General features: G+C 46.4%; 2 protein-coding genes across 8 annotated transcripts; one reads left to right on the top strand and one right to left on the bottom strand.

The window, feature by feature from the left end:
* The first annotated feature begins 40,505 nt into the window (after nt 1-40,505).
* Nucleotides 40,506-77,181, top strand: ZBP1 (Z-DNA binding protein 1). 7 transcript variants are annotated; one of them, XM_069750958.1, is made up of 11 exons: nt 40,506-40,641; nt 41,288-41,368; nt 52,740-52,916; nt 53,896-53,928; nt 58,287-58,364; nt 60,169-60,339; nt 60,434-60,562; nt 62,969-63,046; nt 68,638-68,745; nt 75,494-75,640; nt 76,041-77,181. In XM_069750958.1, the coding sequence occupies exons 2-11, from the start codon at nt 41,293-41,295 to the stop codon at nt 76,211-76,213; spliced, it is 1,170 nt and encodes a 389-aa protein (XP_069607059.1). In that variant the 5' UTR covers nt 40,506-40,641; nt 41,288-41,292; the 3' UTR covers nt 76,214-77,181. The 7 variants fall into 7 exon arrangements, with proteins under 7 accessions (XP_069607059.1, XP_069607058.1, XP_069607060.1 ...); XM_069750957.1 differs by having other exon boundaries at nt 68,638-68,766; XM_069750959.1 differs by lacking the exon at nt 53,896-53,928 and having other exon boundaries at nt 68,638-68,766.
* Nucleotides 77,182-78,251: 1,070 nt separating this feature from the next.
* Nucleotides 78,252-115,931, bottom strand: LOC138666685 (protein spire homolog 1-like). Its single transcript, XM_069754869.1, has 16 exons — nt 115,706-115,931; nt 114,445-114,476; nt 109,337-109,519; nt 108,833-108,958; nt 108,676-108,741; nt 106,297-106,461; nt 105,826-105,903; nt 105,620-105,746; nt 103,253-103,377; nt 103,051-103,132; nt 102,432-102,574; nt 101,885-102,007; nt 82,998-83,065; nt 82,480-82,507; nt 80,746-80,888; nt 78,252-79,137 (listed from the first exon to the last, which is right to left on the bottom strand). Exons 1-16 carry the CDS (start codon nt 115,929-115,931, stop codon nt 78,882-78,884), a joined length of 1,971 nt encoding a protein of 656 aa, XP_069610970.1. The 3' UTR covers nt 78,252-78,881.
* Between the last annotated feature and the right edge of the window lie 28,248 nt (nt 115,932-144,179).

The following is a 144,179-nucleotide window of genomic DNA, read 5'->3' as shown; positions in this document are numbered from 1 at the left end:
TCCCCAACTCTTCAAAGTCCTTGCAGATTGTCGGTAGGTCCTTCCTTGCCGTGTCATTGGTGCCAACATGTATCAGAAGAAATGGGTGGACGTCCTTGGAGCTGAAGAGCTTTGGTATCCTATCGGTCACATCCTTGATCATCGCACCTGGAAGGCAGCATACTTCTCTTGCAGTTATGTCCGGTCTGCAGATGGCTGCTTCGGTGCCTCTCAGTAGTGAGTCTCCCACCACCACCACTCTTCGTTGCTTCTTGGCTGTACTTTTTGCTGTCACTTGTTGCTGTGTGCCCTTTTCTTTTTTGCTTGCTGGTATTGCTTCATTCTTAGGTGTGCCATCTTCATCCTCTACAAAGATTTGATATCGGTTCTTCAGTTGTGTGGTTGGTGATTTCTCCATGGTCTTCTTGCTTCTTTTGGTCACATGCTTCCACTCATCTGCTTTTGGAGGTTCTCTGACACTTTTTGCACCTTCTGTGACCAGTAGAGATGCTTCTGTTCTGTCTAGAAAGTCTTCATTCTCTTTGATGAGTTTCAAAGTTGCTATTCTTTCTTCCAGACCCCGCACCTTTTCTTCTAAAAGGGCCACTAGTCTACACTTCTGACAGGTGAAATTTAATTCTTCTTCTGGTCGATCTGTGAACATGTAGCACATGCTGCAGCTCACCATGTAGGTTGTCACATCTGCCATGTTGCTCCTAGATCCTGCTGACTTGCTGTGTGTTTTCCTTCTTGTGTAATCTACTCAGCCAAGCTCTCTTGCAATAATGTCCTACAGGCAAAATACGGCGCGCGGTTTGGTGATGCTTTCGAAGCAGCTGGTCCCGGCTGTACCCAACGATCTTCTAGCTTAGGGAGACTTCGCTTCTCCCAGAAGGCACCTGGAATATGCAAATTAGCCTCCTGAAGCTTGAATCCCTGGTTTGACAACAATCGTCTGTTGTGTCTCTGTTTGACCATAATAAAAATTGATTATTTTTGTATAGGGATTATTGTTGTCCTTTTTGGTGATCCCCAGTTCTGTGTATGTCTTCTTTTTCTCGTTTTTCTACAGTACTCTTGTTGGACATACCCCGGGTTGATCCCAGTTTGATATGATATGATTATGATGGTGCCCTCCGCCCCCTCTGTTTTGTGTCAATAGCCTTCCTCTAGCGCCTGGGCGTTGTAGTACCTCCCTGCTGAGCAACTCGGTAAGGTCCTCACAACTATTGTAGATGTTAAGTCTCTTCCTCTCTGTCCCACTGACGGATAGGACAAACCCGTATGACTGGTGCCCCGAGGCTTTTTACAGGGACCCTAGAGACGCTCCGGCCCCCACAAGTTGCCACCCTGCCTCCTGGGTATATGGTCGGGCAGCCAACGTAGAATCAACTGTCCTGCCAGTCTCTGAAGTAAAGCATAGAGATCCTTACTCCCTCGGTGTTCTGGCTACCGGTACTGCGCTTCAGAAGGAGGCAGCCTGCTTCTAGCTGGTCCCCCTCTGATATTCTTCTCCTTTTGCTATGACTTCGTTTCTCACTCACTGCAACACAATTCCTTTCAATGTCTCTGTCTTGGGATGCTGCCGCATGGGATTCAGGCGCAGCTCCGTGTACCCTCGGCTTCCGCAGGCCGCAGTCTAGAGCTGGCTGGAACCCACTCCAACCAGCCTCTGCCAAACTCAGTCGGGACTCACTGACTATCTCCTTCTCCCTCCAGTCAGCTTCTGTCTAACTTCCTAACCAACACACCAGTTTTACCTAAGTGTGAGGAGTTCCCTAATAGATAGAAGCATGGCTCCCCCTGGTGGACTGGAGTGTGAAGTGTGTTATGTGGTTGTTATACCTGGACAGAAGATCTCCTTCCTTGCCCTCAGGCGCAACATCACTCACCCTGATGGAAGAATAACATTACTGCAATGACCAGGACTCTGGGGCGCTGCACTAAATATGTGTACTTTTGTTTTTCTTTATTAGTTAGATAAATGTATTTATGGGAACAAAATTTATTTTTTCTTTATTCAGGATTTTTTTTTTTTTTTACACATGTGAATATTTTTTTCTTACTTTATAAGGACCCAGATGTAGCCCTGTGGCCATTTTGGATCCGTGGCCATTTTAGATCCTTGGCCTGCAGGGAGGAGACACTCGGTACAAGGTGAGCACATCGCCTTGTACTGAGGGTCTCTGGGAAGCACGCAGGGAGCCCCCTCCCTGCGCGATGCTTCCCTGTACCACCGGAATGCTGTGATCATGTTTGATCGCAGTGTTCCGAGGGTTAATGTGCCAGGAGCGGTCCATGACCGTTCCTGGCACATAGTGCCGGATGTCAGCTGCGATAGTCAGCTAACACCTGGCCGCGCTCCCCCAGTGAGCGCGGCCGATCGCATATGATGTACTATCCCATCGGTGGTCATATGGTCCCACCTCGACGAGATAGTACGTCATATGGGATTAAGGGGTTAAATACTCTGTGCTGCTGGTGGATCCTCCTCCTAAGGCCGGAGTCACACTACTGTAGAATTCAGGTGCTATGTGAGGAAACATCGCATAGCACTCGGACCATTGTTATTCTATAGGGAAGCTCACATCTATAGGTGCGAGAGAAACTCGGACACCACATGGACCATCCATGTGACTTGCGAGAAATACGCACACATTTTCCTCATTTCAGCCCATTGACTGAGCTATTAAATTCAATGGGGAAAAGCAGTGAGAAATGTAAAATCATACACATATTATACGGATACATAGGTGCAAGAAAATCGCATCATCGCATTGCAAACGCATTACTCACAGATGACCATACGGAGAACACTTGTGCGACTCTCGGCAGGGAGACTCGGACCGATTTTCCATACGCTTAGTGTGACCCCGGCCTTAAGGCCACGCTCACACGCTCAGTATTTGGTGAGTTTGTTACTTCAGTATTTGTACGGTAAAACCAGCAAAGGAACAAACAGAGGAAAAGTATAATAGAAACATATGCACCACTTCTGCATTTTTCACCCACTCCTGGTTTTGGCTACAAATACTGAGGTAAAATACTGACCAAATACTGAACATGTGAACGTGGCCTAAAGAAGCACAGTCCAACAGCAGCACAGAGTATGTCAGAAGGAAATGTGCTGATCTTGTAGGAGGTCACAGACTGTGAATTTCATAGTGTAAGCAGCCACAGCAATGTCATTCACAGCCTGTGACCTCTTACAAGATCAGCACAGTCCTCTCCTGAAATACTCTGTGCTCCTTCATCTATGACTGTAAATCACAGCCTGTGACATCCCTCAACATCAGCAAACTCCTCATCTGAAATACTCTGTGCTCCTTCCACTATGTAACTCTCAGCCTCCCACAAGGTCATCAGACTCCTTTTCTGAAATCCTCTGTGCTGCTGGGAGATTAGGCTCCTTACACTATGTAATCTCACAAGATCAGCACAATGCTCTCCTAAAGTACTCTTTGCTCCTTCCTTTGTGTGACTTTCAGCTTCCCACGGGATCAGCAAACTCTTCTCCTAAAATCCTCTGTGCTGCTGGGGGAACATGCTCCTTCCACTGTGACTTCCCACAAGGTTAGCACTCTACTTTGCTAAAATACTCTGTGCTTCCTCTACTACATAAGGCTAAGTTCACACGAACATACTTTCGGTCCATGTGCTGTCCGGGAAAAAAATGGACGACACTCAGACTGATGTTATATAACGGGGCGGTGCAAAGGAGCAATTTTTTTGCGGATCGAACTTACACGTGAAAAAAATTGCAGCATAGACCAGTTCCTTCCATGTGACATCAGCAGTTAAAGTTTACAAGAACACATACCATTTAATGAGTCCCGTGAAAAAGAGAGATCTGCATATCTCTGGGATCAGCGGGTGCCAAAGAATTACAATATATCTGTAAAAAATGGATGCTAAATGGATGATCCACACAGGATCCGATTTTTACCCACACCCATAGACATGATTTGGAGATTCTCATCCAAAATACAAAAAACACTAGGATATGTTGCAATTTTTTTCATAATTCCGGTCTGTGAGCTTAAAGTGGTGGTCCGAGACTTTAATATTGATGGCCTATCCTTAGGATTGGTCATCATTGACTGATCGGTGGGGGCGCGACACTCGGAACCACCGCCGATCAGCTGTGCTCAGTTACAGAGCTGCACAGCTCCTTCTACTGTATAGTGGCCGCGACCGGGTACTGCACATCCACTGCCCATTCAAATCAATGGGACGCGGATGTGCGATACCCTGCACTGGCCACTATTCCATCGACACAGCTGTGCAGCTTGGTTACTGAGCATTTCCAACCGCTGCCGGCATCGGGATCAGCTGATCGGTGGGTGTAGCAACCCACTAATCTCAGAAATTGATGATCTATCCTAAGGATAGGCGATCAATACTAAATTCCCTAACAAAACCTTTAAGGCCGGAGTCACACTACAGATATGGCCGAGTCTCTCAGGTTAAAAAGAAGCTCTGGCACCGGCACTCCGGAGCAGGGCGTGCAGCTCCATGTATTGCTATGCAGCCGCACACTCCGTTCCAGAGTGCCGGTGCCAGAGGTTGGTTTTAACCTGCGAGACTCGGCCGTATCTTGCTGTGTGTGATCCCGGCCTAACTCTCAGTCTCCCTCAAGACCAGAACACTACTCTCCTGAAATCCTCTGTACTGTTGGGGGAATGTGCTCCTTACCCTAAATAATTTACAGGCTGTGACTTTCAGGAAGATCAGCACACTCCTCTCCTGAAATGCTCTGTACTGCTAGGGGAATGTGCTCCTTACCCTATGTAATTCACAGGCTGTGACTTTCATGAAGATCAGCACACTCCTCTCCTGAAATCCTCTGTACTGCTGGGGGAATGTGCTACTTACCCTATGTAATTCACAGGCTGTGACTTTCAGGAAGATCAGCACACTCCTCTCCTGAAATCCTCTGTACTGCTGGGGGAATGTGCTACTTACCCTATGTAATTCACAGGCTGTGACTTTCAGGAAGATCAGCACACTCCTCTCCTGAAATCCTCTGTACTGCTGGGGGAATGTGCCCCTTTACCTATGTAATTCACAGGCTGTGACTTTCAGGAAGATCAGAACACTCCTCTCCTGAAATCCTCTGTACTGCTGGGGGAATGTGCTCCTTACCTTATATAATTCACAGGCTGTGACTTTAAAGAAGATCAGCACTCTCCTCTTCTGAAATACTTCTGTGCTTCTTCCACTATATAACTCTCAGTCTCCCATAAGATCAGCGTGCTTTTCTCCTGAAATAATCTGCCCCACTGAGAGGAGCCATCATTTACAACATATATAAGTAGAACTACGGGTCCTAATTTTATACATATATATATATTATATATATATATGTGTGTGTGTGTGTGTGTTTCTGGAAAGCTGGGTGTATTATTAGATGTGACCCAGCTTTCCCAGGAGCAGATAATACTTTAAATAAATTTCTGAGTTGCAGGGGTTAATTCACACTGTACATCTAACTGCGCTAAAGGGGGTCAGCGCGGCGCTCGAAGCCTCGGCTCTGTATCCCGCAGGAGGCCGCACAGGATGTTTCAGCTGAAGAATTCTTATTTTTAGGATTTGCTTCCAGAGGAAATGATATGCTAACACTTTGAACAGATGCCGCTCTGTGCACAGCGTTCTGTGTCAAAAATATATTTCGAGGCAGGGAACATTTTAGGCCACGGAGCAGTTTTTTCCTTGCGAACCAATAAGCTAAGAGCGGTTACATAAGAGGCAGAAAAAAACCCCTTCCCGGCTCTCACGCAGGTTAGGTTAGACTGACCCTATTATTCCACTGCAGCCCTGAGGAGGAGGAAGAAACAAGCAGCCAAGGAGCTGGCGGCTTCCATAGTCACACGTCCCCTCATTAGAAGCAATCGCATAAATAACAACTCCCTAATAAAGCATTTCCAAGATCTCTGCTTGATAGCTCATCAATATCTAAGTAGAGGACAATCCCTTTAATACATTTCACAGCTGAGGTTTTGTTACAAATGTATCCTGTGGGAATTAAGCACACATCTTTCACCTGTCCTGCTGGTCTGTACAATGTATGTTTTCTTTTTGTTCACAAAGGATTGCCTAGACTTAATGCAAATGAACCAAACCCACAGCTGAGAGACAGATATCAAGACAAGAATGTTCCTATGTAGGCTACTTTCACACTAGTCCGTCGGTACGGGCCGTCGCAAACCGTCGGCCCGACGTACCGACGGACAGTGTGATTGACGTGGGCAGCGGATGCAGTTTTACAACGCATCCGCTGCCCATTGTGAGTTCCAGAGAGGAGGGGGCGGAGTTTCGGCTACGCATGCGCGATCGAAAATGGCGGACCCGACGCACAAAAAAAGTTACATGCAACGTTTTTTGTGCGTCGCGGCCGCCAAAAACACGACGCATCCGTCGCACGACGGATGCGACGTGTGGCAATACGTTGCAAATGCAAGTCTATGGAGACTGCAAAACGACACATTGCGACGTCTGCCACACGACGCTAGTGTGAAAGTAGCCTAAGACAGCTGCAATATAAAGGTATCTAAGTATTACAGAAGTGGACAGGGAGACACTCCTAGGGGCCACAGAAGGCTGTGCATGACCTGCCGGGAGACCCACTCTGAACAGAAGCTGTATATGTACTCTCTGCACTGTAAAACATGGGGATCTTTTGTGGCTCGGACACAGTTCTATGGTCTACCACCAGGTGTCACTCTTCCCTCCAAACTTCTAAAAAGTTCTAAAAGTTTTCCTGCAGCAAAAACTTTTCCATAGTCCACTGGAGGGCGCTAACACCACAACTTTACTTCTCAGTGACTTTCAAGGAGCAAAGCAATTCTGGAAATACAGAATTATATTTAAAAATGATTTTAAAAAATCCATAATATGTATATGAACAATCGTCAACAATGAAAATGCGTCACCAAGAAGGAAAAGTACTGGAATGATGGCGTTTTAATGATATGCAAATTGTGAAACAATGGAAACAATATTTTGAAAGAGTCTCGACTTAGGGTATGTGCACACGTTCAGGATTTTTTGCGGGTTTTTTGCGGATTTTCCCAATAAAAACGCTATTAAATCGCTTAAAAAAACGCATACATTATGCACCCTATCATTTAGAATGCATTCCGCATTTTTGTGCACATGTTTGCGTTTTTTTCTGCAAAAAAAATGCATTCCGCAAAAAGAAGCAGCATGTTCTCAATTTTTGTGTTTTTTTTTTGCGGATTTCTCATTAAATTGGAGTGTCCGGTAAAAAACGCAAAAAATCCACCCAAAAAAACGCGTAAAAAACACGCAAAAACCGCACACAAAAAAACGGATTTCTGGCAGAAATGTCCGGTTTTTGTCAGGAAAATTTCTGGCAGAAATCCTGACGTGTGCACATAGCCTTAATGTTGAATATGAATGCCATGTGCAGAAATCTCTGCACTTATAGCCTTGGCTGCTATCAGTGGGCAGCATGGTGGCTCAGTGGTTAGCAATGTTCCTTTGTAGCGCTGGAGTCCTGGGTTCAAATCCCACCAAGAACAACGTCTGCAAAGAGTTTGTATGTTCTCCACATGTTTGCGTGGGTTTCCTCCCACACTCCAAAGATGTACTGATAGGGAATCTAGATTGTGAGCACCAATGGGGACAGTGATGCTGATAATGTCTGTAAAGCGCTGTAGAATTAATGGTGCTATATAAGTGAGTAAAATAAATGAGTGAGGTTATTGAGGAATGTTCTGCCACAATGAATGCTCAGAAATCATCAAGATCCACTGCTGCCAGCTTCCTGTGCAATTACCGGGAGACAAGTCTGGAGATGCTGCACTCCACAGCAGTACGTTTTTCAGCTTGTGTCGTCACAAGGATGGCTTGATCCTAACCTTCATCTATTTGTGGCCACTATCAATTAGTCTTCTACATTTCATGCAACGTTTATCATATATGACATTTTTTTAGGAGGGTTCTCTGATGAACCCGTCATATGGGAAAACACCTCGGTTTCCCAACCTATTGGGTTGTAGTGTGTGTTGCAGAATGACGATATCTTTATAGTGTTTTCCACATAGATTTATATAAGTTTACCATAACTGTGGAATGACAATGCATCTCTTTGGTTTTCTGTGTTTAGTTATTATTCTAGTTTATGACTATTGTCTGATATAATTTGTCTGTTGGACGGGTAACGAATTATTTCTTAATTGTTGTCAGTGATTTCAGTTATGTCCCAGTTAGATTTAGGTATTGATTATGGGAAGCATAAGCACTTCCAATCTCTGGGAGAAAGAGATTTATATTTTGGCTGATGGTATTGATTACACTGGTCAACGCAATTTTTCTGGCAAGAGGTTTTAAAACATATTTTAAGTCAATTTTGGCTGCTGATTACGAATATGAACTCCGTTTTTGAATATCACATCAGGATTTCGAGATGTTTTCAATTTTTGATGAAAATTACTCCTAATGTTTTATGATAAAAACACATGATTTTCGATATTACATTGTATATTTTTAATCAAGGAATAACAAAGATTACAAAGTCTATGTACAGCAAATCAAATATACTTACAGAATTAAACTACAAAATATAAAAACACATATATATGGCACACAGATGAATGACAAATGGCAGTTATTTGAACTTTCTTTTCTTGGCTGATCTGTGATTACAGCTTCTGGGTTGTCTCTCATCAAGCTCCAGCAATAGTCAGCCATCATATGTGAGTCCCACCGGCCTGGATACCGTTCTTCCATTGTTTTAATGACCCGATGAAAACGCTCCCCTTGTTCCTCGCTCACATCCCCTAGGTTCTCTGGAAAAAAAGTCCAAATGGCTGTGTAAATAGTGAATCTTGATACTCATTCTCCATCCAAGATTTCGCAGACTCATTAGAAGCTCTTCCACAACCTCTTCAGGGTATGTGCACACGTCAGGATTTCTTGCAGAAATTTTCCTGACAAAAACCGGACATTTCTGTTTTTTGACACGTTTTTGACGCGTTTATGGTGCGTTTTTTGTGCATTTTTTCCCAAATGCATAGAATAGCAGGAAAAACACAGAAAATCCGCAAAATTAATGAACATGCTGCTTTTTTTTACCATGATGTGCTTTTTTCGCGGAAAAAAACGCATCATGTGCACAAAACATGCAAAATGCATTCTAAATGATAGGATGCATAATGTATGCGTTTTGTAATGAGTTTTTATAGCGTTTTTATTGTGAAAAAACGCTAAAAAACCTGAACGTGTGCACATAGCCTCATAGTTGTCTGCTTTCTTATGCCCTAGAAAATTCTGCACCACATTACAAAATGCATTCCAAGCTCTTTGTTCTGTCTCATTCATTGATGTGATAAAATTTGGGTCTCTCATAAGTGTTCTTATTTGGGGTCCATCAAATATTCCAGCCTTTTTCTTCTCTTCACTAAGACCAGGAAAAGTTGAACATATATAGTTAAAGCATTCTCCACCGTGATTGAGAGCTTTGACATAGGGTATACGTGAGTTCCGTGACCTGGAAAAAATTACCCCAACCCCCTTAAACAGGCCTCTTAACAATCTAAAGAATAAACTTCTAACGTACTCAAAACAGCAGACGGAGACATATGTTGGATTTAATTGGCCACAGCAGCCATTTTATTAAATAAAAGATAACAGAACTTTTATAACAACCCAGAATAGGAGGGGCGGTCCTCGAAGCCCCAAAGTTATAAACCTCAGTATCCCAAAAACTCCACAATGTTCAGCCCAGGATGAGTCTTACCACCAGCCGTAAAGCACCAGCTCAGGGATAGATAACAACCAATCCTGGTCCACCGAACCCACCCCCATGCCAGGGGCCCATAAATCCACCTCACGCGGGATAACCGTACCGCGCCTTGTTAAATTCTCTCATGGGGTGTCCAGGACCTCTCAAGATCCCCACCCCATTGAACCACGATTTACCATTTCCACCGACTTCGAGGACCTCCACCCCCGCCAACTGCCGTGACAATACCCTGACAGCATTCACATAACAAAATAAATACATTTAGGCGCCTCTTAAAACAATACTCCAAAAGCCCACATGTGCTGACTTCACCCCCCATTACCCTAACCAAAAAAGGGAGGGTGGGCGGGAGATTCCTCACTTGTCACGCAGGCACCTAAAATGGATGCCTGCGTGAGGAGCGTGCCCCTTTTTATGTGCCCCCTCCCCGCAGTCCCCTAGTTCCACCCCTTACTTTCAAAAAATGCCCCTTAAGCCACCCCTCAAGTTCCCAGTTAACCCTTACATCTGTATCCCTTCTAACTGCTCCAGCTCCCCAGGTCCCACGTAACCCCGTCATGGCGGCCTCGCCTTACGTGCCGTGGGCCCCCAGTACGGCCTTTCTTGACATAGGGTATACGTGAGTTCCGTGACCTGGAAAAAATTACCCCAACCCCCTTAAACAGGCCTCTTAACAATCTAAAGAATAAACTTCTAACGTACTCAAAACAGCAGACGGAGACATATGTTGGATTTAATTGGCCACAGCAGCCATTTTATTAAATAAAAGATAACAGAACTTTTATAACAACCCAGAATAGGAGGGGCGGTCCTCGAAGCCCCAAAGTTATAAAACTCAGTATCCCAAAAACTCCACAATGTTCAGCCCAGGATGAGTCTTACCCCCAGCCGTAAAGCACCAGCTCAGGGATAGATAACAACCAATCCTGGTCCACCGAACCCACCCCCATGCCAGGGGCCCATAAATCCACCTCACGCGGGATAACCGTACCGCGCCTTGTTAAATTCTCTTATGGGGTGTCCAGGACCTCTCAAGATCCCCACCCCATTGAACCACGATTTACCATTTCCACCGACTTCGAGGACCTCCACCCCCGCCAACTGCCGTGACAATACCCTGACAGCATTCACATAACAAAATAAATACATTTAGGCGCCTCTTAAAACAATACTCCAAAAGCCCACATGTGCTGACTTCACCCCCCCATTACCCTAACCAAAAAAGGGAGGGTGGGCAAGAGATTCCTCACTTGTCACGCAGGCACCTAAAATGGATGCATGCGTGAGGAGCATGCCCCTTTTTATGTGCCCCCTCCCCGCAGTCCCCTAGTTCCACCCCTTACTTTCAAAAAATTCCCCTTAAGCCACCCCTCGAGTTCCCAGTTAACCCTTACATCTGTATCCCTTCTAACTGCTCCAGCTCCCCAGGTCCCACGTAACCCCGTCATGGCGGCCTCCCCTTACGTGTCGTGGGCCCCCAGTACGGCCTTTCTTGACATAGGGTATACGTGAGTTCCGTGACCTGGAAAAAATTACCCCAACCCCCTTAAACAGGCCTCTTAACAATCTAAAGAATAAACTTCTAACGTACTCAAAACAGCAGACGGAGACATATGTTGGATTTAATTGGCCACAGCAGCCATTTTATTAAATAAAAGATAACAGAACTTTTATAACAACCCAGAATAGGAGGGGCGGTCCTCGAAGCCCCAAAGTTATAAAACTCAGTATCCCAAAAACTCCACAATGTTCAGCCCAGGATGAGTCTTACCCCCAGCCGTAAAGCACCAGCTCAGGGATAGATAACAACCAATCCTGGTCCACCGAACCCACCCCCATGCCAGGGGCCCATAAATCCACCTCACGCGGGATAACCGTACCGCGCCTTGTTAAATTCTCTCATGGGGTGTCCAGGACCTCTCAAGATCCCCACCCCATTGAACCACGATTTACCATTTCCACCGACTTCGAGGACCTCCACCCCCGCCAACTGCCGTGACAATACCCTGACAGCATTCACATAACAAAATAAATACATTTAGGCGCCTCTTAAAACAATACTCCAAAAGCCCACATGTGCTGACTTCACCCCCCCATTACCCTAACCAAAAAAGGGAGGGTGGGCGGGAGATTCCTCACTTGTCACGCAGGCACCTAAAATGGATGCCTGCGTGAGGAGCGTGCCCCTTTTTATGTGCCCCCTCCCCGCAGTCCCCTAGTTCCACCCCTTACTTTCAAAAAATGCCCCTTAAGCCACCCCTCGAGTTCCCAGTTAACCCTTACATCTGTATCCCTTCTAACTGCTCCAGCTCCCCAGGTCCCACGTAACCCCATCATGGCGGCCTCCCCTTACGTGCCGTGGGCCCCCAGTACGGCCTTTCTTGACATAGGGTATACGTGAGTTCCGTGACCTGGAAAAAATTACCCCAACCCCCTTAAACAGGCCTCTTAACAATCTAAAGAATAAACTTCTAACGTACTCAAAACAGCAGACGGAGACATATGTTGGATTTAATTGGCCACAGCAGCCATTTTATTAAATAAAAGATAACAGAACTTTTATAACAACCCAGAATAGGAGGGGCGGTCCTCGAAGCCCCAAAGTTATAAAACTCAGTATCCCAAAAACTCCACAATGTTCAGCCCAGGATGAGTCTTACCCCCAGCCGTAAAGCACCAGCTCAGGGATAGATAACAACCAATCCTGGTCCACCGAACCCACCCCCATGCCAGGGGCCCATAAATCCACCTCACGCGGGATAACCGTACCACGCCTTGTTAAATTCTCTCATGGGGTGTCCAGGACCTCTCAAGATCCCCACCCCATTGAACCACGATTTACCATTTCCACCGACTTCGAGGACCTCCACCCCCGCCAACTGCCGTGACAATACCCTGACAGCATTCACATAACAAAATAAATACATTTAGGCGCCTCTTAAAACAATACTCCAAAAGCCCACATGTGCTGACTTCACCCCCCATTACCCTAACCAAAAAAGGGAGGGTGGGCGGGAGATTCCTCACTTGTCACGCAGGCACCTAAAATGGATGCCTGCGTGAGGAGCGTGCCCCTTTTTATGTGCCCCCTCCCCGCAGTCCCCTAGTTCCACCCCTTACTTTCAAAAAATGCCCCTTAAGCCACCCCTCGAGTTCCCAGTTAACCCTTACATCTGTATCCCTTCTAACTGCTCCAGCTCCCCAGGTCCCACGTAACCCCGTCATGGCGGCCTCCCCTTATGTGCCGTGGGCCCCCAGTACGGCCTTTCTTGACATAGGGTATACGTGAGTTCCGTGACCTGGAAAAAATTACCCCAACCCCCTTAAACAGGCCTCTTAACAATCTGAAGAATAAACTTCTAACGTACTCAAAACAGCAGACGGAGACATATGTTGGATTTAATTGGCCACAGCAGCCATTTTATTAAATAAAAGATAACAGAACTTTTATAACAACCCAGAATAGGAGGGGCGGTCCTCGAAGCCCCAAAGTTATAAAACTCAGTATCCCAAAAACTCCACAATGTTCAGCCCAGGATGAGTCTTACCCCCAGCCGTAAAGCACCAGCTCAGGGATAGATAACAACCAATCCTGGTCCACCGAACCCATCCCCATGCCAGGGGCCCATAAATCCACCTCACGCGGGATAACCGTACCGCGCCTTGTTAAATTCTCTCATGGGGTGTCCAGGACCTCTCAAGATCCCCACCCCATTGAACCACGATTTACCATTTCCACCGACTTCGAGGACCTCCACCCCCGCCACGAACACGAATGGCCTGACACCTTAGCCATTCATGTCCCTCCACACCTTCAAGCTTAATTCGATGCCGCTACGGATAGCCAAACACCACATATCATTTCCCACCGCGTTCAAGTGCACGCCATCAGCTTTCCAGTAAGCTCCTTGACCCGATTCCAAGTCCACATGTCTCACGGCCAACGCGCCATTCCTCACCATAAACCGAGATATGGCCCTGTTTATTTTGATCCGGGCCCTGTTCACCCCCTCATGTGATCTAGCACCTCTCCATCTTTTACGCGGAATGATGTCGGACCACACCAACAACACTTTTGGAAACATGACCCAGAACCTCAGGATATCGAATTTAATATCCTTAATCAGCTCCCTACAAGACCGTTTAGCCAAATCATTCCCCCCTAAATGTATCACCACGATCTCCGGCACTCTATCCAGTCTAACAAAACGATGAAATTCAGGTAACCATTCCTTCCACACCATCCCCCTTTTACCGATCCATCGTAAAGTCACTGTCTCTCGAGAAAGACCCAATTGATGACCGTCCGGACGAAACGCAGCACGCAACGCAGCCCATACAACAAACGAATGCCCCATGATTCAGACGAGCATCGGATCAGGCCCTGCAACACAGAAAGAAAGGCAACAAACAATTAACTTAACACAGCTTCTAACTCACAATAGGTTTGGGCGAACATACGACCGGAAGCTTGAAGATTCCCACCTCCCAATTCTCCGAACCACATCCTCACCAAGGCCCCACCTAGCGGCCTCAGTCGCTGCCCCCGATCCTGAAGGAGTGACCACTATATTGTGTTGCAGGTAAGCCCGCTGCCGCCAAAGATTTCCTAAAAACAGAAATAAACTGAAAACGGGACAAGAAAGACCCATTTTCGTGCACCAAGAATGGCTCGTCTAACACCCCGCCCTTTGCCATGTACTTCTTCACGGATGCCACCGGGCACACCGGGGATCCTTCAACATTGAACAACACCACTTTGCACCCTTTCCCATACACGTCCGTTTTTGAAGCCTTAATAAACACCACCACCTTATTCCCTTCGACATCCACGTTTTCTCTTAACAAAATACCTTTTTTACTAACGGACGGGCTAACCAACTCACCTAACCGAAATGCCCCAAAGAAGGCCAAAGAAAAGGCTGCACGGAACAGAACCACTTCCCATTCGGAAAAACACACCTCCTGCAACTTCCGCTCAATGGCTGAGAGCACCTCATAAGATACGGGTCGCCGACCGTCCGAAGCCTTCCAGCCTTTCTTCCAACCCCGAACAACTTGCCGAACCAAGGTTGAAGGCTAGCCCCGCCAAAAACTTATTCAAACGTGTCACAGACCAACCTGCCTCCCAATGATGACCTAAGAACAACAACAAACCATACTCCTCCTCCATATCCTGATCCATACTTGACATCCAGGATTCCCACGAGCTCCAAGCCTGATTATAATGAGACCAAGATGAATCCGCGAGCGATTTGGTAAATAACTCTGTTACGGCCCTCGCGGCAGGTTCCACAATTCCACTGGACAATCCCGGCCCGCGCTCTCCGCCTGTGGTGCCAAATCCCGGAAAAGCTGCCACTGAAATTGAGAAATTGGATCAGGCGCTGACAAGCTAACTTCAGATACAATCCATAAGTTAAACTTAAGACCCAGGAAAACCAAGTGCTGCAAGACCTTCACTACTGCAGGCGTGGCCGCTGACAACGAGTTTACCGCTGTCACCGTTCCAACATGCTCACAATGAAAAGAAATCTTCAAATTCCTCAATTTGTCACCCCACAGGGCCAACGCAACTACCCTGGGGAACAAATGCAACAGTAGCCGGTTGTTTGTTAACCCCTCCTCCTTCCATTCTTCTGGCCAAGCCGCTGCTGACCAGCTACCATGAAAGAAAAGACCAAAGCCACTCATTTCAACGACATGCACCAAAATGCCCAAGGAAGTAGCATCTGCCACAGGCTGAATCCACAGAGATCTGCCATTGTACTCGTCAAGAAAATCCGCCCACATCTTCAAATCGTCCCGAAACTCTTTCTTTATCCTGATGAAATGCAAAGGGGACTTTACCCCTACTGTTGCCAAGGATAGGTGGCGGCAGAATGCTCGACCCATCGGCATGATCCTACATGCAAAGTTCAATTTCCCTAACAACGATTGCAAACTGCGCAAATTTATCTTCTTCAAACCGATCGTATTAACCACATCTTGGCGCAACGCGGTAAGCTTGTCTTCAGGTAGCCTACATTCCATTGCTACCGTGTCAATTTCAATGCCTAGGAAGCTCAACACTGTCACCGGACCAACTGTTTTATCTTCCGCTAAAGGCACCCCGAAGTTTTTTGCCACACTCTCCATTGTATGCAACAAAATCGAACAATCCGCTGACTCCGCTGGCCCTATAAACAAAAAGTCATCCAGATAGTGCGAACATGAGCGTATCCCAGACACATCTTTCACCACCCATTCTAGGAACGTGCTGAAGGCCTCAAAGTAAGCACATTAAATCGAGCAACCCATGGGAAGACAACGATCAACAAAAAAGCCGCCGTCCAAAAAACAACCCAATAAATGCAAACTGTCGGGATGAACTGGCAACAAGCGAAAGGCCGCTTCGATGTCGGTTTTTGCCAACTTAGCCCCCTTTCCACAAGCTCGAACCCACTCCATCGCTGAATCGAATGATAAGTACGACATCGAACTCAACTTGGGATCAATACCATCATTAACCGAAGATCCCTTCGGGAACGACAGGTGATGGATTAACCTAAATTTATTAGGTTCTTTCTTAGGGACCACGCCAAGAGGTGACACCCTCAGATTAGCAATCGGGGGGGGGGGGCGACAAACGGGCCTGCCATTCTTCCCAGAGCAACTTCCTTATGCAACTTCTCCGACACGACCTCCGGGAATTGTAACGCCGATTTCAAATTTTTTCTTTTTAAACTAACATCCTGCTCAACATAAGGAATTTTGAAACCCTCCTTAAAACCGTCGTGCAATAAAACTGCAGCTGACCTATCGGGGTATCTACTTAGAAAGGCCTCCATCACGACCCACTGCACCGGAGTCACCCCTTTTGTCAGCTGAATCTCCAGCTTTTTGCCTGTTACCCCTGAAACATTTTGAAGCGCTATGCACCCCCCCGCAGGATGAACACTCGTGCCTATATTTACACTTGCTCCCGAATCTGCATACCCCATCATTGAAGGCGAAACACAGTCCCTTCTGCAAAGCCGCCGAGTCTCCTGACTGCCCTGAACTCCCGGCGCCCCCGTGAAAAGGCTGGCTGGTCTGACCTAAACGGGACAGGACCATAACTCTCATCCACAACGCTATGTCCTTGTGATCCCACCTGATACTTGGCCTAAAAGCCTTACGCTGACGAAACTGTTCGTCATAACGTAACCAACCCTGTCCCCCGTAGGTCCTGTAAGCCTCCCCTATGGCATCTAAGTAACAGAATAACGCCGAGCAATTTTCCGGGGCCTTCTCCCCGATTACGCTAGCCATAATAGCGAAAGCCTGCAGCCAGTTTGCAAATGATCTGGGAATCAGCCTATATCTCCGTTTCTCCTCATCTTCTTTTTTAGAGTCCTCCCTTCTAGGTCTATCCAAATTAAATCTCTCTAGGGGTCAAAGAGAAAATATTTCTATATACTCCCCTTTCCAGATTTTTTCCCTAACCTCCTGTTTTAAATGTGCCCCTAACGGGCCCTCGAAGCAAACATAGACCTCCCCCCTAGCCGCATCGTCTAGTTGCGGGACATCCTCCTTTTCCTTATCCTGCAAAGCTCCTTCACCTGATGCATCAATTCCTGACCCGGGCCCTATGGATAGCGCTGGTGCTGTTCCGTCCTTCTCCCTTGATGAGCTCCCAGTGTTTGACACAGGACCCGCACTGCTGGATGTACCCGTAACCTCAGACAACTGTCTAGACCCCTCAAACGACCCCGTATTTCCCAACCAAGCAGCTGACGGCAAAGACCCCCTGCTAAGACCAGACCCCCACAAGCCCGTTAGCTCCCCTAAACCTCTAAGGATTAAACCCATACCCCCGCTAGCAACTCCCGAAGTAATGTCAGTATTCCTAGCTTCAGGGGAAACTATGCCTAGGAAATTAAAGATAGGGAAAATGTTCTCACCTAGCTGCCTGGGTGCTGTGACCCCAGCAGCCGAAGATCCAGCTCCCAGCCGAAGGTGTCCTGAATCCCGACCGGCTTGATTCGCGATGTTGCCCGCCGAACTCCTGGCGGCCGTATCCGCGTCCTGGCGACCCGGTGATGCCGTCGACTGCCCTGGTGCTGTGGAAGGGGAATAGGCCGAGCCGGCATCCTGCCGCCCGATGGAAGATGTGCGGCTCCTTGCCACGGATACGTTCCCGGCACTGCCTCCCGAAGCAACGGAATGTCGCCTGCCGGAATCCGGAAAATTTCCGACACCATTAGCAGAGGACGCAGATCCAGGAAAGTTCTGGCCATCACCAGCAGAGGGCGCAGATCCAGGAAAATCCCGGCCATCACCAGCAGAGGGCGCTGATGCAGGAAAATCCCGGACAACACCAGCAGAGGGTGCTGAACTTGTAATATCCAGGCCACCACCAGCAGAGGGTGCAGAACTTGTAATATCCAGGCCACCACCAGCAGAGGGTGCAGCTGCGTTGAAGACTCCAGAGCTGTGCGCTGCAGAAGGCCGCACGCTGATGCCAGGGCCAGCCGACTGCCGCCCGCATAATCCCCGGCGCTGAGGGGCCACCGCACCTGACCCCCGTCTCCTCGGCTGTCGCTGCCTCCCACGCTGAGCGGCGCCAGCGGACATGCTGGCGGCCGCAGTTCCGGCTCCTGCTCCTGTCGCCCCACGTCGGCCGGACACAGAAGGAGGGGAGGAAGGATCCACCCCCCGTTGTAGGCCCCGCCGCGCTGGAGGATTCCTCCTGGCGCCGCGCTGTGAGGTGGAGGGAACAGCGCTGCTTACCGGAGGGTCCGCAGAGGGGCTCCTATTTCGGCGCCGGGCCCTGGGGATCACGTCAGGGCTTAGGCGCGCCGGAGGCCTAGACCTCCGCGGCCGGTGCCCGTCCTGCTGTGCCTGGGAAGGTGGCACGGATGTACCCTGGAGGAGGCTGTTCACCGAATCATTAAGCCAGTCGGTCCCCTGAGAGCTGGCTGCCGTCCGGAGACGCTGGAGGATCGCTTCAATATCCATGCTGGTAAGTGTGACAGATTCCTCACTTGTCACGCAGGCACCTAAAATGGATGCCTGCGTGAGGAGCGTGCCCCTTTTTATGTGCCCCCTCCCCGCAGTCCCCTAGTTCCACCCCTTACTTTCAAAAAATGCCCCTTAAGCCACCCCTCGAGTTCCCAGTTAACCCTTACATCTGTATCCCTTCTAACTGCTCCAGCTCCCCAGGTCCCACGTAACCCCGTCATGGCGGCCTCCCCTTACGTGCCGTGGGCCCCCAGTACGGCCTTTCTTGACGAACTGCTTCATCAATCCAAGTTTTATGTGTAAGGGAGGAAAGACAATGTCCTTCCTATCCACTAGAGGATCATGGATGACATTCTTATCGCCAGATGCCAAACTCTGAAGCTGAGGCCATTCAGTTTTCACCCAATGCTCTGCTGTAGCTCTACTGTCCCAGTAGCACAGAAAACAAGGGTGTTATCATAACAAATGGGAATTATGCCTGTTCAAAGAACACAAAGATATTCTCACATTTATTGGGAGACTAAATGAAAACTAAATTTACCTTAGTGAACCGTATAAACCGGCACTTTTCATACACTACTTATTTTTATCATGGAATTCATGAAAATGGGCTATATACCTATAGCGCAAAAACGTGATGTGATAGAGAAATTATAAAATCAGATTTGAATTCAGCACCTTCAAATTAGTCTAAAACTGTTCTTAAAGTCCATGCCATAAATTTTACTTTTTTTTGTAGACCAGTGTTATTTTACTTCATTTACCTGGGGGTTAGTATACGAGTATATATATTTTTTATTTTTAAAAAACACTTTTTATTAGATATTACATGTGTACTGTATAATCATATTACCCAGAAGTTTACACAATAGCTTTTTTACAATTTTTTTTTACTGCAGCTAAAACTTTTTCCTGGTCCACAGGAGGGCGCTAACACCCCAGCTTTATTTCTCTTTTATTCATGAAATGAAATCTACAGACTTCAATATAAAAAAAATGATATATTGTTCTATTTTGGTATTGAGCACATTTAAATATTTGCAGGTTACACAAAAGGGAACGGACATTGGCGGAAAAACGTGTCTCAGTATGCAAAGTGCACTACCCATTGTTGCCCCTAGGTCATCAACAGGTGTATCTAAGCCTGTTATCTCTCATACTGAGTGGCTGTATCTTAGACTATTATGCGTAACTAGATGGTGGCCCGATTCTAACGCATCGGGTATTCTAGAATATGTATGTATGTATATAGCAGCCACATAGTATATCGCACAGGCCACGTAGTATATAGGAGTACTACGTGGCCTGTGGTATATACCATGTGGCTGCTATATACATACATACATATTGTAGAATACCCGATGCGTTAATATAGGCCACCCAGTAAATAACACAGCCCACGTAGTATATAACTGTTATGTTTGCTAATGACAGGTGTTATGAAGGCAATCCAGAAACACAGTGTGCTTAGCGATCAGAGCGCACACAGTGATCTGACAAATACCCAAAAATACAAGAACGAGCTCTGAGACGTGGAAACTCTGTAGACTGCACACCTGATCCTATCCTAAACACAACTAAAAGCGGCTGTGGATTGCGCCTAACAACTACCTAGGCAACTCGGCACAGCCTAAGAAACTAGCTAGCCTGAAGATAGAAAAATAGGCCTGACTTGCCCCAGAGAAATTCCCCAAAGGAAAAGGCAGCCCCCCACATATAATGACTGTGAGTAAGATGAAAAGACAAAACGTAGGGATGAAATAGATTCAGCAAAGTGGGGCCCGATATTCTAGGACAGAGCGAGGACAGTAAAGCGAACTTTGCAGTCTACAAAAAACCCTAAAGCAAAACCACGCAAAGGGGGCAAAAAAAACCCACCATGCCGAACTAACGGTACGGCGGTACACCCTTTGCGTCTCAGAGCTTCCAGCAAAACAAAAGACAAGCTGGACAGAAAAAAAGCAACAAAAAAGCAAAAAGCACTTAGCTATACAGAGCAGCAGGTCACAGGAACAATCAGGAGAAGCTCAGATCCAACACTGAAACATTGACCAGGAGCAAGGATAGCAGCATCAGGCGGAGTTAAGTAATGAAGCAGTTAACGAGCTCACCAGAACACCTGAGGGAGGAAGCTCAGAAGCTGCAGTACCACTTGTGACCACAGGAGTGAATTCAGCCACAGAATTCACAACAGTCCCCCCCCTTGAGGAGGGGTCACCGAACCCTCACCAGAGCCCCCAGGCCGACCAGGATGAGCCGCATGAAAGGCACGAACAAGATCGGAAGCATGAACATCAGAGGCAAAAACCCAGGAATTATCTTCCTGAGCATAACCCTTCCATTTAACCAGATACTGGAGTTTCCGTCTAGAAACACGAGAATCCAAAATCTTCTCCACAATATACTCCAATTCCCCCTCCACCAAAACCGGGGCAGGAGGCTCAACAGATGGAACCATAGGTGCCACGTATCTCCGCAACAACGACCTATGGAATACATTATGTATGGAAAAGGAGTCTGGGAGGGTCAAACGAAAAGACACAGGATTGAGAACCTCAGAAATCCTATACGGACCAATAAAACGAGGTTTAAATTTAGGAGAGGAAACCTTCATAGGAATATGACGAGAAGATAACCAAACCAGATCCCCAACACGAAGTCGGGGACCCACACGGCGTCTGCGATTAGCGAAAAGTTGAGCTTTCTCCTGGGACAAGATCAAATTGTCCACTACCTGAGTCCAGATCTGCTGCAACCTATCCACCACAGAATCCACACCAGGACAGTCCGAAGACTCAACCTGTCCTGAAGAGAAACGAGGATGGAACCCAGAATTGCAAAAAAATGGAGAAACCAAGGTAGCCGAGCTGGCCCGATTATTAAGGGCGAACTCAGCCAACGGCAAAAAGGACACCCAATCATCCTGGTCTGCAGAAACAAAACATCTCAGATATGTTTCCAAGGTCTGATTGGTTCGTTCGGTCTGGCCATTAGTCTGAGGATGGAAAGCCGAGGAAAAGGATAGGTCAATGCCCATCCTACCACAAAAGACTCGCCAAAACCTTGAAACAAACTGGGAACCTCTGTCAGAAACAATATTCTCAGGAATGCCATGCAACCGAACCACATGCTGAAAGAACAAAGGTACCAAATCAGAGGAGGAAGGCAATTTAGCCAAGGGCACCAGATGGACCATTTTAGAAAAGCGATCACAGACCACCCAAATGACTGACATCTTTTGAGAAACGGGAAGGTCAGAAATGAAATCCATCGAAATATGTGTCCAAGGCCTCTTTGGGACCGGCAAGGGCAAAAGCAACCCACTGGCACGAGAACAGCAGGGCTTAGCCCTAGCACAAATCCCACAGGACTGCACAAAAGTACGTACATCCCGTGACAGAGATGGCCACCAGAAGGATCTAGCCACTAACTCTCTGGTACCAAAGATTCCAGGATGACCAGCCAACACCGAACAATGAAGTTCAGAGATAAGTTTATTAGTCCACCTATCAGGGACGAACAGTTTCTCTGCTGGACAACGATCAGGTTTATTCGCCTGAAATTTTTGCAGCACCCGCCGCAAATCAGGGGAGATGGCAGACACAATGACTCCTTCCTTGAGGATACCCGCTGGCTCAGATAAACCCGGAGAGTCGGGCACAAAACTCCTAGACAGAGCATCCGCCTTCACATTTTTAGAGCCCGGAAGGTACGAAATCACAAAGTCGAAGCGGGCAAAAAATAACGACCAACGGGCCTGTCTAGGATTCAAGCGCTTGGCAGACTCGAGATAAGTCAAGTTCTTATGATCAGTCAATACCACCACGCGATGCTTAGCTCCTTCAAGCCAATGACACCACTCCTCGAATGCCCACTTCATGGCCAGCAACTCTCGATTGCCCACATCATAATTACGCTCAGCGGGCGAAAACTTCCTGGAAAAGAAAGCACATGGTTTCATCACTGAGCAATCAGAACCTCTCTGTGACAAAACCGCCCCTGCTCCAATCTCAGAAGCATCAACCTCGACCTGGAACGGAAGAGAAACATCTGGCTGACACAACACAGGGGCAGAACAAAAACGACGCTTCAACTCCTGAAAAGCTTCCACAGCAGCAGAAGACCAATTAACCAAATCAGCACCCTTCTTGGTCAAATCGGTCAATGGTTTGGCAATGCTAGAAAAATTACAGATGAAGCGACGATAAAAATTAGCAAAGCCCAGGAACTTTTGCAGACTTTTCAGAGATGTCGGCTGAATCCAATCCTGGATGGCTTGGACCTTAACTGGATCCATCTCGATAGTAGAAGGGGTAAAGATGAACCCCAAAAATGAAACTTTCTGCACACCGAAGAGACACTTTGATCCCTTCACAAACAAAGAGTTAGCACGCAGGACCTGAAAAACCATTCTGACCTGCTTCACATGAGACTCCCAATCATCTGAGAAGATCAAAATGTCATCCAAGTAAACAATCAGGAATTTATCCAGATACTCACGGAAGATGTCATGCATAAAAGACTGAAACACAGATGGAGCATTGGCAAGTCCGAACGGCATCACTAGATACTCAAAATGACCCTCGGGCGTATTGAATGCAGTTTTCCATTCATCTCCTTGCCTGATTCTCACCAGATTATACGCACCACGAAGATCTATCTTAGTGAACCAACTAGCCCCCTTAATCCGAGCAAACAAGTCAGATAACAATGGCAAGGGATACTGAAATTTAACAGTGATCTTATTAAGAAGGCGGTAATCAATACACGGTCTCAGCGAACCATCCTTCTTGGCTACAAAGAAGAACCCTGCTCCCAGTGGTGATGACGATGGGCGAATATGTCCCTTCTCCAGGGATTCCTTCACATAACTGCGCATAGCGGCGTGTTCGGGCACGGATAAATTAAATAATCGACCTTTAGGGAATTTACTACCAGGAATCAAATTGATAGCACAATCACAATCCCTATGCGGAGGTAGAGCATCGGACTTGGGCTCTTCAAATACATCCTGATAATCAGACAAGAACTCTGGGACCTCAGAAGGGGTGGATGACAAAATCGACAAAAATGGAACATCACCATGTACCCCCTGACAACTCCAGCTGGGTACCAACATGGAATTCCAATCCAATACTGGATTATGGGTTTGTAGCCATGGCAACCCCAACACGACCACATCATGCAGATTATGCAACACCAGAAAGCGAATAACTTCCTGATGTGCAGGAGCCATGCACATGGTCAGCTGGGCCCAGTATTGAGGTTTATTCTTGGCCAAAGGTGTAGCATCAATTCCTCTCAATGGAATAGGACACCGCAAAGGCTCCAAGAAAAACCCACAACGTTTAGCATAATCCAAATCCATCAGATTCAGGGCAGCGCCCGAATCCACAAACGCCATGACAGAAAACGACGACAAAGAGCATATCAAGGTAATGGACAGAAGGAATTTGGACTGTACAGTACCAATGACGGCAGACCTAGCGGACCGCTTAGTGCGCTTAGGACAATCAGAAATAGCATGAGTGGAATCACCACAGTAGAAATACAGACCATTCAGACGTCTGTATCCCTGCCGTTCAACTCTAGTCATAGTCCTATCGCACTGCATAGGCTCAGGTTTAACCTCAGGCAGTACCGCCAAATGGTGCACAGATTTACGCTCGCGCAAGCGTCGACCGATCTGAATGGCCAAAGACAAAGACTCATTCAAACCAGCAGGCATAGGAAATCCCACCATGACATCCTTAAGAGCCTCAGAGAGACCATTTCTGAACAAAGCTGCCAGCGCAGATTCATTCCACTGAGTGAGTACTGACCATTTCCTAAATTTCTGACAATATACTTCTATATCATCCTGACCCTGGCACAAAGCCAGCAAATTTTTCTCAGCCTGATCCACTGAATTAGGCTCATCGTACAGCAATCCGAGCGCCAGGAAAAACGCATCGACACTACTCAATGCAGGGTCTCCTGGCGCAAGAGAAAATGCCCAGTCTTGAGGGTCGCCGCGCAAAAAAGAAATAATAATCAAAACCTGTTGAATAGGATTACCAGAAGAATGAGGTTTCAAGGCCAGAAATAGCTTACAATTATTTTTGAAACTTAGAAACTTAGTTCTATCTCCAAAAAACAAATCAGGAATAGGAATTCTTGGTTCTAACATAGATTTCTGATCAATAGTATCTTGAATTTTTTGTACATTTATAACGAGATTATCCATTGAAGAGCACAGACCCTGAATATCCATGTCCACACCTGTGTCCAGAATCACCCAAATGTCTAGGGGAAAAAAAAAAGTGAACACAGAGCAGAAAAAAAAAAAATGATGTCAGAACTTTTTCTTTCCCTCTATTGAGAATCATTAGTTAGGCTCCTGGTACTGTTATGTTTGCTAATGACAGGTGTTATGAAGGCAATCCAGAAACACAGTGTGCTTAGCGATCAGAGCGCACAGAGTGATCTGACAAATACCCAAAAATACAAGAACGAGCTCTGAGACGTGGAAACTCTGTAGACTGCACACCTGATCCTATCCTAAACACGACTAAAAGCGGCTGTGGATTGCGCCTAACAACTACCTAGGCAACTCGGCACAGCCTAAGAAACTAGCTAGCCTGAAGATAGAAAAATAGGCCTGACTTGCCCCAGAGAAATTCCCCAAAGGAAAAGGCAGCCCCCCACATATAATGACTGTGAGTAAGATGAAAAGACAAAACGTAGGGATGAAATAGATTCAGCAAAGTGGGGCCCGATATTCTAGGACAGAGCGAGGACAGTAAAGCGAACTTTGCAGTCTACAAAAAACCCTAAAGCAAAACCACGCAAAGGGGGCAAAAAAAAACCACCGTGCCGAACTAACGGCACGGCGGTACACCCTTTGCGTCTCAGAGCTTCCAGCAAAACAAAAGACAAGCTGGACAGAAAAAAAGCAACAAAAAAGCAAAAAGCACTTAGCTATACAGAGCAGCAGGTCACAGGAACAATCAGGAGAAGCTCAGATCCAACACTGAAACATTGACCAGGAGCAAGGATAGCAGCATCAGGCGGAGTTAAGTAATGAAGCAGTTAACGAGCTCACCAGAACACCTGAGGGAGGAAGCTCAGAAGCTGCAGTACCACTTGTGACCACAGGAGTGAATTCAGCCACAGAATTCACAACATATAACACAGCCCACACAGTATATAGCAGCCACGCAGTACATAGCAGCCACGCAGTATATAACACAGCCCACGTAATATGTAACACTGGCCACGTAATATATAACACAGCCCACATAATATATAGCACAGCCCACATAGTATCTAACAGTGGTCACGTAGTATATAGCACGCAGTATAGAACACAGCCACGTAGTATATAACACAGCCCACGTAGTATATAACACAGCCCACATAGTATCTAACACTGGCCAGGTAGTATATAGCAGCCACTCAGTATCTAACACAGCCCACGTAGTATATAGCAGTGTGGGCACATATCCCTGTTAAAAAAATAATTAAAATAAAAAATAGTTATATACTCACCCGCCGGTGGGATCCAGCGTAGATCCAGTGAACCTCTGGCAACGCACGTGGCTGCCATCCCAGATGCATTGCGATATTACCCAGATCACTTAGTGGTCTTCTGGGTAATTTCGCAATGCATCTCTGGGAACGGAAACTGGCGGTAGGAGCAAGCGCATCGTCGGACTACGGAAGGTGAGAATAGCAGGTTTTGTTTTTTTAATTATTTTTAACATTAGATCTTTTTAATATTGATGCTGCATAGGCAGCATCAATAGTAAAAACTTGGTCACACAGGGTTAATAGCGGCGGTAACGCATCGGGTATTCTAGAATATGCATGTCCCCGTAGTATATGGACAATGATTATTCCAGAATTCGTGGCAGACTGTGCCCGTCACTGATTGGTCGAGGCAACCTTTATGACATCATCGTCGCCATGGCAACCATTATGACATCTACGTCGATACTGTGCCCGTCGCTGATTGGTCGAGGCGAATTCGCGGCAGACTGTGCCCATCGCTGATTGGTTGAGGCAACCTTTATGACATCATCGTCGCCATGCTGTGCCTGTCGCTGATTGGTCGAGGCCTTGTGGCCTCGACCAATCAGAGACGTGGGATTTCCAGGACAGACAGACAGAAAAACCCTTAGACAATTATATATATAGATAGATTATGTCTGATGATCTGCTGTACCTAAGCTTATGGTGTGAAAATGTCCACTTAGCTGTATTTCTATACATATCACATGTAATACTGTCTGCTGAGCAGCTATATCTAAGGTTGTGTGCAACACAGTGTGCTGAGCTGCTGTATCTAAGACTATCATCATGTATTATGCAAATTGCCTCTTCTGAGAAAAAGAGGACTTAACTCTATAGCGCCACCTGTTGGAAGTAGCGATCCTACAAGTCACAATCAACTCTTTAACGAGTCGTGCAATATGACTTAGCATAAAAGCCAAATTAGTATCTCAATTCGCAGACACAGTGTTTCGGGCTGTTGGCCCTCGTCAGTGCGAAGCATGAGAACTAATTTGGCTAGGTGAGAGGTTCTGGACTGGGGTCTAAGGGGTATCGTTTCTCCTTATGGAGAGTGACATACCATCTCTGGCTTGTCAAGGTAAGGAGGCTTATTCGCCATGCAATGCTCCTCTGGGAAATATAATATGCAAATTGCCTCTTCGAAGAGGCAATTTGCATATTATATTTCCCAGAGGAGCATTGCATGGCGAATAAGCCTCCTTACCTTGACAAGCCAGAGATGGTATGTCACTCTCCATAAGGAGAAACGATATCATCATGTATGACATTGTTTCACCTTTGAAAACTGTTGAAGGAAAGAGCGCAAATAGTGTCTTATCTGAGAAGGTTAAAAAAAAGGTTAATCTATAAGATTACACTCACCAGATTTAGCTGAGTTGAAGCAGTGAAAGGATTCGCTGCAGCAGATCCACGAGTCCAGGAAGGACCAGCCATTAGATCCAGATTGGGATGATTGTGGTAAATTTCTACGCTTTTCCTGTGGTGTTTCCTGATGAAGGAGTCTTGAACTCTGAAATGCGTAGAATTATAAAGCCACATGTACTAATAATTCTGGAATTCTAGTGATTCAGCAGCGCAGAAATTTACCACAATTATCCCAAATTGTTTAACCTTTCTACCTAAGCCTATTGTGGGATATGATTAGGTACAAATGCAGCGCCCCAGAGTCCTGGTCGTTGCAGTAATGGTATTCTTCCACCAGGGGGAGTGATGTTATGTCTGAAGGCAATGAAGGAGATCTTCTGTCCAGGTATCACAACCACAATACACACTTCACACTCCAGTCTGCCAGGGGGAGCCATGCTTCTATCTACTAGGGCACTCCTCACACTTGGGTAAAACTGGGGGGTTGGTTAGGAAGTTAGACAGTCAGCCCCTGACCGACTCCAACCAGCCTCTGCCAAACTCGGTCAGGGGCTGACTGTCTAACTTCCTAACCAACCTCTCTCTAGTTCCATTATATCCTTCCTGAGCACCGGTGCCCAAAACTGGACACAGTACTCCATGTGCGGTCTAACTAGGGATTTGTACAGAGGCAGTATAATGCTCTCATCATGTGTATCCAGACCTCTTTTAATGCACCCCATGATCCTGTTTGCCTTGGCAGCTGCTGCCTGGCACTGGCTGCTCCAGGTAAGTTTATCATTAACTAGGATCCCCAAGTCCTTCTCCCTGTCAGATTTACCCAGTGGTTTCCCATTCAGTGTGTAATGGTGACATTGATTCCTTCTTCCCATGTGTATAACCTTACATTTATCATTGTTAAACCTCATCTGCCACCTTTCAGCCCAAGTTTCCAACTTATCCAGATCCATCTGTAGCAGAATACTATCTTCTCTTGTATTAACTGCTTTACATAGTTTTGTATCATCTGCAAATATCGATATTTTACTGTGTAAACCTTCTACCAGATCATTAATGAATATGTTGAAGAGAACAGGTCCCAATACTGACCCCTGCGGTACCCCACTGGTCACAGCGACCCAGTTAGAGACTATACCATTTATAACCACCCTCTGCTCACCAAGTTGTTCAGCAGGGAGGAACTACAACACTCAGGCGCTAGAGGAAGGCTATTGAATTCTACCTGGATAAGGGGACTCTGGATTTGCCTTCAGACCGGCCGAACTCTGCCTACCCTGTGGTCCCTACTCTGGACTGTGGATGCTGAAGCCTTCAGTAAAGGTAAAGAGACTGCAACCTTGCAACTTTGTGTCCTGGTTATTCACTGCGCCTTGTGCAGCGCCCCAGAGTCCTGGTCGTTGCAGTAATGTCGCTCTGCCACTATGGGGAGCAATGTTATGTCTGATTGCACTAAAGGAGTTCATCTGACCAGGTATCACAGTCACACATTACACTTCACACTCCAACCACCAGGGGGAGCAAAAGGCACTATGTACTAGGCCACTCCTCGCAATCTGGTAAAACTGGGGGCTGGAAAGGAAGTTTGTTGAGAACGCAGCCTGGGAGAGCTCCAGGAAGGACCTGTCAGAAGTGGGAACCTGGCAGGTACCTAGCAGAAAGGACAGATTGTTACGGAGCCGCGCCTGCACTACCTTGCGGCGGCATCTCAAGGAAGGACAAGAAGCGAAGGATATTGTGGAGAAGTGAGAAGTGGGATCATAGTACGAAGGAGATAGAACCAGAAGGAGTCGTGCCCTGAGATTGGCAAAATCCTTCGGAGGCGCGTAGCCGGTGGCCGGAGCACCGAGGAAGTAACAGACTCCACGCATTACTTCAAACAGCGGCAGGACAGTTAATTACAGGTTGGCTGTCTGACTTAAATCACCTAAACGGACATAGGAGGCAATCGTGGGAGAGGGGCGTCTCTAGGGTCCCAGAATAACTCCAGGCCTACCTGTCTTATGGGTGCGTCCTAGCCATATTATCTGGGGGACGGAGAGAGAAAGAACAGATATGACAGTTGTGAGGACTATCCCGTGGTGCTTAGCAGGGAAGGACTACAATACACAGGCGCTAGAAGGTAGACACTGATTCCCACCTGCAAAGGGAGCTCTGGATGTGTCTTCGGACCGGCCGGACTCAGCCAGCCCCGTTAGCAGTGCTCTGGATTGCGGACCCCGAAGCCTTCAGTAAAAAGGTAAAGAGACTGCAACCCTGTGTCCTCGTTATTCCTTGCACCTTGCACCACGCACCATCACCTTTCATTGGACGCCCCTTAGCAGGGTCGGGGACCGGGTCTAGCCACCGTGACAACCCCGGACCGAGTACCCCGCGGCCCTGTGTCTGGGGGCGCTCCAACTTGGTGTCACGAACAGGATGCACTTAAACCTGAAGAATCAGGTCATGTGTGCCTTGGAACTGTGATTGAACTGTGACTTATTGCAAAGACTATGTATCTATTTGCCGCCAAAAATCCGCCATTGCCGCGCCGTGTGAAGCACGAGGGGAGGAGCCATAGCTTTGTGTGTGGAGCCAGCTGGAAAAGAGCGCGGAGCGGAAGACACGGTGAGGTGCCGATCCCGGAAGAAGAGCCCCGACCCCGGCACCAATCCCGGAAGGAGAACCCCGACAGGTTAGCAGGGGGGGAGCAACGGCCATGTCGGATCCCGGAGGAGCAGAGGCGGTAGCCACAGCTGCAGACTCGGGAGCACTTCCAGATTCCGTGGTAGACGCAGCCACGGGTCTGGTATCACCGCCGGATGCCGCGGGGCTTGCCGCTCCCATCAACCAGCCGGATACTGCCGCTGCTACAACAGCCATAATGCCCTTCTCTATGCCGTACCTACCAGGAGCTGCCTGGCTTCCGCGATACTCCGGAGAAGCCCATACTTTAACTGACTTTAAAGAGGGGATTTGTAGCCTGCTCGAGTTTCATCCCTTGACGGAGCCTCAGAAAGTTCATATGATAACCGGCCAACTCTTTGGAGCGGCATTGAGGGAAGTGAAGTCCTGGCCCGTTGCGGACAAGAAAACTGCGCAACAGGTATTTTCAAAGCTTAAAACCACCTTTGACACCCGCACCGCTACGGAAATTAAATTGACGTTCTATGGGTGCAAGCAGAGGCCGCAGGATAGCTTACGGGACTATGCCCTTAATCTTCAGGAGGCGCTGCGGGCCATCAAGCAAAGTGACCACAGCAGCATGAAAGATGAAGATAAACTCCTGAAAGAGCGGTTCATCGAGGGGCTCCTGTGCAGTAACGAAAGGGCCCAGCTACACTTCCTGGCCATGCAGAATCCAGACCTGACTTTTGCGCAATTCAAAGATAAAGCCATCCAGGCACTACCGGAGCGACAGCCCAGCCGTGCCACATTTCCCAGGCGTCAAGCCCTCACGTACCACCAGGAGGTGGCGCCGGGCGCACCCGTTTTCGCCTAGGCCGATGCCCAGGCCCTGGAAGACGACTCCCCTGCAGGACTGCGCCTCCAGATACAGGAGCTGCCAAGGAGCGTTGCTGCCCTAGCCCGGACCGTCCAGTCCCTACAGGAGGCCCCCAAGGAGAAGATCCAGTTGGCTTCCAGACTGGAGGATGTCCCCTGGCAGCGGCCAAGGAGAGTTCCACCGACCAGAGGCAGAGACGACGATCGCTTTCATCGGGATGGACGACCTATCTGCCGCCGCTGCCACCAGGTGGGCCATCTTGCAAGGTACTGTCAGTTAAACGAGCAACCCCTGGGGCAGAGGGCCAACCCCCAGGAGTAGAACGGTCAGGCCCGCAAAATTGGAGAGCTAAATACATCGGAGGGCGACCAGTTCTCCCCATCGTGATCGACGGCATCCCCATGAACGCTTTGCTGGACACCGGTTCCCAGGTGACAACTATGCCCTACATTCTCTATAGACGTTTTTGGGAGGACACTGACATTACCCGTGCCCCTGATGATGATTTTACCATAATAGCTAGTAATGGTCAACCGCACTTTCACACTGGCGTTTTTTGCCAGACGTCGCAATGCGTCGTTTATGGTAAAAAACGCATCCTGCAAAGTTGTTTGCAGGATGCGTTTTTGCCCCATAGATTAACATTAGTGACGCATTGCAACGCTTTGCCACATGTCGCAACCATCGTGCGACGGTTGCGCCGTGTTGTGGCGGACCGCTGGGAGCAAAAAACGTTACATGTAATGTTTTTTGCTCCTGACGGACCGCTTTTTCCGACCGTGCATGCGCGGCCGGAACTCCGCCCCCACCTCCCCGCACCTTACAATGGGGCAGCGGATGCCCCGGAGAAATGCATCCGCTGCACCCGTTGTGCAGTGCGTCAAACGCTAGCGTCGGAATCTCTGCCCGACGCATTGCGACGGGGAGATTCCGACGCTAGTGTGAAAGTAGCCTTAAGGTGGGGCGGGTAGAACTGGAGGCCCAGGGAATTGTCATTGTTGATATTGACTGACGAGAACGTAACCCCATGATGACCATCGGTACTAATGTCATAGAAAATTGTCTTGCAGAAGTTATTGTCTTGTTGCAGCAGGTAGCAGAGACAGCTGGTTACAGTGAACAACGTGCCTTGCAGAAAGAAATCAGAGCCCTAATGCAGAGACAGCAGGTGGAGCTGACTGGTGGTGAAATTGGCCGGGTCACAGTGAGTGATTCGAACCCCATTGCAATACCCCCCAGGAGTGAAATGTTAATATGGTGTCGGGCAGCCATAGGCCTCGGGGGTAAAGACTATCAGGCCCTGGTAGAACCCGTGTATTCGGATAATAAGCCTACCCTCCTGACAGCCAGAGGGGTGGTTGACGTCCGCAAGGGGAGGGTGCCGGTACGTGTTCTTAACTGCGGGGAGGAAGAAGTCCTCCTAACCAAATATGTCACACTTGCCAAGCTGTTTACTGTTAATAATAGCATGATACAGGCACCCGGGCCCTTGGCTCCGTCCAAACCGGCGGAGGACAACGGCTCTGCAGAGCAATCGAAAGATTGGTGTCAAGAATTACATGTGGGCACTGATTCTACTCCATCTCACCAGATACAGGGGGCCTACAGGGTGGTTCACGAGTATGAGCGGGTATTTAGCAAACACCCCCTTGATTTCGGGCGGGTAAAAGGGATTCAACATTACATCCCCACAGGAGATCACCCACCCGTAAAAGAAAGATACCGTCCTGTACCCCCAGCTCATTATCAGTGTGCCAAGGACATGTTGCGAGAGATGAAGGAGGCTGGGGTAGTGAGAGACAGCTGTAGCCCCTGGGCAGCTCCATTAGTCCTCGTTAGGAAGAAAGATGGCACCATGAGGATGTGTGTGGATTATAGGCAATTAAACCGCATTACACATAAGGACACTTACCCCCTGCCTAGGATAGAGGAGTCCTTGGCTGCTTTAAAGTCTGCTAATTACTTTTCTACCTTAGATCTCACCAGTGGGTACTGGCAGGTTCCCATGGCAGAGGCGGACAAGGAAAAGACAGCCTTCACGACGCCGATGGGTCTCTGCGAGTTCAACTACATGCCCTTCGGATTGTGTAATGCCCCGGGGACGTTCCAGAGGATGATGGAGTGCTGTTTGGGACACAAGAACTTTGAGACCGTGTTGCTATATCTGGACGATGTAATTGTCTTCTCTAAGACCTATGAAGACCATTTGAAGCACCTGGCCGAGGTGTTTGAAGCGCTATCCAATTTTGGCTTAATAATAATAATAATAATAATAATAATCTTTATTTATATAGCACCAACATATTCCGCAGCGCTTTACAGTTTAACAGTTTCAAACACAACAGTCATAGGTAACAATGTTAACAATACAGTAATAAAGCAAAATAAGACAAAATAAGACAACCCTGCTCGTGAGAGCTTACAATCTACAATGAGGTGGAGAGATACAAAGTACAGGTGTGTATTTACAATGATGTATTTACAATGATGGTCCAGCCATCTTCAGGGAGTGGGGGGTAGATGGAGATACTGAATGGGCTACACACACACAAACATAAAATGAGTTTGATTAGGGAACGTGATAGGCCGCTCTGAACAAATGAGTTTTGAGCGAGCGCCTAAAACTATGCAAGTTGTGGATGGTCCTAATATCTTGGGGTAGAGCATTCCAAAGGATTGGCGCAGCACAGGAGAAGTCTTGGAGTCGGGAGTGGGAGGTACGGATTAGTGCAGAGGTTAGTCAAAAGTCGTTTGCAGAGCACAGTGGTCGGTTAGGCCGATAGACAGAAATCAGGGAGGAGATGTAAGGGGGTGCCGCTCTGTGGAGAGCTTTGTGGGTGAGAACAAGTACTTTGAATTGTATCCTGTAATGAATGGGCAGCCAGTGTAACGACTGGCGAAGAGCGGACACGTCCGAGTAACAATTAGCCAGATGGACAACCCTGGCTGCCGCATTAAGGATAGACTGGAGAGGGGAAAGTCGCGTGAGGGGGAGACCAATTAATAGAGCGTGCAGTAGTCCAGACGGGAGTGGATTAGGGCAACAGTGAGAGTATTTGTTGTTTCCATGGTGAGAAAAGGGCGGATTCTAGAGATGTTCTTTAGGTGTAAGCGGCACGAGCGGGCAAGAGATTGTATGTGGGAGGTGAAGGAGAGATCCGAGTCAAACATAACACCCAGACAGCGTGCCTGCTGCCGGGGTGTTATTATGGTGCCACCCACGGAGAGGGAAATGTCAGATTTAGGGAGATTAGTAGAAGGCGGGAGCAGAAGAAGTTCAGTTTTGGAGAGGTTGAGTTTCAGATAGAGAGCGGACATGATGTCAGAGACTGCGGACAGACAGTCAGTGGCGTTCTGTAGTACAGCAGGAGTAAGGTCAGGGGATGACGTGTATAGTTGTGTGTCATCAGCATAAAGATGGTACTGAAAGCCAAATCTGCTGATGGTCTGTCCAATTGGGGCCATGTAGAGGGAGAAGAGAAGGGCCAAGGACTGAGCCCTGAGGTACCCCGACAGTGAGAGGAAGAGGAGATGAAGTGGAGCCAGAGAACAGAACACTGAAGGAGCGGTCAGAAAGATAGGAGGAGAACCAGGAGAGAGCAGTATCCTTAATGCCTAGTGACTGGAGCCTAGAGAGTAAGAGAGGGTGGTCAACAGTGTCGAAAGCTGCAGAAAGATCGAGAAGAATGAGCAGAGAGTGGTCACCATTACGTTTTGCTGTCAGAAGGTCATTGGTCACCTTGATGAGTGCAGTTTCTGTCGAATGTAGGGGGCGGAAACCAGACTGTGAATGGTCTAGGAGGGAATGAGTGGAGAGCTAACGGGTAAGGCGGGAGTAGACTAGGCGCTCCAGGAGTTTTGAGATGAAGGGGAGATTGGAGACCGGTCTGTAGTTGTTTGTGCAGGATGGGTCAAGGGTGGGTTTTTTTGGTAATGGAGTAATGATAGAGTGTTTGAAGGAGGAGGAAAAAATGCCAGAGGAAAGGGAGAGATTAAAAATTGTAGTTAGGTGAGTTGTGACGACTGGAGAGAGAGACTGGAGGAGGTGTGAGGGAATGGGGTCGGTGGTGCATATAGTCGGACGAGAAGAGGAGAGGAGCTTGGAGACTTCTTCTTCTGTGATGGGATCGAATGTGGAGAGTGAGCCAGGGGAGATGCAGGGAGGAATGGGAGTCATTGCACTTGGTGTCTGGGAGCGGATTTCCTGACGGATGTTGTCTATTTTCTCTATAAAGTGGGAGGCCAGGTCATCAGCACAAATGTCTGTGATAGGGTCTTGTGCTTTTGGCCTGAGGAGGGAGTGAAAGGTGTTAAAAAGTTTCGTGGGGTTGTTGGATAGTGAGATCAGGGTGGTGTAGTAGGACTGTTTGGCGAGGTGAAGGGCAGAGTTATAGGTCCTTAACATAAATTTAAAGTGTATGAAGTCTTCTGGTGTGCGAGTTTTCCTTCATAAGCATTCAGCACTCCTAGAGCATCGCTGGAGAAATCGGGTTTGCGATGTGAGCCAGGGCTGTTTCACTCTGTGTTTGGAGGTTCTGAGGGTGAGGGGAGGTACTTGGTCTAGGGTGCTTCTAAGGGTGTCATTGTAGTGATGTACAGCCAGATCAGGACAGGAAAAAGAAGAGATTGGGGACAGTGATGAGTGTAAGGAGTCTGAAAGTGTATGAGGGTTAATGGCTTGTAGATTTCTGAATGTGTGGTAGGTAGGTAGGTAGGTAGGTAGGTAGGCTTAAAGGTGAAACCGTCCAAATGCTATCTGCTAAAACCCAAAGTGCAGTACCTGGGCCATGTGGTGAGTGCCGAAGGAGTGGCCCCAGACCCCGACAAGGTCACGGAGATCAAAGATTGGCCGCAGCCCGGTAACCTCCATGAAGTCCGGCAGTTCCTCGGGTTGGTAGGCTACTACCGGAGGTTTATCAAAGACTTCACCAAGAAGGCCGCACCATTGCAAGACCTGTTGGTGGGCCAACCCAAGAAACCCAAGGGTAAGAATACCCCGTTTGATTGGAATGACGGACTGGAACGATCGTTCACCTGCTTAAAATCGGCACTGATGGGAGACGAAGTACTAGCCTACCCTGAATATGACCAACCGTTTGTATTGTATACGGATGCCAGCAACGTGGGGCTGGGAGCTGTGCTGTCCCAGGTCCAGAAAGGCAAGGAAAGAGTAATCGCTTACACCAGCAGGAAACTTTGCCCCACTGAAAGGAACCCAGACAACTACAGTTCCTTTAAGCTGGAGTTCCTCGCCGTCGTTTGGGCCATGACGGAGAGGTTCAAGCACTACCTGGCCTCGGCAAAATTCACGTCTTCACAGATAATAATCCACTAACGCACTTGGACACAGCAAAACTCGGTGCCTTGGAGCAGCGGTGGATGGCCTGGTTGTCCAATTACGACTTCACCATCACGTATCGGGCGGGGCACAAGAACGCGAATGCCGATGCGCTGTCTCGAATGTCACACTTGCCCGAAACGGGGGAAGATCCAGAAGCATTTGAAGAAGTAGAGCTGCCCGCTTTCCATCGCCCCAAGGCAACCCAGTGTTCCCATCAGGTGGAGAACAGGCGCAGAAACAAACAGGGCGCTCCGTTGAATCCCCTGCCCCATCACGGGTGGACAGAGCACCAGGATAGTGACCCTGCGGTCCGTCGGGTGAAAGAGCTCCTGACGCAGGCAGGTTTGCATCCCGGCCCGGATGATCCACCAGAGGCATTACAGTTGTGGAAGGAGAGGGGCAAACTGTTTATTCACGATGGCAAGCTGTGCCGAAGGAGCATCGACCCCCGCACTCATGAATTAGTATGGCAGATCGTGGTCCCAAGACAAGATGTGCCAATGGTCCTGGGAGCATACCACGATGGGGCAAGACACTCCAGATGGAGGAAGCTGGAGAGGCTACTCCGTGGGAGGTTCTACTGGATCGGCATGAAGAAAGCCATCGAGAAGTGGTGTCGGGAGTGTGGCCCCTGTAGCCTACGCCGGAAGGATTGTGACAGCCAACGGGCTCCCTTGCAGCCCATCATCACCAAACGGCCGCTCGAGTTGGTCGCACTGGATCACGTAAAGCTAACATCTAGCCGGTCAGGTTATATCTATGCTCTCACCATTGTGGACCACTACTCCAGATTCCTGGTAGTCGTACCGGTCAAAGATCTAACGGCTAGGACGGCTGCGAAAATCTTCCAGCAGTACTTCTGTAGACCCCATGGGTACCCGGAGAAGGTGTTGACCGATCAGGGACCAGCATTTGAAGCGGAGGTGTTCCAGGAGTTCTGCAATTTGTACGGGTGTAAGAAGATCAGAACCACGCCGTACCATCCACAAACCAATGGGATGTGCGAGAAGATGAACCAAGTGGTGATCGACTTACTGAAGACCTTACCTGTAGAGGAGCGTAACTTGTGGCCCACAAAGTTACCAGACTTGGTAGACATGTATAACCACATCCCGGTGAATTCCACCAACTGCACCCCAGAGTACCTGATGCGAGGAAGGTCTAGCAAGTTACCCGTCGATCTGGACATGGGGGTCCTGACCCCCGAAGATATATTGCCAGATGCGGATTGGGATACCGAGAGGCAGCAAAGGTACCACAAAGTACAGGAATGTGTAGAAAGAAGTCTCGCTCAAGCCAGACAAAAACAAGAGAGGGACTACAGCCAGTATGCTCCCGCGGCTCCATTGTCACCTGGTGAGCAGGTACTCAAACGAAAGAGGAGACTACACAAGCTTGATGATCAATGGGAAGCGGAACCGTATACCATTCTGCCCTCCGATTTCGACAATACGAAGGTCTGTCTCATCAGCAAAGACGGAGGGGAGACCTCAACGCCCATATCCAGAGACCACCTGAAAATATGCCCTGATAAGCTGAGAGATGGGGAAACAGATCCCGGGACTTCTCCGCCCGTGGAAAAGGAGAAGATGATACACACTGTTCTTGGCGATTTTCCCCAGTCCTGGACTCAAAAAAATCAGGCCATTGTGGTACCTGTCTTAACGTTCCGTCAACTGAGACCGCCAGAACTAAATGTGGTGCCAGGGCATCCGGACCCGCAAGCGCAGCCGACCCCACCAGAAGATGCGATGCCAACGGTCGAACCAGCGGGCCCTCCCTCTGCCATTGGTGAATCTGCCATGCCCACCATTAGTAGTGGCAGCCCTGAGAACTCCAGCATGCCAGTGCTGCCCAGACTCACTAGAAGTGTAGCTAGAAGACAGTGCACTACACCAGCGATAGCAAGCGTAGCGGGCCCTGTCAGGCCAATAGCAACCCCTGCGCTGCGAAGGTCTACGCGTAGCACCAAGAATCAGACTCCGCTTCGCTATAAAACTTGGAGATATTAACGATAGTTGCTATTTGATTGAAAATGTTTGTGTAAATATCTGTGTTACAGGTTTAAAAATGGACAATGGTGTGATGGACAGTGAATCACTCCAAAACTTTCACAGGGACACCTTTGTTTACCCGGGGTCACTGCTGTTCTATGGTTGCACCTATTGAACTGGGAGTCATGGACTGTGCATGACCAATCTTTTGCAACGTTCAAGCGTCTTTACCTTCCATAACGGAAAGCACTGTTATATTTACTTGTTCATAGTATGTAAAAATGTTGTGTGTTTTCTATTAACATGTATTGTTATTCTTCTTTTCCCAGTCCGGGAGTACTGGATTTAACCGGGGGGTGGGAGGGGGATGGGGGTGGGAGGGTGGGGGAGGGGGTGGGGGGGTTTGCAGCACCCCAGAGTCCTGGTCGTTGCAGTAATGTCACTCTGCCACTAAGGGGAGCAATGTTATGTCTGATTGCACTAAAGGAGTTCATCTGACCAGGTATCACAGTCACACATTGCACTTCACACTCCGGCCACCAGGGGGAGCAAAAGGCACTATGTACTAGGCCACTCCTCACACTCTGGTAAAACTGGGGGTTGGATAGGAAGTTAGTTGAGAACGCAGCCTGGGAGAGCTCCAGGAAGGACCTGTCAGAAGTGGGAACCTGGCAGGTACCTAGCAGAAAGGACAGATTGTTACGGAGCCGCGCCTGCACTACCTTGCGGCAGCATCTCAAGGAAGGACACGAAGCGAAGGATATTGTGGAGAAGTGAGAAGTGGGATCATAGTACGAAGGAGATAGAACCAGAAGGAGTCGTGCCCCGAGATTGGCAACATCCTTCTGAGGCGCGTAGCCGGTGGCCGGAGCACCGAGGAAGTAACAGACTCCACGCATTACTTCAAACAGCGGCAGGACAGTTAATTACAGGTTGGCTGTCTGACTTAAATCACCTAAACGGACATAGGAGGCAATCGTGGGAGAGGGGCGTCTCTAGGGTCCCAGAATAACTCCAGGCCTACCTGTCATATGGGTGCGTCCTAGCCATATTATCTGGGGGACGGAGAGAAGAGAAAGAACAGATACGACAGTTGTGACGACTATCCCGTGGTGCTTAGCAGGGAAGGACTACAATACACAGGTGCAAAGAGAGCTCTGGATGTGCCTTTGGACCGGCCGGACTCAGCCAGCCCTGTTAGCAGTGCTCTGGATTGCGGACCCCGAAGCCTTCAGTAAAAAGGTAAAGAGACTGCAACCCTGTGTCCTCGTTATTCCTCGCACCTTGCACCACGCACCATCACCTTTCATTGGACGCCCTTTAGCAGGGTTGTGGACCGGGTCTAGCCACCGTGACAACCCCAGACCGAGTACCCCGCGGCCCTGTGTCTGGGGGCGCTCCACGTTACATCATCCACCATCTACACTCTGGGAAGCCCTGGGGATACACTTCACCTGTGGGAAGGTATACCGTCTAGCTGCCATAACATCACCCCAGCGGACCCCTAAGCAGCGTCGGTCACCCTGACAATGTCACACATGATAGTCTTAGATATAGCAGCTCAGCAGACAGTGTTACACATGCTAAGCTTAGGTACAAGGCTCAGGGGACCATATCATGAGCAATACTGTCTGCTGTGCTGTGTACCTAAGCTTGTGCAATACTGTCTGCTGAGCTATGTACCTAAGCATACCACGTGTAACTGCTGAGCAAGTGTATTTAAGCTTATGTGCAGAGCTGTGTATCTAAGCCTATTATGTATGATACTGTTTGCTGAGCCGCTGTATTTAACATCAAGATACGCAATACTGTGTATCTAAGCCTATTATTATATGTGATCACTATCTGCTGAGCCAGTAACTGTAAACTTCTGTGTGCTACAGGCTGCTGAGCTTTATCTAAGCCCATCAGGTGCGATACTCTTCTAATTTGGTATATTAAACTCTACAATGTGAGTTACAGCCTTCTGTACCCAGGTACTTCGGTATTTAGTCCGTCATTATTGAGCCGCATTGTTTTTCCCGCCTTTTACTCCACAGCGTGACGTAATCAGTTTCTGTCAGCTGTACGTTCAGTTTCAGTTTTGCTTTGTGACGACTGAGAAAAGAAACTTTGCGTTATCTTCTATTTGATGAGTCCGGGAGGTAATCAAAGTGAGCATTCCCTGCACCAGGTATGGATCTAATACCTTCTTCCTTGTGGGCACTAGAATATTCTGGGAATTGTAGTTCTACAGAGACTGGGAGACTTTTGTAACTTTTTTCATTCATTATATTGTCTCAGTCATTCCTTAATTATGGGAATGGGTGTGCGACACGCAACAAGGCCACCACAAAAGGTCTCAAGGGTCTGTATACCATGCTTTCTAATAGTCTCTACATGTACCTCATATCAGAAGGGTGTACAGAGAGAATCAGGAAATCTGACGTAAACTCGATACTTCCCAGATCAAACGTGCTGGGATAAGGTGTCATCTGAGCATGCTCGGGTGCTGACCGAGTGACCTCGGCGTGCTTGAAAAATATGTTTGATTCCCCGTGGCTGTATGTCTCCCGAGTGTTCGATAGCCACAACACATGCAGGGATTCCTATTTGATATGCAATCCCTCCAAGTGTTGATGCTGTCTAGAGACATGCAGTCATGGGGACTCGAACATATCGCTAGGCTTTCCTGTCCCATTCCTAATTTTCCCCATTATGTAGGAATAAATGTGCAAATTTGCCTCTCAGGACTATAGGAAAGCTGGGTGACAGTACTAATGTATTTCTGATCACTGACGTACCATTCTAACAGGATTTAATTTATTTTCCAAAAACAGATGCAATGGCTGAAAATAACGAGACTCTAATCACGGCAAAAACAAGATTATCAAAAATAGATTGTGTCCTGACTGATCACCGTGAGTACATGTCCAAAGCAGGGTTTTATATATCTTTTTCCCTTGATTTAGTTTCCTGGAAACCATCAGCAAGAAGGATAACCACTGTATATTGATAATAATTACATTTTGTGACAATTCCCATTACAAATTAGTTTACAACCAAACAAACTAATAGAATAATAGATATTGCTGTGTTATAACTGTATGGAGAGTTTATGATTTTACCACCTAGAACCATCAACAAGATGTCGTTGTTGGATGTGTTAGGTCCATGTTCTGTTCACAGTAAATAAAAAAACCCAAGATGCTAAATAGAAATTAAATAACTCATATGTCATGTGTAGCTTGCTGACTGTTTCCATGCCATAAAAAATATTTAGAATTGAGAGTCCTCAGTGGTTGATACCTTTTAATGGCTAACTGAAAAGATGGTAACAAATTGCAAGCTTTCGAGACTACTCAGGTCTCTTCATCAGGCAAAGACTAATATACCATATATACTTGAGTATAAGCCGACCTGAGTATAAGCCGACCCCCCTAATTTTGCCACAAAAAACTGGGAAAACGTAATGACTCGAGTATAAGCCTAGGGTGGAAAATGCAGCAGCTACCGGTAAATTTCAAAAGTAAAAATAGATACCAATAAAAGTAAAATTAATTGAGACATCAGTAGGTTAAGTGTTTTTGAATATCCATATTGAATCAGGAGCCCCATATAATGCTCCATAAAGTTTATGATGGGCCCCATAAGATGCTCCATATTAAAATATGCCCCATATAATCCTGCATAAAGGTTAATAATGGCCCCATAAGATGCTCCATAGACACATTTGCCCAATATAATGCTGCACAAATGCTGATTATGGCCCCATAAGATGCTCCATAAAGATATTTGCCCCATATAGTGCTGCACAAACCTTGATTATGGCCCTATAAGATGCCCCATACAGACACTTGCCCCATTTAGTGCTGCACAAACGTTATGGCCCCATATAGTGCTGCACAAACGTTATGGCCCCATAGATGCTCCATACAAACACTTGCCCCATATAGTGCTGCACAAACGTTATGGCCCCATATAGTGCTGCACAAATGTTATGACCCCATAGATGCTCCATACAGACACTTGCCCCATTTGCTGTTGCTGCGATAAAAAAATAAATCACATACTCACCTCTCCGTCGCTCAGGCCCCCAGCACTTTCAATATTCAGCTGACTTCGTTCCGGTGCCACTCCATCTTCAGCGTCTGCACTGACGTTCAGCAGAGGGCGTGCACTAACACGTCACCGCGCCCTCTCGCCTGAGCGCACTGATGAAGACGGAGTGGCGCCCAGAACGGGGAGCAGGTGAATATCGCGCAGCGCTCCCCGTTATACTCACCTGCTCCTGGCGCTGTGCTGTCCCTGCTTCCCCGACGCCGCAGCTTCATCCTGTACTGAGCGGTCACTGTTACCGCTCATTACAGTAATGAATATGCGGCTCCATCTCTATGGGAGGTGGAGCCGCATATTCATTACTGTAATGAGCGGTACCATGTGACCGCTCAGTGTTATGACCTGGTGGTAAGGACAATAATGGACCTGGTGGTTAAGAGCACACGGAATGACCTGATAGTTACTAATAATATAGGTCGAGCTCTGAGACGTGGGAACTCTGCTGACCGCAATCCCTAATCCTATCACACACACTAGAAATAGCCGTGGATTGCTCCTAACGCTCCTTATGCAACTCGACACAGCCTAAGAAACTAGCTAGCCCTAGAGATAGAAAAATAAAGCCTACCTTGCCTCAGAGAAATTCCCCAAAGGAAAAGGCAGCCCCCCACATATAATGACTGTGAGTAAAGATGAAAATTACAAACACAGAGATGAAATAGATTTAGCAAAGTGAGGCCCGACTTACTGAACAGACAGAGGATAGGAAAGGTAACTTTGCGGTCAGCACAAAAAACTACAAAAAGACCACGCAGAGGGCGCAAAAAGACCCTCTGCGTCCCAGAGCTTCCAGCAAGCAAGACATAAATCATTCATGACCACAGGAGGGAGCTTGACAACAGAATTCACAACAGTACCCCCCCCCTTGAGGAGGGGTCACCGAACCCTCTCCAAAGCCCCCCGGCCGACCAGGACGAGCCAAATGAAAGGCACGAACCAGATCGTCAGCATGAACATCGGAGGCAAAGACCCAGGAATTATCTTCCTGACCATAACCCTTCCACTTGACGAGGTACTGGAGTTTCCGTCTCGAAATACGAGAATCCAAAATCTTCTCCACCACATACTCCAACTCCCCCTCAACCAACACCGGGGCAGGAGGATCAACGGATGGAACCACAGGCGCCACGTATCTCCGCAACAATGACCTATGGAATACATTATGGATGGCAAAAGAAGCTGGAAGGGTCAAACGAAACGACACAGGATTGAGAACCTCAGAAATCTTATACGGACCAATGAAACGAGGCTTAAACTTAGGAGAGGAAACCTTCATAGGAACATAACGAGACGACAACCAAACCAAATCCCCAACACGAAGTCGGGGACCCACACAGCGCCGGCGGTTAGCGAAACGTTGAGCCTTCTCCTGGGACAATGTCAAATTCTCCACCACATGAGTCCAAATCTGCTGCAACCTATCCACCACAGTATCTACACCAGGAAAGTCCGAAGACTCAACCTGCCCTGAAGAGAAACAAGGATGGAAACCAGAATTGCAGAAAAACGGCGAAACCAAAGTAGCCGAGCTGGCCCGATTATTAAGGGCGAACTCAGCCAAAGGCAAAAAGGACACCCAATTATCCTGATCAGCAGAAACAAAGCATCTCAGATATGTTTCCAAAGTCTGATTAGTTCGTTCGGTTTGGCCATTTGTCTGAGGATGGAAAGCCAAGGAAAAAGACAAATCAATGCCCATCCTAGACAAAAGGCTTGCCAAAACCTCGAAACAAACTGGGAACCTCTGTCCGAAACGATGTTCTCCGGAATGCCATGTAAACGAATCACATGCTGGAAAAACAATGGCACCAAATCAGAGGAGGAAGGCAATTTAGACAAGGGTACCAAATGGACCATCTTAGAGAAGCGATCACAAACCACCCAAATGACCGACATCTTTTGAGAGACAGGGAGATCCGAAATAAAATCCATAGAGATATGCGTCCAGGGCCTCTTCGGGACCGGCAAGGGCAAAAGCAACCCACTGGCACGAGAACAGCAGGGCTTAGCCCGAGCACAAGTCCCACAGGACTGCACAAAAGAACGCACATCCCGCGACAAAGACGGCCACCAAAAGGATCTAGCCACCAAATCTCTGGTACCAAAGATTCCAGGATGACCAGCCAACACCGAACAATGAACCTCAGAGATAACTCTACTAGTCCATTTATCAGGGACAAACAGTTTCTCCGCTGGGCAACGGTCAGGTCTATCAGCCTGAAATTTTTGCAGCACCCGCCGTAAATCAGGGGAGATGGCAGACAAAATTACCCCCTCTTTGAGAATACCCGCCGGCTCAGGAACACACGGAGAGTCGGGCACAAAACTCCTTGACAGGGCATCAGCCTTCACATTCTTAGAGCCTGGAAGGTACGAAACCACAAAATCAAAACGGGAGAAAAATAGCGACCAACGAGCCTGTCTAGGATTCAACCGTTTGGCAGACTCGAGACAAGTCAAATTCTTGTGATCCGTCAAGACCACCACGCGATGCTTGGCTCCTTCAAGCCAATGACGCCACTCCTCGAATGCCCACTTCATGGCCAACAACTCTCGATTGCCAACATCATAATTGCGCTCAGCAGGTGAAAACTTTCTAGAAAAGAAGGCACATGGTTTCATCACCGAGCCATCAGAACTTCTTTGCGACAAAACAGCCCCTGCTCCAATCTCAGAAGCATCAACCTCGACCTGAAACGGAAGCGAAACATCTGGCTGGCACAACACAGGGGCAGAAGAAAAACGACGCTTCAACTCCTGAAAAGCTTCCACAGCCGCAGAAGACCAATTGACCACATCAGCACCCTTCTTGGTCAAATCAGTCAACGGTTTAGCAACACTAGAAAAATTACTGATGAAGCAACGATAAAAATTAGCAAAGCCCAGGAACTTTTGCAGACTCTTCACAGATGTCGGCTGAGTCCAATCATAAATGGCCTGGACTTTAACAGGGTCCATCTCGATAGTAGAAGGGGAAAAAATTAAACCCAAAAATGAAACCTTCTGAACTCCAAAGAGACACTTTGACCCCTTCACAAACAAAGAATTCGCGCGAAGGACCTGGAACATCATTCTGACCTGCTTCACGTGAGACTCCCAATCCGAGAAGACCAAAATATCATCCAAATATACAATCAGGAATTTATCCAGGTACTCTCGGAAGATGTCATGCATAAAGGACTGAAATACTGATGGAGCATTGGAAAGCCCGAATGGCATAACCAGGTACTCAAAATGGCCCTCGGGCGTATTAAATGCTGTTTTCCATTCATCGCCCTGTTTAATACGCACAAGATTATACGCACCACGAAGATCTATCTTGGTGAACCAACTAGCCCCCTTAATCCGAGCAAATAAATCCGACAGCAGCGGCAAAGGGTACTGAAATTTGACTGTGATCTTATTAAGAAGGCGGTAATCAATACAAGGTCTCAAAGAACCATCCTTCTTGGCCACAAAAAAGAACCCTGCTCCCAATGGTGACGACGACGGGCGAATATGACCCTTCTCCAAGGATTCCTTTACATAACTCCGCGTAGCGGCGTGCTCTGGCACAGATAAATTGAACTTACTACCAGGAATCAAATTGATAATCGCAATCCCTATGAGGAGGTAGGGCACTGGATTTGGGCTCATCAAATACATCCCGGTAATCAGGGCCGTATTTAGAGTTTCTGCTGCCCTAGGCACTTTTAGTGCTGCCTCCCCCTTTGGTGAGTATGACACTATCGGCAGTGACTTTGGCAAAAATCGCTGATGTGAAAGTCGCCTTTTGCAGCAGATCCGACAGTTTTTCCGCATCTGCCGCGTAATGGATCACTTAGGGCAACACTGCGTTCAGCCTCATTCATTCCCTATGGGACTTACAGACATGTGCGGCTCTTGCGGTTTTGCCGCCATCCGGCAAATGCGGTACTTGCAGCAATGAGAAAAAACACTACTAGCAGTGTTTTATGTATCATCGTAAGTGCAAAACCGCAATTGCCGCACATGTTCGCAAGTAGCCATCATTACCTGTCCCTGCACCTTGCTAGCTCATCCCTATCCAACCCTCCCTGACCTAAAACTACACTATAAAGCTTCAGAAAAGCAATTTATTAACTGCCATATTCCTATGATAATGAGGGCTCTAGGCTACGGCGTAGACTGGGACGGGCAGTCTCCGGGTCTCCATCCTCTCTGTGCACACCCTCAGTCCCTGCCTCACTGCCTGTGCACAGACCACCCTCCACCGCACCCGGTAATCACCGCTCGCAGTAGCATACCAGCAGAGGTGTATCTAGGGTTTCTGGCACCCGGGGAAAGAATTCATTTTGGTGCCCCCCCTCCGCCAAGGACATATGTGATTTGCACACTCAGTCATGTGCCCACGAGCTCCTCTCCCTAATGCTCTCAATGTTCAGTGAAAAACTAAGAGAAGCAGAAGAGAAGCTCGATGTCGCAGGACCATAAGAGTATGTGTCCACGTTCAGGATTGCATCAGGATTTGGTCATGATTTTTCATCAGTATTTGTAGCCAAAACCAGGAGTGGAACAATTAGAGGAAAACTATAATAGAACCATATGCTCCACTTCTGTATTTATCACCCACTCCTGGTTTTGGCTACAAATACTGATGTAAAATACTGACCAAATCCTGATGCAATCCTGAACGTGGACACACACCCTAAGTCTGAAAAATCGCATATGAGTGACGTGTCCATGTGACGACTACTGGAACTTGCAGAGCTGAATCCTGACATCGCAGCTTCTGAATTCTCACAACGCATGCACTGCACTTTTTGGATTCTCCCTTGCCGGTGGACGGTCATGTCAGCACAAGTATGTGATTTGTAGACTTCTGACCACATTCTGACTAGATGTGCCCGGCCTCGCTCAGTTCATTTTCATTGACGGAGGTCACGCATGTCTAGTCAGCACGTGATCGCATTAATGTAAATCCCCAGCATGAGAGAATCCTGACAGCGTGCAGTGTGCACTGTGAGAATTCAGAAGTCTGCAGTCACAAAGAATGACTGCAGACTCATCACAAGCCTGGACATCCCCTTTAAAAGGGACTCTGTCACCTGAATTTGGAGGGAACAATTTTCAGCCATAGGGGTGGGGTTTTCGGGTGTTTGATTCACCCTTTCCTTACCCGCTGGCTGCATGCTGGCTGCAATATTGGATTGAAGCTCATTCTCTGTCCTCCATAGTACACGCCTGCGCAAGGCAAGATTGCAGATTGTGCAGGTACAGTATGTACTACGGAGGACAGAGAATGAGCTTCAATCCAATATTGCAGCCAGCATGCAGCCAGCGGGTATGGAAAGGGTGAATCAAACACCCGAAAACCCCACCCCTATGGCTGAAAATTGTTCCCTCCAAATTCAGGTGACAGTGTCCCTTTAAATCTCCTAACATATATAAAAACATGAGAGTTAGCATCACAAATAACATTTACATCCAGGTACCTGATAGATGACGTCGCCTCTGGAGCCGTTCTCCTTTTCTTCATCTTGTCCAGATCCCATGATGAGTTTTCTCATCCACAGCCGTCTCTGCAGACTTCCATCTTCGCCGCTCTTTTGCAGAAAGTCTCCACATGACGCCCTTAAAGATACAAGTGTCATTATAATGCTCCCAAATAAAAAATTGCCCCTCACTATATTGTCTGCACAAAGTATGACCCCCACACTGTCCCTCTTATGGTACATGCTCTTCACACTGTCCTCTCCTTTCTATACCAGTCCCCTCTTCACACTGTCCTCTCACACTGTGTCCCCCTTATAGGGCCCAGTATTTATACTCCATATTTATACTCCATCCTCCCACACTGCGTTCATGCCTCCCCCATCCTCCCACCCTGCGTTCATGGCTCCCCCATCCTTCTCCCCTGCAAGCATGGCTCCCCCATCCTCCCACTCTGCGTTCATGGCTCCCCATCCTTCTCCCCTGCGTTCATGGCTCCCCATCCTTCTCCCCTGTATGCACGGCTCCCCATCCTTCTCCCCTGTATGCACGGCTCCCCATCCTTCTCCCCTGTGTGCACGGCTCCCCATCCTTCTCCCCTGTGTGCACGGCTCCCCATCCTTCTCCCCTGTGTACATGGCTCCCCATCCTTCTCCCCTGTGTGCACGGCTCCCCATCCTTCTCCCCTGTGTGCACGGCTCCCCATCCTTCTCCCCTGTATGCACGGCTCCCCATCCTTCTCCCCTGTGTACATGGCTCCCCATCCTTCTCCCCTGTGTGCACGGCTCCCCATCCTTCTCCCCTGTGTGCACGGCTCCCCATCCTTCTCCCCTGTGTGCACGGCTCCCCATCCTTCTCCCCTGTGTACATGGCTCCCCATCCTTCTCCCCTGTGTGCACGGCTCCCCATCCTTCTCCCCTGTATGCACGACTCCCCATCCTTCTCCCCTGTATGCACGGCTCCCCATCCTTCTCCCCTGTATGCACGGCTCCCCATCCTTCCCCCCTGTATGCACGGCTCCCCATCCTTCTCCCCTGTGTGCACGGCTCCCCATCCTTCTCCCCTGTATGCACGACTCCCCATCCTTCTCCCCTGTATGCACGGCTCCCCATCCTTCTCCCCTGTATGCATGGCTCCCCATCCTCCTCCCCTGTGTGCACGGCACCCCACTTTTTTCCCTGTCATACTTACCTCTCACCGGCGCGCAGCACAGAACTTCCTGGCATCTCAGCGTCTTCCTTCCTGTCTTCAGCGGTCACATGGTAGCGCTAATTAAGGGTGATGAATATGCGCATATTCATCACCCTTAATGATCGGTACCATGTGACCGCTGAAGACAGGACGGCGCTGAGACGCAGTTGCAGCCACCGCTGGAGGAAGGTGAGTATTACGTCTTCAGGGAGGGAGGGAAGGGGGCGGGAAGGAGGGAGGAGGGGGGGGCGGGAAGGGGGGAGGGAGGAGGGGGGGCGGAAACTTGACCCCGGAGTTTTATAAAATAAAAAAAGAAAAAAAAAGGAAAAAACCTAGCTCAAGGGCGCCCCCCCGCATCCCGCCGCCCTAGGCACGTGCCCTCAAGTGCCTAGTGGCAAATACGGCCCTGCCGGTAATCCGACAAAAACTCCGGGACTTCAGAAGGGGTGGATGACGAAATAGACAAAAATGGAACATCACCATGTACCCCCTGACAACCCCAGCTGGACACAGACATAGATTTCCAATCCAATACTGGATTATGGACCTGTAGCCATGGCAACCCCAAAACGACCACATCATGCAGATTATGCAACACCAAAAAGCGAATATCCTCCTGATGTGCAGGAGCCATGCACATGGTCAATTGGGTCCAGTACTGAGGCTTATTCTTGGCCAAAGGCGTAGCATCAATTCCTCTCAATGGAATAGGATACTGCAAGGGCTCCAAGAAAAAAACACAGCGCCTAGCAAACTCCAAGTCCATCAAATTCAGGGCAGCGCCTGAATCCACAAATGCCATAACAGAATAGGATGACAAAGAGCAAATCAGAGTAACGGACAAAAGAAATTTCGACTGTACCGTACCAATGGTAGCAGACCTAGCGAAACGCTTAGTGCGCTTAGGACAATCGGAGATAGCATGAGTGGAATCACCACAGTAAAAACACAGGCCATTCTGACGTCTGTGTTCTTGCCGTTCAGCTCTGGTCAAAGTCCTATCACATTGCATAGGCTCAGGTCTATGCTCAGATAATACCGCCAAATAGTGCACAGCTTTACGCTCACGCAAGCGTTGATCGATCTGAATGGCCAAAGACATAGACTCATTCAGACCAGCAGGCATGGGAAATCCCACCATGACATCCTTAAGGGCTTCAGAGAGACCCTTTCTGAAAATTGCTGCCAGGGCACATTCATTCCACTGAGTGAGTACATACCACTTCCTAAACTTCTGACAATATATTTCTACCTCATCCTGACCCTGACACAGAGCCAGCAAGATTTTCTCTGCCTGATCCACTGAATTAGGTTCATCATAAAGCAATCCGAGCGCCAGAAAAAATGCATCAACATCACGCAATGCCGGATCTCCTGGCGCAAGGGAAAATGCCCAGTCTTGAGGGTCACCACGTAACAAAGAAATAATGATTTTCAGTTGTTGAACAGGGTCAACTGAGGAGCAAGGTTTCAAAGCAAGAAACAATTTACAATTATTTTTGAAATTCAGAAACTTAGATCTATCCCCAAAAAACAAATCAGGAATTGGAATCCTAGGCTCTAACATCGGATTCTGAACCATAAAATCTTGAATGTTTTGTACCCTTGCAGTGAGATTATCCATACAAGAGGACAGACCTTGAATGTCCATATCTACACCTGCATCCTGAACCACCCAGAGGTAAAGGGGAAAAGAGAGACAAAACACACTGCAAAGAAAAAAAAATGGTCTCAGAACTTCTCTTATCCCTCTATTGAGATGCATTAATACTTTTGGCCACCTGTACTGTTATGACCTGGTGGTAAGGACAATAATGGACCTGGTGGTTAAGAGCACACGGAATGACCTGATAGTTACTAATAATATAGGACGAGCTCTGAGACGTGGGAACTCTGCTGACCGCAATCCCTAATCCTATCACACACACTAGAAATAGCCGTGGATTGCTCCTAACGCTCCCTATGCAACTCGACACAGCCTAAGAAACTAGCTAGCCCTAGAGATAGAAAAATAAAGCCTACCTTGCCTCAGAGAAATTCCCCAAAGGAAAAGGCAGCCCCCCACATATAATGACTGTGAGTAAAGATGAAAATTACAAACACAGAGATGAAATAGATTTAGCAAAGTGAGGCCCGACTTACTGAACAGACAGAGGATAGGAAAGGTAACTTTGCGGTCAGCACAAAAAACTACAAAAAGACCACGCAGAGGGCGCAAAAAGACCCTCCGCACCGACTCACGGTGCGGAGGCGCTCCCTCTGCGTCCCAGAGCTTCCAGCAAGCAAGACAAAAATCAAAATAGCAAGCTGGACAGAAAAATAGCAAACCAGAGAAAAACAAGCAGGAACTTAGCTTTTGCTGGGAAGACAGGTCACAAGAACGATCCAGGAGAGAACAAGACCAATACTGGAAAATTGACAGGTGGCATGGAGCAATGATCTAAGTGGAGTTAAATAGAGCAGCCAGCTAACGAATTAACCTAGTCACCTGTGGAAGGAAACTCAGAAGCCGCAGCTCCACTCACAACCACCAGAGGAAGCCCATGGACAGAACCAGCCGAAGTACCATTCATGACCACAGGAGGGAGCTTGACAACAGAATTCACAACAGCTCAGTACAGGAAGAAGCTGCCGGCGCCGGGGAAGCCAGGGACCTGCAGGGACCGCACCAGGAGTAGGTGAGTATAATTAGACAGCCCCCGCCTCCCCTGCCGATCCCTGGGTATGACTCGAGTATAAGCCAAGAGGGGGACTTTCAGCCCAAAAAAGTGGGCTGAAAATCTTGGCTTATACTCGAGTATATACGGTAATATATGAAGATTCACATATTTATACACAACACAGCACAGAAATAATGCAATAGATAAGACAAAAGACGTGAAGCAGAACTATCATTATTGGAGAGTGATAAACCGTTGTGTCCATAAATATTGGAACACTTCATAGATGAGGAGTGTGAAAGCTTTATTGTCCTCTGATTGGGGTCTGGTTTTGTGTTGTGATTTCCCCACAAGGTCTGAGGAGCAAATTCCTTAATTGATGTAAAAAGACATAAATGTCTTTTTACAGAATGTACATGCCATAAAAAGGAATTGTTTGCTCTACACTGAATGTGGACAGACTTTCACTTTTTGAGCCATTTTTCCAATATATATTTGATTGAGTCTCGATTTCCATTTGGCCTCATTCAGACAGCAGTGATTTTTCTAGTGTGAGAAAAATGGTCCTAGTTTCATCAGTGATTCATCGAGTTTTGTCCATTTTTTGTCATTTTTTTTTCAGAAAAAAAAAGTTTTTTTACCTTTTCCTATCTAGAAGTCTGTGAAAAAACGGACAGCACATAGCTGGCATCCGAATGCCATCTTATTTTTTTCATGGACCCATAGACTTGCATTGCAAGTAGTATGTTGCATGTAATATGTTCATGAAGACCCACGGCCATGGAGGAGAATATTTGAGAATCGCAGTCTATAGCAGTTATGTGGTTATTAATGGAGATATTTCAAGGAAATTTCATGTTGTTCCATTTAGAGAGGGAAATTTACCATTGTCTGGAAAGCAACGGACCGCAGACTGCTCTGAGCATTGCAAAGGCCATAAAGAAAAAAACTACTAGCGAGGTGAATCCGCACCTGTACAAGATGAAGGCCATGAACTTGTTGGAGCAGAATTCCAAGGTCTGGAGCATTAAAGCAGTGGCTATCACAGGTTTGTTGTAGACTGTAGTGTTCAACTGTGAGTCTGGGCAGCAATATCAGTCACAACCTGTGGACAGGTGTGACGCTGTTTTTGACTTCTGCCATGTTTTTTTAATCCTGTACAGCCACTCTAAAGTGATATAAAGAAGATAAAAATTAAATAAATAAAAAAAGGATTCTTGGATTTTGAATGGTGTTAATCTAAGTGCTGATAATGCAAATAATTCAATGAGGGATGCACCAAAGTTGACCGGATCCCTCACTAGAGATCATACTCCACTAATACCTCCCCTAAGGTGCAAGAGGACACAAACTTTATGCCTCTGTTTCGTAATTAGGGGCTGGTAGCTATGTTTGCTGCATGTGCTTGAAGGGGACAGAGGGCAATCAACATTATACAAGTCGCTTGGCGCTTGTTTACTGGCCTTTTTTCATCGGCTGATGAAGAATAATGGAAAGATCCATGTGCTCCCACACATGTCATGTAATCAACAGCACATCTGCAGTTTACACCAGGCTATGTGTGTCATGGCTCAGTTTGGGGATTTGATATGCTGACCTTTAGCTTCATGGTTGGTTTCCCTGTCTCCTGAGCTATTGCCTTTTCCATTTTTTCATTTTGGTCAGCTCTGTCACATTCTGGATTCATGTTTATATTTTCACCATTCACTGCATTTTCTTGCTGGCTATACCTCTAGGTAGATTTGGGATTAGCAGTTCCAGCCCTTCAGCTAAGGGGTTTACCTTGCATGGTAAACACTAGCTGAAGTCCTGCAGTGAGTCTGTTTGTTTTCCTTTTCAGTTCCTCTTCCTTTCACCTCTTAAGGTTTCTGGAAGAGGAAAGAAATATATCTTGGTACCGTGTTCTGGAAGGTGATTTGTGTTCCATTTATTCTTGGCCCTACTTAGCTTTCCCTCTCTACCTTATATGAACGTGTTTTAATTTTCTCACCCTGTGTTTTCACATCTTCCTCTCCTCTTATTGGCAGTGTTTGGAGGCCTCCCCTCTGATTCCACAGGAGGTAAGAGTAACCCCTCCATGAGCTTTTAGGGACTCAGGTCTGAGATAGTGTTTTTGAGTTGTGCGGCTAGGGTCTTTATAGTCTGTACAAGGACAAGTTGGGCGTGGGTGTATCATCTCCTGGTAGAATGAATAATCATCATGTTACTCGTTTGTTGGGCGATTGCTGACATGTTCACACCTATGAACTCTCATATGTGCTGCTGGTATTTATAAACATGGATGCTACACACAGACAAACACAGTATGTGACACAAAAACTGTATGTTACATACACACTGTATGCACACTCCACACACATACAGACACATGTATACACAGACCACATAAATACAGAAATATACTTCTATAGAGAGTATATACACACACGTATACACGCAACACATACATACAGATAAACATGTTTACACATAGCACATGCATGCAGGCATATACAGTACAGACCAAAAGTTTGGACACACCTCATTTAAAGATTTTTCTGTATTTTCATAACTATGAAAATTGTACATTCACATTGAAGGCATCAAAACTATGAATTAACATATGTGGAATTATATACTTAACAAAAAAGTGTGAAACAACTGAAAATATGCCTTATATTCTAGGTTCCTCAAAGTAGCCACCTTTTGCTTTGATGACTGCTTTGCACACTCTTGGCATTCTCTTGATAAGCTTCAAGAGGTAGTCACTGGGAATGGTTTTCACTTATAAGTAGGATTTCTTGCCTTATAAATGGGGTTGGGACCATCAGTTGTGTTGTGCAGAAGTCTGGTGGATACACAGCTGATAGTCCTACTGAATAGACTGTTAGAATTTGTTTTATGGCAAGAAAAAAGCAGCCAAGTAAAGAAAAACGAGTGGCCATCATTACTTTAAGAAATGAAGGTCAGTCAGTCTGAAAAATTGGAAAAACTTTGAAAGTGTCCTAAAGTGCAGTGGCAAAACCATCTAGCGCTACAAAGAAACTGGCTCACATGAGGACCGCCTCAGGAAAGGAAGACCAAGAGTCACCTCTGCTTCTGAGGATAAGTTTATCCGAGTCACCAGCCTCAGAAATCGCAGGTTAACAGCAGCTCAGATTAGAGACCAGGTCAATGCCACACAGAGTTCTAGCAGCAGACACATCTCTACAACAACTGTTAAGAGGAGACTTTGTGCAGCAGGCCTTCATGGTAAAATAGCTGCTAGGAAACCACTGCTAAGGACAGGCAACAAGCAGAAAAGAATTGTTTGGGCTAAAGAACACAAGGAATGCACATTAGACCAGTGGAAATCTGTGCTTTGATCTGATGAGTCCAAATTTGAGATCATTGGTTCCAACCACCGTGTCTTTGTGCGACGCAGAAAAGGTGAACGGATGGACTCTACATGCCTGGTTCCCACTGTGAAGCATGAAGGAGGAGGTGTGATGGTGTGGGGGTGCTTTGCTGGTGACACTGTTGGGGATTTATTCAAAATTGAAGGCATACTGAACCAGCATGGCTACCACAGCATCTTGCAGCGGCATGCTATTCCATCCGGTTTGCGTTTAGTTATACCATCATTTATTTTTCAACAGGACAATGACCCCAAACACAACTCCAGGCTATGTAAGGGCTATTTGACCAAGAAGGAGAGTGATGGGGTGCTACGCCAGATGACCTGGCGTCCACAGTCACCAGATCTGAACCCAATCGAGATGGTTTGAGGTGAGCTGGACCGCAGAGTGAAGGCAAAAGGGCCAACAAGTGCTAAGCATCTCTGGGAACTCCTTCAAGATTGTTGGAACACCATTCCCAGTGACTACCTCTTGAAGCTCATCAAGAGAATGCCAAGAGTGTGCAAAGCAGTCATCAAAGTAAAAGGTGGCAACTTTGAAGAACCTAGAATATAAGACATATTTTCAGTTGTTCCACACTTTTTTGTTAAGTATATAATTCCACATGTGTTAATTCATAGTTTTGATGCCTTCAATGTGAATGTACAATTTTCATAGTCATGAAAATACAGAAAATTTTTTAAATGAGAAGGTGTGTCCAAACTTTTGGTCTGTACTGTATGTATACATAAAAGCACATACATAGAGACATGTACAGTGGCTTGCAAAAGTATTCACCCACCTTGGCTTCTTTACCTATTTTGTTACATTAAAACCTGTGTTTAAATATTTTTCCAATCTGATTTGTGTGTGATGCATCAGCACTGAATAGTCTAAGTTGGTAAAGTGAGAAAAATATAGGCATACATAAAATTTATGGGATCAAATACCGTAACTAAAAATTCACATGTACATTTGTATTCATTCCTTTTGCGATGAAGCCCCTAAAAATTTCTAGTGCAATCAATTACCTTCATAACTCACATGCTTAGTGAAAGGAAGTCTACCCGTGTGCAATCTACGTGTCATGTGGTCCATCAGTATATACAGCTTTTCTGAAAGGCCATAGAGGCTGCAAACCATTAACCAAGAGGCACCACTGACCAAACAACACCATGAAGACCAAGGAGACCTCCAAACAAGTCAGAGACAAAGTTGTTGAGAAGTACAAGTCAGGATTTTGTAAAAAATCCCAATTTCTGATGATCCCGCAGAGCACCATCAACTCCATTATCATAAAATAAATTGAGAATGGTACCACAACAAAAGTGCCAAGAGAGGGCCGCCCACCCAAACTCTCAGCCCGGGCAAGGAGGGCATTAATCATAGAGATAGCACAGAGACCAAAGGTAAACCTGAAGAAGCTGCAGAATTCCCAAGCATACGACCAGAATAAGCCATACACATCATAGAGGCCTTTATGGGAGAGTGAGCAGAAAAAAGCCTTTACTTACACACAAAAATTGTAAAGCTCATTTTGAGTTTGCCAAAAGAAATGTGGGAGACTCTTAAAATGTATGGAAGAAGATGCTGTGGTCAGATTAGACCAAAATTGAACTTTTTGGCCACTAAAGTAAATGCTATGTCTGGTGCCAAACCAACAAAGCTTATATCCCAAAGAACACCATCCCCATAGTGAAACATGTTGGTTGCAGCATAATATAGGGATGTTTTTCGGCAGCAGGGAACAGGAAAAAATACAGGGATATTCTTGAGAAAAACCTGTTTCAGTCTGTCAGTGATTTGAGACTAGGATGGAGGTTCACCTTCCAACAAGACAATGTCCCAAAGCATACAGCTAAAGCAACACTGGAACGGTTCAAGGGGAAACATTTTAATGTTTTGGAATAACCTAGTCAAAGCCCAGACCTTAATAAAATTAAGAACCTATGGTCAGGTTTGAAGATTGCTGCTCACCAGAGGAAACCATCTAACTTGAAGGAGCTGGAGCAGTTTTGTCTTGAGGAATGGGCAAAAATCTCAGTGGCAAGATGTGGTAAGTGCATAGAGACTTATACAAAACGACTTGCAGTTGTAATTGCTGCAAAAGAAGTCTCTACAAAGTACTGACTTTAGGGGGTGAATAGTTATGCACACTGAAGTTCTCACTTATTTTGTTGTTTGCTTCACAATAAAAAGAAAAACAAATGTTCACAATTGTAGGCATGTTCTTTACATGAACTGATATACCGTACATACCCTAAAAAAAACAAAACAAAAAAAAAACAACTGAAATTCCAGGTTGGGAAGTAGCAAAACAGGAAAACTTCCAAGGTGTGTGTGTGAATACTTTCGCAAGCCACTGTATATACAGAGCACATACATACAGACATGTATACACAGAGCAGAAATATACAGTCATTCCATCATTGTTTTTTTGTTTTGTTTTTCATGTTCTTCAGTATATTTTATGATAAAGTGAAACTACAACTCATCTCGCAATAAAAAAACGCCTTCATATAGCAATGTTAATAGAAAGATGTAAACGTTACGGCTTTTGGAAGAAGAAGAAAAATCTATAATGCACAAACAAAAAATGGCCCAGCAATAAAAGGGATTAAAGAGGCTCCAGTGCTTCTATGAGCTTTTGCACAGAGATCTGCGTAAGCTGCCATACTCATGGATGCGCTCGAGCATTTCTCTTATCCACAATAACAAAGGCCTTCACTTTAGAGAGAAGATTAAAGTCTACAGTTCCACCTGCTGGCCATAGCTTGTACTTCATTTTTTTTACTTCCCAATATCTACAGCAAAACGCCAAAAAGTTTGTCAAATTCCTTTTATAATACAGAACATTTCAGAAACTGCCCCTTGCTCCTGTGTCTCTGCAGATGTAAAATTAGTAAAAGATTGTGGTCTTTCTGAAAGTTTTCTACACTTTTTTTTTTTTTTTCATTTTTCGCAGTTGTTTCTATTACCAATTCATAAAATGGAATATTTGATAACCTGTTGGATCAAAGGAACTGAACTTGAAGTTTGTTTACATTTTTTTTAAATTTTAGATGTTGAAGGACCTGCAACAAATGGAAGTATGTCAGGAACAGAAGTGGCCTCAAAGACAATCGAGCTAACAGACCAACGTGAGTACATGGATTAGAATTAAATTGATAGTCTTTTTTGAGTTAAGTGAATTGAAAATTGCGCTCCTCTATAATACTATGAAGGCCAGGAGGAGCTAACTGAACATGGACTTTTTATTGAGTATAATGGCAGCTGTATAACTATGTATGCAGTGAGCTCCCTCTAGTGGTAACTGAAGGAAACCAAATTACCATATGTGAAGGGATGGATGGAATATCATAGCTCCTAACTGTTCAGGATCCGGTGGGACACTAACAGATTTGGGTATCCATCCCACTGTCCTGGGTAGTGAGCCAAGTGTCTCATCCTGCTTTCATTGGTGTCGCGCTGCACAGTGTGGGCACTGACCTGCTGAGCTCACACTGCGTAGCACCGAGTGTCCCTTGAGAAGACAGAAACGATTTATTAACACTATCCGTCTTCTCTTCTGCAGGCACATAGAGCTCAATGAGCACAGTGCCGAACAGAAGCTTGGCACAGCCGAGGCTACTATTAGACTCAGTGGTCACATGTCACTGGGTCTATGCCACACACGGAGCTGCTGGGTCTTTGCTCACCCAGATCAGCTCTGCCAGTTACTTATCAAAGGGTATTTTTCATGTAACTGGGGCTCCTATAGATGCCTTAGCTACAGTGGACAATATGTACAGTAATGGAAAAAATATATATATCCTCCAGAGATCTGCTATGAGCTTTTGTGGGGACAAATTAAGTTAAAAAAAGAAAGAAAATGATTTATCCACAAGTCTGCCCACCACAAAAGAACACTGTCATAATAATGCAATAACATTTTATGACTTATGTTAAAGGGAATCAGCCAGGTTGGAAAACACTATTGACCTGCAGGTGTAGGGTTAATAATGTTATGAAAATGCCCGGGTTCTGTACTGAAAGCGCAGCACGCAGGAGAATATGAACTATATTCTTACTTGTTTCTTCAGCCCCTGGGATTTTCCGTTTGGCCACGCAGTATTCTCAAGACCACTTCTTGGAAGGGAATAAGGCACTCATCCTTGTGCCTAGTACGGGCCGTAGGCCCCGGGAGTTACAGGAATGTCCTCTGAACAAAGTTGCTGACGTTCTCATACTCTCAGAACAATACATACTTCTCGTGCCTCCAGCCCTCTGGCCTTGAAGTCTCAATAACACTGTATCTATCTCTCTACTAATCTAACCAGGATGTGCTCCATGAGAGAAGGAAGTGCTCCTCTCCTTCTCCCATGCTGGGCTGGTCCCAACATATTAACCGTATCTAAACCTGTACAATACTTCGTATAACTAATGTGCCCACCACTGCATATTTCCCTTTCTTAAACTAACCTCTAAGCCCTATACTATACCTTATGTCCTAAACCTGACTATGCTTTCCCTATTCACTATACATTACTCGAATTGTATAATAGCTACATTGCATCACAATAACAGCATCAATAAGTTCTTATAAAGTTCTATGCATTTTCACATATTACGGCAGTCATAAAATTATCATAAAAACACGTCAGAATTAGTGTTCTTTCAGGAGGGAAGGGAAATGCCAGTCCATGTCACCCTCTTACACCCAGGTGAGAATGAAATGATAAATGGGTGTGTTTAAGGGCGTGGCCTAAAGTTCTGCCACGGTGCCCTAAGTGCGCCACATATTCTGCCCCTCTTGCTCGTTTTCAAAAGTTGTGAGGTATGAAATATGGAGATCTATAATGGTATATTAATGGAATTTCACCGTGAGTAAGACGCCCAAACTCCAACAAGAGTTCACAATTACAGCGGTGAAGAACATGTTCTGGTGACATCTTTCCATTACAGAGAAAAGCATCATTACCTTCTTGACATCAAATGAGCCATCAAAAGCACGAAACATTGCTAAAGGGATAGGGAAAAAGGTGGCGAAGGACGTGAACGGCGATCTATATAAGATGGAGAAATTAAATCTACTCTGCCTGGACAACAAGGAGAAACTGTGGTCCATTAATACAGGTTACTGGAGAGGTCTATTTAGGAGAAATCTGTACAATGGTTACATATAGAACGGTCAGCTGAGTGATATATTTATATATGGGACTTTTTTTAGGACTCTCTCATACACTAAGAGGATCTCCGAACTGCAGTTTAGAAGACTCTGCCGTCAACCAGTCTCATATTGAAATCGATGGCGGCAAGTTCTCTGACGAACCAGACAACAGAAGGGATAGCGGCATCGGTAAGCGTTACATGTGCCAATATTAGCTCAGGGCAATATCTAATAATGGGTCTCAAAAAAGTTATGGAAATGAGTCATCTTTGGGGTGTGGCTTGGGAACAACTTGGTGGAGCGTTTAATTCATTATTCCATTAACTACAATTTATTTGTGTACGCAGCAGTAACGAGTTCGTACTGTGGTAATATAATGAGTGATGAGCCAAAGCTGACCACAGCGCCTGCTGGAGGGACTAGCCCACAGCATGGTGAATTGTGATTTTGTCTACAATCATATTCATAGCAACAAGAACATTTAAAAGGGGTTTTCTGGTTTTACAAAACCCTTGTCTCCAGGTGCAGTTTGTTAAACAAAACAAAAAATTAAAATACACACAATCTGTGCTATATTCAAACCTTTCATTTGTTCAGCGTTGGGTCTCATGTTGTCTGTTATTGCCTGTGGTGCAGAGGTCAACATCAGCAGTCAATCGGTAAATTCAGCAGCTCTGCCTAAAAAGATGTCACTAACCGCTAAGAGCCATTTAGCTCACTGATTGGCTGCAGTGCGCTGCAGGAAATAATAGACAGCAGGAGCTGCGGTGGATACTCAGTGCTGGATCCATGGAGGATGAGTAAAGCATATCTTGTCTTTTCATTTAAAACAGACTGTATCTGGGAGCAATGGTTTTCTGAAGCAAGAAATCCCTTTAACCTTTTCACGACGTTTGACGTACAGTTACGTCATATGTAATTTCCCTTACTTTGATGCAGGCTCGCAAGCTATGCCAGTATCTTTCCATGCTGATGATAGCTGAATTATTCAGCCATCATGAGCTCTGCCCATGGCTGTTAAATGCCGTGGTCAGAGATAAATGCACACTGGCAGGCTTCTGCAACAATGCAATAAGAGGTGATTAAAACATTGGATACAAATGTTCACAGTTGTAGGCATGTTCTTTACATGAACTGATGCAAACCCGCAAAAAACAACTGTGAAGTTCCAGGTTGTGGAGTAGCAAAACAGAAAAATGCCAAGATGTGTGGGATTGTGCGTGTGTAAATACTTTCGCAAGCCACTGTATACACAGAGCGCATACATATAGACATGTACACATACATACAGACAGGTATACATAGAGCACATACATACATACAGACGTATACACAGAGCACATACATACATACATGTATACACAGAGCACATACATACATACATACATGTAAACACAGAGCACATACATACATACATACATGTAAACACAGAGCACATACATACGTACATGTATACACAGAGCACATACATACATGTAAACACAGAGCACATACATACATACATACATGTAAACACAGAGCACATACATACATACATGTATACACAGAGCACATACATACATACATACATGTAAACACAGAACACATACATATATACATACATACATGTAAACACAGAGCACATACATACATACATGTAAACACAGAACACATACATACATACATGTATACACAGAGCACATACATACATACATACATACATGTAAACACAGAACACATACATATATACATACATACATGTAAACACAGAGCACATACATACATACATGTAAACACAGAACACATACATACATACATGTATACACAGAGCACATACATACATACATGTATACAGAGCACATACATACATGTAAACACAGAGCACATACATACATACATGTAAACACAGAACACATACATACATACATGTATACACAGAGCACATACATACATACATGTATACAGAGCACATACATACATACATGTAAACACAGAGCACATACATACAGTAATTCCATCATTGTTTTTTGTTTTGTTTGTACAATTTCACCACACTTAGGATTTATTTCATGTTCTTCAGTATATTATATGATAAAGTGAAACTAAAGTTACGGCTTTTGGAAGAAGGAGAAGAAAAATCTACAGTGCAAAAACAAAAAAAGTCCCAGCACTGAAGGGGTTAAAGAGGCTGCTGTGTTTACATAAGCGTGTGCACAGGGATCTGCATAAGCTCACCATACTCCTGGATGTGCTGTAGCATTTCTCAATCCACAGTAACAAGGCCTTCACTTTAATCTACTCTCCAAATTCTACAGTTCCACCTGCTGGCCACAGCTTGTACTTCAATTGTTTTACTTCCCAATATCTACAGCAAAAAATACAAAAAACTTTGTGAAATTCGTTTTATAATACAGAATCTGCCCCTTATTCCTCTGTCTCTGCAGAAGTAAATTTTTAGTATAAGATTGTAGTCTTTCTGAAAGTTTTCTACACTTTTTTTTTGGTTTTTACATTTTTCACAGTTTTTTCTAGTATCAACTCAAAGTTGAATAATTGATAATCTGTTGGATCAAAAGAATTGAAGTAGAAGTTTGTTAAAATAAATTTTAATTTTAGATGTTGAAGGACCTGCAACAAATGGAAGTATTCCAGGGACAGAAGTGGCCTCAAAGATATTCGAGCTAACAGAACAACGTGAGTACATTAATTAGAAACAAATTAATATGGTCTTTTATGAGTTACGGTAAGTAAATTGAAAATTGCGCTCCTCTATGATACTACAAAGGCTAGGAGGAGCTTACTGAGCATGGACTTATTATTGAGTATTATGGGAGCTGTATAAATCTGTATGCAGTGAGCTCCCTCTAGTGGTGAGTGAAGGAAACCGGATTACCATATGTGAAGGGGCGGAGGGAATATCATAGCTCCTAACCGTCCAGAATCCAAAGGGACAGTAACAGATTTGGGAATCTATCCCACTGTCCTGAGTAGTGAGCCAAGTGTCCCATCCTGCCCTCACCAGTGGTGTAGCGCTGCACAGCATGAGCACTGACCTGCTGAGCTCATACATCGTACCACTGAGTGTCCCTTGAGAAGACAGAAGCTGTTTATTAACATAATCCATCTTCTCTCCTGTATCTAATACAATAAAAAAGAAAATAAATAGCCCCCCACAATAATATAACATAATAGTACAATAACATTTTATTACGTATGTTAAAGGGAATCAGTCAGGTTTGATAACACTATTGAACGGCAGGTATATGGTTAATAGTGTTTATGAAAATGCCCAGGCTTTGTACTGAAAGCGCAGCACCCAGGAGAATAGGAACTTTATTCTTACTTGTTCCTTCAGCCCCTGGAATCTTCCATTTGGCAACACAGTATTCTCCAGACCACTTCTTGGAAGGGAATAATGCACGCATCCCCATGCCTAGTTCAGGCCGTAGGCCCCAGATGTTACAGGAATGTCTGCTGAAGAAAGTTGCCGTTCCGAGTGCCGGTGGCAGTGCCGGGTATTGATGCGAGTTTCTTGCATTGCACTCGCAAGTGTGACCCCGGCCTAACACACTATCTATCTAATCTAACCAGGAAGTGCTCCATAAGAGAAGGAAGTGCTCCTCCTCTCTTCCCATGCTGGGCTGGTCCCAACATATTAACCGTATCTAAACCTGTACACTACTTCTTATAACTAATATACCCACCACTGCTTATTTCCCTTTCTAAATCTAAGTCTTATACTTTACCCTATGTCCTAAACCTGATTATGCTATCCCTATTCACTACACATCACTCGCATTGTACAATATCTACATTACATCACAATAACAGCATCAATTAGTTGTTAAAAAATTCTATGCATTTTCATGTATTATTACTATTATTATTTATATAGCATCGGTAATTCCATGGTACTGTACATGAGAAAGGGGTTACATACAGGGTTATAGATATCATTTACAGTACACAAATTTATGATGACAGACTGGTACAGAGGGGAGAGAACCCTGCCCTTGCGGACTTACATTCTACAGGATACTGGGGAAGAGACAGAAGGTCGGAGATGCGGCAGCTCTGGTGGTGGTGATGCGGCAGCTCGGGCGGTTGGTGAGGCGGCAGCTCGGGCGGTTGGTCAGGTGGCAGAAAGGTTATTGCAGGCTGTAGGCTTTCCTGAAGAGATGGGTTTTCAGGTTCCGTCTGAAGGAGGCGACAGGAGGTGGCAAGAGTTTGGACGTGCGGTTTGAAGGACAGGGCAGAGTCAAGAGTTACCCCTAGGCAGCGGATTTCGGGTGCGGGAGAGAGCGTGGTGCCGTTTACCATAATAGATAGATCAGGTAGGGGGGATATGCGAGATGGGGAAAGATGATGAGTTTGGTTTTGTCTACATTGAGTTTTAGGAAGTGAGAGGTGAAGAAGGAGGATATGGCTGATAGACACTTCGGGATTCTGGACAGCAGAGAGGTGACATATGGGCCAGAGCGGTAGATCTGAGTGTCATCCACATACAGGTGGTACTGGAAGCCATGTTGACTTTATGAGTTTTCCTAGGCCAAGGGTATAGATGGAAAAAAGTAAGGGCCCTAGAACAGAGCCTTGAGGGACTCCGTTGATCTTGAATGGGAGCCGTCGGTTCTTCCTGCACAAAAAAAATCAGCAGGAGTGTCCAGAGAACTGTGTGGTTCCTGATCTCCGAGGAGTAGTCGCTAGCTCCTTGTGAGCTACGGATGGAGGATAATTCTGGTCCTTTTTGCCATCCGTACTTGCCGACGCTAAGCACAGACCCGCCGGGTCTCACGTGATCATCCACGTCACTGCAGGTCCTGCTCCATCTGTCGCTCACAAGGAGCTAGCGACTACTCCTCGGCGATCAGGAACCACACAGTTCTCCAGACACTCCTGCTGATTTTCTTTGTGCAGGAAGAACCGACAGCTCCCATTCAAGATTGACGAAAGGTAAAGCGGCACACGCATTGCAGATTTCCGACCCGACATCAGTACTACAACAGAGGTGCAGCCACAGGCCGGGGCAGCCTCTGTGTGTGCTAATTTTAGACAGCACTTGTCTGTTATAAACTTTGTACTACCAGCTTTCTTCTCCAAAACCCCATAAGATCCACAAGTTACAGGACAGTGTAACTCCAAGTGTGAATTTTCTTCAAAACTGTGAATCATCCTACATGTATTGTAGTGCAATCTCTCCTCTTGACTATTGGTACCTAATCTCCATGTAATTTTAATTCCATCTTTTTCCACGTACAGGAAAGACATTCAGGTTATTAACCCATCTGTTGCTTTTTATCCCTCTTTTTTTCATTGCGGCCAGGAAATCTACCAGTATATGGAAAGCAATTTCCTAGAGCAGGTTCAAACGCAATTCTCAATTCATTTATGTATTTATTTATTCTCATTGTATTATATATTTTTCTTGAATGGTGTTACGGACACCAAATAAGTGGGTATTGGTGCAATCACTGAATGGGCTAAGTGCAATTTGTTGAATGTTTTTTTCTATTCTTAGTTTTCTTGTACATTCATGTATGACCCTCAGTAAAACCAATTGCTTTTTCTATTGTAGGTCTGTCTTTGCACAAATATATTATTAATATTATAATTTAAAAAATATACCTATATTTGGTATCACTGTACTCAAAAGTCCAATTTATCAATATATAAAATAAATTAATTTAATTGGTAACAGCGTAACTGTAACAAGGAAAAAAAAAATCAAAACTTCAAAATTATGTTTTTTTGGCTTCCGCAACAATGCAATAAGTGGTGATCAAAACATTGTACAGTCCCCGAAATTTTATCAGTAAAAAAATCAGCTCAGGGCACAAAATAAGCCATCAAACATCCCCATATGCCAAAAATGTAAAACATTTTAGGTGTCAGAAAATGGGGACACAAGCAAAAATTACTTTCATACAAATTTCCAAAATTTTATTTCACCATTTCAATAAAAAAACAAAAACTATACATATTTGATATCTGCATGACCCAGAGAATCATATTGCCAGGTCAGTTTTACCATATAGAGAACATGGTAAATAATCCCCCCCACCCAAAAAAAAAACAATAAAAAACAAAAAAAACAACAACAATCCCTTATTTGGTTATGAGAACAGAAAAATAATAACATTATGACTCTTGTAAGAAGGGAGGGAAAAAAAAAAAAGGAAAATTGCCCAATAATGAAGGTGTTATCCGTCCTTCAATTGCCATTATGACCAACCTACAAAAAAGTTAGACTTAAAGGGAACCTGTCACCAGAAATAACGCTGTTAACCTGCAGATATGCAGTTACCGTATATACTCGAGTATAAGCCGACCCGAGTATAAGCCGACCCCCCTAATTTTGCCACAAAAAACTGGGAAAACCTATTGACTCGAGTATAAGCCTAGGGTGGAAATGCAGCATTTACCGGTGAATTTCAAAAATAAAAATAGATCATTATTTCCACATAGCTGTGCCATATAGTGCTCTGCACCGTTCATTATTTCCCCATAGCTGTGCCATATAGTGCTCTGCACCGTTCATATTTCCCCATAGCTCTGCCATATAGTGCTCTGCACCGTTCATATTGCCCCATATCTGTGCCCTGTATGCTCTGCACCGTTCATACTGCCCCATATAGTGCTCTGTACCGTTCATACTGCCCCCATATCTGTGCCCCATATAGTGCTCTGCACCGTTCATACTGCCCCCATATCTGTGCCCCATATAGTGCTCTGCACCGTTCATACTGCCCCCATATCTGTGCCCCATATAGTGCTCTGCACCGTTCATACTGCCCCCATATCTGTGCCCCATATAGTGCTCTGTACCGTTCATACTGCCCCCATATCTGTGCCCCATATAGTGCTCTGTACCGTTCATACTGCCCCCATATCTGTGCCCCATATATGCTCTGCACCGTTCATACTGCCCCCATATATGCTCTGCACCGTTCATACTGCCCCCATAGATGCTCTGCACCGTTCATACTGCCCCCATAGATGCTCTGCACCGTTCATACTGCCCCCATAGATGCTCTGCACCGTTCATACTGCCCCCATAGATGCTCTGCACCGTTCATACTGCCCCCATAGATGCTCTGCACCGTTCATACTGCCCCCATAGATGCTCCACATAAATCTGTGCCATTGCCGCTGCTGCAATAAAAAAAAAAAAAAAGCCATACTCACCTCTCTTGATTGCAGCTCCCGGCGTCTCGTTCCGGCGTCCGGTCCTGGCGTCTCCGCACTGACTGATCAGGCAGAGGGCGGCGCGCACACTATATGCGTCATCGCGCCCTCTGACCTGAACAGTCAGAGCGGAGCGACGTCGGGAAGATGGAGCGGCGCCCGGCGGCTGGAACGGGGACAGGTAAATATGACATACTTACCTGGTCCCGACGTCCGGCTCCCTCTGCCTGTCCCACGGTCTTCTGTGCTGCAGCTTCTTTCTCTATCAGCGGTCACCGTTACCGCTGATTAGAGAAATGAATAGGCGGCTCCACCCCTATGGGAGGTGGAGCCGTCTATTCATTTTTCTAATGAGCGGTCCCACGTGACCGCTGAAGAGGGGAAGAAGCTGCAGCACAGAAGACCCGTGGGACGGCAGGGGGAGCGTCAGGATCGGTGGGACTAGGTAAGTATACCTCAGCGCCCTCTCCCCCTCACCCGCCGACCCTGCCACCCACCTTGACTCGAGTATAAGCCGAGAGGGGCACTTTCAGCCCAAAAATTTGGGCTTAAAATCTCGGCTTATACTCAAGTATATACGGTAATCTGCAGGTTAACAGCATTATTATTCTGGCCAGCACCTGCACGCAGCCGAATGCAATGGCGAGAAATAGAATAATAATGCTGCTAACCTGCAGCGTAACCGCTTAACTGCAGGTTAACAGTGTTATTTCTGGTGACTGGTTGCCTTTAAGATCCACTTTATTATCTTTTTGAGAAAACAGTATCCCCTAATAATAGCAACTCAGAAATTTGGAAATATGATGGGAAGTAGCAATGAAAAGAGAAGTGGGTTTACAAAAAAAAAATGTATAATTAACATTTGTTGCCAACATAGAAACCAATAATTTTTCGAGAACAGAATACAAAATGAAAGCTGTTCTGTGACAACCAAATGTTATCAACGGCAGAAAAAAAATGCAAGATGGTCACCCTGGTAAAATTAGCAATGTGAAATTGGGGAATTTCATAGTCAGCAAAGTCAGGAGAGAATGACAAACTAAGTGGTGCTCCCTTTAAATTCTACATGTTATTTAAAAGACAACTTTTTTTTATTACAGGATCTCAGATGACGAGCACACCACAAAATGTGATAAGAAACTACAACATTAACATTTACGGGAGTCATTTAATCACAATTGGTGATACAACATCGGCAACTCAAGGAGGTACAGAGCCAATTAAAGAAGGTGATGGCAAAAGATTTAGATACTGAGGCTCAGTAGGCAATGTCACATGATAGGCTTAGATACTAAGGCTCAGCACACAGTTGCTCACAGGATAGGACTATATACAGAGGTGCAGCTGGCAGTATCACACAGTAAGATTAGATACAGCTGCGTAGCAGTATCAGACGTGATGGCATAGATACTCACGCTCAGTGTATCACACATGATAGTAACTAGTGATGAGCGAACGTGCAGGGATAAGGTGTTATCCGATCATGCTCGGGTGCTAACCGAGTGACTTTCGGCAGGCTCATGACCATTAGTAACCAATATTGGACCCAAAGACATACTAAAATTGACAGAAAATTTTAAACACTTTATTGGAGTCCCCAAATACCAATACGGACCTATACATAACTCACCAAAAGAATATTCTAATTATAAATAACTACCAAAAAATCATGTACTTGAATACCGTAAATATAAATATTTTATTCATTTGAATTTTTTTATTTAATTATACGAATAAAATTTATTAATTCCAATTATATATACAAAATTTAGAAGAAAAATTAAAAACATCCCATAAAACTACCCCAAAAAAGGGAATTGTGGTGAGATATCTATAGGTGCATATCACACGATTGTCTACTCTTACACTGATAAAAACCTGTCTATATATCCGAAAATTATACGAAAAATGCACATAAAAATGTTGAAATTGACACACGTCGCAAAATAAAAGAATCAAAAAGACACAAACTACCCCATGACCGCATATGCCGAGTACGGTCTTTTCCTTCGTATGTAACCTAAACCACCAAAACCTGCCCACCGACCCAACCCTTTCCTTAAATAAAAACATAACCAATTATTCTTTTGGATATTTTGGCCACAGCGGCCAACTTTTATTAAAAAAAATAACATAAACATTAATACAACAATATAAATTCGAGGGGAGGGTTCTTGGAGCTAAAAAGATCTGGCAAAATCCCACAAAAAAAGATCGACCACCATATTACCCTCAGCCGTCAAAACCAGCTCGAGGGCACCGTACATCCCGTTCCGGGAAGAGAAAAAAACACCAACAGCTCCCAGGGTAAAACCCCGTCCAGAGCCCATACCAAAATGCCAGATCCAACCCCACCACATTTTAAATTGCCTGTAATTATGCTCCAATTCCTTCCCCCAACCAATCAGTGTCAACTCCAAGAACCCCCACCCCCCCACCACACACGAACAGCCCTGACCACCTCAGGCTCGTGAGTGCCCCAACGCCACCAACGCCCTTTCAACTCCTTCTTGCAATGCCAAAGTCCACAAATCAATTCCAATCGTGTTTAAGTGAACTCCGTCCTCCAACCAGTAGTTACCAAGCCCCGACTCCAATTCAAAATGTCTAACGCTAATCCCCCCGTTTCTGGAAACAAAACCCGATATTGCCCTATTTAACTTGACCCTAGCCCTGTTAATACCCTTCAAAGATCTAGCCACCCTCCACCGTTTCCTAGGCACAATATCTGACCACACGATCAACACACCAAGAAATGATACCTGCAACCTCAACAAATCGAACCGTATGTCCCTTATCAACTTCCTGACAGGCCGCACACCCAAGTTGTTCCCCCCCAAATGCACAATCAAAATGTCAGGTTGTCTATCTAAACGAACCGCCTTAGAAAATTCGGGAAGGGCCCTGCTCCACACCATCCCCCTATATCCCAACCACCGAATGACAACTTGCCGCCTACTAAAACCCAGTTGCCTACCGTCCGGCCTGACCTCGGCCCGCAGCGCCCCCCCAATGAACGAACGAATGTCCGAAGATCCAGGCTAAGTAAGGGGACCCACCTGCAACAAGATGCATGAAGAAAAAACACTGGAGTGAAATACAAAATCGTAACACACCACTAAATTAATGACGGACGTAACTTAAGTAACGATTCGAAGTCCACCTGCCAATTCTACGAATGTCCTCCGCGCCCAAACCCAAACTATCAGCTTCCGATGCCACCCCTATCCGAAATGAATGCGACCCAAACAAATCCGGAGAAAGGCCCAACTCCCGCAAACCCCTTCTTAACACTGCAATGAACTGAAAGCGTGACAAAAATGACCCCTCTGCGTGACACAACAAAGGGCCGGATCTGCCTGACCACAACTGCCAGTATGCTTCCAGACAACTCCTAGGGCACATCAAAGACCCGTTAACCCTCCCCAGCACCACACGTTTTCCTCTCCCAATTTGGTCAGTCTTTGAATGCCGAATCCAAAATACGATACCCCCCGTCCAAACTTCCACATCCTCCGCCAACAAACCCCCTGCCCTAACTTTGGACCTTGACACCAGCTCCCCAACGCGCATTGCCCCAAAAAATGCTAATGAAAAAGCAAGTCGAAACAACGCCAACTCAAAACTAGAGCCACAAATAATCTCCAAGACTCCGCCCAACCGTTCCAAAAGGCTAAACGAAATGGGGCGGTGACGGTCAATCGTCTGATTACCTCTCCTAAAACCCCTAAGTGCCTGTCTGACCAAAAAGTGTTTTGTCGCGTCCACCAACCCCTGCAACATAAAAGCAAAAGCCAATCCAGCAACAAATTTATTTACCTTCGAAATCGACCAACCTTCCTCGGCCGCCTTGCCGATTAAGAATAACACCGCCAACATCCTATCTTCGTCAGACACCAACTGGCCCCACACCGACACCCAACTTTGCCATACCCGCTAAGAGGCTTCGTATGATGCCCAGGTTTGGCTCGTAACAGACTCCTGAATCAACCGTCCCGCTCGTCCATAATCACGCTCCAAAGATGCAAAGGGCATTCCTCTCCCGAGATCTCCGCGTCCGGCGCCAATTCCCGAAAACGGTCCCACTGGAAACGAGACAATGCATCGGCTATTGAGTTCTGTACACCCGACACATGCACCGCCGAAATACAAGCGTTCAGCTCCAAGCACCGGAAAACCAACTCCCTCACCAACTTAATCACCGGGGGAGACGAGGCCGATAAACTGTTAATCACCAACACGACGCTCATATTGTCGCAATGAAAACGAACCCTCCTGTTAGCAAACATTTTCCCCCAAATGGAAACCGCCACCACGATAGGAAACAATTCTAACAAAACCAGGTTTTTTGTAAGGCCCAACTCCCTCCACTGGCCACCGTCCGGCACACCACCGACCACCGCAATAGGCCCTGTAACCAGCCGAACCGGTTGTATATCTCGCAATCAAGGTTGGTTAATACCTCCTGTTGAATCAATGACCGCCCGTTGTAATTGCACAAGAAACGTTGCCACACTAGCAAGTCGTCTTTGTGTTCCTTGCTCAAGCGAATAAAATGGTGCGGCTCCTTCACACCTGCCGTCGCGACCGACAACCTGCGACAAAATATCCTGCCCATGGGTATGATCTGAGACTGCAACTCCTTCAAAGTCAGCTTCCGCCTCTTCCTAGCTCTATCAACCTCCTGTTGCAGCAGGGCCAGTTTATCCTCCGGCAACCGACACTCCATTCTCTCGGAGTCAATTAAAATTCCCAAAAAACTCAACACCGTACTGGGACCCTCCGTCTTATCCGCTGCTAATGGAACTCCAAAAAGCTCTGCGACCCAAAACATAGCCGTTAACGCATTACAGCATACCGCGGAATCAGGCGGACCAATAAACAAAAAATCATCCAAATAATGGATAACAGACTGAACTCCCGCCACGTCCCTAACCACCCACTCCAGTAAAGTACTAAACGTCTCAAACAAGGAACAAGAAATGGCGCAACCCATTGGCAAACATCTATCCAAATAGTAACCACCATTCCAAAAAGAACCTAACAACGGAACGCTGTCCGGATGCACCGGAAGGCCGTTTCAATATCCGTGTTTGCCAATAACGCCCCCGGGCCGTGCCTCCTCACCCACTGCACCACTGCATCGAATGATGTATACTCAACAGAGCACAGCTCTTGGGCGATGCCATCATTTCCCGACCGACCTTTTGGATACAACAAATGTTGAATCAACCGAAATTTATTCGGCTTTTTCTTAGGCTATATCCTTCTAGTCCCACCTAATTTCCGGCCTCACCGCCTTTCGCTGCCTGAACTGCTCATCATACCGCAGCCACGTCTGACCGCCATATGTAGGATGCGCCTCCCCAATCGAGTCTAAATAGCAAAACAAACCCGAGCAATTCTCGGGCGCCTTCTCCCCCACTACACTCGCCAATATTGCAAATGCCTGCAACCAATTCACAAATGTCTGCGGAATTAGCCGCCACCTCCGTTTTTCTTCCTCCTCCTTCTTGCTATTGTCTTTTTTCCCTTTATCCAAGTTAAACTTCTCCAACGGAAGCAGGGAAAAAATGTCCACGTACTCATCTTGCCAAATCTTCTCCTTCACCTCCTTCTTCAAATGCGCTCCCAACGGCCCTTCAAAGCACACATAAACTTCCCCTTTCGCTCTGTCATCTAATTTGACCATATCGCCTTTCTCCTTCTCTGTCTGAACCGAAACCGATACACCTGACGATGCAACCTCCAACACCCGACCAGGGCTTACCAACCCACTCCCCGACGGGGGTTCCACCCCCCGCCCAGACATCCACGCCTCAACCGGCGATGCAGCAACCCCAGTTGCCGACCCTTCCTCTAATCTACACAAAATTTGCGACATACCCTGCAATAAATCCTGCATACCTGGCACCTGCGCCACAATCGGCCCACTCCTCTGCTGTTCCTCACACACTACCACCCGACCCCCTCTAGCTTCCTGCAACCCGGCCCCTGTGGGCGACAAACCAGACATAGACTCATACTCACAACGCTGCGCGGGTGCTGTGTCCCCGCCAGCTGGACCTCCGGATCCCTGTCGCTCCGACCCCACTTGACGATCGCTGCTGGACGCCGACACCTCCTCGCCGCGTCGATGCCCTAGGCCCGCGCCCCTGGCCTCCTCGTCACCAGGGGGGACCCGAGCGTGTTGGGACTGCTGCGCCGCTAGCCCTCTCTGCCCCAGGCCCGCGCCCCTGGCCTCCTCGTCACCAGGGGGGACCCGAGCGTGCTGGAGCTGCTGTACCGACCCACTCCTCCGTCCATGGCCAGTATCCCCCACCACCTCACCGTCCGATGGGTAACGGGTAAACGCTGCTCTGTGCTCCGGAGACCTGCTAGGCGACCTCGACCGATCCCCGTGTTCCAACCCGGGCGAGCCCGCACGGTCGTGTAACATTCCTCGCTCCCGGGCAGACAGCTCGACACTGCTGCCTGCATCTCTCCCTCCACTGCGCCGTTCCGTGTATGCGGGACGTTGAAAATCTCCCGGCCGCTCACCGTCCGCCGCCTGTGCACTCCTTGTGGTAATCCCAGCAAGCACCCTGGGAGGTGATGCGCTGTGGGTGCCTGCCGCAGGTAGAGGGTCCACATTCCTGGATGCTGCTGCTGCTCTTCCTGGCTGTGCTCCTCTTCCTCTGCCTGCCGCTGCATGCCCCCTGAGCACTGGGGACCTGATGGGGGCAGGGGGAGCGGCGGCCGCTCGCCCTCTGAGCACCGGGGACCTACAGGGAGCAGGTGTCGTGGCGGCCGCTCGCCCTCTGGACACCGGGACACCAGATGAAGCCGATGGAGCGGAGGGCGCCCTCTGCACACTGTCTGGATCGCGCAGGCCGCACTTCCGGTCCGGCGCTCCCAGCAGCAGCGGCGGTGTCCTGGGCTTGACGCCCGGCGCCTGCAGGCCAGGTACTTGGATTCCTGCCGGAGCGGGAGCGACCGGAGGGGGCAGCGCCGCCGGACTCACCGCCCGCAGGGTCCCTAGTGGGACTCCGGAGCCTGCGCCTGCCATGCGCCGGGACTTCGGGTGACAGTCTCTCTGGGGGCCTGGTCCTCCTGCCCCGTGAACTCTGTCCGGATCCTCCTGCAGCGCCAATGATGGAGGCCAGCTGAGCCTCGAGCCAGCCCCCTCTCCTGGACCTGGCCATCTCTCGCAGCTGGGACATCATGGACTCGGCCGACACCATCATACACATCTTCTTCGTCCTGGCTTAAGGTAGGGAATGGTGGTTTTCCCGCACTTTCCCTACTAACTCCCCCCTTCCTAGCTCCTCCCCCTTGCCATCCTCCTATCCCCAGCCGTGGCATTATTTAAAAAGACCGCCCGGCTCAAAGCAGTCATGGGGGGCCTCCACCCAGCTGCGCTTCATTCCAGCCCCCATCTATAATAACTGGACCCCTGTATATTATTTTAATTTAATGGTCAGACTCTGTTGCCATTTAGATGCCATTTCACCATCCCTGTCCACAATAGGAAGCACGGGACGGAATAATCAATCAGCCCTATAGTACAAGCAGTAAGAGCTACCAGTCCATGGATTATTAATCCAAACCCCGCACTGTGCAGGGGGTTGAGAAATGGCTGCTAACCACAGCAACCAACGCTCCCTGGAAGCCAGAACCTCATTGGTTGCTATGGGCAACAGGCATGCTCAGGCTTACTAGGCCTCAAATATGAAAGTTATAGACAAAGCCTCCCCACAGCAACCAATATAAGATGGTGCATATATTCTGTGTACACTTCTTATACATGTTAGACACATTTGTATTTTGTGTTACCTCATGGTTGCTGGACAAAGAATCTAATAATTTGTAGCAAAATGTTTCACTTGTTAGTCATGATGACCCATTTGGGAGCTTCTATTGCCTTGTGTACTGTACACCGCAGACGCTAATAAATTGTTAATTTCTGTTGCACAGAAAATACTACCATTTATCATGACTATCATGATACGGACATCGCCGCACAGGAGAAGCGAAATCAAGAGTCAGCGTTCAGCCATGGTGAACAATCCACAGACAATTCATTGAGTGGACCTATTCTTTTGCACACTTCAGAGGAGGAGGGTAAGCGATGGCACAATTGCAGAGTGTCAGCCACCTGGCTAACAACAAATATGGCTGCCACAGAGGCAGCACCCAGATATATTACAATATTGAATCACATCCAGGTAGTTATTGTTAATGGGTGTCCCAAAACTTGTGCACAAAGCCCTTTTTGGGACAGTAACACTTCATAATATATCCCTCTCATGGTGTCCAGTCCATACAATAGTGCAAGTGGCTTGGTAGTGTCCATAGAATATTGCCTGCCTTGAAAGAGCCCGAGTCATACCAACCACATTAGTGCCTCTACATGTATGTAATAATATAACTTATTATAATTATAAAGCACATTAGAGGCATTGTGATACAAGCTGTTTGGCAGCTGTTCCTGACCAATATTAAAATATATACTTTTTTCCAGGACCTGCAACAGCACCTTGTACCTCATCTCTTGGACACTCCAGTTACCATGAACCAAACTTAAATATCGCAATGATTTGTGATGGACTTGGAAATATGATCCTAGATGACCAGGACAACAATGGAGACTTGAACCAGTTGGCCTTCTCTGGAGAAAAATCTACATTTTTATAGGACTTTATTCATTGATGTTGCATTAAAGAACTACTTCACCCTATACACAATCGTGCTGCTGGCAGTCTGTACCTGCTGAACCGGCACTTTAATTCTTCAAGGTGATGGTTTATCATTTAAAAAAAGTGTACATTTTAAAACAGCTTTACAATGATTGACATCGGAGTAGGACAAGGAAATGGCATGGAGCCCACCATCTACTTAATTGAAGCAAAGATGGAGTTGCCTACTCCGTCCAGTAAAATGAGTGAACGTTGGGTATAAACTGCATCACATGTTGTCATGACTGTCTTGCATGTAGGTTATTTCAGTTTACAGACTGCATGCCCCTGATTGATGTGCCCTGTTAAGAAGGGTTAATGTACGTGTCCCATGTCTAATTCTCTTCCATCTTTGCAGCCTATGATCCCTACTCTCCTCTCACTTTTTCCCCACCTTTATAAGCTCTAACCCCTTCTTCTCCCACCCAGTCAGTAAGATTCTGCGGCTGCCGCACATCTGCCCTGTCCCAACAGTATTTTGGTGCCACCCTCTGGCCCATATTTCCACACTCCGCTGCAAATGCAACCAGCCATGGGAGTGTCAAGGTAAAAATATATATTCTTATGCTGTGAAACAATAAGTTTTTCCTTTATGCTTGCTAATGCAAATTTAACTGTATTTAAGATGGCTGCCAGTATTCACCTTTGCCCTAATTACAGAAGAGAGTTTCACATTCCAGAAGCCAAGTATCATTTCTCTTGAAATCGAAACTTAGAGCGACGTGGAGAAAGGAAGATTCATCAGATGATGTCAGAGCCAACCAGAGGGACTGAATACTAGATACATTGCTTAAACCCCGCCTAACCCCGCCCTCTGCACACCTTCCCCCAATAGATCATATAATGTTGTGTATTAGAAAATAAAGTCAGTTGCTGTGACGTTCCCACTACGTGTGGAAGCACGAGCAGGCACTGAGTTTGAACCAGCTTTTGTCTGACTCATTCTTCACCCCGGTACCACTGCTCTTATTCTGATTTGGAATGACTGGTGAAGGAAGGGTATTGTCGTGACGACCCCGACAGGAGGCTAGGCTAGCTTCAGCTCTTCTTCCGTTGAGGAATCTTCTGTAGTATCTCACACACCTGATATGTACAGTCTACCTCAATGCCCCATCATGCGCCGCCAGCTAGTGATGGTGCAGAGTATCTTAAGATACAGCCATGTGGCCACCCCCATGCAGAGATTGCCTGACCTCCTTCCCTTTACCTCCCATAGCACCTGGTTCCACCAGTTGCCCTTTCATGCAGTCCACTTCTGCTGCTGACGTTCCGTTTGTGTCCCATGTCAGATTCTCCTGTCCTTGCAGCCAATGATCCCCGTCTCTCCTACTTCTCCACTTTATAAGCTCTAACCCCTTCCTTCTCCACAGTCTCTCCTCACTGCCTGCGACATGGACACTTGTCCCCACCCTCCCATCATCTGTTATACCCTTGTTCATATTGTCATCTGTATTAAGTCACAGCAGAGGTCAATGTCAATTTTCACAACATTGACGCTTTTATAAGAAGGTTGACTTGTGCTGGGAGTCTGGCTGTTGCATAACACTTTGTGCCATTTGTTCTTCAGGCCAAATAGTATCCCTGTGATTTACCTTACATTTTATACTGTGACCGACCTTCATGAAAAGAGATATTTGTTATAATATATCTCCATTAAAAGATAGTTTTGTTTTATATGTGAACATGGTATTACATGGAAACGTTTTGGTTAGGATATTGGGTCTTTAAGCCAGACTTCACTATAAAAATTTGAATATAAAACATTTATATATGTTAAGGTGAGAGAAAACATTGATGTAGGAAGTATAAAGTTACAGTATATATAGCTACAATGCTTTCTCACCTTAAAATATATATAGTTTTATTTTGTAGAGAAGCCTGCCCTAAAGACCAAATATCCTAATCAAAACATTCCATTTAACAGCATCGTTCCCATCTCAATTTTAATTTTCTAGCACTGTGGACTCAAAAATTAAACATTTTGACCAGCATCATATTCTTGCACTTTATTTTCCAAATTGCAGTTAACAGAATATACATTCTTAATCAATTATTTTACCATTAGGCCAAAATAAAAGCAATAGAACTACTTAAAGAATACAACCAGGCCTAAAAACATAAAAGGGGAAAACAAAAGTTATAGTCACAAAGTCTAGAGTTGCCCGTCCACCACATGCCAAAAATGTGTCTAGTGATTCACTCTTTAAGAAACTGCATTCAGTAAGTGCAGCAAATAGCAAGGTGCAAAATTTTGTAAAAAAGGCAAATATGTATTTACATTAAAATATTAATCATTTCTTAAATATTGATAAGTTACAAATCATAAGCACCACCCTCCCAGTGATTTCAGTCATTGTAGCAGTCAATTATTTGATAGTGACCATTACATTATAAATTAATTTAGATTATGGACCCTGTACGCCCCACCAGGGAGCTAGGAACGTCATTGGAAAAAAAAATAATTTTATTCAGATGGGCCTATTCATCAACACATGACACCACAAACAAATAAGTTAATATTCAGATTAAAAGTTTAAGGTTCTCCCTTTGTCCCAGAGAGTCCACCATTATCTTTTGATTTTAAGATGGTAGAGTTTTCGTAAAAGTATGATTCTCAAGAGCAGAACTCAGAATGGTGCTGGAATGAAGGTCCTTGAACCCAGACCATTTTTATTAAGGCCTTGTAATATGAGAGAAGATTCTGAAATGCTGCGAGACTTCGAGGAGCTCACTGGGAACTCACTCTGGTTGCTCATATCTAAAACATCCAAGATATATTCTTCACATTTTATACAGATATCCATGGATATCCAGTTGTGCATGATCCTCTTGCGAAAAGCCAAGTTGTCCTCTATGTCTTTGGGTTCAAACACCAGGGGAACTCTAATGAAGAAAGATGACAAACAAGGATTTTTATTTATTTATTTTAAATCTTTCTGCATTACAGTTTAGTCCAAAAATGGCTCACACAGAATTAAGGCTCATTTACACCAGCAGATAATCTGCAAACCTGCATTCGTAAAACATTCACTCAATCATCTGTAGCCAGGCTACTGATCAGATGAAAAACTAGCAAAATGCTTGCTCATCAACAGATATGAGTGTTCACACAGGCATTAAAAAGTCGATTGTCAGCAGTGGTTTATCCCGTGTAAACAGATGTGTAGCTGACAATATGTATGCTCTAAGGGAACAGAATGATTGTATTAAGGGAATCTGTCACCCAAAATTGGCCTATAAACTAAGGCCACCAGCATCAGGGGATTATCTACAGCATTCTGTAATTCTGTAGATAAGCCCCCAATGTATCCTGAAAGATGAGAAATAATATTATACTCACCCAGAGGCGGTCCCGCTTCTGTTCCAATGGGTGTCACGGTTCAGCTCCTCCCATCTTCATACAATGTCATCCTCTTTTCTTCCTGCCGCGGCTCCGGCGTACTTTGTCTGTCCTGTTGAGGGCAGAGCAAAGTACTGCAGTGCGCAGGTGCCGGGAAAGGTCAGAGAGGCCCAGCACCTGCGCACTGCAGTACTTTGCTCTGCCCTCAACAGGGAAGCCAAGTACGCCTGCACAGGAGCTGCAGCAGCAAGAGAAGAAGAGGACAACATCGTATGAAGATGGAGGAGCTGGACCCCGATGCCCATCGGATCGGACCACCCCTGGGGGAGTATAATATAACCTGTTTTTCTTATCTTTCAGGATACATCGGGGGCTTACCTACAGCATTACAGAATGCTATAGATAAGCCCCTGATGCCGGTGGCCTTAGTTTATAGGCCAATTTTGGGGTGACAGATTCCCTTTACAGGCCCCATACAGTTGGGTACAGGCCATGTAAACGGACCAATAAATGAGTACACATTGCCTTATATCTTGTTAATCACTCCTGTTGTATGGGTATAAATGACACCTTATAAAATAGGTCCTGTTTATACATTGAGGGAGTCAAAATATAGAAGTGTGTTGGCAAATACCTAAATGGAAGCTTGAGGGCAGCAGACAGACATTGACCACAACTTATTTCCAAAAGGATCAAATTCTATCTTAACTTTGTAACTAGAAGGACATGGGAAAAAATCTGGGATATGGAGAAAGAATGAAGCTCTTAGCAAAAAGGGCCAGATGTTCTATATACTCATCTGTATCCCAAAACAAGTCAATACAGATTAATGGAAAGTGCCCATTGGTCCAGAATAGTATTCATCCCTAAAGGCAATGATTAGAGATCACTTTCAGACGATGGGAGTTAGAGAACTTTGCAGAAAGTACCATAATTAGCAATTTGCTGTTTTCTGCCTTGCAAAAAGGTATGACAATTCTTTGGACCATTCATCTGTGCTGCCAATTACATGCAAAACATTAATTTTTGTCCGAATCCATCCCAATTTGTAAAAACCAATTGGATTCAGGACAAAAAAATAAATAAATTAAAAAAAAAAATATATATATATATATATATATATCTCTATCACAAGGCACATCTGGACTTACCTGGAAAAATCCCAGAGCATGACTTCCCTATAGAACATCTTGTTTTTCTCCACTTGGCATAAAGGATCATTGTCCCGAGTCAAAACTAGAGCTTTGAAGAAGCTGATCGGCAAATGCATGCATTGCTTGAAAGGCATCATCATCTGCACATAAGAGCACAAATTGTTGCTATGTAATCAACCCCCAGAAAAGCAAAGAGTTGTCAGGACTAGGGTTGAGCGAAACGGGTCGAAATTTTTCAAAAGTCGCCGACTTTTGGCAAGTTCGGGTTTCATGAAACCCGACCCCAGTGTGGGGTCGGCCATGAAGTCGGCGATCTTTTGAATCTAGAATCGGAATTCCGATACCGATTCCCGATATGTTTAAGATATCGGGAATTGGTATCGGAATTCAGATTTAAGTGTAAAATAAAGAATTAAAATAAAAAATATCGCAATACTTACCCTCTGACGCGCCCTGGTACTAACCGGGAACCTTCCTTCCTTAGAATCAGCCTTCCAGGACCCTGCGGTGACGTCGCGGCTTGTGATTGGCCGCGCGGCCGCCCATGTGACCGCTCGCGCGGCCAATCACAAGCCGCGACGTCACCGAAGGTCCTGGAAGGGCTGATTCTTAGGAAGGAAGGCTGCCGGAAAGAAGCAGGGCGCGTCCGAGGGTGAGTATATTCCTATTAGGTATATACTCACCCTCGGACGCGCCCTGCTTCTTTCCGGCAGCCTTCCTTCCTAAGAATCAGCCCTTCCAGGACCTTCGGTGACGTCGCGGGTGACGTCGCGGCTTGTGATTGGCCGCGCGAGCGGTCACATGGGCGGCCGCGCGGCCAATCACAAGCCGCGACGTCACCGCAAGGTCCTGGAAGGCTGATTCTAAGGAAGGAAGGTTCCCGGTTAGTACCAGGGCGCGTCAGAGGGTAAGTATTGCGATATTTTTTATTTTAATTCTTTATTTTACACTAAAATATGGATCGCAGGGCCTGAAGGAGAGTTTCCGCTCCTTCAGACCCTGGGAACCATGGAAACCCAATGCACTGCATTGGGTTTCGTCCGACCCCGACTTTTTTATAGGATCGGCCGATTTCACTCGACCCGACTTTTTCAAAAGTCAGGTTTCGTGAAACCCGACCCGATCCTATAAAAGTAAAGGTCGCTCAACCCTAGTCAGGACTACAATCAGATATTAGTCTGCAAAAAAAAAAAAAAAATAATATTTCATATTTAGAAATAATTGGCTTACATAAGGATGTAATATATTGGTAAACATACTACAATTTTTTGGGTACCATTTCAAACTCTGGTCTGTTTTGTATAAAAATAACAGGGAAGAGTGTGATTGTCTAACCATGCCCTGAGAAAAAGCCATCGTGTGAAACTTGAGTTGGGCTGTACATTTTATGTAAATGCTGATTGTTAATGACTTTCCTGTAAGAAAAAAAAAAAAGCTTTTGGCTGAATTATTCAGCTGATGACCATCTTCTGCAACTCCTCCATACACTGAAGTGCTAGACTCAACGTTCCAGTGTTCGGTACGAGTGCCACTGCCAGATGACCCTATGGTCCCCCCACATGTTATGCCACCATCCCCAGGTGGGCCCACCTCAGAGGAATGAATGCTTTGGTCCATTAAAACAAAAAAAAAAAAAACAAAAAAAAAAAAAAAACACACAAACAGGGGTCAGATTTATTTGGTGGTTAAAGGAACAGCCTATAGAAATACAATTGATCTACCTAAACTTACCTCAAGAAGACAGTCGGGGCATATGGGCCTAAAAAGTAAAGTAAAAAAAAAAAAAGGAAGACCATATCAAATCAAACAAATTTGTGCTATTTTGCAAAACCTAGATGGCGAAGATACATGGCGGGTGACTAAGCAGTCCTGCGAGTGCTCCGTACAACTCTAGGTACTACGCAATTTGGATTTTTTAGATAGCCAGAACTGCATTTAATGGCATTTTATCCAATACCCTGGTCTGTACAGGAGAGAGCCAAGGGCCTTGAAACATCAGTCTACAGATGGTATATGTCTGCCTTTTGGAAGAGTCTTTGTTTTGACCAAGATGAGAGCAGTCTTCTTTCTGACAAACATTTTCATAGTTTTCCTCCTATAAAGCTTCGACTGTAAGCTTGTTTCCATACACCAGCTAGGGTTTGTTTTGTTTTTTTTTTAGCAGAAAACCCACCCCAAGACCCACATCTCTATTAAATTAGTATGAAGCAGTCACATGTTCAGCCTCTATTAAGACAAAATGTTAGTACCTGTCACAGAATTTGCATGAGAAAACCCAGGAGAAAAAGAGATTCTTCCGGTAACAGCTGGAACAAGTCTGGAAAATAAGTTTGTTTTAAAAAAAAAAATAAAAAAAAAATAGATTACTTAACGGTAATACTCTTATAGAGCCACGACCGCACCCACATGAGAGCGAGGATCCGCCCCTAGGAACAGGAAACCCTACGGAGAGATAAAAGGGGCGGCCCCCATCGCTCCCACAGTTGGGTTACAGAGAATGATAGGAACCGCCCACCAGTTTTAGTAGGCAATCCAATATTCTTATTTATATCTACTTAAGTATGGCTAGTTAAGAGAACCATTCACCCTTATCAGTGCTCTTATACAAAATAACTTATTAGGGAGGGAAGTGAAGGGGTGCTGTCGTGGCTCTATAAAAAGAGTATTACCGGTAAGTAATCCATTTTTTTTTCTCTTTGCCACGACAGCACCCACTTGAGAGACTTTCAGATATCGTCATTTGAGAGAATCACAATGTGTTAAGAACTGATCTACCGAAAGATAAGTCAGTGGAAGAAGACAAGTCCAATCTATAGTGACTGTAAAAGGTAGGAGAAGACCAAATTGCAGCCTTACATATTAGTTCAATTGGGACCCAGGTACGGACTGGGGATGAAATTCAGCCCTGGCATTTGAAATCACACAGGCCCATGTTGTCCCTGTCCCCAAGTACCAGATGGGGATATATTACTACTATTACCCTGGATGGAGGAAAGGAAGATTTACTACAACACCAATATTTCTAATTATACCCATGGCCTGCTGGGGAAAGTGACGGAGTGACCGGCTTTGTGCTCCGTCACAACTGTTAACAGTATGGGTGTCTTGAGAACATTGATTCTGTTAACAATGTAGCACACAAGGCAGCCCACAACCAGACCGGCCCTTCTGGCATTTGCCAGAATTGCCAAATGGCCAGTCCGGCCCTGTTGGGACCTCTGCTCTTTCAGCCCAGAATGATGCTATCGCCCAGGTGGAGTGTGCCTTTACGATCTCAGGTGGATTCTCCCCTTTTGATGAATAAGCCAGGCATATTGCGTCCCGAATCCAACGGGATAACATACTTTTCGTGACTTCAGATCCTTTCTTATGGCCCTGGAAGGAAGCAAAGAGCCCTGCTCTTCCTTCAGATGATAGTTCTGTCTAGATAAGCTATTATGGCCCTTCTCACATCTAATGTATGGTATTTTTCCTCTTCCTGATCTGCGTGTTTATTATAAGAGGAACAAAGATTTCTTGAGACCCACGGAATTTGGTGCTTACTTTAGGCAAGTAAGAAGGGTCTGTTTTTAGGACAATTCTATCCTGGAATATAGACAGAAAAGGAGGATCTAATGATAATGCCTGAATGTCACCTACTCTTCTCGCTGATACCAAAGCAACAAGAAGAGCTGTCTTAAGGGAGACATTTTTTGTGGGCTGAGTAGTAGCTCGAATGGGTGCCCTGTTAAGGCTTCGAGGACTAGATTAAGATCCCATGGCAGTATGTGGGGAATTTAGACTGGTTCTGACCTTTGGCATGCTGAAATAAATCGAGTAACCCACCTATCTCCTGCTTATTGTGACTATATAAGACCCCTAGAGCAGAAACCTGTACTTTCAAAGTACTGACTGATCGGCCTAAATCATGCCCTCTTTGGGGAAACTATGATAGCGGGAATGAGAATTTCTTTGGACAGAGCTTCTGGGTAGAAACTAAGAAATTTCCTCCATACCCTTACATCTACTTAGTAGAAGGGTATCAATTAATTTATCTGAAAAGCCTCTTAGCTTTAGTAGCTGCCTCTCAAATTCCAGGCAGTAAACCGTAAGCCCTTCACATGAGGGTGTTTGAAGGGGCCCTGGGAGAGGAGATCCTGAATCTCTGGGATAATCCATGGATCCGAGATTGACATGGCTCTGAGCCAGGAAAACCATGGTCTCTTGGGCCAAAATGGTGCTATTAGAATCACGTTTGCCCTGTCCTCCCTTATCTTCCTGAATATGGTTGGAAGTAGTATCAATGGAGGAAATGCATATGCTTGCCGGTATGTCCACAGAACTTGGAGGGCAACGAGGATATTGGGATTGTCTGTCAGAAATAGTGAAGCGAAGTTTTTGACTTGTCTGTTTGCTCCTTGTTGCGAAAAGATCTATTTTGGGTGTGCCCCATTTTTCGGTTATCATTGTAAAGATATGACGGGCTGAGAAAATCCACCTTTGAATTGTCCACTCCTCTGACATGCAGTGCTGACAAGGATAGAAGATGTTTCTTGGCTATAGATAGGATGTTGTCTGCTATAGACGTGAGAGCTACTGATCTCATTCCTCCTTGATGATTTATGTACGCGACGGATGTCATGCTGTCTGATAGTATTCTTGTGTGTTCCTTGTAACTGCGGAAGGAATTTACACATGGCATGATGGATGGCTTTTAGTTCCTTTTCATTAGATGAATCGTCTGACTCACTAAGACCATTGTCCTTGAACTATCTGATCACCTAGATGTGCTCCCCAACCACTAGGACTGGCATCAGTAAAAATGATTTTTGAGGGTTTAACCACCCAAGGGACCCACCTACAAGATAATTTGGGTCTAGCCACCAGGTCAGGGACTTGATTACTTCTATTGGTAGGGATAGACGACTTCCTAAATGACCTAGAAGTCTCTTTCCTTCCTGTAGTATGGTATACTGCAGCCATCTAGTATGGAATTGAGCCCATGGGACAGCTGGAATGTGTAATGTATAAGAATTAGATCTGTCTCTTTACGAAAGCGAGGGCGGGAGTTGAGAGGAGTTTCAGTTTCAGTTCTGACCTGAGGAAATCTTATGCTGCTGTATGTTGTGTGCTGGAGGAAGAAGAGGAGAATAAAATACAGTTAAAGCTTACTCTCTCTTAAATTCCTTACACAGTGTGGACATTACAACTGGCGACGAGGATGGGATAGAATCACCTGCTTCTGTGAGTACTGACCCCTGCTTTACTGCTTCACATGCCAGCGCCACTGAGAGACTCCATCATGGCTGAATACTTGCACATGTTCCCACAGTTTGATATGACTGATGTCACTAATCTCTCTCATAACTGGCGAAAATGGTTAAATCGATTTGAGAATTTCCTGGAAGCAATAGATATAAAAGAGGAGAACAGAAAAAAAGCCGTGTTCCTGCATTGTGCGGGCACAGGAGTCTATGACGTATACAGCACATTACCAGCAGCGGAGACAGACACGTACAGCAAATGCTCCAAAGCTCTCACTGACTACTTCAACCCTAAACAAAACATCAGATATGAAAGATACAAGTTCAGGATTGCTAAGCAGCTTCCAGAAGAATCCATAGACACCTATGTCACCCGGCTAAAAGAACTAGCACATGGGTGTGCATTTACTGACGTAGATGATGAAATCCTAACTCAAGTAATTGTCACCTGCTCGTCTAATACCATAAGGCGTAAAGCTCTGCAGCAGGATCTCTCTCTGCATGATTTACTCAAGATGGCCCATGCTATAGAGATAGCAGATCATCAGGCAAGTGCAATGGAGAGTGGGGATAATTTACATGTGCATAATCTCAAACATAACAGTGCACAAGGCAAGCAGGCCCCGCAACAGAAGAAATGTTATAGATGTGGACAAGATTTCCCTCACCACATGAACAAATGTCCAGCTATAGGACAAACTTGCAGTAAATGTGGAAAAGGGAACCATTTTGCAGTTGTCTGCAAATCAGCGCCCAACAAGTCTCCTCTGCCAATGACAAAGCCTGCAAATATAAAAATGGTAAATCAGGATATAGGAGAAGTGTCTGTGGCTGAGAACTATGTGTTCACAACTTCTGTCACTGACTCAGTGCAATCTCCATGTATTACACTCACCATCTGCAACACGGATATCACCTTTACAATAGATACAGGAGCTTCAGTGGATATCATAGACAGCAATACTTATGAACAGTTGAAAACAAAGCCAGTCCTACAGCAAGTGCATACTAAAATCTTCCCATATGGATCTAAAACACCTCTAGTTACAATGGGACAATTTGATGCTGAACTTAGCTATAAAGAAAATAGACAGAAAACCACATTTCACACATTACAAGGATCAGGAGGCTGTCTTCTCAGCTATCACACTGCCTTGAAGCTAGGACTCATCCAGATTGTTCATACCATAACCGACCCTGCGGACCTGGATGTACAAGCCATGGTGAATAGTTTTCCCTCCCTATTTAGTGGATTAGGAAAATTAAAGGACTCTCAAGTGCATCTTCATGTGGATGACAGTGTCCGTCCAGTAGCCCAGGCTCACAGACGTATTCCATTTCACCTGAGAAAAGGTAGAAAAGGAACTCCAATTACTCATGGATGATGATGTCATTGAAACTGTTTCTGGTCCCACTCCGTGGGTCTCTCCACTTGTGGTAGTTCCAAAACCAAAGACTCCAGAGCAGGTAAGACTGTTGACATGCGCCTGCCCAACACTGCTATTCAAAGGGAAAGACACATCTCACCCACAATTGATGACATTATTAATTTATTAAATGGAGCAACTGTTTTTTCAAAGCTCGACCTCAATAAGGGCCATCATCAATTAGAATTGAGTCCAGAATCCAGATACTTAACAACATTTTCCACCCATGTGGGTCTCAGAAGATACAAAAGATTGACGTTTGGGGTCTGCTCAGCAGCAGAAATTTTTCAAGATACGATAAGGAGTGTCATTCAACATATTCCAAATGCCTTTAATTACAGTGATGACATACTGGTTTTTGGGAAAACTCAAGCTGAACATAATCGTGCTCTATATGCTATCTTTGAATGTCTGCTCTCTGCTGGACTCACTTTAAACAAAGAAAAATGCGAATTTGATAAAAATTCATTGGAGTTCTATGGTCACATTTTCTCGGCGGAAGGAGTACGACCTGATCCCAAGAAAGTGGAATCCATCAGAGCAGCTTCAATTCCACAGGATGCCAGTGAAGTGCGCTCTTTTCTTGGAATGGCAAGTTACTGTGCTAGATATATTCCAAATTTTTCGACAATCAGCACTCCATTAAGGGAACTTACGAAACAAAATTGCGTTTTTCAATGGTCCCAAGACTGTCAGGCCTCTTTTGAAACAATCAAAAAGGAACTCTGCTCAACAACCACCATGGCCTATTTTGATCCAGCTCTTCGAACCGAACTGATTGTGGATGCTAGTCCCGTAGGACTGGGTGCAATTTTAGCACAATACAAGGATGACAATCAAAGTCCCCACATCATTTCTTATGCAAGTAAAAGCTTAACAAGCACTGAAAGAAAGTATTCACAACCTGAAAAAGAAAGCTTGGCAGTCGTCTGGGGATGTGAACACTTTCACTTATTTCTCTATGGCGCTCCCTTCACCATTGTCACAGATCATCAAGCTCTCCTTACAATTTTTGGAAATCCCCGAGCTAAAATGCCAGCACGGATTGAACGATGGGGTCTACGTCTACAGGACTATAATTACAAAATTGTTCACAAACCTGGAAAATACAGCAATCCGGCTGATTATCTCTCAAGACATCCCACGAATGATGATTTACCTGTGCATTCCTCCATTGAAGAATACATCCACTTTGTTGCAGCTCACGCCGTGCCAAAAGCACTTTCTGTTGATCAGTTTGTGAATACGACAACAAGTGACAAGACACTCTGTGCCTTAATACAAATTATTCAAAATAGAAGGTGGCATGAAATTCAAAAGAAAAAATTTCCTGAAGATGGGATTGATCTGAAAGAGTTAAAACTATTTTCAAATGTACGTGAGGAATTATCAGTCACTGAAGATCAACTCATCCTTCGTGGTACCAAACTGGTTGTACCTAAGGCCTTGCGCAACCTAGTCATACAGATAGCACACGAAGGTCATCTAGGAATTGTTGGCACAAAAAAGTTACTCAGAAAAAGTGCGGTTCCCAAATATGGATAAATTGGTGGAAGAGAAGATTGGACATTGCTCCACTTGTCAATTAATTACTCCATCATCAACTCTAGAGCCATTACAAATGTCTCCGTTACCCACTGCTGTATGGGAGGAAGTGGCAGTCGACATATATGGACCATTACCAAATGGCCAATACATTCTAGTAACAATTGATGAATATTCTAGATACCCTGTCATTTCATTCATCTCTTCAACGTCTGCTAATAGTGTCATACCAGAACTGGACGACATATTCTCTGCATATGGCATTCCAAGAGTGGTCAAAACAGATAATGGACCTCCATTCAATGGACATGTGTTTGCACAGTTTTCTGAATACTTGGGGTTCGGCCACAGAAAAATCACACCTTGCTGGCCGCAAGCTAATGGAATCGTAGAACGTTTCATGCGCACCATGGGGAAACGAATCAAGGCAGCTAGCCTGGAGCACACCCCACTGAAACAGTCACTATACAAATTCCTGCGCAATTACCGCAACACGCCACATTCCACCACTAATGCTGCGCCATCTCATCTAATGTTCAGCAGAACTCTTCGTACACGGATCCCTGATGTGACCAGTCATCCCTTACCAAATGACTCTTCAGTGCGATCAACGGATTTCTTTAACAAGCAAGCCATGAAACATTATGCAGACAGAAGGCGACGGGCACAGCCATGTGCCATCAAAAGAGGTGATATGGTTGTTGTGCGTCAAAAATCAACCAACAAAACCTCAGCTGTATATAGTCCTGCAAAATATAATGTTACTGAGAGAAAAGGCAGTATGGTCACGGCTGAGCGAGACGGACACTCCATCACTCGAAATTCCTCACATTTTAAAATCATACCGCAGAACAATGATAATGAACTCCCACCAGTGGAAGATTTGATACCCGACGGTGGAGAGGACCAACAAGAGGCGACTGATCCGTCAGCACTGGACACCCCCAATGAACGCAGACATTACCCTACACGGGAAAGAAGGGCTCCATCGAGACTTATTGAAGAGATATAGTTTAAAAAAAATGGGGAATAAGACAATACAGACATATGGTTTTTCTTGGACATTTTCGTGTTGTTACATTGTCAATATTTGTTTTAGGTTGTTAATATATGTATATAAAAAAAAAAAAAAAAAAAAAAAAAAAGGGGATGATGTAATGTATAAGAATTAGATCTGTCTCTTTAAGAAAGCGAGGGCGGGAGTTGAGAGGAGTTTGAGTTTCAATTCTGACCTGAGGAGGAAATCTTATGCTGCTGTATGTTGTGTGCTGGAGGAAGAAGAGGAGAATAAAATACAGTTAAAGCTTACTCTCTCTTAAATTCCTTACACCGTGTGGACTTTACAGAATGCATGATGTAAAGGAACCAAGAAGGGACATGCCTTCCCTAAGGGAAATTATAGGGTTATTAACAACTGATTGTACTTTATTCCTTGTTAACTGTTTAGATTCTGGAAATAAACACCTGAGTTACGGAGTCTAAGAAGACCTAGGAATGTTTGGCAGGTTGTTGGAGACAATCTGGATTTTTCCCAGTTAATTAACCATCCCAATTCCTGCAGGGATGAAACTGTATCAAACAGGCGTTGCTGACACTGAAGGGGAATTTCCCACCAATAAAAGGTCATCTAAGTATGGGACTATGAGGGCATCTTTTAACCTTAAGCATGACATCACTTCTGACATTAATTTTGTAAAGACCCTGGGAGCTATTGACAGTCCAAAGGGCATTGCTGTATATTAAAAATGACATACCCGTATTTTCCGGCGTATAAGACGACTGGGCGTATAAGACGACCCCCAACTTTTTCAGTTAAAATATAAAATCTTCTCAAAAGTCGGGGGTTGTCTTATAGGGTGGGTGCGGAGCAATCTGCGGTCGACGTATATAGTGGGGGGGAGTGGTCCCGATGACGAGGTGAGGGAGCGCCTCACCAGGAAGGTGTAAGTGAAGCAAACTGTCAGCGTCTGGGATGCCAGGGTTATGCAAATAAGAGAGAGCGATGCTGTGCCTAGAAAAACACTCCTCTTTCACTAATCTGGCTCGCCCTTGTATCCCATTATCTCCTTCTCTGCTTCACTTACACCTTCCCGGTGAGGTGCCCCCTCACCTCGTCATTGGGACCGCTCCCCCCACAATACACCTGGCGTATAAGACGACACCCGACTTTTGAGAAGATTTTCAAGGGTTAAAAAGTAGTCTTATACGCCAGAAAATACAGTACTTGTCCTTTCATCATGACCGCCACATGAAGATACTGCTGATGTTTGATATAAATTGGTAGATCGTAATGCGCATCTTTTAGGTCGGGGACTGCCATAAAGCACCTGGAAAACAAGTTTTACAGTGGATCGGATAGACTCCCATCTTTAAAGTTTGGTTTTCTATTCAATTTCTTAAGATTTATTATAGTTCTATATGACCCATCTGGTTTTGAAACCAAAAATAAAGGGGAGTAAAATCCCCTTCCCCTCTGATGAAACAGGACTTCTAATACCCTTTTGGATAGGAGATTTATTTCCTGCTCCAAAAACTCCTGTTGAGATTGAGATTTAAGAGAAGTCAACAGGAAGGAGTCCGGAGATACTCGGGCAAATTATAATTTCAGGCCTGAAGTTACGAGGCTAGTTGCCCATGAGTTGGATGTTACTATTCCCCATTGTTGGGAGAAAAAAAACAAAAAACGACAATCTACCACCCACTGGTAAATCTGTCCCAACGTGGATTGTCATCCATTTTAAATGGACGTTTTCCGAAAAATGCACCTTTTTGTTTGGTATCTTTATTGGCCCAGCGGTCCTGGTTTCTAAAATCCTCTCTTTAAACACGGGTTTCCGGAATGCTCTCCTATAAGATGGAAAATAATTAGGGAATTCTTTTTCCTCTTGCCCGCTTTGGTGAGAATTTCTTCTAGTTTTGTACCAAACAGGTACTCACCCTGTCATGGTAAGCCACAGAGTTTAGATTTTGTCGCAGCACCTCCTTTCCAACCCTTCAGCCAAAGTGCTCAGCGTGCTGCGTTGGTCAGGCGTGCTGATTTAGCTGCTAAACGAAGAGAGTCAGCAGAGGAATCCACCAGGAAGGCTGTAGCACCTCTAATCAAAAGGTATGGAAGAGATTAGTTGATCTCTGGAGAGACCGCCTTTTAAGCCTTCCTCTAGATCGTTTAACCAGACTAACATGGACCTTGCCGTACGTGTGTAAGAGGGTGGTGCTGTTATGGACAGTAAGGAATATGCTGTCACTTTAAGAGGCTGCACCCCCTTGTCTGGCGTGATAGAATGTTCTGCTTCTCCCCTGCAATAATCGTTGTAATGAACTACTCTGTGCAGAGTGCAGGTGTGGAGCTGGAGCAGCGTGTGTGAGCTGAGGCTGCTGCAGAGAGGACTTTTTGTGCTGATAGCTGAAAGAGAAAACTGTGTCCTGATATAGCTGCAAGAGAGCCACGAAGATACAGAGAAAGGGATTTACAGTTTCCAGGAGTATCCCTAGGATACAGAAGCAAGGAGAAGACCACGTTTCACAGAGGTGACAGAAAGCCGTGCACACCACTGTATTGGACTGCTGGGGGCCCCCCTGGGACTGGACCCAATTCTCCAACATCACCGTGATTTCATTCCTGCTTGGTGCACCTGTTAGGGCCTAGTGTAGGCTTCAATAGTCAGTACACGGGAGCCGTGTGGCCTGCTTAGTAAAGGCGAGGGAGGGTATACGTAGAGTAGCATCATCACTCATTTATTGTTTACATTTGCTTGTTAGACATATTTTGAGTCTGTTATAGCTAGAGCACCGTGCTATTTTATGGAAAAGATAAAGTTTATTACTCTTGTAAATTGTCTTTTGCCATTGTATACCCCTGTTTGCATCTTCCTCATTCCCTTCATTCCTTGCCTTCCAATAAATCTACCCTTTGTTGCATGCACGTCATCTTGTGTACAGTACTCTTCCTGCACCGTGGTGGTCCCCCGGCCATCGCTTCAAGTGGCACTGCGAGCAGGGTACTGTCACCAAGATGGGGGCAGCAGACAGCAATGGCGGGAATGTTAATAAAGATTCTGTGGGCATTGGTGGAACCCCTGCAAGGACACTCCCTATGGGCACCATATTTAGTATGCTACCAAAGTTTGACGGCAAGAATATGCCACTGTCCGACTGGGTGTCCCGGCTGCAAAGCACCTTGAAGATTTATAACATCAGCCCAGAGCTTGAAGTGGACATTGCGTTAACTGCCCTAGAGGGAGAAGCCCATAGAAACGTCTGCCTACAACCAGAACTCACCCACAGTACCCTGAAGGAGCTAGTAAAGTTCCTGGAAGAGATCTACGGCGAGACTGCTAGCACCGGACACCTTTGCGCCAAATTTTTCTCTAGGCTGCAGCGGGAAGAAGGAATTTCTCAGTATGCAACAGTACTGCGAGAAGTGTTAGCAGAGGTGCAGAGAGGAGGCGGATGGATTTGGCGGCATGGGCTCTAAAGAGTGGCTCGAAGTAAAGAAGAGAGCTATGCATCTGGGGTGATGCATGCCCAGGGCGCCAATACCAGAGAGGACCCAAACCATTAGGAGGTGCTGGTCCAGGTGGTGCAAGACTTGCGGCGGTCCCTTGTAAACGTGCAAGAGAAACTGACCCAGATGGAGCGAAGAGTGGGGGAACTACAACAGTCTGACCCACCGTACTAATGCAACCATACTTCAGCCTGACCGATAAGGGATCAGTGGGAGCAAGCCCCCTCCCGTCAGGCATTGGAGGCACGAGGACAGGCTCGAGGTATCCCCTGGCGAGGAGGAGGCATTCAATGCTGGGAGTGTGGAGGACGGGGGCACCTTGCCAGAGACTGTCGGAACTATACTCAAGGCCAGCGGAAGCCGCCGTTAAACTACCAACCCACGCAGTAGTGCGGCACTCTGCGGAGGAGGCGAGGAGAGAGAGGCCGCTCCATATCATAACGAACACTTGATTGCTGGGAGCCCCATCCTATGTGCTGAATTCGAAGGAGTTCTAGTGGATTGCCTGATAGATACCAGGTCACAAGTGACAACAATGCCAGAAGCGTATTTCAAGTAGCATTTCCAGGACCTGGCCAAGCCAGAAAAAGACATTGATCCGGTTGTTTGCTGTCAACCAACAACCGATCCTGGTCACAGGGGTCGTGTGGATGAATATTCGAATCTGTGGGCAAGAAGTTAGGAGAAAAGGGATCCTGCTAGTTCCTGAGCCTATCAAGGAAGATGTGCCTGTAGTACTGGGAATGAACATCCTACGTGAACTCGATCAGATTATGTTTACCAAACGGGGACCTGGATGTTGGAAGAAGGCTACTACACATAAGCATACTCAAAAAGCCCTTCAACGACTGATCCGCGTCTGTGGGACGCAGAAGAGTGTGCCATTTTATCAGACGGTAGGAGTCATCAGGGCTCCTGGTAAAAGAACCTGTAATCCTACCTCCCGAGCGAGAAACTATAGTATACCTTCCAGTGGGGACACATTGCAACCTTGACAGGTTGGAAGTGGTTGTTCAGCCTGTGGTAGGTGGAGGAGTGGATCAAGAAGCCATGATAGCTCATACGATAGCTGTGGTCCAGCGAGGACATGTCCCCATAAGAGCTTTGAATGTGGGCCCCGGGGAGGTCACCTTGCCACGGGGGACAGATCTGGCTCTGGTGTACCTACATAAGGGTGAAGTGGTGAGTCAGAAGGAGAGGTTTTTATCACCGAAAGATGGCATGGGGTGGACCCTAGCAGTTGCTGCGGGGGACGAAGAGACGCCAACCCCGGAGTGGAGTGGCTGGGTCATCCTTGATCAAATGAAAGCGGATGTGAAGGCTCTGGGCACTGAGCGTGTGCAAGCAATAGAAACTATGCTGTGGAAATATCAGGCTGCATTCGCCCGTCACTCCGAAGCTTTCGACTGTACTGAAGCCATCACACATGATACCGACTGGGGAAGCTCGTCCAATTTGAGAACGATACCAGAAGATCCCGCCCAAGATGTATCAAGAGGTGAAAACATTACTGAGGCAGATGCTGGATTCAGGAGTGGTGTGGAGTAGTCAGAGCCCTTGGGCAGCCCCGGTGGTGCTCGTCAAGAAAAAGGATGGGACCATCCGGTTCTGTGTAGATTACAGTCATGGCCAACATTTTTGAGAATGACACCAGAATTATATTTTCACATGATCTGCTGCCCTCTGGTTTTTATTAGTGTTTGTCTGATGTTTATATCACATACAGAAATATAATTGCAATCATATTAGGAGTACCAATAGGTTATATTGACAGTCAGAATGAGTTAATGCAGCAAGTCAATATTTGCAGTGTTGACCCTTCAAGACCTCTGCAATTCTCCCTGGCATGCTCTCAATCAACTTCTGGACCAAATCCTGAATGATAGCAGTCCATTCTTGCATAATCAATGCTTGCATTTTGCCAGAATTTGTTCGTTTTTGTTTGTCCACCTGTCTCTTGATGATTGACCACAAGTTCTCAATGGGATTAAGATCTGGGGAGTTTCCAGGCCATGGACCCAAAATCTATGAGCCATTTAGTTATCACCTTTGCTTTATGGCAAGGTGCTCCATCATGCTGGAAAAGGCATTGTTGGGCACCAAACTGCTCTTGGACGGTTGGGAGAAGTTGCTCTTGGAGGACATTCTGGTACCATTCTTTATTCATGGCTGTGTTTTTAGGCAAGACTGAGTGAGCAGATTCCCTTGGCTGAGAAGCAACCCCACACATGAATGGTTTTAGGATGCTTTACAGTTGGCATGAGACAAGACTGGTGGTATCGCTCACCTCTTCTCCGAATAAGCTGTTTTCCAGATGTCCCAAACACTCGAAAAAAGGATTCAGAGAAAATGACTTTGCCCCAGGTCCTCAGCAGTCCACTCCCTGTACCTTTTGCAGAATATCAGTCGGTCCCTGATGTTTTTTCTGGAGAGAAGTGGCTTCTTTGCTGCCCTCCTTGAAACCAGGCCTTGCTCAAAGAGTCTCCGCCTCACAGTGCGTGCAGAAGCACTCACACCAGCCTGCTGCCATTCCTGAGCAAGCTTGGCACTGCTGGTAGTCCGATCCCGCAGCTGAAACAGTTTTAAGATACGGTCCTGGCGCTTGCTGGTCTTTCTTGGGCGCCCTGGAGCCTTTTTGACAACAATGGAAGCTCTCTCCTTGAAGTTCTTGATGATGCGATAGATTGTTGACTGAGGTGCAATCTTTGTAGCTGCGATACTCTTCCCTGTTAGGCCATTTTTGTGCAGTGCAATGATGGCTGCACGTGTTTCTTTAGAGATAACCATGGTTAACTGACGAGAAACAGAGATACCAAGCACCAGCCTCCTTTTAAAGTGTCCAGTGATGTCATTCTTACTTAATCATGACTGATTGATCGCCAGCCCTGTCCTCATCAACACCCACACCTGTGTTAATGGATCAATCACTAAAACGATGTTAGCTGCTCCTTTTAAGGCAGGACTGCAATGATGTTGAAATGTGTTTTGGTGGTTAAAGTTCATTTTCTGGGCAAATATTGACTTTGCAAGTACAGTAATTGCTCTTAAGCTGATCACTCTGACATTCAGGAGTATATGCAAATTGCCATTAGAAAAAAAATGAAGCAGTAGACTTTGGAAAAATTAATATTTGTCTCATTCTCAAAATTTGTCCATGACTGTACAGGAAACTCAATGCCTGCACTGTTCGAGACTCGTATCCGTTGCCCCGCATCGAGGAATCCTTGACAGCGTTGGGGAAAGCCAATTACTTCTCCACCCTGGACCTAGCAAGTGGATACTGGCAAGTAGCCGTGGCAGAGAAAGACAGAGAAATCCGCCTTCATCCTCCCTATGGGGCTGTTTGAGTTTAATCGGATGCCCTTCAGGCTCTCCAATGCTCCAGGCACATTTCAACGGCTAATGGAAGAGTGTTTGAGAGACTTACATTTTTAGGCTACCCCGATCTATCTGGACGACATCATTGTGTTTTCGGCCTCATTTGAAGAACACCTTGCCTGGCTTGGACAGGTACTCGGAAGACTACGGGCTCATAACCTGAAGGTGAAGCCAAAGAAGTGCCACCTCTTCAAGAGATAGATCGAGTACCTGGGCCACAGTGTCACAAGATGGAGTTCTACCCTCGCCAGAAAAAGTGTCTGCTATCCAGAAGTGGCCTGTCCCTCGAACAGTGAAAGAATTCCAGGCCTTCCTGGGACTCGCTGGGTACTACCGCCGGTTTGTTAAAGACTTCGCGAAGGTGGCGGGTCCTCAATGAGTTGCTGAGGGGGACAGCTGCAGTGCCGAAGACCCAGCACATTCCCTCGGCACAGGGACAAGATGAGGCCTTCCAGGCTATAAAGAATGCCCTTTAGCTCCGATTTTGGCCTACGCAGACTTTGATCAACCGTTACTGTTGTACACAGATGGTAGCCTTCATGGACTCTGTGCAGTACTTTCTCAGATACAGGATAGACATGAGTCATCAGATATGCCAGCAGGTCCCTGCGAGAAAGCGAAAGAAACCCTCACAATTACAGCTCCTTCCGGTTAGAGCTCCTGGCCCTGGTGTGGGCCATGACAGAAAAGTCTGCAGGCTTCCTGACAGGTACTAAAATTCAAGTTCGAACAGACAATCCCCTGGCCCACCTTGAGAGTGCTAAATTGGGGGCTTTAGAACAACGGTGGGTGGCTCACCTAGCCAAGTTCAACTTTACCATCAGTTATCGCTCTGCTACCGAAAACACAAATGCTGATTGGCTGTCAAGAGTGACTGTGGAGACTCCAGTGGGGGATCTTGATGAGCAACTCGAAGAGGAGGAAACCCCAGACTTCAATAAGTTTAAGCCCCCAATGGTTGCAGCCCAGTCAAGAAGGGAGGCCTGCGCATTACCCTGGTCCCTGGGGAGAACCAATGAGGAATGGGGACACGTTCAGGATGAAGACGAAGGGCTGAGACAGAAGAAATGGTGGGTAACAGAAGCGGAAGCCTGGCAAACAAGAGAGATGATCTGGACTCTGAAATGAGGAGTGTGTTACATCAGTGGGATAGACTGGAGGTGCGAGAGTCAGTGCTATATCGTAAGAGGCAACAGCCAAAAGATATGGAAGTAACGTGGCAGGTTGTTATCCCAGGAAGAATGGCTCAAGAAGCCCACGAATTTGGAGCGCACTTCAGCCCCACGAAGACCTACCAATGGTTACAACGGTATGTGTATTGCCCCTGGTTGGAGTTTGTGGTGGAAGAGGTTTGCCGGCAATGTCGAGTATGTGACCTCATCAAGAGTACCGATCAGAGGGCACCCATCCAGACCATGCAAACTAAGGAACCGCTAGAAGTCTTGATGATAAACTACCTCCTCGTGGGACACTCGGCCCGGGGGCTGCAATACTGTTTGGTGATGACCGATCATTTCGCTAAGTTCGCAGTAGTCACTCCGACTAGAGATCAGACTGCGGAATCTGCGGCTCGAGCCATCTGTCAAGACTTCATCCAGGTGTATGGGTGCCCAAAGCACATCCACTCCGACCAAGTCGCATGTTTCCAAGGCAAGGTGATGGAAGAATTGTATCGTATGTATGGAACTGAGCGGTCCCGGACCACCCCTTACCACCCTCAAGGCAACGGAGCTTGTGAACGCTTCAACCGAACCTTACTTCAAATGCTGTGAACGTTGGAGGAGGATAAGAAGGCGTGTTGGCCAGAATATCTGCCGGAATTGGTCTGGACCTACAACAATCGGGTCCACTCTACCACGGGTTATTCCCCCTATCTACTGTTTGGAACAGCTGGACGAGAGATCATTGAGCTGAATTTGGAACAGCCAGAGCAGCTGATGGAGCGAACTGTCACCTCATGGGTGAAAGAGCATCGGCAATGATCGCAAACGATACGGTGGTTGGCGGGTCAGCAGCTGCAAGAAAAAGAACATATGGGCCGCAAACCGACTCAAGAGTTACCACTCCAACCTGGAGACCGAGTATTAGTCAGAGAGAAACACCCCAAGGGAAAACTAATTGAGAGATGGGAAGTACAGCCATACAAAAGTTATCAAGCGAGTGTATGCTAATGGCCCTGTCTACAAGGTACAGATTGAGACTGGGGCATCCGCCCCTAGAGTACTTCACAGAAATATGCTGCGGCCTTGCCGGTCCGAGGTCTGTTCTACGCCATTGTCGCCTGAAGGCGCTACTCCACTTCCTGAATAGGTCATGCCTGATGGTGAAGTCGATGAGTGGTGGACCGTCCCTAACACAGTAGGGGGTCCTCAGCCGCACAGAGACGATAATCCCATGGATTTACCAGTACCGCCATGCGAGGACTAGACCAGACAAGAGCTCACAATGTCTCCTGCAACAAGTGTTCCTCTGGAAGATAGTCAAGCCAGAGGTCTAATGCAGGGGTTCCACCAGTCCAATATGTAGAACAGTGTGCTCTGTTTTTACACCTTTGTTGCATCCTCTATAGGTGCTGTTTCCGCATTGCACGTTCTTCCATTACACTTTGACCCTGATGCTGTGATGGCCAAGGATGACCATCATTAAGAAGGGAGGCATGTAAGAGGGTGGTGCTGTTATGGACAGTAAGGAACACGCTGTCACTTTAAGAGGCTGCATCCCCTTGTCCGGCGTGATGGAATGTTCTGCTTCTCCCCTGCAATAATCGTTGTAATGAACAAGTCTGTGCAGAGTGCAGGTGTGGAGCTGGAGCAGCGTGTGTGAGCTGAGGCTGCTGTAGAGAGGACTTTTTGTGCTGATAGCTGAAAGAGAAAACTGTGTCCTGATATAGCTGCAAGAGAGCCACGAAGATACAGAGAAAGGGATTTACAGTTTCCAGGAGCATCCCTAGGATCCAGAAGCAAGGAGAAGACCACGTTTCACAGAGCTGACAAAGCCGTGCACACCACCGTATTGGACTCCTGGGGGCCCCCTGGGACTGGACCTGATTCTCCAACATCACCGTGAGTCTATTCCTGTTTGGTGCACCTGTTATGGCCTAGTGTAGGCTTCAATAGTCAGTGCACGGGAGCCGTGTGGCCTGCTTAGTAAAGGCCAGGGAGGGTATACGTAGAGTAGCATCATCACTCATTTATTGTTTACATTTGCTTGTTAGACATATTTTGAGTCTGTTATAGCTGGAGCACCGTGCTATTTTACAGAAAAGATAAAAGTTTATTACTCTTGTAAATTGTCTTTTGCCATTGTATACCCGTTTGCATCTTCCTCATTCCCTTCGTTCCTTGCCTTCCAATAAATCTACCCTTTGTTGCTTGCATCTCATCTTGTGTACAGTAGTCTTCCTGCACCGTGGTTTTCCCCCGGCCATCGCTTCACATGTAGCCGATATGCCCCTGTACATGATTCCCATGACCTCTTTAGAAGGGAGTCAGCTTTATGATCCAGCGGGTCCTGTAAGGAACCCAAATCCTCTACTGGTAGTAAAGATTTTCTGGACGTGGATGCTGCAGCATCTACTTTTGTCCATGTAGACAAATCCTCATCATTAAAGGGATGGCGCCTTTTTGATGACGGCAACCGTTTTTGCCCCTGGCTTTCCCATTCCCTTTTGACAAAATTTTTGATTGCTGTAATTACTGGAAAGGTTTGTCTTTTTTTCTCTGATAAGCCTGCGAACATGATGTCCTGTGGTGTTTTGGGGTCTTTGGTATCTTTAATACCCATGGTGTCTCAGACAGATTTAACAAGATTATCAATGCCTTCTGCTGGAAAGCATGTGTCTTGTTCACCTTCTGAGGAAAGGTATTCCTGGGAAACATCCGTATCCCTATTTTCATGATCAGTAGAATGGTCGGATTTTGGTGAATAATTTTTTCCTGGTTTTAATTTCTGGAATACTATCCGAACCCTTTAAGGCTCGTAATTCCTATCTGATCATTTGTCTAATATCTTCTGACCTTACTGAGGATTCTTCATGTAAGGTGGACTCTATACATGTGTGACACATCCTTTTTGTATGACTATCCGGGAGGGGCTGGGAGCATAAAGCACATTGTTTGTGCTTAGATTTTTCAGTTCTTTTTGCCTAGGGTGCATAGAAGAAAGAGGGAACAACAATCAGCTTAATAGGGTGGGAAATACACTCACCCCAGTGAAGCTTTCGGTCAAGGCACCGGCTGAAGAGGAGGAGACTGAGGCACAGTCTGAGAGGTAGATTGATCGGATCTCTTTTCTTTAGCGCTCCTTGTGGAGGATCTGCTCTGCTTGGAGCGGCCGCTGCTGCTTGTATGGCTGCAAGCTGCAGCTGCTGTGTCTTTTAAAGAAGGCACCGCCGAGTCCTTAGGAGAAGCCATGCTGGACACCAGAGACCTCCTGTGTCTTTTTATAATGGAAGCCGCCATCTTCTTCCTGTTGTACCTGGAAGTACTTGTCACTTCCGGGCCGCAGCCATGTTGTATGTTCCTGAGTCTCTCCTCCTCATTCACCCCGGAAGCTTTCGCATCACTTCCGGGGGAAGACACCGGGCCACACAACCGCACGTGCGCCCACCGAGCACAGCATGGTGACGCGCTTGCCTGCATGTTTTCGCCCTTCGCAGGCCACGAGAAGACGCTCATCCTCAATGAGCCAGGTGACTCCCCGAACCTGGCCCCAGCGCCTGCCAGCAGAGGGAGGGGGGGGGGGGGTAGCTGAAGACAGGACCCCCAACGCCGCTTCCAGCTCTGGAGCCCTTGCCGTCCTCAAGGTAACTGCGCAAGCGGCATCCTCTTCTCTCCATGAGTTCCCTTAGGAACAGGAAACCAACTGCAGGAGTGAGGGGGCCGCCCCTATTATCTCTCCGTAGGGTTTCCTGTTCCTAGGGGCAAATCCCCTCTCTCAAGTGGGTGCTGTTGTGGCGAAGAGAACAAAAAAAAAACCTAATTAAAAATATATATTTTTTTATTTTTTACCCATAAACCCATGATTCTTAAAAGAGCTACCTTGCGGCCAGAGAAGTCTTTACTAGATGTAAACAGCAGCATCTCAGTTTTGACCATTGTTCTTCTTACAGGGATCAATTCAGAGATTGTTGGAGGAAGGTGAATCTTTGGAATGCGCCAACTCTGGAATACACACCAAAAGTTTATCGATTAGGTCGGCATGCATTCAATGTTTTGTTAAGAATCATTAATGGAAACAAAGGCACCCAATGTCATTGCTGCCCTAGTTACCGCCAATTTCAGCTGATGACAGGGATGTGCCAGCTGCAGGGCAGTCTTATCTTATCATATAATTACTAACTCTGATATGTCTGGGAGACTCTGGGAAAGATGGAGACTTCCTAGACAAGTTAGCAAAAATTCCCAGAAAGTAGAGTTGCCAAGAAGCTTTTTGTGTGATGGAGCCTGGGCACCAAATCACATCTAGATGAAAGGGGTGGAAATGAGGCACACAGGAGGCGAGGCACACAGGAGGCAAGTACGTGGAGGGATATGGCTGTGATCCTCGCTCAAAAGACATTTTGAACTTTATTTCTTGAACACCCACCTGTCTACAGCTGCTGCCTTGGAATGAGCCCTCATAGGAGTTGGATCTTTTGTGAGAATAGGTCATCTGCTTCTGACAGTTTGAAATGCTGTTCATCCTCAAGTCCATCTGGGAGGACGTCAGCATGGGGAAAAAAGACAGATCTAGGGAGTAAGGACTGAGAATCAGCTCAAAAAGTGAGAGTCATTAATCCATCCGGACAGGTTCTGACGGAATATAGGCTGAACTGGAAGGACAAATGTCTTTTTTCGATCTTGCTAACCATGTTACTATGTGATTTGTGCCAATAATACACATTCCAATGACATGACAACCATCTTTTTTGTGCACTTTTTTGTGACAACTTGGTGTCACTATTCTCCTTGGCTATGTATGGACGTACCTCTGACATTACCAATTGTGGAATTGTGTGTGTGCAGAGAAACGCACCTAGCTGTAACACCCGGTTATCAAGTCAGACATTTCTAATTGTATGAACAGATAGTTTTACAGTGGAATCATGTGAATCTCTGCACATTATAAAAGCCTTCGTTTTTGCAGAAACGTCCCAGCAGAGCACTCATGCCATCTGTAGTTTACCAGCAATTATGTGATTCTCATCCAGATTCCCCTCAATTACCGGTGCTGCTCAATGTCAGGTCAGAAAGCTTGTGGTCAGATGAAGATTCAGAACTACACTCAGGATGCCAGCCGACTCTGCCCTAAAGGGAAAAAAAAGCCAGCTATTAAATAAGCCATTAACTGGTAGGTATGTTTTACCTTCACTGCATAATCTGCACATTTTAAACCCAATCACCATTAATTAGCAGATAAAAGATTACATCAATTCCATTGTCCGGCGGGTCGGCACCAGGCAGCAGACTCCACCTGCTCCCGATTCGGCAGCTGTGCAAGGAATATTCTCTATGCACTGAGCACACATTGCTTGATATTTTAAATTCCTCATCTAAAAGAGGGAGGTGGGGAAAAAAAAAAAAAAAAAAAAAAATAGTATTGCTGAGTTTATTATAGCCAGAACAAGACAACCTGAGACGACAGGCTTTACAACTTGCCGCTAGTTAGGATTAGGTCATTTTTATCTAGCACTGTTCTGATGCATCTGACTGTTTTATTTTGATTCTGTGCCTCCATTTTTGATGAGGTCATCTCTCCCCTGTAAATAAGTGTAGCCTTTTTATCCAAGTGGGTGTGGTCCACAACTGTTATGTGGGTGGTGTCTTAAAGCCCATGTTCACTTGGCCATGACCTGATTTATATACTTGGGTGAGGGCCATGTCTCAAATGGAGTAGCAGAGACAAGGATAAAAAAAAATGTATGTATGTATGTATGTATGTATGTATGTATGTATGTATGTATGTACAGTGGGGCAAAAAAGTATTTAGTCAGTCAGCAATAGTTCAAGTTCCACCACTTAAAAAGATGAGAGGCGTCTGTAATTTACATCATAGGTAGACCTCAACTATGGGAGACAAACTGAGAAAAAAAAATCCAGAAAATCACATTGTCTGTTTTTTTATCATTTTATTTGCATATTATGGTGGAAAATAAGTATTTGGTCAGAAACAAACAATCAAGATTTCTGGCTCTCACAGACCTGTAACTTCTTCATTAAGAGTCTCCTCTTTCCTCCACTCATTACCTGTAGTAATGGCACCTGTTTAAACTTGTTATCAGTATAAAAAGACACCTGTGCACACCCTCAAACAGTCTGACTCCAAACTCCACTATGGTGAAGACCAAAGAGCTGTCAAAGGACACCAGAAACAAAATTGTAGCCCTGCACCAGGCTGGGAAGACTGAATCTGCAATAGCCAACCAGCTTGGAGTGAAGAAATCAACAGTGGGAGCAATAATTAGAAAATGGAAGACATACAAGACCACTGATAATCTCCCTCGATCTGGGGCTCCACACAAAATCCCACCCCGTGGGGTCAGAATGATCACAAGAACGGTGAGCAAAAATCCCAGAACCACGCGGGGGGACCTAGTGAATGAACTGCAGAGAGCTGGGACCAATGTAACAAGGCCTACCATAAGTAACACACTATGCCACCATAGACTCAGATTCTGTAGTGCCAGACGTGTCCCACTGCTTAAGCCAGTACATGTCCGGGCCCATCTGAAGTTTGCTAGAGAGCATTTGGATGATCCAGAGGAGTTTTGGGAGAATGTCCTATGGTCTGATGAAACCAAACTGGAACTGTTTGGTAGAAACACAATTTGTCGCGTTTGGAGGAAAAAGAATACTGAGTTGCATCCGTACCTACTGTAAAGCATGGTGGTGGAAACATCATGCTTTGGGGCTATTTCTCTGCAAAGGGGCCAGGACGACTGATCCGGGTACATGAAAGAATGAATGGGGCCATGTATCGTGAGATTTTGAGTGCAAACCTCCTTCCATCAGTAGGGGCATTGAAGATGAAACGTGGCTGGGTCTTCAACATGACAATGATCCAAAGCACACCGCCAGGGCAACGAAGGAGTGGCTTCGTAAGAAGCATTTCAAGGTCCTGGAGTGGCCTAGCCAGTCTCCAGATCTCAACCCTATAGAAAACCTTTGGAGGGAGTTGACAGTCCGTGTTGCCAAGCGAAAAGCCAAATACATCACTGCTCTAGAGGAGATCTGCATGGAGGAATGGGCCAACATACCAACAATAGTGTGTGGCAACCTTGTGAAGACTTACAGAAAACGTTTGACTTCTGTCATTGCCAACAAAGGATATATTACAAAGTATTGAGATGAAATTTTGTTTCTGACCAAATACTTCTTTTCCACCATAATATGCAAATAAAATGTTAAAAAAACAGACAATGTGATTTTCTGGATTTTTTTTTCTCAGTTTGTCTCCCATAGTTGAGGTCTAACTATGATTTAAATTACAGACGCCTCTCATCTTTTTAAGTGGTGGAATTTGCACTATTGCTGACTGACTAAATACTTTTTTGCCCCACTGTATGTATGTATGTATGTATGTATGTATGTATGTATGTATGTATGTATGTATGTATGTATGTATGTATGTATGTATGTATGTATGTATGTATGTATGTATGTATGTATGTATGTATATATATATATATATATATATATATATATATATATATATATATATATATATATATATATATATATCTCCATTAGGAACACTTCTTCCCAGCTCAAACGCACGTCCGAATTACTCATCACCTTGTATTAAACTTCTTTTCACATCAAAGGTGGATCTGAGAGTCTTGGAAGATTTTATTTCTGACATTAGTAGATCGTGTAGACTCGGCTCTTCCTGGGAACGTTCTTTCAGCTTCCTTTCTGATGCCTTGGTGGAGAAGAGAAAAAAAAATTCCCAATCACCAACTGTGTCATCCCACCAGTCACATGTATAGAGAAGGCTGTACCGGTTTCAGCATGTGTGTGCGAATGAGGTCCAAAATGACATTTTCTTCACTTTTGCTGGACTTGTTCAGATCACATTCCTGTAACAGAAGAGCTGATGTTTAGGACAACGTCTATAGGAAACTATTTGAAAAGTACTTAAGTGTCAAAATTGAATTATACTCCGATCACATCCAGAGCTGCTTTAAAAGAACTGCAATTTTATTTGCAACTACTACCCCCCAGCTGGTTTGCCATCTGTACACAGCACGTCCTATCATGATGCCTTGTAGGAAAACTTACATTGGGGTGAAGTTGTAAAAAGAAATACAAATCGCAGTGCACCATACTCTAACACTTAAGACAATTTTGAACGCAGTTTTATATATATATATATATATATATATATATATATATATATATATATATATATATATATTATTTTTATTTTTTTTCGTTTATTTAACCCCAGTACAGGATAAGCAAAGTATCACCTTCACCGGCCGTAGGGTATATCTCCTAGACCGGATGTCGTCCATCAGTAGCTCATATGGCGTAAGTGTATACACTATGGGCAGCGCATTGTAGGAACGCTGATCAATGCTGCGGAGACTGACTCCAAGACTCAGCTCATTCATCACATCACTCCATAGGGCTCCCTAAAGGCAGGGGAGGAAGCAAAGCAAGTCAGGTGATATATTAACCACATCCAATTCTTCAGTGACCCATATTTGTGGAAAAAAAAAAAAGAAGTTATTTACTATACTGACAAGTGTAAAAGTTTTACGTAAGGTGTGCAAAAAAAAAAAAAAAAATCCACAAAACAAATGCTTTCAACTGGAAGTGATACATTGTACACAAAAAAAAAAAAAAAAAAATCTAAGAAAGAATAAAAGTAACCCAAGTCAAATATTTGACGTGACCACCCTTTGCATTCAAAAAACTGTGCAGGAGTACCTAGAAGAGTTTATGAAAGTGCTCGACAGGAAGGTTGTTCCAAACATCTTGGAGAACTAACCACAGATCTTCTGTGGATGTCGCTTGACCAAATTCTTCGGTCTCTTTATGTAATCCCAGACAGACTGGAAGATGTGAGATCAGGGCTCTGTGCGGTCATATCATCCCTTCCAGGACTCCTTGTTCTTTTCACTGAAGATTGTTCTTAATGACATTGGCTGTATGTTTGGGGGTCGTTGTACTGCTGCAGAATACATTTAGGCTATGTGTACAAATTGCGGATAAGGCTTAGGAATTTCTGGTGCGGATTCTGCCTCTCCTGGCAGAAAATGCACCTGCGGATTTGTCGCTTTTTTGTGCGGTTCCGCTGCGGATTTACTGTGTTTTTTACCCCTGCGGTTTTCTATAATTGAATGGGTACAAAAACGCTGCAGATTCACAAAAAAGAAGTGACATGCTACTTCTTTTAAACCGCAGCATTTCCGCAGTGGATTTTCCGCAAAGTGGGCACAGCATTTTTTTTCTCATTGATTTACATTGTACTGTAAATCAATTGCGGATCTGCAGCGTTTCTGCACTGCAAAAAACGCTGCGGATCCGCATCATATGCACATACCCTTAGAGCCAGATACCTCCCAGATGGTATTACTTGATGGCCTTCCTGTATTCCTCAGCACTGAGGACACCATTCATCCTTACCAAATCCCCAACTCCAGTTGCTGAAATGGAGCCCCAAACTTAAGTGACCCTCCACCATACTTCACGGTTACTGTAGACACTCAGTCAGGGACTTAGACGACTTCTGTTACAGACAAATGTTTCATGTTGACTCATCCGTCCATAGCACCTGCCGCCATTTTTCTGCACCCGATTTCCTATGTTTTCATGTATAGTTGAGTGACTTGGCCTCATTTCCACATTAATGGTATGCTTTTGGGCTGTAATTCTTCCATAAAGATCACTTCAGAACAGACTTATCCAAACAGTAGGTGGGTTTAGCTGGATCCTACCTTTTGCTTCTAGTTCTTAGTTGAAGGTACTGCTGGATATCTTCGGATTTTAAATGGAAGTAAGCATAATGCATCTTTTATCTGCTGCACCAAGTTTTCTTGACCAACCACTTTGTCTACAGTTCTCAACGGTGATAACCGGCAGCAGTTTACCCACCATGTAATATCAGGGAGGCGTCTGATTGGCTCCAAATTTATTCTGCAGCAGAACAACCCCCCCAATGTCATGAAGAACTATTGTCAGCATAAAGGAGGACAAGGAATCGGGGAAGTGATGATACGGCCCAACAAAGCCCTGATCTCACATCATCCAGCCTGTCTGGGATCACATGAGAGACAGAAGGAGTTACACAAGCCTAAGATTAATATAAGCCACACTTTTTTAAAGCATTCCTGCTCTTGCAGCATAATATATATACATATTTTGTGTGTGAATATTTCTATAATATAATGCGTCACTCTGTCCGAAGCCTTTATAGACTGCGCAAGCGCGACGTGCCTGCGCAGTCTGGACCCCACAGAGTTACGCATCCGGGGATGAGGACTGTGGTGCCGGAAACTGCACCTGCGCAGTCCGTGCTTTCCGGCGCCATTTTTATACTGAATCTACTGAATATTTATAGAAAATATGTCAGCGCAGCAAATCAGTGACTTACTGCACATGACAGGATTGGGGTGCAGGATGAGAGCACATGACAGGACGGGGGCGCAGAATTGGAGTAGCACATGACAGCATGGGGGTGCAGGATGGGAGCAGCACATGACAGGATTAGGGCGCATGATGGAGCAGTACATACCAGGATGGAGACCATATACCAATATAAATGCTCACCACCTGGGCATAGGATTCAATAGCTAGTGTATGTGTATATATATTTTTTATTGAATTAAGCATAGATTACATACCCAGTTATCATACTTTACAAGCATTTCATCTTCTAGTTCATCTTTTGATTCCAGTCTCTTCAAACTCTGTAACCAGAAAAGTAGTAAATGAAGCCACGGAGGCCAAGATGCATTGGCCACAACAATTGGAAACTGGCATTGGTGGAGATGTTGGCACCTGTTTGGCGATCTGTATGGTTTGCAGGAGGCTGTGAATCTTCTTATATTCATTATACTGGTTGCGACACACGTCTTTGTAGTGCGTGGAAGCCTCGGAAGGAACAAAAAGTCTCTCGGCACATTCCTATACAAAGATGGGAGGTGACTGGGTTAATTTTGTCCAGATTTCTTTAAAATCTTTCAGAAACAATGACAATGGCTCTAGATTTCCTGCAATGGAAGTCTGAGATGCCAAAAGGTTCTTGACCTATATAAGGCCAGTTTCACACATCCTGATATTTCCGGTACCGGAGATATCAGTGTCCGTGTGTAGTACGTGCGGCAACCATCTCCGGTACGTGAGAAAGCAGTCACCAGACTTACCGGAGGCACTGATGTGTGAAACCGGCCTAAAGCATAATTCTCATCCGAGATCACAGGTAACAATCATAACAGAAGGCGATATAAGGGGGATCTCCACCACCATCATCTTTCCCACCCACCTGTGTGGATTATGCAGTACCTTGATGATGTTGTTCAGGGTGAAGGCCTGCTTCTTTACTGAGGGCGAGTTGCTGTTAGGAGTGTTAAAGTCCAACATATACAAGAGAAGGTTGTCCAGGGAGTTACTCAAAACACGCTCCATCTCACTGTCAAGACCCCAGTCCAGAGCCATGTACACTGCCTTCCCGAGACGCTCTATAACCTGCAGGGTACAGGAAGTGGAGCTGCTAGTGTATCTAAGTCCCATACTGTCTGCAGAACTGCTGCATTTAATAGAATCATGTCATACACCAACACCAGCACATACAGGTGCTTCTGACAAAATTAGAATATCAACGCTAATTTATTTCAGTTCTTCAATACAAAAAGTGAAAATTATATAAAGTCATTGCAAACAGTGATCTATTTCAAGTGTTTCTGTTAATGTTGATTATGGCTTACAGCCAATGAAAGCCCAAACGTCTGTTACAGAACCCCCCAGCACCAAGAATGTTATGCAGTATATGTATGTATAATAGTTTCCATGTGAAATGCATCAGTCCACAGGCTGTGCCCCTGGACAAGATATTCTCTTTCTGACCTCCCCCCACCTTTGTAATTCCCACAGTAAATATTGGCAGGCTCCGGCCCCCTGCGGCTATTGTAATGTAGGTCTAGCCTGCTGTGTTCCTATTGGCCTGCCCTGTGTACCTGTGTTATATATTCTGTGTGCTGTAAATAAAGACTAGAAATACGTGGAGAAGCAGTCAGCTATTATATGCTCTCATGTAATCAAGAAATTCCTGACAGCGTCCTTCATTCAGAATCTACATTAAAAGCAGAGTGGACTTCCTGAAACACGGGGTGGTACTGAAAGAGGTACCCCAGCTTGGTAGACCCCGTTACACTGGTGGCAGACAGTGGGATGTGATATCCCTTCTACAGGAGGGACACAGGAATGGCTTCGGGACAGGCGGCCAGGGACTCTTGAGGAAGCCGCTCGTCTGGCCGATGAACATCATGACGCCAGGAGGCCTCAGTTGTCCGGATCAAAGATGGTCACTAGGGGTCCGCCCATGGACCTGGAGGGCCCCAAACCACCGAAGATTGTAGGGGGACCAGCTAGAAACCTGGCCTACCACAGTTCCCCTGGGGCGCGATGCCACACCTGCCATCAGCTGGGCCACCTGCAAAGAAAATGTCCCAACCGGACTCAGCATACCCAGTGGCCAAAGGCGGGAACAGCTACCTTCCGCCGGGCCACTGTGCACTGCTACCAAGGCAAAGCTGACCCGGCATTGGGGGCTACAACTAACCAAGGGGTGGAAGACATGGAGGAAGTGCTGCATGAAGTAGACCCCGGGCAGGCAGCCTGGGCAGATAATCGACAACAGCATCGACAGGTCATGTGGGTTAATGGGAAACGCATGCAGGGACTAAGATTCCAGAGCAACTTTGACCCTTGTGAAGCCTCATCTCGTCCGGGACCAAGAGAAGACGGACCGGACAGTGGCAGTCCGTGTAGCAGGGGGAGCCATACATCGACTGCCCACTGCCAGGATTCACCTGAACTGGGGAGTTGGGGATGGCCTTGTTGAGGTCGGATTGATGGAGGATTTGCCTGCAGACGTTTTGCTGGGAAATTACTTGGGGCCCATGTTGTCTGCCTTCTCGGTTGCCCCACTGGCTGAGACATATCCTGTGACCATCCGGAGACAAGCTCGAGCTGCGGAGGCGGAATCACACTCAGAGGAGGCCCAGGTAAGACATCCCAGCCCTACACGTATTCCCATAGCCAGACATTTCTTGGGCCACCCCAGATGAGTTTAAGAGGAGGTTACTTGAGGATCCTTCATTGGAGGGATATCGTGGGAAGGCACAGGAGGGGAGACGGGTACTGGAAGGGGAACAGTTTATATGGAAGCAGGGACTCCTCTACCGGATCACAGAGCAGCACCACACAGGGACGAGCCCCACTATAAGACAGCTGGTGGATCCCAAGAAGTATAGGCAGGAGTTACTGCGAATCTCTCATGACATACCCTTGGCCGGGCACGTCGGCGTCAGTCGCACCATGCGTCGTCTGACACAAAACTTCTTTTGGCCGGGGGTAACCTATGATGTTCGTCAATACTGCCAGACCTCTGACAGTTGCCAGCGCATTGGCAAGAGGGGAGATCGATGCAAGGCCAAATTACGCCCCCTCCCCATTGTGGAGGAACCATTTAGCCGAGTAGCGGTCGATCTGATAGGGCCGTTAGCCAAACCCAGTCCGTCAGGGAAAAGGTATATATTGACAGTGGTAGATTATGGCACACGGTATCCAGAGGCAGTTGCGTTACCTAACATACTGGCAGAGATAGTGGCGGCTGCCCTGCTCCAGGTTTTCTCACGGGTTGGATTTCCCCGGGAGATTATCTCAGACCAGGGTACGATCGGAGGGCCAGAGAGCGCACCTTGGAAATAGGGCAGAAGGTCCTGGTGTTAGAGCCCACTATGCAGAACAAGTTCCAAGCTGCATGGCAGGGGCCCTACCAGCTAGTGGGGAAAATAGCCGACACCACCTATAATGTCGCCGATTGTGACGACCCCAGGGTGATCCGCATGTTCCACGTGAATATGCTGAAGCCCTATCGGGAGCGCCCTGAAGAGGTAGTGGCCATCTGTGCATCTGAAGCAGAGGATTTAGCCGGACTTCCCTTGCCTGATGTCTTAGGGGAGAGGACTCCGTATAAAACATGGGACCAGGTACATTGGGGTGAAGACTTAGGTCCCCGGGAGAGACAGCAGGCGGAGGAGTTGTTGAGGCAGCGACAGAGTATGTTTTCTGGGAAACCCGGGTACACTCACCTGGCACAACACAAGGTTGAGACCCAGGATCAGACCCCCCTGCGACAACCCCCCTTCCGCATCCCTGAGTCTGTACGAGAAGGGATGCGACAAGAGATGTTGCGTTTAGGGGTCATTTAAGAGTCAGATAGTCCCTGGGCATCCCCCGTAGTGTTAGTGCCCAAGAAGGATGGGACTACACGGTTTTGTGTAGACTATCGTAAGCTCAATGAGAAAACCGTGACGGATGCGTATCCCATGCCGCGTGTGGATGACTTGTTACACACATTCAGTATAACATCTATAATATAACGCTGGGAGCGTCACTCTGTCCGAAGCCTTTATAGACTGCGCAAGCGCCGGCGCAGTCTGGGCCTCACAGAGTGATGCTCCCAGGAGATTGCGGTATGCGTAAACACTGAACGCACACCGCGATCTCCACCGGAGAGTCAGGGACCGCCAGGAGGGTGAGTATATTCACCTGTCCCCCGTTCCAGCGCTGCATGCGGCTCCGTCTCCCGGGTCCTCTGCTGTGACGTTCCCAGTTCAGAGGGCGCGATGACGCGCTTAATACGCGCCGGCGCCGCCCTCTGACTGAACAGTCACAGCCAGAGGAGCCGGAAGATGGCGGCGCGCAGCGCTGGAACGGGACAGACAGGTGAATATAGCAAGTGCTGGGGGCCTGAGCTAGCGGTGACTCCGGCACCTGACCCCCACAGCGCGCTGGTGTCCCCGCCTGCTCAGGCCCCCAGCACTCGGCGCCCAGCGACGATATGAGAGTATGGTATTTTTTTTTTTTTGGCAGCAGCATACGGGGCATATATAATGGAGCATCTTATGGGGGGCATATAATACCATGGTGGCGCAGGATGGGAGCAGCACATGACAGAACAGGGGCGCAGGATGGCAGCAGCACATGACAGAACAGGGGCGCAGGATGGCAGCAGCACATGACAGAACGGGCACAGGATGGCAGAAGCACATGACAGAACGGGCGCAGGATGGCAGCAGCACATGACAGAACAGGGGCGCAGGATGGCAGCAGCACATGACAGAACGGGCGCAGGATGGCAGAAGCACATGACAGAACGGGCGCAGGATGGCAGAAGCACATGACAGAACAGGGGCGCAGGATGGCAGCAGCACATGACAGAACGGGCGCAGGATGGCAGAAGCACATGACAGAACGGGCGCAGGATGGCAGCAGCACATGACAGAACGGGCGCAGGATGGCAGCAGCACATGACAGAACGGGCGCAGGATGGCAGCAGCACATGACAGAACGGGCGCAGGATGGCAGCAGCACATGACAGAACGGGCGCAGGATGGCAGCAGCACATGACAGAACGGGCGCAGGATGGCAGCAGCACATGACAGAACGGGCGCAGGATGGCAGCAGCACATGACAGAACGGGCGCAGGATGGCAGCAGCACATGACAGAACGGGCGCAGGATGGCAGCAGCACATGACAGAACGGGCGCAGGATGGCAGCAGCACATGACAGAACGGGCGCAGGATGGCAGCAGCACATGACAGAACGGGGGCGCAGGATGGGAGCAGCACATGACAGAACGGGGGCGCAGGATGGGAGCAGCACATGACAGGATGGGAGCAGCAAATGACAGAATGGGGGCGCAGGATGGGTGCAGAACATGTCAGAATGGAGGCGCAGGATGGGTGCAGCACATGTCAATGGGGGCGCAGGATGGGTGCAGCACATGACAGAATGGGGGCGCAGGATGGGTGCAGAACATGTCAGAATGGAGGCGCAGGATGGGTGCAGAACATGTCACAATGGGGGCGCAGGATGGAAGCAGCACATGTCACAATGGGGGCGCAGGATGGAAGCAGCACATGACAGGATGGGGACGCAGGATGGGAGCAGCACATGACAGGATGGGAACGCAGGATGGGAGCAGCACATGTCAGAATGGGGACGCAGGATGGGAGCAGCACATGTCAGGATGAGGACACAGGATGGGTGCAGCACATGTCAGGATGGAGCAGCACATACCAGGATGGAGACCATATACCAATATAGATGCTCGCCACCCGGGCGTAGAACGGGTTCAATAGCTAGTTATTATATATCTCCATATACTGTATGGTGATTGCTATATCTATCTCCGTTAAAACTGCTGTATCTCATACCATGTGTGATCCTGTCAAAAGAGCAGTGCATCTAATTCCATCATATGATAAAGTCTGATGAGCTGTTGCATCTAATCCCATATATACTACTGTCTGCCATGCAGAATATATAATCCCATCACATGCAATACTGTCTGCTGACCCAGCATTTCTAAGAGAAGACATACCTTTTTCTCAGACAGTTTTGAGTCCTTTGCATCTAGAAACCAGAAGATGAAGAATTTAGGGGCAGAATGCATACAGACCGCTGATAATTATGTATCGATCTCCTTCTGGAGTGCATAATATTGTCACCACTAGGGGGCACTTTATAATTGGGAATATGGGTTCACGTACAGCAATGGCAGTCATCCATCAGAAGGACTTGCTACATAGAGGAGGCAGACATGCCAGTCACTCTTGGGACTTGAAACCCCAAAAGTTGTGGACGTCATCATTGACTGAGTTCAATATTTAGGGGTCATTGTGCAACCTGTAGGTAGGCAAAGGGTAGTTCTACTGCAATAATTAGCAACATGTGGCCTTCCAGTAAATGGGATACTACAATTCCCAGCAGTACCATCTATTACTACTTATTTAAATTAAAGTGTTTAATCCAAGACTTTTGCCTGTGAGGCAGGGGCTACCTATTGTCATGTTCTGTCCCCATACTGATCTCACAGACCACTCATTCTGGCAATTCAGCAGCTTCCGCCAATGTCACTTTGGCAGGACAGCGGCTTCTTTTTCTCTCTGCTCTGTTGATGTATGCCCCCCTTAGCCGATGCCACAGTGAGCACAGCAGCTGAGGTTTCTTCTGGCGGCAAGACACACCATGCTGCCCGCACTGGGATACAGACTACCGGTGAGTGGTCCTGCCCCAGGGGCATCACTATAGTGGATGCAGGAGTTTCAGGTGCTCCCGGACCCTGTAACCCGGAAGGAGGACTGGAGGGGGGGTTGAAGATAAAGATTCCTTTGCCCCCTGCAAGGAAACCCATACTATACCCATGATAACTGGGGTCCTGTTGGAGATTCTGATTAGGGGCCCACAAGTTTCAAAGTTACACCATTGTTCGGCCATCTTGTAACACACATTCACTTAGAAGGCGAGGTCAGGGTACCCTATGGCTCCCTACGCCATATGATTCAAATATATCTGCAACCTTAAAGGGACTGTCACCTAAATTTGGATGGAACAATCTTCAGCCATAGGGGCGGGGTTTTCGGGTGTTTGATTCACCTTGCGCAGGCGTGTACTATGGAGGACAGAGAATGAACTTCAATCCAATATTGCAGCCAGCATGCAGCCAGCGGGTAAGGAAAGGGTGAATCAAACACCCGAAAACCCCGCCCCTATGGCTGAAGATTGTTCCCTCCAAATTCAGGTGACAGAGTCCCTTTAAGAAAGCCTAGAAGCGACAACCCCTCACTTTCCGCCTCACTTACCAGTCGAGTCCACAAAAGACACGGCCCCGTCGTGGTGAATGTAGATGTGCTTTGTCCCAGTCAGCGCTGGGAAATATCCATCTCTCTGGATCATCTGCTGCAGTTTACGGCTGCACTGGTAGCACAGGGCCCAGGCCTGCTCCTCGCTGACCGGCTGTCCAGACTCCTTTAATATGTCCATGAGCCTCACTTTACCATGAAGCTCAGTGGGCCTCGGCTCATTCATGATTCCCCCCAAAATCTCTCCCTCCCTATTATAAAAAATCAGTTTCTAATGTCCACCAACACAAAACGTCTCATATGCAGTGCTTTGTCAGCAGGAGCCATCCTGCCTTCTTCTTATAAACCACAGACCATTCCAATCTCCACAATTAACACTCAGTTTTAACCCTTTATCTGCATGCAGACTGCAGGATCAGTGAAAAAAAAACACCATGAAAATGCACTTTTTCTGTAATTTGTGAAAATTGTTGCAAAAAAAATGTGTAAAGCTTTATAATAAATCTATAAGGAAAAGTTCTCCAGCTTTTTCTTAGACTTTGTGTTCCAAATCCACATCATTTTCATGATCTCTGCTTGCTGTCTATGTGCACACGTTGCGGATTTTACTACGGATTTTCAGCTGTTTTCCATGCGTTGTACAGTACCATGTAAACGTATGGAAAACACAATCCGCAGTGCAGATGCTGCAGAAAAAAACGCACGGAAACGCAGCGATGTTTTTTCCGCAGCATGTCAATTCTTTGTGCGGATTCCGCAGAGGTTTACATCCGCAGGTGGAATCTGCACAAAATCCGCGGTAAATCCGTGGCAAATCCGCAGGTAATCCGCAGTGCGGTTTACCTGCGGATTTTGCAAAAACAGTGTTGAAAGATCAGTACACCATTCCGCAACGTGCGCACATAGCCTATGAATGGAAACAAACTTGTTTACATCCAGAGGCTGAAAACCCTTCCTGTCATATAATGTCTACAAGGGCTCGCTCACATGAGCGTATGCACGGGACGAGTGCTATCCTGTGTTTTATTGCATAATACTCGTACCAGTGTTATTCTATGGGGCAGTGCAGATCTGCATTTTTTTCTCATACTGATTTGACCTGAGAAAAAAAAAAACAGCATACTTCAAGTGGCTCCGCAAATTGGATCGCACTCATCCTTGAAGGTCTATGAGTGCATGGAAAACGTGGGACTGCATGCATTCGAATGACATGCCATCTGTCCCAGACCATCATGACAATCCCTTCTAGCCAAGACTCGTCTGCAGAGTTTACAACAAAGGCACATTTGACTTCTCCCATTTTCAGCATTGCACCCAACCTGCAAAAGAAATCGTCATCCTACTGTCACCCCAATACTGAGCCACTGCTGCTGTTTGTTTCCCTATTGCAGTACCTGCTGTGACACAAAAACAGCGCCCCTCTTATTGCCCCACATAATAATGCCCACCACGCAATATAATGCCTCCTTTGTGTCCTCTATATTGTGAAATATTAACCCCTTTCTGACCTCGGACGGGATAGTACGTCCGAGGTCAAAAGCCCCGCTTTGATGAGGGCTCCGCGGTGAGCCCGCACCAAAGCCGGGACATGTCAGCTGTTTTGAACAGCTGACATGTGCCCGTAATAGGCGCGAGCAGAATCGCGATCTGCCCGCGCCTATTAACTAGTTAAATGCCGCTGTCAAACGCAGACAGCGGCATTTAACTACCGCATCCGGCCGGGCGACCGGAAATGATGTCATCGCCGACCTCCGTCACATGATCGGGGGTCGGCGATGCTTCTCCATTGTAACCATAGAGGTCCTTGAGACCTCTATAGTTACTGATCGCCGGTAGCTGTGAGCGCCACCCTGTGGTCGGCGCTCACAGCACACCTGCAATTCTGCTACATAGCAGCGAACAGCAGATCGCTGCTATGTAGCAGAGGCGATCGTGCTGTGCCTGCTTCTAGCCTCCCATGGAGGCTATTGAAGCATGGCAAAAGTAAAAAAAAAAAGTTAAAAAAAATGTGAAAAAAATAAAAAAAAATATAAAAGTTTAAATCACCCCCCTTTCGCCCCAATCAAAATAAATCAATAAAAAAAAAATCAAATCTACACATATTTGGTATCACCGCGCTCAGAATCGCCCGATCTATCAATGAAAAAAAAGCATTAACCTGATCGCTAAACAGCGTAGCGAGAAAAAAATTAAAAATGCCAGAATTACGTTTTTTTGGTCGCCGCGACATTGCATTAAAATGCAATAACGGGCGATCAAAATAACATATCTCCACCAAAATGGTATCATTAAAAACTTCATCTTGGCACGCAAAAAATAAGCCCTCAACCAACCCCAGATCATGAAAAATTGAGACGCTACGAGTATCGGAAAATGGCGCAATTTTCAATTTTTTTTAGCAAAGTTTGGAATTTTTTTTCACCACTTAGGTAAAAAATAACCTAGTCATGTTAGGTGTCTATGAACTCGTACTGACCTGGAGAATCATAATGTCAGGTCAGTTTTGGCATTTAGTGAACCTAGCAAAAAAGCCAAACAAAAAACAAGTGTGGGATTGCACTTTTTTTGCAATTTCACCGTACTTGGAATTTTTTTCCCGTTTTCTAGTACGCGAAATGCTAAAACCAATGATGTCGTTCAAAAGTACAGCTCGTCCCGCAAAAAATAAGCCCTCACATGGCCAAATTGACGGAAAAATAAAAAAGTTATGGCTCTGGGAAAAATCCCACGGTCATGAAGGGGTTAATGCCCTAGAAAACAGTGCACACATTTTGTCCCCCAGAAATAATGCCCCCCTGCGTGCCCCTTTGACAGTCACAGTAACATGAGTGCCTCTATAACAATAAGTAACCATTTAACATTTAATAATGTCCCCCGAGTCCCCCCTGTACAGTTTCCACCATATACACAGTATCATAGCTCCCAACCATCCCTCATACTGTGGGACTGTCCCGATTTTGAGGCTGTGCCCCGCAGTCCTGCATAGGACTCTATTTCTCCCGCAGAGCCAGCAGGAGAAGCAGGTGACACGCCCCCTTGTATTAGGCCACACCCCCTCTGTATCTTTTTCTTCCAGGGTGGTGGTTCAGAGAGGGAGAGAGGACATTCTGAGGTACATGTGTGTGTGTTTTACATGCAACTGGCCCTGGCCAGGCATTATAACCAGGAGTAGTGGCAGCAGTTAGAGCAATCCAGTGCAGCCTGTTAGTCATAGGCACAGTATATATATATATGTATCCTTTATATACTACAGCAGTTATGGAGTGGAGCCAGTAGATAGTGGTGTTGTCTGAGTGCATGCAGAGTTCGCAGAGCTGGGCTACACTGCAATGTGCAGGATCTGTGAGACAGCAGAGTGGATAGCGACAGGTGGTGAAATCTTTTGCTGCATTGTAAGCAGAGCTGCAGAGACACATCTACAGCCCCAACTGTACACTGGCATCGTCATGTGTGGCCATTATACAGTATGGAGCACCGTGCGGCCATTATACAGTATTGAGCATTATGTGTGGCCATTATACAGTATGGAGCATCATGTGACGCCATTATACAATATGGAGTACTGTGTGGCCATTATACAGTATTGATCATCATGTGAGGCCATTATACACTATGGAGCATTGTGTGGCCATGATGCAGGATTGAGAATAATGTGAGGCCATTATACAGTATGGAGCACTGTGTGGCCATTATACAGTATGGAGCATCATGTGAGGCCATTATGCAGTATGGAGCACTGTGTGGCCATTATACAGTATTGATCATCATGTGAGGCTATTGTACAGTATGGAGCACTGTGTGGCCATTATGCTGTATGAAGTTTCATGTGTGGCCATTATACTGTACGCAGCATCATGTGTGGTGATTATACAGTATGGAGCATTGTGTGGCCATTATACAATATTGAGCATCATTTGTGGCCATTATACATTATGGAGCACTGTGTGGCCATCATACAGTATTGATCATCATGTGAGGCCATTATACAGTATGGAGCACTGTGTGGCCATTATACAGTATGGAGCATCATGTGAGGCCATTATACAGTATGGAGCACTGTGTGGCCATTATACAGTATGGAGCATCATGTGAGGCCATTATACAGTATGGAGCACTGTATGGCCATTATACAGTATTGAGCATTAAGTGGGGCCATTATACAGTATTAAGCATCATGTGTGGCCATTATACAGTATGGAACACTGTGTGGCCATTAAACCTTATGGAGCATCATGTGTGGCCATTATACTGTATGGTGCACTGTGTGGCCATTATACAGTATGGAGCATCATGTGAGGCCATTATACAGTATGGAGCACTGTGTGGCCATTATACAGTATTGATCATCATGTGAGGCCATTTTACAGTATGGAGCACTGTGTGGCCATTATACAGTGTGGAGCATCATGTGAGGCCATTATACAGTATGGATCACTATGTGGCCTTTATACAGTATTGAGCATCATGTGTGGCCATTATACAGTATGGAGCACTGTGTGGCCATTATACAGTATTGAGCTTCATGTGTGACCATTATACAGTATGGAGCATCATGTGGGGCCATTATACAGTATGGAGCACTGTGTGGCCATTATACAGTATTGAGCATTATGTGAGGCCATTATAGAGTATGGAGCACTGTGTAGCCATTATACAGCATGGAGCATCATGTGTGGCCATTATACAGTATGGAGCACTGTGTAGCCATTATACAGTATGGAGCGTCATGTGTGCCCATTATACAGTATGCAGCACTGTGTGGCCATTATATAGTATGGAGCATCATGTGTGGCCATTATACTGTGCGCAGCATCATGTGTGGCCATTATACAGTATGGAGCACTGTGTAGCCATTATACAGTATGGAGCATCATGTGTGGCCATTATACAGTATGGAGCACTGTGTAGGCATTATACAGTATGGAGCATCATTTGTGGCCATCAAACAGTATGCAGCACTGTGTGGCCATTATACAGTATGGAGCATCATGTGTGGCCATTATACTGTACGCAGCAACATGTGGGGCCATTATACAGTATGGAGCATCATGTGTGGCCATTATACTGTACGCAGCATCATGTGGGCCGAATATACAGTATGGAGCACTGTGTGGCCATTATACAGTATTGGGCATCATGTGTGGCCATTATACAGTATGGAGCACTGTGTGGCTATTATAAAATATTGAGCATCATGTGTGTCCATTATACAGTATGGAGCATTGTGTGTTTATAATTATTGTTTATGAAACAGTGTGATCAGCAGTGCTAAATGGGTGTGGTTGGGGCGTGGATATTGGTGTGACTAGTTGTGAAATGGGTGTGGTCAGGGGCATGGCCTAAAATTTGCCACACATGCAGTGCACGCCGCTACCTTTGTCCCTCTTTGCCTTCTTCAAAAGTTGGGAGGTATGACAGTATGATTGCCCCACAGCAAGCACACAGCTCCCCTATACACACTATGATGGGTCCAAAGCTCGGAGAGGGTATTCGTCACCTGCAGAGCCGAGCCGTGCACACAGAGCAGAGCTGTGCACACAGAGCAGAAAGAAGGGCCAGGCGTGCTGTAGAAGCTAGAGAGAGAGTGCTCCTTCCTGGGAGCACAAGCGTCGCTCAGGTCAGCGTCCGCTATCGCCCGCCGCCAACAGTGGGGACCAGAGAGGGAGAGACGTGCAGTGTATGCCCGGTGACCACATAAAGTAAGGGCCCGTGAGTACCGCATGTGTGCCGCCTGAAAGAGACTGCATGTGTGACGGTTATCTACACCCTGACGTTGCCAGCTAATAATTGCCCTGAGACTTGTGACCTGACTTCATTAGTGATTATAGTTGCAGAGCCACGTTGGGCTCGTACAGGACTGTGGCCTGCGTGTTGTGAATTCCGCTCTTGGGCTCCCTCCGGTGGTTGTAAGTGGCACTTTTGTGAGTTCTGCTCTTGGGCTCCCTCTTGTGGTTTCAAGTGGTATGGCTGCTCCTTGGAGTTAGCTGTCATCAGCTGCCTCCACTTATCGTCTCTTCTGCTCGGCTGTTTAAGCCTGGCTCTTTCTTCAGCCAGTGCCACTTGTAAATGGTTCCTGGTTGGATTCACATCTCTTTGGATTTCCCTGTTATCCTGACCAGTTCTGCAAAGCTAAGTTTTTGCTTGCGCTTTTCTGTTCACAGATTGTGGACTTATCCGTTCAGTGCTTTCTATGATTGTCCAGCGTTATCAGTATGAATTAATTCTGTCTTGCTGGAAGCTCTGGGAAGCAGATTTACCCTCCACACCTTTAGTCAGGTGTGGAGATTTTTTTTTGTAAACTCTGCGTGGATTTTTGTAGTGTTTTATACTGACCGCACAGTATTCTATCCTGTCCTATCTATCAAGCTAGACTGGCCTCCTGTGCTCATCCTGGTTTCATTCTGTGTATGTCTTTTCCCTCTCCACTCACAGTCATTATTTGTGGGGGGCTAATCTATCCTTTGGGGATTTTCTCTGAGGCAAGATAGTTTTCCTGCTTCTGTCTTTAGGGGTAGTTAGCTCTTAGGCTGTGACGAGATGCCTAGGGAGAGTTAGGAGCATTCCACGGCTACTTCTAGTGTTGTGTTGAGCTTAGGGACTGCGGTCAGTACAGTTACCACTTCCTTCAGAGCTCGTTCCATGTTGCTCCTAGACCACCGCATCATAACACCTGCGCCCTTATCAGCCACTGTAGCATATGGACTAGGCTCAGCGGAAGGTACTGGAAACCGACCGATCCCACCAGAAGGCGTGGCATTGATGCCCACAGGACCTTCAGGGAAAAGACACCGCACCAGTATTTGCCGGCGCCATTGAGTTGTCAGCAGGAGTTACAGTTGGCGGAACTCCTGACACAAGTGCTTCACAAGAACTGCTGTTATCTGAACCGTCGTTCTTCTACTTACGATATCCTTTGCCATCTAAACTGTTTTATCCTGTTTAACCCTTTACCTACCTTCATGGAGTATTCCCCTGTTAATGAACTTGTTAACCCTTGTGTAATAGAGTACAGGGTAGAGTATGTCACCACGGAACAGACAGACCAACTGTTGAGGGGGGTTTATTAACAGGGGCAATATTCTCCTCGCAGAGAGAAAACAGTAGAATGTAAACTGATAAAATAATGGTGCAAAATATATGGGAAGCAGTATAAGTTCCCAGACATAGAAAAAATTACCGCACACTCGATACTGGTATGATGCAGAAAAGGTATATGCCAATTTTATTCAAGAAAACAAATAAAAAAAATGGTGGTTGCCACATTGGTAAAGGTAGACAATGAACCTGACGTTTCGACCCTCCCGGGTCTTATTCATGGGGTTACTCTAGTCCTTGGATATATAAGCATAAAGGTGGCAGTAGTAGGGGAAGAGCAGGCGATCTCTTTTGTTTTAAAGCATAACCTTGTGATGAGGCCAGTACGGGCTGCTGTCCCGAGTAAAGAGAGCTGTTAAAGTAGGGCCGTCCTGAAAGGACAACGCAGCAGGGCACGGGATGCGCCGCTGACCTCCAGCAGAACTCAATTCAGACCCACCGGATACATTACGGCCCTACTTTAACAGCTCTCTTTACTCGGGACAGCAGCCCGTACTGGCCTCATCACAAGGTTATGCTTTAAAACAAAAGGGATCGCCTGCTCTTCCCCTACTACTGCCACCTTTATGCTTATATATCCAAGGACTAGAGTAACCCCATGAATAAGACCCGGGAGGGTCGAAACGTCGGGTTCATTGTCTACCTTTACCAATGTGGCAACCACCATTTTTTTGATTTGTTTTCTTGAATAAAATTGGCATATACCTTTTCTGCATCATACCAGTATCGAGTGTGCGGTAATTTTTTCTATGATTGACTTGACCACACGGTCGGTTTACCAGCACCTCATTGTCCCACGACCTGAGTGCACACCATTTTCCCTATCTAAGTTCCCAGACAGTCAAACAGTATAACAGTAGTAAAAGGAATCTCTTGGGAATACACTTATCAGTCTGATGAGGACTTGCTTGTAGGGTTGTCTTCTCCAATGTAGGCGCCGAGAAACAGCGGCACTTGTCGTCCCTCTATTATCCATGGGCTGTGTAGTCTCTAAGAACCCGCAACCCGGGGTTTAAGGGGTTACTGTGGTGAGCAGAGGGGATGCTAGGCAAACGGAGTCCCCTGTGCTCTGAGTCTTTTGCTTCAACAGTGCAGCCTATCCCGGGAGAATGATGCACAGTCTATTATAGGGTCTCCCAACAGGAATCAGAGGCTCTGCACTAATACCGTGGGTACTAGGGGCCACTGACTCTACACGGGTCACTGTCTCTGCACTGGTCACTGTCTCTGCACGAGTGTCAGGGAGCACCTCTCCAGTCACAGCAGAGTCTGCTTTCACGTACTCACAAAATGCAGTCTTTCTGGACAATCTCCCTGTCTCAGTCCTCCAACCGGGAGCTCTCTCTCTCTTTTCCAGAGCGCAGCTGTGTGCTGTTCTGTCCGCTGTATCCGCTGCTCTCCCCGCTGCACCCGCTGCTCTCTCTCTCTCAAGTACATGCTGCTCTAGCCCTGGAACATGCACCTTTTTCCTCTCTAACACCCTTACATTCCCCCTCTCTTTTTCCTCGCCATTCCACGGGCGAGAGTGCCCGAAGTTCCTGTTGGCAATCTTCCAGTCCTTGCACAATCTGCTGCCAGATGAACTCATCCTGATTGTAGCGAACGGTGGGGGGGGGGTACACCAGCCATTGAACGTTCAGAGTGTCTCAAATCAGCAGGGGCGGTGATGTCAACTGCTGTAGGAGGAGCGGGGGTCGAGGTCTCCTCTGATACGTTGGTAATTCCAGGCACCAGTTCTATTTCCGGGTTCCCTGGGAGAAATTGGGAGTCTTCCTCGTCTTCCACATCAACATTGATCAGTGGCGCAGCTGGTGAGGGCGCTGGGGCCAATTGAACCGATTCACGATATCGAGACAAACATGGACGCAACATATTCCTGTGCAGTGTGCGAGTGGGGGTCCCCTCTTCCGTTTCGGGCTGAACCTCATTAACGGGACTCCCGTTGCCGAGCCGCTGCTTCACTCGGCCTATTCTCCCACCGGTACCCCAATTTGTTGTATGGGCGCTTTTCCCTCACTAAGGCTTGGTCTCCATGCTGCAGGGCTGTCCCCCTTTGAGGAGCTACCTGGAGGTGTTCCAATTCTTGTAGACAGTTCTGCACTAGCCATTGAATGGTCCACAGCCAACGACGGTGTTCTTGAACCCAGGAGTACACCCCCGTCCGTGGGTAGTCCTCCTCAGGCTCCAGCTCTGCCAGCCCGTTCCCAGGTCGTCTGAAGAACAAAGAGTAGGGAGAGAATCCAGTGGTGCTGTATTTCTGATTGTTATACGCCCACACCTATTCAAGGACCGACTCAGTCCACCTCGCCTTCTGGTCCTCTTCCAGTGTCCTCAGCATTTGAATCAGAGTGCGATTAAATCTTTCACAAGCTCCGTTCCCCTGCGGATGGTAAGGGGTGGTCCATGACTTATCAATCTTGTACAGCTGATACAACTCCTCCATCACTCTTTCGAGGAAGCAGGCCCCTGATCAGAATGGATGCGCTTAGGACACCCGTACACCTATATGAAGTCCTTGCAGATTGCGTGAGCAGCAGACTCGGCAGTCTGGTCCCGTGTGGGCGCCACTAGGGCAAATTTAGTAAAGTGGTCTATCATCACTAAACAATGCTCATAGGCTTGGTGAGCTGGCCCAATTGTCAAGTTTTCTATGGCCAGGAGGTCCATGTGGCCAGAAGACCTCACCGTCTCTGTGGGAGCTGGTTGTTCTGGTGGTTTGACCAGCTCACAACTCCTGCATTGCTGGCATACTTTCTCCACAATGTTCCTCAGGTGGGGATGATAAAATAGGCGCTGCAACCACTGAAAAGTTTTTTCCAGCCCAAAGTGTGCTCCTTTCTCACGCACTTCCTTAGCCACCTGATCTATCAGGGATGAGGGAATAACCGTCTGCCATACAGGACCGAGTTCTGTTTGCAGGAATACCTTCCGGTGCAGGATACCATCCCGCAACTGGAGCCTCTACCACTGGCGTAACATCTTCAACACTACAGATGACATGGACCTCCTCTCGTGACGATTGGGCATTTGTTCAGACATGACCCACCGCCTCAACTGAGCTAGTTCCTGATCTTCTTGCTGCACTTGGACCCACTTGTCGCGAGGCTGCTCCAACAAACTCACACAGGCCTCTTCCTGTTCAATTTCCCGCGCCGCTGCCACCGTCCTGGCAGTCTCTCCAAAACCTGGAACTTCCACATCCTCCAGTTCTTCATCCTGGCTGGGTGTTGATTTGCGATAGTTCACTCAAGAGAGGGCATCTGCATGAACATTCTCAGTTCCTCTTTTATACGAAATTCTGTATCGAAACTTGGCCATTCGGGCTACCCAACGTTGTTCTAGGGCCCCTAACTTGGCAGTCTCGAGATGGGCCAGCAGATTGTTATCGGTGCGTACATGAACTTCTGAGCCAGCTGGATATTCCGCAAACTTTTCAGTCATTGCCCACACCAGCACCAACAACTCCAGCTTAAACAAACTGTAGTTTTCTGGATTCCTTTTCGAGTCATGCAAAGACCGACTGGCGTATGCGATGAAGCGTTCGTTTCCATCCTGCATCTGCGATAGTACTGCCCCGAGGCCCTGCAGGCTCCCATCAGGTGCAAGATGAACGACTGCGTGAAGTCGGCATAGGCCAGCACAGGGGCCTCCATCAGAGCCTTCTTCAGAGCTAAGAATGCCTCTGCCTCTTCCTGACGCTTCCCCCACTGTATGTTCCTGTTTTGGGCGCAAGAGGGCACTCCCCTCAACAACTCCTGGAGTGGATCAGCAAGGCGAGCAAAGTTTTATACGAAGCGTCTGAAGTATGATGGGAGTCCCAGGAACGCATGCACATCCTTCACAATTTTGGAGTTGGCCACTCTTGTACCCCAGCGATCTTCTCCTGGGAAGGCCTCACCCCCTCAGCGGAGACAATGTGCCCCAAGTATTCAATCTCAGTCCGGAAGAGGTGACATTTCTGGGGTTTCACTTTCAAGCCGTACTTCTGTAGCCGACTCAGAACTTGCCCCAGTCTCTGCAGATGCTCCTCAAAGGTGGGGGCAAAGACGATGATATCATCCAAGTAAATCAAAGTGGCTTCAAAGTTCAAGTCTCCCAGACATCTCTCCATGAGTCGATGAAACGTTCCAGGGGCATTGGATAGGCCAAAGGGCATCCGGTCGAACTCATACAGTCCCATCGGAAGGATGAAAGCCGTCTTGGCTCGGTCTCGGACACGGGCACCTGCAAGTAGCCAAGTCTAATGTGGAGAAATACCTGGCATTCCCTAGTGCCGACAGGGACTCCTCTATCCTGGGCAGTGGGTATGAGTCCCGCACAGTGCAAGCGTTGAGCCGGCGATAGTCCACACAGAACCGCAAGGACCCATCCTTCTCCCTCACCAAGAGTATAGGGGCAGCCCACGAGCTCTGACTCTTACGTATGACTCCCTTCTTTAACATATGTGACAGCATTCCCTTCACCTCCTGGTACATCTGTGGAGGTATTTGGCGGTACCGTTCCCAGATTGGGGCCGCATCCCCGGTGGGTATCTCGTGGGTGATGGCCGTGGTACGTCCAAAGTCGTCTTCGTCCCTGGCAAACACCTCACTATATTTCCCCAATAAGGCTTCCACCTTAGGTACCTGCTGTGGGTTAAGTCCTGAGAGCTCTGCCCTCATGCATTCCAATATCTGTCACCCTTCTTACAGCAGTCTGGGGTCCGGAGCTGCCTCCGCTTTGACGGTCAACAGCCATGGATCTTCTGGCCTAGCGGTCAGCTGCACTGTTTGTGATGGGACCAGCTTGTCTGGGAGGCCCAGGAGCTGGGGGACTTCACTCCTGGGGGTAAAGTTGCATCTGTCTCCACCAAATTCATGCAGTGCACAAGGACAGTACCATCCCGCACAGTTGCCAGGGACCGCGCGACCAATATTCCTAACGGCAGCTGGTCAACTCTGCTGGGCTCAATCTGGACTTCCACCCTTTCCTCTCTCAGCCCGGCTTCTTTCCTGTCCCGGTCTCTAAGTCTGCCCCCAGGGAAACCTGCTGCACAGCTAAGTGGTTCCAGGCATGGAGCAGTGAAGGTAACCCCGTTACACTTGCTCTGCCTCCTGTCCAGCACTGCATCCAGCGCACCTGCTGTTCTACACCCTCAAAAGACAGCTCATCATTCTGATAAAGATTTGGGTTTCTTTGACCATGCATGGTGCACCGCCAAACATCGCACAATGAAGTGCATTATGTTGCTCCATAATGTGGGTGAATGTTCAGAAAAAAAATTGCTGCTACAGGAACATGCTATTTTGCCAAAAAATAAATGTTTAGCTCACAGAGGATTGTCAAGACTGGAGACAATTGTATTGTCAAGATCAGAAGTGTGAATGCAACTTTGACTGCGATTGGAGTATAGAACAGGCTGGAACTCCTGAGATCAGTAATAGATAAGTAAAGAAAAGGATTTACAATGTTATTGGGGCACATTTCCTTAAGCCCCGTTTCAGGGGGGATGGAGGTAAATTGCTCATCCATTGCAGTACCATTGCTCTTGGTCATACTGATCAGATGGTGACAGAAACCCATTAACTCTGTGATTTCCAACCGATTTGGCGTAAAGCGTTTGCCAGCCAAGATGGCGAGACCTGCTTACACTGAGTCCTTGTCATTATTCATGGGCGAAGCTGCAGTAATAGACCAAGTTCCATTCACCGTAATGTGTGGACAGCTCAGCTGCATGCAGATAATGGGGCTGGTAATCTTCAGTCTATCACATCTGCTTCTTGCTGGGTCCCCTCTGTATTTCCAGCCTGTACTAATCTCTGGTGTGTTAACAGAATGCAAACGTGTCAGCCCCTGATTCAGACAGATGCCCAGACCCTCCTGGGAGCCCAGGCAGAAGAATAATGAGCAGAAAAAACGTCAGTTAAAGGCTGTTCCCAAAGACGGCAGGCAAAAGATGCAGCTCTGCTTACTGATCATCATCACACAGTATTCCTACATTATATCCCTGCTCAGTTTTATGTGCTTCTTTCATCCTGAGCATCTTGGGTGGATAGAATGCCAGCGTTACAGTGAAGACTGACACACAGGCAAAACAATGGGGAAAAGAGAACAAGTGTGAATGTGACCAGTACTGGGTTATTTAATTAGACATTCAGAGGTCTATGGAAAGTTAGGTGACAGGCCACATACAGTGGATACTATAATGGCTGCCACTAATGGCTGGAATGGTGGTTTATCCTCTTCAGCGATGAGTCCCGATTTCGTCTTGAATGCAATGATATCCAGAGATTGGTCTGGATACCAAATGTGCAACTTTGGCTCTAAGGTAGCCATCGGGGACATCCACAGCGGCAGATTGCAGGATCCCTGAATCAAAGGGAGCCCGATGCTGAACAGTGGTCCAGTGCCGTCGTCACAGCTGCCGTCTGGATTTGAAAATAATGATGGAGGAGAGGGAGAGAGCCAATGCTCCCTCCTCCACCATTCAGCCTGTGTGTTTAAGGCTAGAAGGAGTAGGCGCAATAACATCGCTAGAACACAACTGCCTGGGTGAACCACAGCCCACTCTGCAGAGACCGAAGCAATGCGCGGGGGAACGTGGCTATGTGAGTATACAGGCGAGATGGGGGGCTCCTTATTTTGACATATTTATATACTGATGGTATTTATGTTTTGTGTATTGTTTCAATAAATGTTTTTTAATTTATTGGTGGTTTGTGAGTACTCTATTTTTCTTTGATCAGTATTTTGCCTGGAGTTCTCCACCACTTGATTATGCGGTATTGATCTATTATGAGGGAGGACGCTACACCATAGTTCTGTACCTCAATAATGTTTTTGTGCCTCATGAATTTCTTCTCATTGATATAAAGTGACAGTAAAGTGCAAGTGCAGTGAAGCACATGATCGGCCAATATAGACAGTGAATAGAACAATGTTGGACATGCTAGGCCATTACAGACAGTGAATGGATTGGTAGTGGGCATGCTCAGCCATTATAGACAGTCAGTAGAGTGGTAGTGCACATGCTTGGCCAATATAGACAGTGAATGGAATGGTAGTGGCCATGCTCGGCCATTATAGACAGTGAATGGAATGATAGTGACCATGCTTGGCCATTATAGACAGTCAATAGAATGGTAGTGGGCATGCTCAGCCACTATAGACAGTGAATGGAATGGCAGTGTCCATGCTCGGCCATTATAGACAGTGAATGGAATGATAGTGACCATGCTCGGCCATTATAGACAGTCAATAGAGTGTTAGTGCACATGCTCGGCCATTATAGACAGTGAATGGAATGGTAGTGCACATGCTCGGCCAATATAGACAGTGAATGGAATGGTAGTGGGCATGCTCAGCCACTATAGACAGTGAATGGAATGGTAGTGGGCTTGTTCAGCCACTATAAACAGTGAATGGAATGGTAGTGGGCATGCTCCACCATTATAGACAGTCAATAGAGTGGTAGTGCACATGCTCGGCCATTATACTCAGTCAATAGAGTGGTAGTGCACATGCTTGGCCATTATAGACAGTCAGCAGAGTGGTAGTGCACATGCTCGGCCATTATAGACAGTCAATAGAGTGGTAGTGCACATGCTCGGCCATTATAGACAGTCAATAGAGTGGTAGTGCACATGCTCGGCCATTATAGACAGTCAATAGAGTGGTAGTGCACATGCTCGGCCATTATAGACAGTGAGTGGAATGGTAGTGGGCATATTCAGCCATTATAGACAGTCAATAGAGTGGTAGTGGCCATGCTCCGCCATTATAGACAGTGAATGGAGTGACAGTGTGCATGTGTAACTACTAATACAGTGAACGGAGCAGCAGGGTCCATACGTGACCACTGCTCCATTCTCTTCCTTGGGTCTGCGAGAGCGCGATACACTGAATTGAGTGGTTGAAGCGCATGTGCTCTACTGCTCCATTCACACTGTGGACACTGGACCCCTGTTATTGTGATCGTGGGGGTCCCTGTGGTCAGACCCTCAGATATTATATAGGTACCACCTATCCTATGGATATAATGTATTTGTCCTGGTACTTACCTACACACAACCTCCGATCCTCACAAGATCTCCTTCTCTACTCCCCTCTTATCTCCTCTTCCCACAATCGTATACAAGATTTCTCTCGCGTATCACCCCTACTCTGGAACCCTCTACCACAACACATCAGACTCTCACCTACCATCGAAACCTTCAAAAAGAACCTGAAGATCCACCTCTTCCGACAAGCCTATAGCCTGCAGTAACCACCGATCGACCAAACCGCTGCACGACCAGCTCTAACCTCACATGCTGTATCCTCACTCATCCCCTGTAGATTGTGAGCCTTCGCGGGCAGGGTCCTCTCTCCTCCTGTACCAGTCGTGACTTGTACAGTTCAAGATTATTGTACTTGTTTTATTATGTATACCCCTCCTTACATGTAAAGCGCCATGGAATAAATGGCGCTATAACAATAAATAATAATAATAATAATTTGTGTGACACCAATTTAGGAGGAATCTGTTGATTCAGGTTCTTTTTCAAAGAAAAACATTGTGTTCCAGGAAGTCTTCTTGTCAAAAAATAACCTGTAACTATAAGACACTCAGTTTACATGTAAAATATTTTTCATTGGTGAACAGTCCAAAGGTAACAGATATGTTTATCGCTCAGGCAAAACGCCATAGTAAACACCCCAGTGCGCCACTAGATGGCGCTTAAGCACACAATGTCTGCTCCCTACATAGTCCCTACATCCTGTACTGATAAATTCCATGTTATATCTTTATAGTGGCTGGAGCTCTGGTTTTCTAAAACAGGACTCCAAATTCCCTCCTTAGCAATTATACTCAGCCATTATACTCAGTCAATAGAGTGGTAGTGCACATGCTCGGCCATTATAGACAGTCAATAAATTCTGCTGCCTGCAGTCACCACTAGAGGGAGCTCAATGCAGATAGATTTATCTACCTCATAATTAAAGGGGTTTACCACTATTGTACATGTCCCTTTAATGTGAACTAACTCCTATAGATAATCATTTCACTGAATACCTTGCTTTGTCAAATTCTGCTGTAACCTGACTCTAGCTGAGAATTTCCTGCTTCCTATGATGTAGTGTCAGATTCTCCCTCACTTCCAGGCTCTGGAAACCGAAGGGGTGGGTGGGGCTTGGTGCATGGGTGGGTGGGGCTTGGCACACAGGTGGGCGAGGCTACATTCAGCAGAGCTCACTCTGTTTCTGTGAATGCTGCCAACACTCCCTGCAGACCCAGCTATGTATACAGCAGGGTGTATACTCACTACCAGGAGTGGTGCCCGCGCCGCTCCGGCAGTTTAACTCCCTTAATGCTGCGATCGATGTCGATCACATCATTTAGAAGGCAGGGAGAGGGCTCCCTCTGCTCTCCAATCGGCGCCCTGGTAACGTCATCGCAGGGGCCCCATCGTTGCCATGGTGACCTGATGTTGTAATGACGACATCTGGCTCACCAGGCAACGGCAAGCCCAAACAGTAGTTTCCCTCCACATATGGGGTACTCAGGAGAAACTGCACAACAAATTTTGGGGTCCATTTTCTGATGTTACTCTTGTGAAAATAAAACATTTGGGGTCTAAAGTAACATTTTTGTGAAATAAAGGTAAATGTTCATTTTTTCCTTTTACATTCTGTCAATTCCTGTGAAGCACCTGAAAGGTTAATAAACTTCTTGAATATGGTTTTGAGTATCTTATGGGGTGCAGTTTTTAGAGTGATGTCACTTTTGGATATTTTCTGTTATATAGGCCCGTCAAAGTCACTTCAAACGTGAAGCAGTCCCTAAAAAATGGTTTTGTAAATTTTGCTGGAAAAATTAGAAATCACTATGTGTCACTATGTGTCTATGAACTTGTAATGACCCGGAGAATCATAATGGCAGGTCAGTTTTAGCATTCAGTGAACCTAGTAAAAAAGCCAAACAAAAACACCAGTGTGGGATTGCACTTCTTTTGCATTTTCACCGGACTTGGAATTTTTTTTCTAGTACGCGACAGGGTAATATCAATGGTGTCATTCAGAAGTACAACTCTTCCCACAAAAAGCAAGCCCTCACATGGCCATATTGACGGAAAAATAAAAAGCTATGGCTCTGGGAAGAAGGGGAGCGAAAAACTAAAAAGCAAAACTGAAGAAAGCTCCGAGGGCTAAGGGGTTAAAATCTTTTTCAAGCTGGTGTTATAAAGTATTCTAATTTACAGAGATAATGACTTTTGGGTTTTCATTTGCTGTAAGCGATAATCATCAACATTAACAGCAATAAACACTTGAAATAGATCACTCTGTGTGTAATGACTCTATATAATTTATGAGTTTCACTTTTTGTACTGAAGAACTGAAATAAATTAACTTTTTGATGATATTCTAATTTTGTGAGAAGCACCTGTAACTGCTTTATGCTTTATGGTATCACATACATCTTTCATTGGTGGTCTAACACCTTTTATTCATCGTGCTTGCATGGTGGAAGCAAAACTGAACTTTGAGATCATGAAAAACGCAGCAAGAAAAGCAGCTAAAGAGCAGCAGAAAAGCTAACAAAACCTGCTTTTACCGCTCTCCTTACTATAGACTGTTAGGTTTCTTTAAAAGGAACCTGTCAGCAGGATTGTGCACAGTAACTACAGACAGTGACAGGTCGGCGCCGTTATACTGAATAAAATGATACCTTGGTTGATGAAATCTGTCTTGTAGTTGTTGTTTAATCTTTATTGTCAGTTTTGAGTTAATGATATGCTTGTACTTCGGGGTGGCCTGTGGGGGATCTGCAGGTGGTGCTCTGATTAGCTATTCATAATGCAGACTGCTGACAGGCCACTGACCCCTCACTGACCTGCCCCCTAGTTTACATAATGAAGGTTATATGTACATACTGAAAAACAAAATCTTCTGCAGGCAGGTGTCAGCTGTGGAACCTGCTGTGCAGCATAATCGCATGATTTATGTGCCAATAATACATTTTTTTCATGTTACTCAGCTAGAAAAAAAAATCAATTTGAAAATGGCGCCCGCCAAGCCTGCGCAGTGGCTGCTATCGGTGTCTATAGCTGCTGCGCATGCGCCAGTGGCACCATCTTACTGGAGAAGAAAAAAAAATCCTCCTCCAAGATGGCGCTGCCCATGCCTGCGCAGTAGCAGCTCAGAGATAGGCTAGAGCTGCTACTGTGCAGAAGAGACCATCTTGGAGGAGGATTTTCTTTCTTCTCCAGTAAGATGGCACCACTGGCGCATGCGCAGTACCAGCTTTCGGATCACAGCTATAAACACCGATAGCAGCTAATGCGCAGGCGCGGCGGGCACCATTTTCAAATTGATGTTTTTTTAAGTGTGTACAGATATTCATTATGTAAACTAGGGGGCAGGTCAGTGAGGGATCAGTGACTTTTTCAGGAGCCATACACATGAATACCTAATCAGAGCACCACATGAAGACCCCCCTACAGGCCGCCCCGGGGCATGAGCATATCATTAACTCAAACAACAACCACAAGATGAATTTCATCACCCAGGTATCATTGCAATCAGTATAAGGGTATGTGCACACGTTGCAGATTAGGCTTTGGAATTTCTGGTACGGATTCTGCATCTCTTGGCAGAAAACGCAGGTGCGGATTTGTCACATTTTTTGTGTGGATTTGCTGCAGATTTTTTGCGAATTTACTGTGTTTTTCACCCCTGCGGAATTCTACAATGGAATGGGTACAAAAACAGATCCGCAAAAAAGAAAGTGACATGCTACTTATTTTAATCCGCAGAGTTTCCGCATGGAATTTTCCGCACCATGGGCAGAGTGTTTTTTTTTCTCATTGACTTACATTATACTGTAAATCACTTGCGGATCTGCAGCGTTTCTGCGCTGCAAAAAACGCTTTGGATCCGCAGGAAATCCGCAACATGTGCACATACCCTAACAGTGCCGACCTGACACTGTCTGTAGGTTACTGTGCACAATCCTGCTGACAGGTTCCCTTTAAGCATGTGGTCTATTATTATTATTATACATTTTTTTTATAGCGCCATTTATTCCATGGCGCTTTACATGTGAATATGAGGCAAATATAGACAAATACATTAAACATGAGCAGATAACAGGCACACGGGTACATAAGGAGGGAGGACCCTGCCCGCGAGGGCTCACAGTCTGCAGGGGAGGGGTGATGAAACACTAGGAGAGGGTAGGGCAGGTTGCGCGGCAGTTCAGTAACTTCAGGATCACTGCAGGCTGTAGCAGGGCCGGCTCCAGGTTTTCGAGGGCCCCGGGCGAAAGAGTCTCAGTGGGCCCCCCCCCCTTTAACACATACCCCGATTTATGATGCACAGATACGGCAGAGAAATGTATAGTACAATGCCAGATTTCACTTCTTACATGAGTGACAGCTATTGTAGATTCTGCAGTGTATATATACAGGAGAGGTGCTGTGCAGTGTATATATACAGGAGGAAAGGTGCTGTGCAGTGTATATATACAGGAGAGGTGCTGTGCAGTGTATATATACAGGAGGAAAGGTGCTGTGCAGTGTATATATACAGGAGAGGTGCTTTTCTGTTTTGAGTTTTTCTATGAAACAAAGACTTTTCTACATAAACAACGTTGTTTGGTTTTGGATCTGTGCTGCAAAGTAACAGGCGGCTCGGGCATTAATGAGGGACCTGATGCTGAATCCTTTCCACAAACCCTAATGACCCAATTAGTGCCCCGTCATTAGAAGCTCATTAAACGCCTCCCTGTCCCGAGCAGTCATGTACAGTATGGGGGGATCCTGCAGCCCACCCCCTGACTGCTCCATACCATACACTGACCTCTGTCGCGCTCACTATTATCCTGTGCATTTCTCCTTCATCGTTACCCCATGTTACACTTGTCACCCCCCACTACAGAGTAGCAGGGCAGCCAATGTCACCCCCTCCCGGACCCTAATGGCAGCAGGAAATGTCTGCTCCTCTATTGGGTTGGAACCTGATTTAATCAAGGAATAATGTGGATTTGTTGCCGGTGGCTGCAGGGGAAGGGTTAAGTGATGCCATGTCCTTGGTGGGAGCAGTGGCAGCTGCTGGGACCTGGACAGAGACAACCAATGTTGCTGTGACTGCACAGTGTGACCTGGAGGAGAGAAGCTGAGACTCCGGAGCAGAAATCACCCACATGCCAGCACTGGGCAGAGTCCCTCCAGTCACCAGCCTGGGACCACGGGGCCCCAACCTACAGCCCACAGCTCAGTTTTATCCATGGCAGCAGCTCCCCTTCCTCCTGGCATCTGGTTAACCCCATTTATGCGGGTCGGATTGTTATCTTTAAGGTTCAGCAATAACCTTCATACAGATGGGAAGGGGTTAAGCTTCTTCCTACCCCACTGGTGCAGGTTTGGTGCAGCATGCATGTATTCTGGGTGAGCTGGGCGGCTACAGGCTGCACCCCACCAGCTGCTCCTCCAGACATCACCCACATTTTTAGGCAGTGGAGAAAGACAGCAGCAGACTGAGCCACAACTGCAACCACTGCTGGATACCATAACACTCACTCAGGCACTAGTAGGACTGAGCTCCAGAATCTGATAAACTTCAGCACTGTCTGCAGCCACCCAGGGGGGAGAGCAGAGAACATGCTCTCTCCGCCCACAATGTCACACTGGCTGCCTTCTGTTAACCCCTATGTGTGCCTGCCTGGCTGCACTGACTGAGTGAGAAGATGCTTGTGTCAGAGCTGGCACATAGGGGTTAAGAGAACGCAGCCAGCGTGACTTTGTGGGGGGAGAAAGCATGTTATCTCCTGGTCTGCTCTCCCAGCTGTATCTATGACAGCATGAGTGGGCCCCCCCCTCTCCCCAGGGCCCCGGCATTTGCCCGCTGTGCCGGGTGCTGACGCCGGCCCTGGGCTGTAGGCTTGTCGGAAGAGGTGGTTCTTCAGGTTCTTTTTGAAGGTTTCTATGGTAGGCGAGAGTCTGATGTGTTGGGGTAGAGAGTTCCAGAGTATGGGGCAAGCACGGGAGAAGTCTTGGATGCGGTTGTGGGAAGAAGAGATGAGAGGGGAGTAGAGAAGGAGGTCTTGAGAGGATCGGAGGTTGCGTGTAGGTAGGTACCGGGAGACCATGTCACAGATGTATGGAGGTTGTGGATGGCTTTGTATGTCATTGTGAGGGTTTTGAACTGGAGTCTCTGGGCGATAGGAAGCCAGTGAAGGGCTTGACATAGGGGAGTGTTGTGAATTCTGTGGCTGAGTTCACTTCTGTGGTCACAAGTGGTATTGCAGTCTCTGGGCTTCCTCCCTCAGGTGTTTTGGTGAGCTCGTTGGCTGCCTTGCTATTTAGCTCCACCTGAGTCTGTCTTCCTTGCTCCTTGTCAATGTTCCAGTGTTGGATCTGAGCTACTGCATCTTTCCTTGGGCCTGCTGCTCTGCTAGATAAGTGCTTCTAGTTTGTTTTCTGTTTTTTCTGTCCAGCTTGTTATTATCTTTTGCTGGAAGCTCTGAGAAGCAAAGGGGTGCACCGCCGTGCTGTTAGTTCGGCACGGTGAGTCTTTTTGCCCCTTTGCGTGGTTTTCGTTTTAGGGTTTTTTGTAGACTGCATAGTTCTCTTTGCTATCCTCGCTCTGTCTAGAATATCGGGCCTCACTTTGCTGAATCTATTTCATTCCTATGTTTGTCTTTTCATCTTGCTAACAGTCATTATATGTGGGGGCTGCCTATTCCTTTGGGGTATTTCTCTGAGGTAAGTCAGGCTTGTATTTCTATCTTCAGGCTAGTCAGCTCCTCAGGCAGTGCCGAGTTGCATAGGTAGTTGATAGGCGCAATCCACTGCTGCTTCCAGTTGTGTGAGGATAGATCAGGTACTGCAGTCTACAGAGATTCCACGTCTCAGAGCTCGTCCTATTGTTTTGGGTTATTGCCAGATCTCTGTATGTGCGCTGATTACTGCACGCTGTGTTGCCTGATTGCCAGCCATAACAGTACAAGGAGCCATTCAATGATTTCCAATAGAGGGAAAAAAGAAATCCTGACATCATTTTTTTTTCTTAGCTCTGTCTTCAGTCTTTTTTTTCCCCTAGACATTAGAGTGCTTCAGGACACAGCTGTGGACATGGATATTCAGGCTCTGTGCTCCTCAATGGATAATCTCGTTGTAAATGTACAAAAGATTCAAGATACTATTGATCAGAAATCGATGCTAGAACCAAGAATTCCGATTCCTGATTTGTTTTTTGGTGACAGAACTAAGTTCCTGAGCTTCAGAAATAATTGTAAGCTATTTTTGGCCTTGAAACCTCATTCTTCTGGTAATCCTATTCAACAGGTTTTGATTATTATTTCTTTTTTGCGCGGCGACCCACAGGACTGGGCGTTTTCTCTTGCACCAGGAGATTCTGCATTGAGTAATGTTGATGCATTTTTCCAGGCGCTGGGATTGCTTTACGATGAGCCTAATTCAGTGGATCAAGCTGAGAAAAATCTGCTGGCTTTATGCCAGGGTCAGGATGATGTAGAAGTATATTGTCAGAAATTTAGAAAATGGTCAGTACTCACTCTGTGGAATGAATCTGCACTAGCGGCTTTGTTCAGAAAGGGTCTCTCTGAAGCTCTTAAGGATGTAATGGTGGGATTTCCTATGCCTGCTGGTTTGAATGAGTCTATGTCCTTGGCCATTCAGATCGGTCGTCGCTTGCGCGAGCGTAAATCTGTGCACCATCTGGCGGTATTGTCTGAGAGTAAGCCTGAGCCTATGCAGTGCGACAGGACTATGACTAAAGTAGAACGGCACGAACACAGACGTCTGAACAGACTGTGTTTCTATTGTGGTGATTCTACTCATGCTATTTCTAATTGTCCTAAACGCACTAGGCGGTTCGATAGCTCTGCCGTTATTGGTACTGTACAGTCCAAATTCCTTTTGTCCATTACCTTAATGTGCTCTTTGTCATCATATTCTGTCATGGCGTTTGTGGATTCAGGCGCTGCCCTGAATCTGATGGATTTGGATTATGCTAAACGTTGTGGATTTTTCTTGGAGCCTTTGCGGTGTCCTATTCCGTTGAGAGGAATTGATGCTACACCTCTGGCCAAGAATAAGCCTCAGTACTGGGCCCAGCTGACCATGTGCATGGCTCCTGCACATCAGGAAGTTATTCGCTTTTTGGTACTGCATAATTTGCATGATGTGGTCGTGTTGGGGTTGCCATGGCTACAAACCCATAATCCAGTATTGGATTGGAACTCTATGTCGGTAACCAGCTGGGGTTGTCAGGGAGTACATGGTGATGTTCCATTTTTGTCTATTTCGTCATCCATTCCTTCTGACATCCCAGAGTTCTTGTCGGACTTTCAGGATGTATTTGAAGAGTCCAAGTCTGATGCCCTTCCTCCGCATAGGAATTGTGATTGTGCTATCGATTTGATTCCTGGTAGTAAATTCCCTAAGGGTCGTTTATTTAATTTGTCCGTACCTGAACACACCGCTATGCGCAGTTATGTGAAGGAGTCCCTGGAGAAGGGACATATTCGCCCATCGTCGTCACCATTGGGAGCAGGGTTCTTTTTTGTAGCCAAGAAGGATGGTTCGCTAAGACCGTGTATTGATTACCGCCTTCTTAATAAGATCACTGTTAAGTTTCAGTATCCCTTGCCATTGATTTCTGACTTGTTTGCTCGGATTAAGGGGGCTAGTTGGTTTACTAAGATTGATCTTCGTGGTGCGTATAATCTGGTGAGAATCAGGCAGGGAGATGAATGGAAAACGGCATTTAATACGCCCGAGGGTCATTTTGAGTATCTGGTGATGCCGTTCGGACTTGCCAATGCTCCATCTGTTTTTCAGTCTTTTATGCATGACATTTTCCGTGAGTATCTGGATAAATTCTTGATTGTTTACTTGGATGACATTTTGATCTTCTCAGATGATTGGGAGTCTCATGTGAAGCAAGTCAGAATGGTTTTCCAGGTACTGCGTGCTAATTCCTTGTTCGTGAAGGGATCAAAGTGTCTCTTCGGTGTGCAGAAAGTTTCATTTTTGGGGTTCATCTTTTCCCCTTCTACTATCGAGATGGATCCGGTTAAGGTTCAGGCCATCCAGGATTGGACTCAGCCGACATCTCTAAAAAGTTTGCAGAAATTCCTGGGCTTTGCTAATTTTTATCGTCGCTTCATCTGTAATTTTTCTAGCATTGCCAGACCATTGACCGATTTGACCAAGAAGGGTGCTGATTTGGTTAATTGGTCTTCTGCTGCCGTGGAAGCTTTTCAGGAGTTGAAGCGTCGTTTTTGCTGTGCCCCTGTGTTGTGTCAACCTGATGTTTCTCTTCCGTTCCAGGTCGAGGTTGATGCTTCTGAGATTGGTGCAGGGGCGGTTTTGTCACAGAGAGGTTCTGGTTGCTCAGTGTTCAAACCATGTGCTTTCTTTTCCAGGAAATTTTCTGCTGCTGAGCGTAATTATGATGTGGGCAACCGAGAGTTGCTGGCCATGAAGTGGGCATTCGAGGAGTGGCGTCATTGGCTTGAGGGTGCTAAGCATCGCGTGGTGGTTTTGACTGATCATAAGAACCTTACTTATCTTGAGTCTGCCAAGCGCTTGAATCCTAGACAGGCCCGTTGGTCGTTATTTTTTGCTCGTTTTGATTTTGTGATTTCATACCTTCCGGGCTCTAAAAATGTGAAGGCGGATGCTCTGTCTAGGAGTTTTGTGCCCGACTCTCCGGGGTTATCTGAGCCGGCGAGTATCCTCAAGGAAGGAGTCATTGTGTCTGCCATCTCCCCTGATTTGCGGAGAGTGTTGCAGAAATTTCAGGCTAATAAACCTGATCGTTGTCCGGCCGAGAAACTGTTCGTCCCTGATAGGTGGACTAGTAAAGTTATCTCTGAACTTCATTGTTCGGTGCTGGCCGGTCATCCAGGAATCTTTGGTACCAGGGAGTTGGTTGCTAGATCCTTCTGGTGGCCATCTCTGTCACGGGATGTGCGTGCTTTTGTGCAGTCCTGTGGAATTTGTGCTAGGGCTAAGCCCTGCTGTTCACGTGCCAGTGGGTTGCTTTTGCCCTTGCCGGTCCCGAAGAGGCCTTGGACACATATTTCGATGGATTTCATTTCTGACCTTCCCGTTTCTCAAAAAATGTCGGTCATTTGGGTGGTCTGTGATCGCTTTTCTAAAATGGTCCATCTGGTGCCCTTGGTTAAATTGCCTTCCTCCTCTGATTTGGTGCCTTTGTTCTTCCAGCATGTGGTTCGTTTACATGGCATTCCTGAGAATATTGTTTCTGACAGAGGTTCCCAGTTTGTCTCGAGGTTCTGGCGAGCCTTTTGTGGTAGGATGGGCATTGACCTATCTTTTTCCTCGGCCTTCCATCCTCAGACTAATGGCCAGACCGAACGAACCAATCAGACCTTGGAAGCATATCTGAGATGTTTTGTTTCCGCTGACCAGGATGATTGGGTGTCATTTTTGCCGTTGGCTGAGTTCGCCCTTAATAATCGGGCCAGCTCGGCTACCTTGGTCTCTCCATTTTTCTGCAATTCTGGGTTCCATCCTCGTTTCTCTTCAGGACAGGTTGAGTCTTCGGACTGTCCTGGTGTGGATTATGTGGTGGACAGGTTGCAGCAGATCTGGACTCAGGTAGTGGACAATTTGACCTTGTCCCAGGAGAAGGCTCAGCTTTTCGCTAATCGCAGACGCCGTGTGGGACCCCGACTTCGTGTTGGGGATCTGGTTTGGTTATCTTCTCGTCATATACCTATGAAGGTTTCCTCTCCTAAATTTAAACCTCGTTTTATTGGTCCGTATAGGATTTCTGAGATTCTCAATCCGGTGTCTTTTCGTCTGACCCTCCCAGACTCCTTTTCCATACATAATGTATTCCATAGGTCGTTGTTGAGGAGATACGTGGCACCTATGGTTCCATCTGTGGAGCCTCCTGCCCCTGTTTTGGTGGAGGGGGAATTGGAGTATATTGTGGAGAAGATTTTGGATTCTCGTGTCTCTAGACGGAAACTCCAGTATCTGGTCAAATGGAAGGGTTATGCTCAGGAAGATAATTCCTGGGTTTTTGCCTCTGATGTCCATGCCCCAGATCTTGTTCGTGCCTTTCATGTGGCTCATCCTGGTCGGCCTGGGGGTTCTGGTGAGGGTTCGGTGACCCCTCCTCAAGGGGGGGGTACTGTTGTGAATTCTGTGGCTGAGTTCACTTCTGTGGTCACAAGTGGTATTGCAGTCTCTGGGCTTCCTCCCTCAGGTGTTTTGGTGAGCTCGTTGGCTGCCTTGCTATTTAGCTCCACCTGAGTCTGTCTTCCTTGCTCCTTGTCAATGTTCCAGTGTTGGATCTGAGCTACTGCATCTTTCCTTGGGCCTGCTGCTCTGCTAGATAAGTGCTTCTAGTTTGTTTTCTGTTTTTTCTGTCCAGCTTGTTATTATCTTTTGCTGGAAGCTCTGAGAAGCAAAGGGGTGCACCGCCGTGCTGTTAGTTCGGCACGGTGAGTCTTTTTGCCCCTTTGCGTGGTTTTCGTTTTAGGGTTTTTTGTAGACTGCATAGTTCTCTTTGCTATCCTCGCTCTGTCTAGAATATCGGGCCTCACTTTGCTGAATCTATTTCATTCCTATGTTTGTCTTTTCATCTTGCTAACAGTCATTATATGTGGGGGCTGCCTATTCCTTTGGGGTATTTCTCTGAGGTAAGTCAGGCTTGTATTTCTATCTTCAGGCTAGTCAGCTCCTCAGGCAGTGCCGAGTTGCATAGGTAGTTGATAGGCGCAATCCACTGCTGCTTCCAGTTGTGTGAGGATAGATCAGGTACTGCAGTCTACAGAGATTCCACGTCTCAGAGCTCGTCCTATTGTTTTGGGTTATTGCCAGATCTCTGTATGTGCGCTGATTACTGCACGCTGTGTTGCCTGATTGCCAGCCATAACAGGGGAGAGGCTGGGGAATAGCGGGGAGACAGGTAGATTAGTCGGGCAGCAGAGTGTAGGATGGATTGGAGCGGTGCCAGAGTGCTAGAGGGGAGTCCAGAGAGTAGGAGGTTGCAGTAGTCGAGGCGGGAGATGATAAGGGCATACACTAGCGTTTTTGCGGTGTCGCGGTCAAGGAAAGCACGGATCCGGGAAATATTTTTGAGTTTGAGATGGCAGGAGGAGGCAAGGGCTTGGATATGTGGCTTGAAGGAGAGGGCAGAGTCGAGGATCACGATAAGGCGCAAATGCATGCACAAGATGTTAGAGTCCTGGCGTGGTGGCGTCATCACGCCGTGCCAGGACTCTGATATTCTCTGCCTGAGTCGGCACTATGACAGCGCATTGCATTGGACATTTCAAGTTCCAGGTTAGGTGAGTGTATGATTTTTTTTTTTTAAATAAAACTTGTGGTGTTACATGGGGGCATCATACACAATCGGGGACTTTCACCCATAGTGTGGGGTACCCTGAAACAATGTGGGGGAGCCATCATACAATTTAGGAACTAATGCAGGGGCCATTATAATCTTATGGACCAATGAATGTGTCATTATACAGCTTGTGGATTAATGAAGGGGTCATTATACAGCTTGTGGACTAATGAAGGGGCCATTTTACAGCTTGTGGACTAATGCAGGGGTCATTATACAGCTTGTGGACTAATGAAGGGGACTGTCATGCCGTTAACGGCGATAAAGGGGCAGGATGGCGTACTGGGACCCGCACCTGTCCCTGCCACTATAATGGGGCCCTGACTTTCCCTTATCTCAGGGGTACCTATGATGGTTAGGAGGCCTGAGCCGCCAGCGTATCCCTGTCTCCTGTGCAGGCCCTATCAATGGCCCCCTCACCCCCCAAAGGAGGAGGACTGCACCAGTGTATAAATACAACAATAAACAGGGTATACAGACAAGGTAACTAAGAGTCTCAAACTCACCAAATGCTCACACAACCACAGAGGTAACACATAGAAGGAAAGAGAAGGAAAAAACTAGGAAGGAAAACAGGTTTAACATGCAACCAAAACAGCAGACACCAATCTCTGTAAATAAACCTTCAAGCTCCTAATACACCATGCTCCTTCAACCTCCAAGCCAGGCAACTGAACTGATCACTGACAATAGCTGAAGTCAAGGCTGGGTCTATATAGAGGAGGAGATTACAAAATCACCTTCAGCTGAGAGACCCAGCTCACAGCAACTCAGCAACAAGATTAATTCCTGCAGTGCTGGCACAAAGCAGCCAGGTTAGAATACAGGAGAAGAGCTTCTGTTCACTGTGTGTGAACGAGGCCCAGAGAGCTGCGGTTCTCTGGAACCTCTCTGTCGCGGTAGCCCCGTGACAGGGACATTATACAGCTTGTGGACAAATGAAGGGGCCATTATACAGCTTGTGAACTAATGAAGGATACATTATAAAGCTTGTGGACTAATGAAG

The sequence above is a fragment of the Ranitomeya imitator genome, chromosome 2 (genome assembly GCF_032444005.1).
Source record: "Ranitomeya imitator isolate aRanImi1 chromosome 2, aRanImi1.pri, whole genome shotgun sequence".
Classification (NCBI taxonomy): domain Eukaryota; kingdom Metazoa; phylum Chordata; class Amphibia; order Anura; family Dendrobatidae; genus Ranitomeya; species Ranitomeya imitator.
This window is presented reverse-complemented; position numbering and strand designations above follow the sequence as displayed.

What these genes read in the sequence shown, in the direction of transcription:
- ZBP1 (XM_069750957.1), top strand. Translation starts at nt 41,293, where the DNA reads ATGGCTGAAAATAACGAGACTCTAATCACGGCAAAAACAAGATTATCA. An exon ending in ATTCGAGCTAACAGAACAAC is followed by an intron (nt 63,047 to 68,637) that starts GTGAGTACATTA and finishes TTTTTATTACAG; the next exon opens with GATCTCAGATGACGAGCACA. An exon ending in TACAGAGCCAATTAAAGAAG is followed by an intron (nt 68,767 to 75,493) that starts GTGATGGCAAAA and finishes TCTGTTGCACAG; the next exon opens with AAAATACTACCATTTATCAT.
- LOC138666685 (XM_069754869.1), bottom strand. Translation starts at nt 115,931, where the DNA reads ATGAATGAGCCGAGGCCCACTGAGCTTCATGGTAAAGTGAGGCTCATG. An exon ending in TTGTAAAGTATGATAACTGG is followed by an intron (nt 106,462 to 108,675) that starts GTATGTAATCTA and finishes CCCTGCCTTTAG; the next exon opens with GGAGCCCTATGGAGTGATGT. An exon ending in CGCCGGACAATGGAATTGAT is followed by an intron (nt 103,133 to 103,252) that starts GTAATCTTTTAT and finishes TTTTCCCTTTAG; the next exon opens with GGCAGAGTCGGCTGGCATCC.